Raw genomic sequence first — 144,179 nt, forward strand, 5'->3', positions numbered from 1 at the left:
TACTATATTTTGTAAAAGAAAGGGTGAAAATTAAGAGGAAATGAGATGGAGAAGTGTGTGGCTTTGCAAAAGAGTAGAATTGGAAAGAAGTTGCAGAGACAAGAGATCTAGAACGAGCAGCATCCCACATCCTTAAAATCATTTATTAATTTCTTCAAATTTAACAACATTGTCTTTGTTAGAAATCAAATCAAACTTTTCAAAGTCAAAAATTACAACCAAAGAGTTTGTATCCAAATTGGCTTCTACCTCGTACAACTTAGTTTTCAAATTGGATACAACTTTGCAAATTGGATAAAGCTTATCATGTTGGAAACTTCATGAAAAATCAAGATGGTAGCAACATTGAAAAGTTCAACAAGACAAGGCATATAATGGATAAGCATTATCATTAAAGTAACTAGACTATGTCTATATATATGTATGTATAGTTTATGTGTTGTGAGTGTTGAAAAAAAAAAATTAGTGAGTTTGAGAAAAAAAAAGTGTTGTGAGTGTAGAAAAAAAAAAAACTAGCAGCAGCTAGTATAGAGAAAAAAAAAATAAAAAAGAGTTTGTATTGTATTTTGTATTGTGTTTATTTGTGTGTAATAAAATTAGTATTTGAATTTTTTATTATTATGCTTCCAACAAATGGTATCCGAGCTAGGTTCGTGTTGACGTCACAATGGCAAACATGATTCAACCGCAGATCCCGAAATTAACAAAGACAAATTATGGCAACTGGAGCATCTAGATGAAGGCTTTGCTCGGTTCTCAAGATTGTTGGGATGTTGTTGAAGAAGGATATGTCGAGCCCGAAAATGCAGCTGCCGAAGCGGCTTTGACAAATGAAGAAAAAAGAGTATTGAAAGAAGCTCATAAAAAGGATAAGAGGGCGTTGTTTTTTATTTTTCAAGGCGTTGATGAATCAACCTTTGAAAAAATTTCAGATGTGAAGGCATCAAATGAGGCATGGGGAATTTTGCAAAAATCCCTTCAATGAGCGGAAAAGGCTAAAAAGGTACGTTTACAAACCCTTAGAGCCGAATTTGAGATGTTGAAAATGAAACCATCAGAAAGAGTTGATGATTATGTTATTCGGGTGAAAGCGGTGGTAAATGAAATGAAAAGAAATGGAGAAACACTTGATGATGTCAGAGTAATGGAAAAAATTTTGCGGTCATTGACACGCAAATTTGATTATGTGGTGGTTGCCATTGAAGAGTCAAAAGATTTATCACAAATATCAATCGACGAACTTGTGGGTTCCCTCCAAGCCCATGAGCATAAAATGAAGCTAAATGATGATACTGGAAATTCGGACCAAGTCTTGCAAAGCAAGTTGTCCTTCAATGAAAGTGGAGCTAGGGATAATTTTGGACAAGGTAGGAGCAATCATGGAGGATATCGTGGAGGATATAGAGGTACAAATAGAGGTGGACGAGGAACACGTGGACAAGGCAATCAATCATATGGTAAAGTCCAAACAAGTGACGAATATCAAACATCGAGTCGTGGACAAGGAGCTCAAGGCCGAGGTCGAGGCAGAGGTAGATTTCAACAAGGAAATAAATCTCAGGTACAATGTTATAATTGCAATAAATATGGCCATTATAATTACGAGTGTAGATCAAATCCCAAGATGGAGGAGAGAAATCATGTAGCAGCAACCAAAGAAGAAGAAAACGTGGAATCCAGTGTATTCCTCACCTATAAAGAAAGTGAAAAATCAAGAAAAAATATTTGGTATCTTGTTAATTGCGCCAGCAATCACATGTGTGGCCAAAAAGACTTATTTTCAAAGTTGGATGAGAATATTCATGGACAAGTAACGTTTGGAGATGAATCGCATGCCACGGTCAAAGGCAAAGGCAAAATCACTATTACACAAAAGAATGGAGAAAAGAAGTTTATTTCAGATGTTTATTATGTCCCAGCTTTGAAAAGCAACATCATCAGCCTTGGATAGCTTCTAGAAAAAGGATATGAAGTACATATGAAGGATTCCATGCTCGCCTTAAAAAATAAGAGTGGTGAATTAATTGCCCAAGTTGATATGGCACATAACTGTCTGTTTACTATTGACATTGAATCTAGAGAGGTGAAATGCATGAAGAATACAATTAAAAATGAATCATGGTTGTGGCATTTAAGGTTCGGGCATCTTGGTTTTTCCGGTCGGAAGCTATTGTCAAAAGAAAATATGGTGAATGGGTTGCCAGAAATTAATCCTCCTGATCAACTATGTGAAGCCTGCATTAAAGGAAAACAACACAGACAGAGTTTTGAAGCGGTAAAAACTCGACGAGCCAAGAGACCATTGGAGATCGTGCACTCCGATATAGTAGGTCCTTTTGATATACCATCACTTAGTGGAGACAGGTACTATGTTACTTTTATTGATGATTTTAGTAGAAAAAGTTGGATATATCTTCTTAAAACAAAATCAAAAGCATTTGACAAGTTTATCGAGTTCAAAGCCATGGTAGAAAAATAGAGTGGACATTTCATTAAAATACTCAGAACTGATAGAGGTGGTGAGTATACTTCAAAGCTATTTGAAAGCTTCTGCAAGGAACACGAAATTATTCACCAGTTGAAAACTGCGTACAAGCCACAACAAAATACAGTCGCTGAAAGAAAGAACCGCACTATTCTTGATATGGCAAGAAGCATGGTTAAAGGTAAGCATTTACCAAGAACTTTCTGGGCTAAAGCTGTTCAATGTGTTGTTTATTTGTTGAACCGGTGTCCAACAAAAAGTGTGAAATACAAGACGCCAAATGAAGCTTGAGAAATCAAAAGCCAAGAGTCGGACATCTCAAGATTTTTGGATGTATCGCATATGCTCATGTTGCTGACCAGACGAGAAAGAAGCTTGACGATAAATGAGAAAAATGTATTTTCATTGGTTATGAAAAGAGAAGCAAGGCATATAGGTTATACAACCCTCTCACCAAGAAAGTTATTATTTCAAGAGACGTTGAATTCGATGAAGCTGATTATTGGAGATGGAGTGAAGAAGAAAAGAAAATTGAAGGATTATTTTTCATGACAAAGACGATGACATCATTAATCAAGAATAAGGCGACGATCAAAGCCCTCCTTCAAGTCCTGTTGCAACAACTCCTACAACATCATCATCACCAACCAGCAGCAATACCAGCAATTCAGAGGAAGCACCTGCATGAATGTGTAGTTTACGTGATATTTATGAGGTTACAGAACCCATAGAAACAATACTCGATTATTCATTATTCTATTTGATGACAAAATGTGATCCAATAATATATGAAGATGCAATTAAAGATGTCAGATGGAAGAAGGCAATGGATGAAGAAATTGCATCAATAAGAAGAAATGACACATGAGAGCTAACAAATCTACCAGAAGGACATAGTCCAATTGGAGTCAAATAGGTGTACAAGACGAAGACCAACAAAGAAGGAAAAGTGGAGAAATACAAAGCAAGACTAGTTGCAAAAGGCTACAAGCAAAGATATGGTGTAGACTATGATGAAGTATTTGCTCCAGTCGCCAGAATTGATACTATAAGGCTTCTGTAACACTCCTTACCCAAGACTGTTGCCAGAATCGAGCACGAGGCATTACTAAACTTATTCTATCCCTTAAATAGGTTTAAATTGTTTATTTAAGCATTTTGGAATGTACTGCCATTCTGCATCGTAGTCGCCTAAAAATTCATATCTTGAGTTCCGAAACTCGAAATTAAGATCCGTAAATTTTTCCTGAAACTAGACTCATATATCTATCTACTAATTTTTTTCATAGATTTTTGACTTGGCCAATTAGTACAGTTTATTAGTTAAAGTTTCCCCTGTTTCAAAACTCGACTGCACTAACCTCTTGTTACTACGAACCATGTTTCTTCCTGTACAAAATTTATATCACTAAGCCGTTTGTTTCTCTTAAAACTAGACTTAACAAGGATTATAACCATATAAAGTATACCTTCTAATTAGTTTTGTACAATTTATGGTGAATTTCCAAAGTTGAAACAGGGGTTCCAGAAATCGCTCTGACCCTATTTCACTAAAACTCAGATATATCATGAAATATAATACCTTTACCTATTTTTCTTATTCCATAAGAAAATAGACATAATAAGATTTAATTTCATATATTATTCATCTTCAAACTATGTTTATGCAATTTTTAGTGATTTTTCAAAGTTACGTCATTGCTGTTACTTGAGTCTGTTTTTAGGTTACTTTCACATTTTTCAAAATTTTCATGTGATAATCACCATTCAATCATACATATTAATAAACATGCATATAATCGGCCATTTTTATTAGCTAATCACTAGCAAGTATTTACACATCATTCATTGTTCATATTATACCAAAAGTGGCTAAGTTTCTATACATGCCATACACAAAACAAAACGTCTAATTATACCGAGTTATTTCTTTGATAGTGTGATCGGCCTCCGACGTTTCCTTCGATCCCCGAGTGGCTAGATAAGTACTATAAGAAGAAGAAAATAAAGATATTAAGCACTAGGCTTAGTAAGCTTACAAGCAAATAAATCACAACATTCAACATAATAGATAATTATGCATAATATCATCTAACATCATAAATTTCTTTACTTCTCAATTTCTATCTTCTTCCTTATTTCCTTACCTTCTTTCTTACCTGACCTTTCCTTTTTCATAAGTATAATCTACTTTTCCTTTGCTGTTAATTCACTGTAATTTAACTCGTATCCTGACCCGTTGAACCACTCGGAATACTAAGGATACTAGGTCGCTCTCGCTATCAATATCTCGCCAATGCCATGTCTTTGACATGGACTTACATGAATTATTCTGTCTCCAATGCCATATATAATATGGACTTACATGGCTCAATCCTGTCTCCAAAGCCATATTTCTAATATGGACTTACATGGCTCATTTCGTTCATCTGTCAACCCTAATATCCTAACATTCCTAGGGTTCAACCGGCTTTCTAACACTTTTCCTCTGTCACTTCACCTTAAATTCGACTTTAAATATTTTCATAACATAAATATATAAATGTTGAAATTGACAATAATAATGTAAAATAAAAGAATATTGCATTTATTTATCAGTAACTTACCTCGATACAAAATGTGACTAAACTTTACAATTTAGTCCTTTACTTTTCTTTTCCCGATCTACTCTCGAATTTCGCTCTTCTTGATCTATAATAGCAAATTTAGCTTATTTAATATCAACATTTATCAAAACAACCCTTTACTCAAACTTTGGAAAAATTACATTTTGCCCCTAAACTTTCACATATTTGCACTTTTGCCCCAAGGCTCGTAAATTAAACTTCATCCTATTTTCTTATGTTTTATGACATGCTGATCATTTTTCCTTCTATGGCAACATCAAATTCACACACTAACATGTACTTATGACTATTAGGTATTTTTACCGATTAAGCTTTTTACTGCTTTCACTTAAAACCAAGTAGCACAAGTTGTCTAACATAATTTAAAACCTCATATTCCATCATAAAACATCAAAATACACAAATTTCACCTATGGGTATTTTTCCAAATTTGATTCCTAACTTAAATTATTGCTAGCATAAGCTTTATCGAGCTACCGGACTTCAAAAACGTAAAGATCATTAAAAGCGGGCTTGGAATCACTTACTATGAAGCTTGAAAGTTGAAGAAACCCCAGCTATGGAGAGAGGTAAGGTTCTGCTGGTAATTTGAAGAAGATGATACAATTTTATCATCTTTTTTACCTTTTTATTAATGTTAATAACCAAATAACCAAAATGCCCCTCCTTATTAAACTTTCAAAAATTCCTTCCATGTCCTAATTTTGTCCATGAACTTAAAATTGGTCAAATTACCATTTAAGATCTCCTAATTAATATTCCAAAATAATTTCATACTAAAAACTTCTAGAATGCAAGTTTTGCAAATTATTCGATTTAGTCCCTAACCTCAATTTAAGCACTTTATGCATAGAATTTTATCACGAAATTTTCACACAATCATGTAATCATACCATGAACCTCAAAATAATAATATATATATATATATATATATATTTTTACCCTGAATTTGTGGTTTCGCAACCATTTTCCGTTTAGGCCCTATTTCGGAATGTTACATTTCTCCCCCCTTTAGGGATTTTCGTCCCGAAAATCTTACCTGTGAAGAGATATGGGTACTGTTTTGATAGCCTCTTCGGGTTCCCATGTAGCCTCGTCTACCCCATGTCTATTCCATAGTACTTTCACAAGTACAATACTTTTGTTCCTTAATTGCTTTACCTCTCGAGCTAGAATCATTACCGGTTCTTCACCGTAAGTCATGTCCGGTCAATCTCAACCTCTGCTTTGAGAAATCACATGTGATGATCTGAACGATAACGACGTAGCATAGACACATGAAATACATTATGAATCTTCTCTAACTCAATCGGTAAAGCTAACCGATATGCTAATGGTCCGACTCTCTCAATCACTTCAAACGGTCCAATAAAACGTGGACTTAGTTTGCCTTTCTTGCCAAATCGAGAACTTTCTTCCACGGGATACTTTCAAAAAACTTTGTCACCAACTTGATATTCGATCTCTTTTCTTTTAAATCAGATACGACTTCTACCGTCAAGTCGCTTTTAAACAATTTCGATAACTTTCACTTTTTCTTCCGTTTCTTTAACTAGATCAACCCCAGTAAATCGGCTTTCTTTAAGCTCATCCAATATAAAGGTGTGCGGCATTTACGTCCATACAAAGCTTCATAAGGTGCCATCTTCAAACTTGATGATAACTATTATTGTAGGCAAACTCTACCAATGGTAAGTATTTTTCCCAACTACCTTGAAATTCTAATACACAACATCTAAGCATATCTTCGTGTACTGAATAACTCTCTCTGATCGACCATCGATTCGAGGGTGAAAAGCCGTACTAAAACTCAACTTCGTACCTAAAGCCTCTTGTAACTTCTTCCGAACCGTGAAGTAAATCTTGGATCTCTGCGAAATGATCGATAATGGCACTCCATGTAGTCTAACTATCTCTGAAATGTATAACTCGCCAACTTGTCAAGTGAATAATCCATACGGATTGGGATAAAATGAGTGACTTAGTTAGCTTATCAATCACAACCCATATTGCATCTTTCTTTTTCAGTTAAACGCAATCCTCACAAAATCCATAGTAACTCTGTCCTATTTCCATTCCTAACTAGCACAGTTGCAATAATCTGAGGGTACCGATGTTCGGCCTTTACATTGACAAATCAAGCATCTAGAAACAAACTCAAATATCGCTTTTATTCCTACCCACCAATACAATTTCTTCAAATCATTATACATTTTGTACTTTGCTGGATGAATAGATAAAGAACTGCTATGTGCTTCTGTAAAATCTTCCGAATAAGCTCATCATTCTTTGGTACACAAATTCATCTCTAAAAATCAAACAACCATCGAACCAATCCGTAAATCGATTCTATGCCCGACTCACATTGAACTCTTTTAGCTTGTAACTCATTATCATCTTTCTGAGCTTCACAAATCTCTTCAAGAAATACCGGTTTAGCTCTAAATTCAGCTAAAATAGAACCATCATCTGACATGGCTAAATTGGTATTCAAAGCTCGCAATGTAAATAAAAGTTTCGCTTAAAGCGTCCAAGAACTACATTTGCCTTACGGGTGATAATCAATCACTAACTCATAATCTTTAAGCAATTCCAACCATCTTCTTTGCCTCAAATTCAAATCTTTTTGAGTCATCAAGTATTTCAAGCTTTTATGATCGGTAAATATCCGGCATCTTTCACCATACAAATAATGTCTCCAAATCTTCAATGCAAATACAATAGCACTAGCTCTAAATCATGTGTCGGATAATTTTTCTCATGTGGCTTCAATTGTCTAGAGGCATAAGCAATTACCTTTCCTTCCCGCATGAGTACACAACCGAGCCCATTCAAGGATGCATCATCAGAATCACAAATTCTTTACCCGGTTCTGGCTGTACTAAGATAGGAGCTTCCGTCAACAATGCCTTTAACTTGTCAAAACTTTGTTGGCACTTCTCAGTCCATTCAAACTTAACATCCTTCCGTAGCAGTCTCGTCAACGGGGTAGCTATCATGGAAAATCCCTCCACAAATCGTCTATAATATCCGCAAGACCAAGAAAACTTCTAACTTCGATACATTTGTAGGAGGCTTCCAATCAACAATGGTTGAAATCTTACACGTATCAACCTTAATACCTTCACCGAGACAATATGTCCAAGAAAACCAACTTCGTAACTGAACTCACTTTTGCTGAACTTGGCATACAACCGATTATCTCTCGAATTTGTAAACTGTTCTCAAATGCTCGCATGCTCGGTCTCATCATGAGAATAAATCAAAATATCATCAATGAACACAACTACAAACTTATCTAAGTATGGTCTAAAAATTCGGTTCATTAAGTCCATAAAATGGCAGGAGCATTATTCAAGCCAAATGGCATCACAAGGAACTCATAATGACCATACCTAGTCCGGAAATCGGTCTTGAGACATCGACTCTTTAACTCATGGCCGATAGTATCCGGATCTCAAATCTATCTTGGAAAACACAGTAGCTCCTTCAATTGATCAAACAAATCATCAATTCTAGGCAATGGATACTTGTTCTTCTTCGTTACCTTGTTAAGTTGCCGATAATCTATGCACAATCTCATCGATCCGTCTTTTTTTTCACAAATAGCACTGGTGCACCCATGGTGAACTACTGGGTCTTACAAAGCCTTTATCTGTTAATTCTCGCAATCGATCTTTCAATTCTTTCAATTCCAATAGAGCCATTCTATAAGGAGCAATAGAAATGGGCGTGGTACCGAATCAACTCAATACCAAACTCAACTTCTCTAACAGGAGGCAAACTCGGTAGTTCTTCCTAAACACATCGGAAACTCACATACCACAGCAATCGATTCAATTTTCAATTCTGGATCTTTAGTGTTCAACACAAAAGCAAGATAAGCTTCATACCCTTTTCTCAAGTATTTCTGAGCAGACATAACATAAATTATAGGAAATGAACTATCTGACTCTTCTGAATTAACCCGAAGAATTTCACCATTTTCACACTTCAACCCAATGAATTTCTTTCCACAATTCACTATCACATCATGTGTAGTCAACCAATCCATACCAAGAATCACATCAAACTCATCAAATGGCAATAGCATGAGATCGGCCAAAAAACAGTAGCCTCTAATCATTAAAGGACAATTTCTACATACCTTATCTACTAATACATGCTTGCCTAATGGATTCGATACTTTAATCACAAATTCTGTAGATTCTATAGGCATACTTATACTAGGCATCAATTTCATACAAACATAAGAATGAGTTGAACCCGGATCAATCAGAGCAATGACATTAATATCATGTAGAGAAAATGTACCCGTAATCACATCGGGGGAGGATGCCTCTTCGCGTGCACGAATAGCATAAGTCCTTGCAGGGCTCTAACATCCGGTCTCACAAATTAATCTCTAGAGGTACCTCACATTTACTCCTACTCCCGGTTGCCTCGGTGATCTGCCTCTAGTAGGAGCATTTTCGGATCTAGCACTCTGTGTTACCTCTCGGCTAGCCACTTCTGGACATTCTCGTACAAAATGATCTGGAGCACCACATTTATAGCAAACATTTTCGCCTACCCGACAAGGACCATAATGAAGTCTACCACACCGTGGACACCCTGATCTACCCTGTCTGACATTACCTACACTCGTAGTCGAGGTGGTCTGAGCCTTCGGATCCTTAAATCTGCTACCTCTATTCGACTAGATTGCCTGCAGAAAAGCTAGATCCGTAGAAAACTCTCTGGGCCTCTTGGATGTAGCCCGAAATGATCTCGCTCATCTGTCTCTTCTTTGTATCTTGTGTCTCTGTCTCAACTTTGCCTTTTCTTTTTAATAGCTCCTCCGCCTTACAGTGCTCTCTCAACTAAAATAACGAACTCTTTTATTTCTAGGACACCCAATCGACAATGGATATCATCATTTAACCCATCCTCAAACCTTTTACAGGATAGCCTCTGTGGACACACATTCTTGAGTATATTTATCGAGCCCGACAAATTCATGCTCATAATCGGTCACCGCCATATTGCCTTGTTTCAATTCCAGAATTCCTTTCTCTTCGGTCAATAAACCTCGATCGATGTACTTTTTACGAAATTCTTCCCGAAAGAAATCCCAAGTGACCTTCTCTTTGGTACAACCGATACAAGTGTCTTCCACCAGTAGTAGGTCGAGTCTCTAAGAAGTGATGCTACACATTTCATACATTCCTCGGTGTACAAGATAATTCGTCAAAGACTCGATAGTATTTTCTAACCAAAATTCGCTCTTTCGCATCATCATCTTTTGTTGCTCGAACTCTTCGCCTCTTATTTCTGATTCTATCAACTGGTGGTTTTTCTCTTACCACTGCACTGTGGATCGGGGAAGCTTGAGCTACATGGGTAGCCCGAGAATCATGAGGGGTGGAGGTCTAATCGCGGATTCGCTGCGAATGAACTCGGCAAACAAATCATTCAAAGCTCGGAAGAGAGCTTCTCGAGTCACTCCTCCCGATCAACAATTCTGGCCTATTCTCGGATGGCGCTGCCCTTCGTGGAAGCAGCGCATTACTTTCTACATCATCATCACCGGCTGCCCGATCCATTACTATAAAACAAAATATTTAAAAAAATCGTCAGAGTCGTCACACTATCAAAATACAAGTATGGCATGTATAGCTAGACTTTTCTCACACTAACTGCTCCGAGAACCGACTAAACCTGCTCGATACCAATAAATGTAACACTCCTTACCCGAGACTGCTGCGAATCGAGCACGAGGCATTACTAAACTTATTCTATCCCTTAAATAGGTTTAAATTGTTTATTTAAGCATTTCGGAATGTATCGCCATTCTGCGTCGTGAGTCGCCTAAAAATTCATATCTTGAGTTTCAAACTCAAAATTAAGATCCGTAAATTTTTCCTGAAACTAGACTCATATATCTATCTACTAATTTTTTCATAGATTTTGACTTGGCCAATTAGTACAGTTTATTAGTTAAAGTTTCCCCTGTTTCAAAACTTGACTGCACTAACCTCTTGTTACTACGAACCATGTTTCTTCCTGTACAAAATTCATATCACTAAGCCGTTTGTTTCTCTTAAAATTAGACTTAACAAGGATTATAACCATATAAAGTATACCTTCTAATTAGTTTTTTAAAATTTATGGTGAATTTCCAAAGTTGAAACAGGGGTTCCAGAAATCGCTCGACCTGTTTCACTAAAACTCAGATATATCATGAAATATAATACCTTTACCTATTTTTCTTATTCCATAAGAAAATAGACATAATAAGATTTAATTTCATATATTATTAATCTTCAAACTATGTTTATGCAATTTTAGTGATTTTTCAAAGTTACGTCATTGCTGTTACTTGAGTCTGCTTTTAGGTTACTTTCACATTTTCAAAATTTTCATGTGATAATCACCATTCAATCATACATATTAATAAACATGCATATCATCGGCCATTTTTATTAGCTAATCACTAGCAAGTATTTACACATCATTCATTGTTCATATTATACCAAAAGTGGCTAAGTTTCTATACATGCCATACACAAAACAAAACGCCTAATTATACCGAAGTTATTTCTTTGATAGTGTGATCGGCCTCCGACGTTCCTTCGATCCCCGAGTGGCTAGATAAGTACTATAAGAAGAAGAAAATAAAGAGATTAAGCACTAGGCTTAGTAAGCTTACAAGCAAATAAATCACAACATTCAACATAATGGATAATTATGCATAATATCATCTAACATCATAAATTTCTTTACTTCTCAATTTCTATCTTCTTCCTTATTTCCTTACCTTCTTTCTTACCTGACCTTTCCTTTTTCATAAGTATAATCTACTTTTCCTTTGCTGTTAATTCACTGTAATTTAACTCGTATCCTGACCCGTTGAACCACTCGGAATACTAAGGATACTAGGGTCGTTCTGTCTATCAATATCTCGCCAATGCCATGTCTTTGACATGGACTTACATGAATTATTCCTCTCCAATGCCATATATAATATGGACTTACATGGCTCAATCCTGTCTCCAAAGCCATATTTCTAATATGGACTTACATGGCTCATTTCGTTACATCTCATCAACCCTAATATCCTAACATTCCTAGGGTTCAACCGGCTTTCTAACACTTTTCCTCTGTCACTTCACCTTAAATTCGACTTTAAATATTTTCATAACATAAATATATAAATGTTGAAATTGACAATAATAATGTAAAATAAAAGAATATTGCATTTATTTATCAGAAACTTACCTCGATACAAAATGTGACTAAACTTTACAATTTAGTCCTTTACTTTTTCTTTTCCCGATCTACTCTCGAATTTCGCTCTTCTTGATCTATAATAGCAAATTTAGCTTATTTAATATCAACATTTATCAAAACAACCCTTTACTCAAACTTTGGCAAAATTACATTTTGCCCCTAAACTTTCACATATTTGCACTTTTGCCCCAAGGCTCGTAAATTAAACTTCATCCTATTTTCTTATCTTTTATGACATGATGATCATTTTTCCCTTCTATGGCAACATCAAATTCACACACTAACATGTACTTATAACTATTAGGTATTTTTACCGATTAAGCCTTTTACTCGCTTTCACTTAAAACCAAGTAGCACAAGTTGTCTAACATAATTTAAAACCTCATATTCCATCATAAAACATCAAAATACACAAATTTCACCTATGGGTAATTTTCCAAATTTGATTCCTAACTTAAATTATTGCTAGCATAAGCTTTATCGAGCTACGGGACTTCAAAAACGTAAAGATCATTAAAAGCGGGCTTGGAATCACTTACTATGAAGCTTGAAAGTTGAAGAAACCCCAGCTATGGAGAGAGGTAAGGTTCTGCTGGTAACTTGAAGAAGATGATACAATTTTATCATCTTTTTACCTTTTATTAATGTTAATAACCAAATGACCAAAATGCCCTCCTTACTAAACTTTCAAAATTCCTTCCATGTCCTAATTTTGTCCATGAACTTAAAATTGGTAAAATTACCATTTAAGATCTCCTAATTAATATTCCAAAATAATTTCATACTAAAAACTTCTAGAATGCAAGTTTTGCAAATTATTCGATTTAGTCCCTAACCTCAATTTAAGCACTTTATGCATAGAATTTTATCACAAAATTTTCACACAATCATGTAATCATACCATGAACCTCAAAATAATAATAAAATATATATATTTATATTTTTTTACCCTGAATTTATGGTTTCGCAACCACTGTTCCGTTTAGGCCCTATTTCGGAATGTTACAGCTTCTCATGGCAATTGCAGCACAAAATAAATGGAAATTTTATCAGATGGACGTGAAGCCAGCATTCCTTAATGGCTACTTGGAAGAAGAAGTCTACATTGAACAACCACCTGGATAAAGCAAACTAGGACAAGAAGACAAAGTTTATCGCTTGAAGAAAGCTTTATACGGATTGAAGTAGGCTCTGAGAGCATGGAACACAAGAATAGATGAATACTTTCAGAAGAACGGGTTCATGAAAAGTTCATACGAGCATGCTCTATATACAAAGAAAAATGAAGTTGGTGACATCATGATTGTGTGCTTATATGTGGATGATATGATTTTCACGGAAAACAATCCAGGTATGTTCAAAGACTTTAAAAAAGCTATGACTAAAGAATTTGAAATGACAGATATAGGTGAAATGTCATACTTTCTTGGAGTCGAAGTGAAACAAATGAAAGGTGGAACATTTGTGTCTCAAAAGAAGTATGCGGAACAAATTTTAAGAAAATTCACTATGAAATATTGCAAGCCAGTAGCCACGCCAGCAGAGGCAGGCACGAAATTAAGTATTGATTCATCCAGAGAGCCAGTAAATCCAACATTGTTTAAAAGTATTATTGGAAGTTTAACGTACTTAACTATCACACGGCCAGACATCATCTACACAGTGGGAATAGTTAGCAGATACATGGAAAAGCCAAAATAAGATCACCTGATTGCAGCAAATAGAATTTTGAGATACATCAAAGGTACGATAGATCACGGTTTATTTTATACATACTCACAGAGTTCAAATTTGGTTGGTTATTCAGATAGTGATTATGGTGGTGGCTTAGATGATTGCAAAAGTACATCCGGATATTTATTCCATATTGGCTCCGCAGCATTTTCATGGTCATCAAAAAAGTAACAAACAGTAGCCCTTTCAACATGTGAAGCAGAATACATGGCTGTTGCAACATGCACCTGTCAAGCAATTTGGTTAAAGAATATTTTGGGTGAATTATCTATTATACAAGAAGGTCCAATTACAATTTATGTTGACAACAAGTCCACAATATCTCTTGCAAAGAATCCAGTGTCTCATAGTCGAAGCAAACATATCGATACAAAGTATCATTTTATTCGAGAGCAAGTGAAAAATAAAAATGTGGAGTTAGTCTACTGCAGAACAGAAGATCAACTAGCGGACATTTTTACGAAGTCATTGAAAGCAGACATATTCCATAAACTCAAAGAAAAGCTTAGAATGAAAAGTTCAGTTTGAGAGGGAGTGTTAGAAATCAAATCAAACTTTTCAAAGTCAAAAATTACAATCAAATCAAAATTGGCTTCTACCTCATACAACTTGGTTTTCAAATTGGATACAACTTTGCAAATTGGATAAAGCTTATCATGTTGGAAACTTCATGAAAAATCAAGATGGTAGACAAGGCATATAATGGATAAGCATTATCATTTATGATATACTTAAGGGATAAGCAATCATTAAGGTAACTAGACTATGTCTATATATATGTATGTATAGTTTATGTGTTGCAAGTGTTGAAAAAAAATTAGTGAGTTTGAGAAAAAAAAAAGTGTTGTGAGTATAGAAAGAAAAAACTAGCAGCAGCTAGTATAGAGAAAAAAAATAAAAGAGAGTTTGTATTGTATTTTGTATTGTGTTTATTTGTGTGTAATAAAATTAGTATTTGAGTTTTTCATTATTATGCTTCCAACAGTCTTGTGGACCTTAATTCCTTAGCTTTGATGGGAAAACAGAAGCCCATAATAAGTAATTTAGACCATCACTCTGGTAATCTTCAATTACATAACAACTTTTGCTGAGAAATACGTAAACTCCTAAAGGAGACCCCATTGAAGAATGACAATAGCTACTGATTATTGAGATCTCAAGTCAGAATTACTAGAGACTCTACTTAAGGAGTCTTTTAGTTCAGTTCCTGGTATTAAATGTTGAATTTTGAAGAACAAAAGGGACCGGTTAGAGATTAGTACTTCATTTTGTTAAAGGCCAGTAATAAAGATAGTATTGAGAAGTCAATTTGCCTCGAAAATCAACTAAACTTATATCATATACATTTGCCGTTTCATATCTTAGATAGTGGCGTCCTTGGTTACCGCAAATTAACCTCCATATAAAGCATATTGAACAACTTTGAAGCTCCCAGTTTTTAGAAATAGCTTTTCGTCATGGCTGCTACCACCACCACTGTTAGGCTGAAGCTTCTTATAGACTCAAAGTCTAAGAGAGTACTGTTCGCTGAAGCTGGGAAAGATTTTGTTGATTTTCTTTTCAGCATTCTGTCAATGCCTGTTGGAACTATCATAAGGCTCCTTACTAAGCAAGGAATGGTGAGATGCCTTGGAAACCTTTATGGTAGCATCGAAAACTTGGGTGATACGTACATGCAGTCACTAGCAAAGAAAGACACCCTTTTGAAGCCTATGGTTTCAAACTATGCTACTAATAATGTGCCACTCTTGTTTCGAAACATGAAATCCTCAACAACCAAGACCAAACTTTATGGATGTAGCGACTATTGTTGTTGCACGTATGTGGAATATGACCGAAATCACGTTGTCCTGCCTAAAGCAATCTTATGAACCAAAGGATAACTCTTGTGAATCAGAGAAGCAAGGGTTCATCCTCAGTCGAGGGAGGTTATGTCAAGGGAGTAGTTACTTATATGGTCATGGATGATCTAGTAGTGAGCCCTATGTCCAAAATTTCTAGCATCACTTTGCTCAACAAGTTTAAATTTCAGGAGGTTGGGATTTTTGAAGAGAGGAAGTCATTGATATTGAAGTGGACGACGTAAAGTATCCCTTTTAAGTCTCAATATATAATGTATGTACATATGGATTCAGTTTGGCATTTCTAATAACATTTGGCTAAAACTTTTGTGCAAATAGGGAATCAAATTGCTGAGGGCATCTTTGCAATCCAATATGGTGCTTATTAATGTGTTCCTTGGGAAAGAAATTAAATTATTTCTCAAGTGATGTGGTGCTCTTGTAGTTGTGTCCCCAGGATGGAAGTGATATTTATGCTCTTCGATATAAATAAAAGATGGATTATGTTAACGACTTACATACTATTGCATATTAGTCCAATTGTAGACCTTGAAACTTTAAGGCTATATAATCTTTAAAACCTTTATTTATAACCTCAGTCTTATATCTAAACAATGCTTATATAGGGCAGGGTTGTTGGAAATTAGCCTGCATGCAGCATGTGAATTTCCAACATGTCAAGAAGCAGCCCGAGCCATGCATGCAGCTGTGAAGAAAAGAGATCAAACTGTTGTATTATTACCGGGTGAAGTATGTATCTTGAACCAGAAAAGTTGGCCTCCATGCAGCTCATGCAGATTCATGCACACAAGAATTCATGCACATAAGTTGTCCGGGTAAAGTACGTGCAAGAATCCATGCACATAAGTTTCCCGGGTAAAGTACGTGCAACTGAAGATGTTAATGCTACTGTTTCATCTCAGTTTCATTTTGTTACCTTTTAACAATGTTTCTGTAATTTAGTTCATTTTGAATTATGTTTGGATGACAAGTTGATGTAACCTGATAGTCAAAGAGCTGGTTACCAGCTTTGTTTAAGTGTGTAAGTAATATCACCTAGTTCCAATGTAATAAGTGGAGTTAGGTAGTGTTTAGGTGATGAATTTATTGATCTTTTGACCAGCCAATGACTGGTATATGTAAAGGCTTTGAGCCAAAGTTTCTTTTGAATGAAATCATTAGATTTTCTTTCCATATACTCCATCTTTCTTTGCCTTCAAAATTCTGTTCTTCATTCCTGGCAGTAGCTCAAAGTTTGGACTCCAAGCATTTTTCCTTTATTCTTTATCCGGGTAAAATAAGTTGCTGTTAAAGTCCAGATTGAAGTTCTTACTTCATCTGGTTAAAGTGTGTCTAACACCAACAATTGGTATCAAGAGCTCATTTCTTAGAGGACCTGTTTCATATTCAATATAAAACAAGATGGCTTCATCAAGCTTCTCACCAGCTACACCTCCAGTTTTTAATGGAGAAGGATATCACATTTGGGTAGTCAATATGAGAACCTACCTCCAGGCATTTGATCTATGGGAGGTAGTTAACTCAGATGTTGAACCAGAACCATTGAGAGTAAATCTAACAGTGGCTCAAATGAAGCAGTACTCTGAAGAAAAAAGTAAAAAGCACAAGGCCATGTCATGCATTCAGAACTGTGTTTCTGATGTAATTTTTAGTAGAATCATGGCTTGTGAAACACCAAAACAAGCCTGGGGCAAACTCAATGAGGAGTTCCAAGGCACAGAGAGGACAATGCAACAGCAGTTGTTGAATCTGAGAAGGGATTTCGAGAATTTGAAGATAAAGGAAGAAAAAACTGTCAAGAAGTATTCTGATATAATCATGGCTGTAGTTAACAGCATAAGGCTCCTTGGTGAGCAATTTGATGAGGCAAGGATTGTGGAGAAAGTGCTTTCTACCTTACCAGAAAGGTATGAGGCAAAAATCTCATCTCTTGAAGATTCAAGGGACCTAACCAGCCTCTCTTTAACAGAGCTGATCAATGCTCTGTATGCACAAGAGCAAAGGAGGGCAAGCAGATCGGAGGAGCACCAAGAATGTGCCTTTCAAGCCAAAGCCAAGTCTGCCTCGAGCACCTCTGCCTACAAAGACAAGAATACCTGGTCAAACGAGCCTAAAGCAGATGGTGCAGAAAGATATCCACCCTGCCCACACTGCAAAAGGGTAAGTCATTCGGGTAAAGTATGTTGGTTCAGGCCTGATGTGCAGTACAGATTCTGCAAGAAGATGGGTCATGTAGAAAGGGTTTGCAAAAACAAGGGCAGACCAAGATACAACCAACCCCAGCAGCCAAGAGCTGAAGCTCAAGTAGTAAAAGAAGACAATGACCAAGAAGAACAAGTTTTTACAGTTTCTTATTTAGCTACAAAAGGAAAAGCCACAAATGGATGGTTGATAGACAGTGGTTGCACAAACCACATGACCCCTGATGCTCACAATTTTAAGTCAATTGACAGAATTTAATTGACAGAAGCTTCAAAACAAATGTGAAGGTCGGAAATGGACACTTCATCAAAGTTGGAGGCAAAGGAGATGTGCTGATAAACACTCCTACAGGTACTAAACTTGTTACAAATGTCTTGTTAGTGCCTGAAATTGATAGAAATTTTCTTAGCATTGCTCAACTGCTTGAGAAGGGCTATTCAGTTGTATTCAAAGGCAAAGAATGCCTGATTAGTGATCCTAGTGGATCCAAGCTCATGACAGTAGCTATGACAGAAAAAAGTTTCACTGTGGATTGGAATAAGAGTCCAGATAGTGCCTACACAGCTGCTGCAGATGAATCCAAACTGTGTCACAAGAGGCTTAGCCATGCCAACTACATGTCAATGGCTCAGCTAACCAAAGAAGATTTGGTTGAAAATTTTACTAATTCAGTTGAGAAAGAAAGGAAACTTTTAACACTCAAAGAGGTGCATGATATGCATGGGAATCAATCATCTGCTCAGATAAAAGAATTAAAGGCACATGTAACTAGCTTGGAGCTTGAGTTGAAATCATTGCAAGCAACTAAAAGAGATATGGCGGAGCAGTTAGAGAACAAAGCAAGTGAAGCAAAAAAACTGGGAGAACAAAATATAGGACTTCAATCCCGCATTTCAGAACTCAAAATAATGTTAGAAAAGAGAGAAAAAGAAATTTTTATTCTCACGAAAAAACTTGAGGATGATAACAGTGAAACATTGTCTGGTATGGAGAACTTGACTGCTCAGAAAAATCATCTGCTATCAGAGAAGGAGACGTTGCAAGCTGAGAAGGCTCTGTTGAAAGAAAATTTTGCATTTGAAGGTGATGAAGCATCAAATCAAGTACAAAGGTTAATGGATGAGGCAAACACATTGCAGCAACAGCTGGAATCTTTTCATATCCAGAAGGAAAAACTGGAATTGTAGTTTGAGAGAAAGAAACAAAAGTCATCCGAAAGATTGAATGAAATGGAGAATAAAAAATTGGAGTTGAAGCAAATGGTCGAGGACCTTCAAAGAGATTTGGAAGCAAAAGGAGATGAGAAAAATGATTTAGTGAACCAAATCATCAGAGAATGCTTAATGAACAAGAGTTTGCAGCATGCAAGCCAAGGAGGAGTGTTGGAAATTGGCTTGTATGCAGCATGTGAATTTCCAACATGTCAAGAAGCAGCCCGAGCCATGCATGCAGCTGTGAAGAAAAGAGATCAAACTGTTGTATTATTACCGGGTGAAGTATGCATCTTGAACCAGAAAAGTTGGCCTCCATGCAGCTCATGCAGATTCATGCACACAAGAATTCATGCACATAAGTTGTCCGGGTAAAGTACGTACAAGAATCCATGCACATAAGTTTCTCGGGTAAAGTACGTGCAACTGAAGATGTTAATGCTACTGTTTCATCTCAGTTTCATTTTGTTACCTTTTAACAATGTTTCTGTAATTTAGTTCATTTTGAATTATGTTTGGATGACAAGTTGATGTAACCTGATAGTCAAAGAGCTGGTTACCAGCTTTGTTTAAGTGTGCAAGTAATATCACCTAGTTCCAATGTAATAAGTGGAGTTAGGTAGTGTTTAGGTGATGAATTTGTTGATCTTTTGACTAGCCAATGACTTGTATATGTAAAGGTTTTAAGCCAAAGTTTCTTTTGAATGAAATCATTAGATTTTCTTTCCATATGCTCCATCTTTCTTTGCCTTCAAAATTCTGTTCTTCATTCCTGGCAGTAGCTCAAAGCTTGAACGCCAAGCATTTTTCCTTCATTCTTTATCCGGGTAAAATAAGTTGCTGTTAAAGTCCAAATTGAAGTTCTTACTTCATCCGGTTAAAGTGTGTCTAACACCAACAAGGGTTCGGAATCTTCTCGGTCAAATAAAGAATTATGGAAAATGAAAATAGAAAAAGTTAAAAAACTTATCCCTAATATTACCAAGCTAAAAGTTATACCACTTGTATGCTATAATAGAATTATAATCATGAAAGCAGTTGAAAGAATCCCTTCAATTTGTTTATATTTGTTTTCCGTATAAAGCATAGACTCTGCAAAACTTGACAAAATCTTTTTATGATAATGTTCCTATAATGGCTGCCTACGCTGTTAGGTTGAAGCTTTTTGGTAGCATTTTTACATGGAAAAAAAAGCCAGTTTTACATTAACTCACTAATATACTATCCCTTCTGCTGGAAAAACTTGTGATGTCCAAATTTTAGTCTTGACTGTTAATTTCCCCACATGAAAAATAGAACAGTTTAAGATTAGTAATGTAATATAGGATTAACTGGATTTTGTAGATTTTTTGTCGTGGTGCTAGTTCAGAGACTGCAGTTGGTAGAATGAATTGTTGAGAAACCGAAACCAGGAAACTATTGAGAAGTGGTTCTTTTTGTTCTTGCATTTGTGTCATTTGGAAACACAGTAGTTATAATCTTAAATGATAATTTGATGTATAAATGATGGCCTATGTTCTTAGCTTGTTTTATTCTTGTAAATTGAACTTCAAGAACTATGCCAAGCAACAAGCTAATGAGGACGAGGAGCTCGATGATGATGCCAACCTTGATGCTCCGACCACTTTATCCGATCTTATCCGACACTAAAGGTTACGGTGGTGGAGGTGCTGTCAGTTGCCACGGATTGAATTAATCTATTTGAAACAATGGAAATTGCATTGCAGTGAATCCTCATCATGTTATACTGAGAGAATTGGAATAGAAAAAATTAAACCAACATTCATAAAAGAGAACTCTTGATTTTCCTTTGACCAAAAAAGAAGAGAGAACTCTTGATTTTCCACTAGTTCATCTATACGAAGTCAAGCATGAGATTCCAACAATTTTTTTTATTAGATAAACGAGCTTTAATCGAGCTAACTTGATTTGAAACTTTTGGACTTGGCAAACTCAATTCAAGCTGTCTTAACTCAGCTTCTTATAATTTGAACTTTACTTAGATTAAAATAATTTGAATTTTTCATACCGATTTTATTGGTTTTTTTTTTATGGTGAGAACACTCATCAAAATGTTGAAATCAACGGGGGAAAATGAGCATCAAGAACCATGGGATTGACAATAATCCATGTTGATTCAATTCAATATAAAAATCAAACCCTAAAAAGATTTCTTATTCAATTTCAAAATTGAGCAAATTAGTCTTTTTTTTTAAATCAGAGCGATTTAATCATAATCAACTTTAAAAGTAAAAAATTAAGGACAAGTAAACGTTATTGTACATGATTTTGATTGGTATTTAGCTCTTAAATTTTGCACATTCTATCAGTTTGATACTAATTTTTAAAAAATTATTCTCAACGTTTGTGTAAATGTTGAGACTGAGTTTATTGAAAGTTTTAAAATTAAGGCAAAAATGACAAAATATATAAATATTGAAAGTTAAATTTGTTATTATACCAACTAAAATTATGTACAGTTGATGAATACATTAATGTGTTATTAATTATTTCAGTTGCTCACTTTTAAAATTGATAAGGATTAAATTAATCTAATTTATTGAGAAAAACTAATTTACTCAATTTCAAATTGAAATATGCTAGAGAATTCCTTTTAAAAATCATACTATCAAATTAGCTAAATGAATTTGTTTATCTAATAAAAATTGAGCCCAATACTTATTCTCGAATTTAAATTTGATGTTATTCACTTGCACTTTGAGTTTAAGTGAAAATGATATATTTAATGCTAATTGAAAATAAGAAGTTTGAGTTCAAAATTTTCCTTCCGGACCAAATGGAGTAGCTTGTATGAATGTAATCTTATGATTAATTTTTTATTTAAAAAGTCTAAATGTAGTTCATCAACTTTATTTTATTTCTCTTTTATTTCCAGTTATAATGGCAATACATTAGGTCCAATAAGGAAATATACATAAAAAATGAAAATATTGAATTGAATATGAAACACATTTGGAGCAGAAAAAAGAAAAAAAAAAAAAGGAAAAAATGGCAATCTTGGGAATTAGGTGCAAAACCCCTCAATGAAATGGCACATTTTTTTTTAGATTAGGGGTTTTTTCTCTTCATCTTGTTCATCTACTACACTGTCCAGTTCTTTAGAAAAGGCTTTTGATTTCTTGACATTTACATTTGATACTTGAACCCTAGGTGATGGTTTAGTATCTGGCAACATCCTCAGTATGATTCCAATGGATATCAACAACAATCCTAACCCGTGGCGTTCGGTTAATGGTTTTGTAAATATAATGTATGATAGCAACAAAGTTACAGCTTTTCTAGCCGTTGTTATCATGGCAGTTGTAGCTGCACCGAAAATAGCAATCAAGGATAAAACAGACACTTGACCGATAAATGTAGCCATGGCTTCAAACACTAGAACACCGTAAACGTAGGGATGTTGAGAACAAGAACTCCATGCCTTAAAGAGCTCTCCTGTTAGAACCATTGGCACAAGTAAGAAAGGAATCCCAACTATTGTTGAGCAAAACAACATCTCCATTTGTGTTGTTTCTGGATTCAAGGTGAAAATTGCTTCTTGAAAATTACCCAGAAACGCATCCATGATTAAAGCACCGGAAATCATTATCACACCAATTATACTAAAATTTGGAGATGTTTGGGAATCTGCTAAGGTAAAAAGGATGAGACCAACCACAAGAAGCAAAGCAGAGATGTATTCATGAAGTGAGTATTTCCTTCTCAGGCCAGGAACAAAGGCACCCATAATCATAACTGGCAGTACCTTAGTGGATTTAAACATAATTTGGGCAGGATAGTTAAGGTAAGCCAATGAACCTTTGGTTAATCCATGAGAACCCATGAGAACGCTTGATAGTTTGACATATGAATTCCATGGATTCACCATTTGCTTCATAGTAAACCCTTGAAGTCGTATCAATATCAGGTAGACAAAGCCTTGTACAAAAGTAAAATACCATCCATAGCTGAACTGAAGCCTATTATAAACATATTCCTCACAAACGCCATTAATAAGATAACCAAAGAAGAACCCAAATGAACAAATAAGAAATTGTTGCCATTTTGGCCTATGAAGGGAAATCCCAAACAAAAATCTTGTCTGATCTCCGTTTTTCATCTCCTTCTTGATTGTTTAATTTACAAAATACCAAAAACCTGAAACTCTTACAAAAAAATCAAACCCCTAACCAAAGAATAAAAGTTAAGCATAGAAAACAAATGAAAAAAAGGTCTTCTAATAAAACATTGTATTTTCTAAATTTTGCTACCCTGAACAGAAAACTTGAAAATAAGGGGTGGATTTTAGTTATTAAAAAATAACAAGAAGAAGGAAAGTTATAGAAAATTTGTCTAGTCTTTCCCCTCACTAAAAATAAAGAAGTTGTATGAAATTTAGGGGGTGAAAGAGAGAGATTTATGGAGATTTTTAGGTGTTTGTGTTTTTTTCTCTCTTTGGGAAAACGGTGGCAACTGACAAATAGAACTCACGACTTACAAAAGGTAAGAAATAAAATATACGAGATTTGAGAAAAATAAAAGGAAAAATATCGTTCAAGATGAAGCTTCTTTCCCAACTTATTAAGGTAAATAAGATTCATTGGTTACAAGTAAACTAAACGACTAATCATAAGATTACGTTATAGCTTCAAGCTGATTACAACCCCCAAAAATAAGTTAAAATGGTTGGCATTGCTAATTTCCTGTATAAACTAATTTATTCATTTATGATTGTATTTTTCTTCAAGGTTTTTTATTGTCATAGTTATCTTGATGAACATATCTATATGGTTGATGCACGCCCATTGTTTTAAACTTCAAGTGTTATATATATATATATATAAGAAATTTCCTCTAATAATTCTAAGGCATTGTTGATTTGTTGTGGGAGTAAAGAAACTCCAATAATGTTAAACATTGCAGGTTCTGTTGGAAGCGTGATGTATAATTAATAGTATAAACGTTTCTTTTCTCTCTATACTAGCTGCGGTTAGTTTTCTATCTCTCACACTTTTTTGTTCTCTTTCAACACACGTTCCATAATTCTTTTCATAACACTCTACTTACATATTTATAAGTTTAGTAAATTGACTTAACCCATTTAATTTGTTGTCAATCTTATCCATTAATTATGGATAATGCTTAAACTCATCCCACGTTCATACTTAGTCAACCTTGAAACAAATATCGAGTTTCCACCTTGCTTGTTTTATCAAGTTGCAGGTAAATTTCTTGACAGCTTGCTATCCACCTTTCGGGCAAATTTCTTTGCCGCCTCATCTACATACTTAGTACTTAAGTAATCATTAGTAAGCTGCCGCTAAGCTAAATTCCAGAGCGACTTTTAGCTTCAAGCTTTGCGAACTTTGAGAAGTCGATCGGTTTTATTTCTAATAGGTTCAAACTACGTACAGATGAACTAGTGGAAAGTCAAGACTTCTCTTTAGTGAATGTTGATTCTGTCCTTTACAATTCCCTCTCTAGATAAAACAAGCAATAATAGGTTGGGGTTTCACCGCAATTCCCTCCGACAAATTCAATGGCGACTGCCACAGTTGCCACCAACGTGACCTTGAAGCTTCTGATTGATACAATAGGGAAAAGGGTCCTATATACCGGAGCTGGCAATTTTGTTGATTTTCTCTTCGATATATTGCTATTGCTTGTTGGTACTATTATAGGGTTGCTTACAAAATAAGGTATGGTTCAGGGGAGAAGCCAGAAAAATTTTATAGGGAGGGGTGAATGAAATTTTAATTTTTTATAATTTATATCTTTATAATTTGTAAGGGATTAAATCAAAATTTTATAATTTTAAAAGGTCAATGTATAATTTTACTTTTATTAATTTAAAATTTTTAAAAAATTTTAACGACTTAAAATACAATTTTACATTTTAAGGCGGGGGCCTGCCAAATTTCCCCTGCTCGCCCCCTAGTATGGTTGGACGCTTTAGAAACCTTTATGAGAACGTTGAGAATTTAAAAGATACATACATTCTGCTGAAAACAAACAAGGAACTTTGTTGAAACCTAAATATTCTCCAAGCTTTGCAGTCCAGTTCCTCCTTGTTGCCAAACACGAAATCATCAGCAACACTAGGGTTTTACCTATATGTATTTAGATGTACCAATATATGCTAAGAAAGAAGCACTTTTGAATGCCAAAATGTTTTATGTTATAATGCTTTAATTGGTTAAGTACACAAATTCCATTTCAATTTACTAAGCATTCTTAATGCTTACTTAAGTTGTTTTTCTTCTTTGTAGATTGTCATCTTGCAGAACCTACCGAGTTGGATTAGCAGAGGAGCACACACTAACAAAAGAGGTTAGATCTATGTCATTTTTCAGTATAGATATTGTGGTATGTATATAAAGGCACCTTGATGTGCAAGTGGACATTTTGAGTCGTGAGTCATATGATAAATATGAAAATGTTGATCTTGAATGTGAAGTTTAGCTTATAATTTAGTTGATGCTTGAATTGGTAAAAAGTTAATGCTAGGAAAAAGAATGATCAAGAATATAATTAAGTTATATAATATATTCAAAGAATTTTAAGTCATTGATGGTTTGTTGTGGGAATAAATGAACTCCATTAATGTTACATGGCAGGTTCAAACTTCAAACTACGAACAGATGAACTACTGGAAAGTCAAGAGTTCTCTTTAGTGAATGTTCATTCTGTCCTTTACCATTCTCTCTCTATATAAAGCAAGCAGTAATAGGATGGTTTTTCACTGCAATTCCATCTGTTTCATATCCACAAATTCAATGGCGACCGCCTCCACTGACACCACTGTGAGCTTGAAGCTTCTGATAGATATAAAAGGGAAAAGGGTTCTATATGCCGAAGCTGGCAAAGATTTTGTTGATTTTCTCTTCAACGTACAGTTATTGCCTGTTGGTACTGTTGAAAGGCTGCTTGCAAAAGAAGGCATGGTTGGATGTCTTGCAAACCTTTACAAGAGCGTTGAGAATTTGGGCGACACATACCTTCAGCCGACGACCAACAAGGATACATTGTTGAAACCTAAATATTCTTCAAGCTTGGCAGCCGACGTTCCTCTTTTGTTGCCAAATACTGAATCATCAACAACACTAGAGTTTTACCGATGTTCGTGTGGTCGTAATAGCGACTGTCGTTTGTATTATGCAAATGATCCAACATCTAAGTGCCCTTGTTGCTCTAGTGTCATGTACTCACCTGCAACACTTGTGAACCCCCCAAATAAGGTTTCAACTTCATCAGCTGTTGCTAATGAGGGTGCCTACGTGAAAGGGGTCGTTACGTATACTATCATGGATGATCTGACAGTGACAGCGATGTCATCTATTTGAAGCATAGCTATGCTCAAAAAGTTCAAGGTTCAACAAGTTGATGCTTTGGAAGAGAAAGTGGTTGATGTAGGCATTAAGGAGGTGAGCTTCGTTTTATCATTTCATTAACAAGTTGCTGCAATAAACTCAGGTTTCATGGCATTCGTTTGGTTTTTTATTTCAGGGTGTGGAGATACTAAGGCATCACAACAATCCAAGACCGTGCTTACCAGTGTATTCCTTACCCAAAAGGCTTGGAAGACGGGTTCTAAGCGATCGAAATTCTTGATGCTTCCGCTGCTGTTGATGCTTCTGCTGCTGCCGCTTGGAAAAGAAAGTGGTTGATGTAGGCATTAAGAAGGTGAGCTTCGTTTTATCGTTTCATTAACAAGTTGCTGCAATAAACTCAGGTTTCATGGCATTCGTTCGGTTTTTTATTTCAGGGTGTGGAGATACTAAAGGCATCACCGCAATCCAAGACCGTGCTTACGATCGAAATGCTTGATGCTTCTGCTGCTTTTGATGCCTTGCTGTTTTTTTATTTTTACAAATTTACAAAATGTTTTCTGTTGGCTGGTCCAAAGATTGCCCTTGCTTATTTTCTTATGCTGATTTCAATATTTAGATGTCTAAGTTAGAACTGTTATGAACTTGGTTATTTATATGTTGATCATTCAATGTTTTGTTGATGTTAAAACCTAGTTTCAGAATTATGTTTTAAAATAGTTGTTGGCTTTGACAATGTAGTGGTTTTACCGGTTGGAATAATATAAAGTAAATTTCTAATATAAATTTCATTATGTAAAGGACAATTTCAGAAGAAATACTTGAATAAAGGGATGGGTTCACTGGGTAGAGCTTAAAGGTTTACCACATTTTGTAAAAGTTAAAAGGTTAAAATTTTGTTTTTATATATAAATTTACAAAATTTTCTAAAAGTAAATATATTAAAATATTATTTTTATTTTTATTTTTATATTTTCTATGATTATATTAATGATTTTAGTTTTCTAGAAAATAAAAAGTAATGATTAAAAATTATTTTTCTAAAAATGATGGAATATTAAAATATTAGCAAGGGTTAAATATCTTTTAGCCCTAATATATCTAATCCCACAATGTAGTATTTATGGAATTTTTCTCTCAATTAGTTACCTATAGTTTAATATGGTCAAATATTTTGGTGACATGGTAATAGAGACAATTCAACATGACAAATGACACTTCATCCAAGAAAAATGAAAAATTGAAGTTATAACATGATAGTTTAAGAGACAATTTCAAGATAAAAATTTTAAAAATCCTAAAATTTTATAACACATTAAAATTATATATTTAGAATATAAATATATTTTTAAATGTAATAAAGTGTGCAGAACAAAATTTAAATATATAAATAAATTGAAATAAAGCATATTGATTAAGTGGTAAATTTATAATTTTTTCAATGTAATTGACATGAGTTTAAATCCTATCATAAATATATTTTTATTATTTTTCTTTTTATGTAAAAATTAAAGTACTTTCAAATAACATAATTTATTTTAAATACTGAAGATCAATTTTATAATTTCTTAATTATATTATACCTAATTGATTCATGATATTTAATTAGTCAAAATTTTTATTAATAATATAACATAAATAAAAATATAATATTTTTAAATAACATGAATATCATGTCAGGAATTTTTTTCCACTCTTTTTAAAATCTAAAGTCGTTTCCATGTCACCATTCCCAACAATGTTGGATGAATTGTTTGATGGTGTCGAAAGGTACCCAATTGTGAAAAAAAATCTATAATTATCATATTGTAAAATAAGATATACTTTAGGAACTAAATAAGTATTTAATCATATTAAAAAATATTTAATTTTTCCAGACTAGGATTTTCTCTCTTCATCTTATTCATCTTATACACTTTCCACTTCTTTAGAAGAGGCTTTTGGTTTCTTGGCATTTACATTTGATACTTGAACCCTAGGTGATGGTTTAGCATTTGGCAACATTTTCAATACGATTCTCATGGATATCAACAACAATCTTGATTCGAAGCATTCGATCAATGGTTTTGTAAATATCATGTATGACAACAACAAAGTTACAGTTTTCTTAGCAGTTCTTATCATGACAGTCGTAGCCAAGGGCGAAGTCAGAAAATTTTTTTAGGAGAGGCCAGATGAAATTTTAATTTTTTATAACATTTTTAATACGATTCCCATGGATATCAACAACAATCTTGATTCGTAGCATTAGATCAATGGTTTTGTAAATATCATGTATGACAATAATAAAGTTACAGTTTTCCTAGCAGTTCTTATCATGACAGTCGTAGCCAGGGACGAAGTCAGAAAATTTTTTTAGGAGAGGCCAGATGAAATTTTAATTTTTTATAGTTTATATTTTTATAATTTATAAAGGATTAAATTGAATTTTTATAATTTTAGGGGGACCAAAGTACAATTTTACCTTTACTAGTTTAAAATTTTAAAAAAATTTCAAGAGCCTAAAATGAAATTTTTCATTTTAAGGGGGCGGACCCATGCCAGCCATGAATGTAGCCATGGCTTCAAACACTAGAACACCCTAAACATACGAATGTTGAGAACAAGAACTCCATGCCTTAAGAGCTCTCCTGTGAGAACCATTGGAACAAGTAAAAAAGGAATCCCAACTATTGTTGGGCAAAGCAACATATCCATCTGTGTTGTTTCCAGATTCATGGTGAAAATTACTTCTTGAAAATTATCCAGAAACGCATCCATGATTAAAGCACCCGAAATCATTATCACACCAATTATGCTAAAATTTGGAGATGTTTGGGCATCTGCTAAGGTGAAAAGGATGAGACCAACCACAATAAGCAAAGTAGAGATGGATTCATGAAATGGGTATTTCCTCTTCAGGCCAGGAACGAAGGCACCCATAATTATAATTGCAGTACCTTGGTAGCTTTAAGCATAATTTGGGCAGGATAGTTATGGTAAGCCAATGAACCTTTGGTTAATCCATGAGAACACCCGATAGTTTGATATATGTGTTATATGGATTCAACATTTGCTTCGTAGGAAAGCCTTGAAGTCGTATCAATATCGGGTAAACAAAGCCTTGTACAAAAGTGAAATACCGTCCATAACTGAACTGAAGCTTATTATAAACATATTCCTCACTGTTGGGAATCGTCATGTATAAGTAAAGAAAAAAAAATGAAAAGAAAAAAGAAAATTAATAACACAAATATTTACATGAAAAAATTACTCCAATGAAGAGAATAAAAAACATAGGCAAAGAAATTTAATTAGTCAGCAAATAAACTAAAAAGGAGTACAATGATGGAGAAAGTCAAAACAAAAATCCTAAACCTCGAATAATACAAAGCTCTCTAGTTAAAACACGAAATTCCTTAAAATTCTCTTTTGTGTTGTTTCATCAACTTTTCTAGTGTTGCTACAAGCTCTACTTATAAACTAAAATATTGTTAAAATATCTCTAGAGTTATTAAAGTTTAACTGAGAAAACATAGCAAATTTTAAATGGGGAAAGAAAATTTAGTGGGAAACACGTTACTACATCACCATATCCCGCATCATGTTATCGTGACATTATGGTCTTCCTCATTCTGAAGTCAACTTTGTTTTGACTCTGATTTGATCCGAATATGCGAGGCACATTCCACACTCACAAATGCCATTCACAAGGTAATGAAATAAGAACCGAGATCGACAAATAAGAAATTGTTGCCCTTTGGTCTATCTAAAAGGAAAATCTCAAACAAAAATCTTGTTTGATCCTCTATTTTCATCTCCTATTAATAAGTCTTGATTGTTTAATTTACAAAGTACCGAAAACCTCAACTCCTAAAAAATAAAAAATCAAACCCCTAACCAAAGAATCGAAGCTAAGCCTAGAAAAGAGATGAAAAAAAGTCTTCTAATAAAACATTATCTATTTTAAATTTTGCTAGTTTTAATAGTAGCTTCAAGAAAAGGTAGATTTTAATTATTAAAAATTAACAAGGAAAAGGAAAGTTATAGAAGATTTGTCTAGTGTTTCCCCCTCGCTAAAAATAAAATTGGACCAAATTTAGGGGTGAAAGAGAGATTTATGGAAATTTTAAGTTATAGTGTTTTTTTTTCTCTTTGTGAAAACGGGGTTAGAAATAAAATATACAGGATTTAAGAAAAGAAAAAGTCATTCAAGATCAAACGTTTTTCTCAACTCATTAAAGTAAACAAGATTCTTTGATTACAGGTAAAAAAAAACAATTAATCATAAGATTATGTTATTAGCTTCAACCTGATTTACAACTCCCAAAAAATGAAGTTAAAAGGGCTGGCATTCCTAATTGCCTATATAAATTAATTTATTCATTCATGATGTACAGATGAACTAGTGGAAAGTCAAGAGTTCTCTTTAGTGAATGTTCATTCCGTCCTTTACCATTCTCTCTCTATATAAAGCAAGCAGTAATAGGATGGTTTTTCAGTACTGCAATCCCCTCCGTTTCATATCAACAAATTCAATGGCGACCGCCTCCACTGCCACCACTGTGAGCTTGAAGCTTCTGATAGATACAAAAGGGAAAAGGGTTCTATATGCCGAAGCTGGCAAAGATTTTGTTGATTTTCTCTTCAACATACTGTTGTTGCCTGTTGGTACCGTTATAAGGCTGCTTGCAAAAGAAGGCATGGTCGGATGTCTTGCAAACCTTTACAAGAGCGTTGAGAATTTGGGCGACACATACCTTCTGCCGACAACCAACAAGGATACCTTGTTGAAACCTAAATATTCTTCAAGCTTGGCAGCCGATGTTCCCCTCCTGTTGCCAAATACAGAATCATCAACCACGCTAGGGTTTTACCGATGTTCGTATGGTCATAATAGCAATTGTCGTAAGTACTATGCAAATGATCCGACATCTACTTGCCCTGCTTGCTCTCATGCCATGAACATCCCCGCAACTGTTGTGAACCCCCTAAATAAGGTTTCAACTTCATCAGCTGTTGCTAATGAGGGTGGCTACGTGAAAGGGGTCGTTACGTATACAATCATGGATGATCTGACAGTAACAGCATTGTCAACTATTTCAATCATAGCTATGCTCAATAAGTTCAAGGTTCAACAAGTTGATGCTTTGGAAGAGAAAGTGGTTGATGTAGGCATTAAGGAGGTGAGCTTCGTTTTATCATTTCATTAACAAGTTGCTGCAATAAACTCAGGTTTCATGGCTTTCTTTTGGTTTTTTATTTCAGGGTGTGGAGATACTAAAGGCATCACTACAATCCAAGACCGTGCTTACCAGTGTATTCCTTACCCAAAAGGCTTGGAAGACGGGTTCCAAGTGATCGAAATACTTGATACTTCTGCTTGTGTTAATGCGTTGCTGGTTATTTTACAAATTTACAAAGTGTTTGCTGTTGGCTGGTCCAAAGATTGTCGTTGCTCATTTTCTTTTGTTGATTTCAAATTTTCAATATTTATATTTCTCTTAATTTAGAACTTTTATGAACTCGAATGGTTATTATATATGTTGATCTATCGATATTTTGTTGATGTTAAAATATAGTTGCAGACTTATATTTCAAAGTAGTTGTTGGCTTTGACAATTCCGAGGTTTTCTATAGAAAAGATAATTTTCAGAATAAATTACTTGAAGGTGCTTTGGACCATCACTCTCTAATTACTTAACAACTCTTAACTTGTTTTATCCTTAATTTTATGTATAATCACTTCAGGCTTGCGATCCAAACAATATTAAATTTCGTGCTAGAGAAGGTAGCCATATCTCTCCAATTGTTTATAAGTTTACCCCATAGCCCTATGCTTAGAGCTAAATAATCTAAAATTTTTACCATTTTTATGTTATAATAATAGATATATAATATGAGATTTTAACATGTGGAAAGAATCCATTGTTACTTCATGAGACCCGATGTAAAATAGTAACTTTTTTTTTTTTTTTTTTGTATAGGCCACCTAACTAAATATACCAAGGCAAGGTTGCCATGGCTGCCTACACTATTAGCTTGAAGCTTCTTGTAGACTCAACAAGCCACAAAGAGTTATATTTGTAGAATCTGGGTAAGATTTTGTCGATTTTATGTTCAACATTCTGTCATTACCTACTGGCATTATCATAAGGCTTCTCACCAAAGAACAGATGGTATGTATGTGTGCATGTAACCTTTAGAGCCTTTCAAGTTTTCATAGCTGTAATGGTTCAAACCCTCAGAAGACTCAAACCTTAAATCTATATTTCTATCCTTAATCACCTTTGTACACGATCTAAGCAATTATAGAATCAAACAGTGAAGTGATTCTTTTGTTCTTGCAATTCTGTCATTTGGCAACGATCTTATAATCTTAAATTGGAAATTTGATAGACAGGGATTGAATCCTATGTTCATAGCTAAGTGATTTAAAACATAATGTGAGACTTGAAAGTAGTGGAAATTATAAATTAATATATAATTAAATTATACTTTGGCTTCTCAAATAATGAAATTTTTTGTTAAGTCTCTTAATAATAATGAAATCATAACTTAGTACATGATTTTATTTTGACATCTCAAAAATTTATAATTCAATCCAGTCCCTTGATGCAATCGTAAACCAACGAAAAATGCGATAAAGGCAAGACCAATCAATTAATAGTATAGTTACGGTGAGCGATATCGTTCCCACTAGGACCAAAAGTACTAGTAATTATCGTCTTTGTATTATTTAACCGATAAATGGGGGGTGATTGATTAAAAAATAAAATTAGCTAAATTAATTAACTAAAGAACACGACAAAGAACAAATCAAGAAAATAATTGAATAAACAACCAAGAAGCAAAACAATACCTAGGAAAGAATCTACCTAGATTTCATATGTCATTATCAATCTGAATTATACAATTCTTTACTTAATATCTTGATCCATAGAAATTCTTAAATTATTTTAATATCTCTTTCGAGAGTAAAAGCAACTGACTCTAAGTTGATTAATTAAAATTTATTTCTAATTAAAACTCATATTATAACATTAACTTGATCTATGGATCCCCGTATTAGATTTGACTTTAATCCAGTAGATTTATGTCGTCCTATTTCTAGGATTGCATGTAACTCCACTCAATTATATTAGATCTACTCTTAAACAATGATTTTTCCTTCTTTGATTTAAGCACATCAAACATGGATTAATAGTCTGGAAATATTAAACCAAGAATTAAGCACATATAATTGAGAACAAGATCCAAGCATTTATTGCGTAGAACAGAAATAAAAAGGCAGAATTCATCATAGAGTTCATCTCTCTAAGTATTTAGAAAATTAGTTCATAATTGCAAATAAAAACATCTAAAAGATAGTATAACCACAAGAAATAAAGAAACTCATAATAAACTTCAAAGAAATCAAAAGAAGATCTTCGATCTTGATGGAAATTTACTTAGAGACCGCTTCAATGGTGTTTTTCGAGTTGTTTTCTTCAGTATTCTTTGACGGCCCTCTCCTCTCTTCTCATATTTGGTATATATAGGTCTTAGAATGCCCGAAAAACCTAAAAATTATGTTTTTCTGCGTGTTTGGATTGTAAATCACGATTTTCACATGGTCTGGCACATAGCCATGTGGTAGCCTGTGTGACTTACATGGTCGTGTACCTAGCCCGTGGGGCCCCTGTACTTTGCTCCTATTTTCAGTTTTCACTCATTTTACTCCAAAATGCTCTCCTAAGTATAGAAATATGAATTTAAAGGATTAGAAATCTAAAATTCAACATTTATATCGGATAATCGCCCAAAAATGCATTAAGAATGAGATTAAAACATGTTACTTTTGACATTTATCGTCCCTCCTAAATTTTTCTTTTTGATTTGCCCTTGTTTGACTTTTTTTGTTTTTTGGTTTCCCTACTAATCCTCAATGTTTGATAGGCCCATTAAGGGGGTAGACGCCAGCTACAAGTTTTAAAGTTGCTCATACCCAGAGTAAGGATCGATATATGTATATATATGTATGAAAAGTGTTATAAAAAAAACTTACATAACATTATTAACAACATATCCATATCTAATAGTTTAAATAACATATATTTTAGTGAGCTAGTTTAAACTTGGCTAATGATTTTGTATGTGTTTTTCTTGGTTCTCAGAACATAGAGAATTGGAACCAAAAACAAGATATTGTTAATGTTAATGTTTGTTCACTATACCACATTTCATACATGGAAGAAATCAATTTAGGTGATTGCAAATCAATTAATTAATCTAAAAAATAGAGAAGTCTGGAATCTTCAAATATGCGTAAGAAATATCATAAATCAAATCCAAGTTACATACTATAGTATACATATATGGATCAAGCCAGAACTATTGATATTTTAAAATAACAATTCAAGCAATGACACACCATAACTATAGAGAATAATTGAAATATAGTTCTAAAAAAACCAACCAAAGAAACATTTATTGTGCTATATGCAAACCCTTTTTGCCTCTTGTACACTCCCAGTGAACAATATAACTGCATCCAATTATCTTACATTCAAGGGATAGATCACGGCAAAGCTTTCTATATATTTGGCATTTTGGATAATAGTGAACTCTTTTGACACAAGTGAGAGGATGTGGATGATCTCCTTTTATGTAATTAGTCCCAGGCTTGATAAATGAGTATTTTTCGATAACACATTTGATATGAACTAAAGTGTTACAAGCTGAACAATAGTAGAACCAGTGTTTTGGATTCTTTTCTTTTTCACAAATATCGCAATAACAACTTTATGAATAATTACCATCATCATCATGATAAGTGAGTGTGAAAAGATGTACATCAAATCTGTGTTGAGTTGTAAGTGGCAATGTAAGACAATTGTCATCCAAATTAAAATTGCACAGCTTGCATTTGTTTGTGAAATACATAGACTTATCACAAGCACTGCACACCTGATCTTTATGCTTGTTAAAAATTGCATAGAGGCGATGTTAATGTCCTTGGGATATGGGCATATCAGAAACCAAAAAACATTACAAATAATAACTATTTTCATATTTATCACAGATATAAGCAAAGCCACTTGTTAAATAGCTGCAAATATCATATTGAAAAATGCAACTAGAAGTAAGTTTAAGAAGCCTTTGGCAATAGTGAAACCAAAAATGCTTCTGTACAGGTAATTCAACACAAGTTTTGTAGAGAAAGAAGTCACATTGTGAGTAACAATAATAAGAAGTAACGATGGGTAGAAGGGTACCGTCACATTGTTTAAAATATTGGACGTCTCCACTCAATGTTAAGATATGTTGATGCCATGAACGTTTAATCCACTTGGCTGTCATAATTTTTCTCAAATCAGCATGTTCCTCTGTTGGAAGTGTAATAAAAATAAATCAAATACTAATTTTTTATTACACACAAATAAACAAAATACAATTTTTTTCTCTCTATACTAGTTGCTGCTAATTTTTCCTTCTATACCTCACAACACTTTTCTTTCTTTTTGTTTTCACTCAAGCTCACTAACTTTTATATCACACACTCATTCATTCCTCATAAAACTCTACTTAAATTTTATAAGCATAGTAAACCGACCAACTTTATCATGCCTTGCCGTCCAAGACTGTTCAAGCTGCTGCCATCATTATCCTTTGTCCTTGATTTTTCATGAAATTTCCAGCATGATAACGCTTTATCATTTGTGCAGGTCACTTTGCAATTCACTGTCAAGCCACATTTCCATGAGGTTGAAAGCCAATTTGGATATAAATCCTTTGGCTACAATTTTTATGCTGACTTTGAAACTCGGTTTGTTTTCTAACACCTCCCCTCAAACAGAACTTTTCATTCCATGCTTTTCTTTGAGTTTATGGAATATGTCCACTTTCATTAGCTTCATAAAAATGTCTGACAGTTGATGCAGTAAACTAACTCCACATTTTTATTTTTCACTTGCTCTCGAATAAAATGATACTTTATATCGATATGCTTGCTTTGACTATGAGACACTGGATTCTTTGTAAGAGATATTGTGGACTTTGTCAACATAAATTGTAATTTGACCTTCTAGTTTAATAGATAATTCACCCAAAATATTCTTTAACCAAATTGCTTGACATGTGCATGTTGCAACAGCCATGTATTCCGCTTCACATGTTGAGAGGACTACTGTTTATTACTTTTTTGATGACTATGAAAATGATGCAAAGCCAATATGGAATAAATATCTGGATGTGCTTTTGCGATCATCCAAGTCACCACTATAATCACTATCTGAATAACCAACCAATTTTGAACTCTGTGAGTGTGTATAAAATAAACCTTGATCCATCGTACCTTTGATGTATCTCAAAATTCTCTTTGCTACAATTAAGTGATCTTATTTTGGCTTTTCCATGTATTTGCTAACTATTCCCACTGCATACATGATGTCTAGCCACGTGATAGTCAAGTACCTTAAACTTCCAATGATATATCTAAATAATGTTGGATTTACCGGCTCTCTGAATGAATAAATACTTAATTTCATGCCTGGTTCTACTGGCGTGGCTACTGGCTTGCAATCTTCATACTAAATTTTCTTAAAACCTGTTCCGCATAATTCTTTTGAGACACAAATGTTCCATCTTTCATTTGTTTCACTTCGACTCTAAGAAAGTATGACATTTCACCTATATCTGTCATTTCAAATTCTTTAATCATAGCTTTCTTAAAGTCATTGAACATACCTGGATTGTTTCTCGTGAAAATCATATCATCCACATATAAGCACACGATCATGATGTCACTAACTTCTTTTTTCTTCGTATATAGAGCATGCTCGTATGGGCTTTTCATGAACTTGTTCTTCTAAAAGTATTCATCTATTCTTGTGTTTCATGCTCTCGTGGCTTGCTTCAGTCCATATAAAGCTTTCTTCAAGCGATAAATTTTATCTTCTTGTCCTTGTTTGCTATATCCAGGTAGTTGTTCAACGTAAACTTCTTCTTCTAGGTAGCCAATAAGGAATGTTGACTTCATGTCCATCTAATAAATTTTCCATTTATTTTGTGCTGCAATTGCCATGAGAAGCCTTATAGTATCAATTCTGGCGACTGGAGCAAATACTTCATCATAGTCCACACCATATATTTGCTTGTAGCCTTTTGCAACTAGTCTTACTTTGTATTTCTCCACTTTTCCTTCTTTGTTGGTCTTCGTCTTGTGTACCCATTTAACTTCAATTGGACTATGTCCTTCTGGTAGACTTATTAGCTCCAATATGTCATTTGTTCTTATTGCTGCAATTTCTTCATCCGTTGCCTTCTTTCATCTGACATCTTCAATTACATCTTTATACATTATTAGATCACATTCTGTCATTAAACAAAATAATGAATAATCAAGTGTTTTTTTTATGGGCTCTGTAACCTCATAAATATCGCGTAAACTACGCATTCTTGTAGGTGCTTCCTCTGAGTTGCTGATATTATTGTTGATTGGTGATGATGATGTTGTAGGAGTTGTTGCAACAGGACTTGGAGGAGGGCTTTGATCGCCACATTGTTCTTGATTAATGAAGTCGTTGTCTTTGTCATCACTGAAAAATAATACATCAATTTTCTTCTCTTCTTCGTTCTATATCCAATAATCAGTTTCATCGAATTTAACATCTCTTGAAATAATAACTTTCTTGGTGAGAGGTTTGTATAACCTATATGCCTTGCTTCTCTTTTTATGACCAATGAAAGTACATTTTACTCATTTATCATCAAACTTCTTTCTCGTCTAGTTAGCAACATGAGCATATGCGATGCATCCAAAAATCTTAAGATATCTGACTCCTGGCTTTTGATTGCTCCAAGCTTCATTTGGCGTCTTGTATTTCACACTTTTTGTTGGACACCAATTCAACAAATAAATAGCACATTGAACAGCTTCAACCCAGAAAGTTCTTGGTAAATGCTTATCTTTAACCATACTTTTTGCCATATCAAGAATAGTGCGGTTCTTTCTTTCAGTGACTCTATTTTGTTATGGCGTATACGTAGTTGTCAACTGGTGAATAACTCCGTGTTCCTTGCAGAAGCTTTCAAATAGCTTTGAAGTATACTCAACACCTCTATCAGTTTTGAATATCTTAATGAAATGTTCACTCTATTTTTCTGCCATGGCTTTGAACTTGATAAACTTGTCAAATGCTTCTTATTTTGTTTTAATAAGATATATCCAACTTTTTCTACTAAAATCATCAATAAAAGTAACATAGTACCTGTTTCCACCAAGTGATAGTATATCAAAAGGACCTACTATGTCGGAGTGCACGATCTCCAATGGTCTCTTAGCTCGTCGAGTTTTTCCCGCTTCAAAATTCTATATATGTTGCTTTCCTTTAATGCAGGCTTCACACAGTTGATGAAGAGGATTAATTTCTGACAACCCATTCACTATATTTTCTTTTAACAATAGCTTCAGACCGAAAAATCCAAAATGCCCAAACCTTAAATGCCACAACCATGAATCATATTTAATTGCATTCTTCAAAAATTTCACCTCTCCAAATTCAATATCAATAGTAAACAGACAGTTACGCATCATATCAACTTGGGCAATTAATTCACCACTCTTATTTTTTAGGGCAAGCATGTAGTCCTTCATATGTACTTCACATCCTTTTTCTAGAAACTGTCAAAGGCTGATGATATTGCTTTTCAAAGCTGGTACGTAATAAACATTTGATATGAACTTCTTTTCTTCATTCTTTTGTGTAATAGTAACTTGGCCTTTACCTTTGACCGTGGTATGCAATTTATGTCCAAACATTATTCGTCTATGAATATTCTCATCCAACTCTAAAAATAAGTCTTTTCAACCACATATGTGATTCATGGCACAATTTTCAAGATACTAAATATTTTTACTTAATTTTTCACTTCCTTTATAAGTGAGAAATACGCTAGATTCCATGTTTTCTTCTTCTTTAGCTACTGCTGCATGATTTCTCTCCTCTATCTTGGGAGTTAATCTACACTCGTAACTATAATGGTCATATTTATTGCAATTATAACATTGTATCTGAGATTTATTTCCTTGTTGAAATCTACCTCTGCCTCAACTTCGGCCTCGAGCTCCTCGTCCACCTCTATTTCTACCTCTATATCCTCTGCGGTATCCTCCATGATTGCTTGTACCTTGTCCAAAGTTATCTCTAGCTCCACTTTCGTTGAAGGACAACTTGTTTTGCAAGACTTGGTCCAAATTTCCAGCATCATCATTTTGCTTCATTTTATGCTCATGGGTTTGGAGGGAATGCACAAGTTCTTTGCCTAATATTTGTGATAAATCTTTTGACTCTTCAATGGTAACCACCAAATAATCAAATTTACATGTCAATGAGCGCAAAATTTTTTCCATTACTCTGACATCATCAAGTGTTTCTCCATTCCTTTTCATTTCATTTACCACCACTTTCACTCGAACGGCATAATCATCAACGCTTTCTGAAGGTTTCATTTCCAACGTCTCAAATTCGACTCTAAGGGTTTGTAAATGTACCTTTTTGACTTTTTCTGCTCTTTAAAGGGATTTTTGCAAAATTCTTCAGGCTTCCTTTGATGTCTTTGCATCTGAAATTTTTTCAAAGGTTGATTCAACAACACCTTGAATAATAAAGAATGATGCCCTCTTATCCTTTTTGTGAGCTTCTTTTAATACTCTTTTTTTTTCGTTTGTTAAAGTCTCTTCGGTAGCTGCATTTCTAGGCTCGACATAACCTTTTTCGACAATGTCCTAACAATCTTAAGAGCCGAGCAAAACCCTCATCTAGATGCTTTAGTTACCATAATTTGTCCTTGTTAATTTCGGGATCTGTGGTTGTGATAATACTCTAGAATGTCACATTTTTACGTATTAATTACATATTTATTTTGAGTGTGATCCTACTAATTTGAGTTATTTATGGTTTTTTATCTTGTAGGGACTAAATTGAAGGCAAAAGGAAATTTAGGAGGAAAAAGTATGAACTTAAAGATAAAATGGGTTAGCATGCAAAATAAGAAAGAGGTGGTGCCGAAAATACAAAGTGTGGAAGACTTGGGGCAAGAATGCAAAGAAGAAATTTTATAAACACAATACTCTATTTAAATTTTAATTATATTAGGATAATTGTTAAAAGATTATTATTTAGATTTAATTTTAGCTTTTATCTTTATTTATACTTATTTATCTTTATTTATCCTTATTTATCTTTTAAAATTTAGATAGGAATAAACTAGGTTTTATGAGTACTATAAATAGGGGATGGAGTGACACAAATTTCACTTATCTTTTTCGGTAAAGCTCCCTTTCCCAAAAAGCTTAGCCTTTGTTCCTTTCATTTATTCAATAAAATTCCCTTTTTTATTAAGTTTATTTCTTTCCTAAAAAGCATGAGCCACTAAATTCATCTAGCCAAAGGTTGTTGAAATTCCCCAAAAAGGGTTCATGAAGCTTAGAATCCACGCTTAGCCTTCTCAACGAGTATTCATCATTTCTTCGCACTACAAGATTGACACTTTCGTCCATGTCCCTTCAAAAGTGATCTTTTGAACTTGTGCAAAGACGACTGCTTTGTATGTTTTGGAAAGGTTACATAGTCGGTTCGTTAACTTACAGCGTCAGTGGTTGTTGAACCCAAGAGACAAAATGGCGTGATATTTTCCATTGAGAAGTGATGATCTAGTGTAAGACGGTCCCATAAAAGTGATAGTTGGCTAAAGTCAGATTCCTCTAAATCATAAGTCTAAAATCTAAGTGGAGCTGGTGGTCGTAAGCGCCCTCTTCCACTATAACTGGCTTATTCTGTTTGATAATGATCACCTAAAAGCCGGGGATTGAACCCAAAAAAGATTGAGACAACTGGAGGCTAGAATCTCTCTATCGAAAACTCTCTTTTCTTAACTCGGTTTATCTTTACAATTTTAACTTTAATTTACGCAATTTCAAATTCAATAACTTTTAATTCTGTTTTTTTTAAATTTTTTTCCAGGTATGCAGGCTTTCTTAGGCACGCCTTTGTCCAGGATCTCGAGGAATCAGGAATTTGTGCAAATCCAGTCCCTGAGGACCCTACTTTCCTTATACTGTTCTTTTTATTATTTTATAGGGATATGATATTTTTTGTGCTCTCAACAACGCATTAGGTTGAATCATGTTTGCCATTGTGACGTCAACACAAACCCAGCTCAGATACTACTTGTTAGAAGCGTAATAAAGATAAATCAAATACTAATTTTTTATTACACACAAATAAACACAATACAAATTGTTTTCTCTCTACACTAGCTGCTGCTAGTTTTTCCTTCTATAACTCACAACACTTTTCTTTCCTTTTTTTTTCTCTCAAGCTCATTAACTTTTTTAGCACGCACTCATTCATTCTTCATAAGACTCTACTTAAATATTTATAAGCATAGTAAATCGACAAACTTTATCATGCCTTGTCGTTCAAGACTGTTCAAGCTGCAACCATCATTATCCTTTGTCTTTGATTTTTCATGAAATTTCCAGCATGATAATGCTTTATCATTTGTGCAGGCCACTTTGCAATTCAATGTCAAGCCATGTTCCATGAGGTTGAAAGCCAATTTGGATATGAATTCTTTGGCTGCAATTTTTATACTGACTTTGAAAGTCGGTTTGTTTTCTAACATCCTCTGAGTCCATCGTTTCTTTTGAGTCAACCTCATAATAGTGAAGAGGGTCTTTTGTTGCACAATTTACATGGACAATGAAATTGCATTTAGAACAAAAGTAACTTCCATGCTCAGTGTTCACCTCCTCGAAGCAAACTCTACATTCCCAAGTTTCATGTTCACGTTGTTCAATGAAATATGTGTGGGAAATGTTGTGCTGGTGCCGAAAGAATTTGATGATACGTGGCACTGAAATGCAATTTTTATGGACCGCAAGATTGCATGTAGTACAAATATAAGGAACATAATTCCCTAAAGTGCCACAAGCATCACAAAATGATACTTGTCTTTGAAATAAGATGAATGGATGCTCATGATGAAGTTTATCTTCTATAATCAGTGGTGATGACACACAGTTAATATGAAGGAAAAACTTGCAAATTGAACAAAAATACATGACATCATCAAGGTTGGAGGCTTTTTGACATATTTGGCAAGGAAGACGTTCATTGACAAATTGAAGAATAAGAGGATGTTTGCGATGGAAAGGCTGATTGATTTTGGTAGGTATTGTGGCACATTGGATATGAAGGACAAATTTGCAAGGTGAACAACAATAAACAAATCCTGTGTGAAAAAAATAAAATAGAATAAAATAAATAAAAATAAAGAACACATAAATTTTACGTGGAAACCCTTTCGGGAAAAAAAACCACGGGCAGAGGAGAAGAAAATTCACTATGTCGAAAAATTTTTACTCAAATACAAGAGGAATAGACTATGTCTATTTATAGGCTTGCAAAGCCATATTCTAGTAGGATTGAAACACCTTATCCTAATCAATATAAAATAGATGGAGTTTAATAAGGTTTAAAACCTTATTCTAAAATAAAATAAAAGAAGTCTAGTTCTATATGGATTTTACTTTTATTTTATTTTCCATCGTATTTTATTTAAATAAGAATTTGGGTCACTTAATTCTAACAATCTCCACCTTGACACAAATTCTCAATGAACAAGTTCTTCATCGCGAACTTTCAATAAACAAGTTATTCACCTCTTCCAAAAACCCCTTAAGGGTTTAACTTCAACAATGAACACCAACCAAGTCTAAGCAATGCTCAAACTTGGTTATAGGAAGTGACTTAGTCATCATATCTGCAGGATTTTCATGAGTGCTAATTTTGCTCACAACAATATCACCACGAGCAATAATATCACGAACAAAATGATACCGAATATCAATGTGTTTTGTTCTCTCATGAAACATTTGATCTTTTGTAAGAAAGATGGCACTGACCGTCACAAAATCTCGTGCTGATTTGAAGGTCTTCATTGAGTTCACTAAATAGTCCCTTCAACCAAATAGCTTCTTTACAAGCCTCAAGAATCGCCATGTACTCAACCTTCATGGTAGACAAAGCGATCGTAGTTTGCAAAGTGGCTTTCCAACTAATTGCACAACCTCCGATTGTAAAGACGTAACCTGTGAGAGATCTTCTTCTATCAAGGTCTCCAGCAAAATCAGCATCAACATACCCTATAACTCCATCTTTAGTTCTTCCAAACTGTAAGCAAACATTAGTAGTGCCTCGTAAGTATCTTAAAATCCACTGAACTGCTTTCCAGTGTTCTTTACCAGGATTCGCCATGTATCTGCTAACTGCACTGACTGCATATGATAAATCTGGACGTGAACAAACCATAGCATACATGAGAGATCCTACTGCACTAGAGTATGGAACATGTGACATGTACTCAATCTCATTATCTGATTGAGGAGATAAGGCCGATGAAAGTCTGAAATGGGCCGCTAAAGGAGTACCTAACAGGCTTAGCACTCTGCATATTGAACTGCAAAGAACTTTCTCAATGTACCCCTTCTGACTTAGGTACAATTTACTTGCTTTTCTATCTCGAGAATCTCCATACCAAGTATCTTCTTTGTGGTCCTAAATCTTTCATCTCAAATTCTTCACTTAGTTGGGCTTTAACCTTTCTTATCTCTCTTTATCTTTTGTCGCTATCAACATGTCATCAACATAAAGAAGTAGATACACAAAAGAACCATCATCTTTTTTCTTAAAGTAGACACAACTGTCAAAACTACTTCTTTTGAAATCATGAGAAGTCATAAAGGAATCAAACCTCTTGTACCACTGTCTTGGTGACCTGTTTCAAACCGTAAAGGGACTTTTTCAGCAAGCAAACATGTCCTCTTTTTCTGAGACTATAAAACCCTCTGGTTGTTGCATGTAAATATCTTCCTCAAGTTCTCCATGCAAAATGCGTTTTACATCTAACCGCTCAAGCTCCAAATCATGCATGGCAACAATACCAAGCAAAGCTCGAATCGAACTATGCTTAACAACCGGAGAGAACACATCTGTGAAGTCCACTCGAATTTGATCAGTAACCCTTTGCAACAAGCCTTGCTTTATATCCGGGTTCTTCAACTCCCGGAGTCCCTTCTTTCTTTTAAACACCCATTTACAACGAATGCCTTTTTATCTTTAGGAAGTTTTACAAGATCCCATGTTCTGCTTTTTGTGGAGTGATTCCATCTCCTCTTGCATAGCAAACATCCACTTTTCTCGAGTCTTCACATTAATCGCCTCGAAATAATTAAATGGCTCTTGATTCGCATCTATATCTTCACCACATTTAAAGCATAAGCAACTAGATCAACCTCGGCATACTTCTTTGGAGGTTTAATTTCTCTTCTTGTCCTGTTTTTGGCGATAGAGTATTGCGGTGAAGAAGCAACTCTATTCTCAATTTTGTATTGGCTTGAGGAGTTGATTCAGATTAACTGATGCTCCACCGCTTTTGGTTTTCTTTATTGGAAGAGTCTTTAAGAGATAAGTTAGGTAGCATAGCGCTTTCATCAAAAACAACATCTCTGCTAATCACAACTTTTCTATTTTCGTGACACCATAACTTATAGCCTTTTACACCAGCTTTATAACCAAGAAAACGCATTTAATGGATCTCGGTTCCAATTTTCCATTATCAACATGAGCATACGCAGACACCCAAAAATCTTTAAATCGAATAATTAGCGGGATTACCGCACCATACCTCTTGTGGAGTCTTTTTCTCAATGGCAACGGATGGAGATCGGTTGATCAAAAACATGCAATGAGGTCGCTCGCCCAAAATGACTTCGTAAGTTGGCATTTGACAACATACATCGAACCTTCTCTATGATCGTTCTGTTCATTCGCTCGCAACGCCGCTTTTGTTTGTGGAGTATGACGAACCGTCAAGTGTCTCATGATCCCTTATGACTTGCACAATCTATTAAACTCATCGTAACGTAACTCTAAGCCATTGTCTGCATGCGGAGGTATTTTATCTGCTTTTCCGTCTGCTTTTCAATCATAATTTTCCAAGACTTAAATGTGGAAAACACATCGTTTTTCCGCTTGAAGAACGCCCAAACTTTTCTCGGAAAAATCATCAATAAAGGTTAGCATATAATTAGCTCCACCTCTCGAAGGCACTCGGACGGCCCCCACAGATCGAATGGATATACTCCAACGCTTCCTTCGTGTTATGGATTCCTCTAGTGAATCGAACTCTCTTTGCTTCCCAAAACACAAGGCTCACGAAATTCGGTTTGCAAATTCCTTGCCCATTAAGAAGTCCTCTTTGCTTAATTCGCCATGCCATTCTCACTCATATGCCCTAGGCGCATATGCCAAAGTTTAGTAATATCATCATCGACAAGGAAGAGGAAGCGGCAAATGCATCACCGATAATAGTAGAACCTCAGAAACATATAACTTGGCAATCTTTCTTTGCCCTTTCATCACAACAAGGGACCCTTTGAAATCTTTAAAACCCCACTTTCACTGTGTATCTGCACTTTTGAATCAAGAGTACTCAACGAAATTAAATTTCTTTTCAATTCGGAACATGCCGCACGTCACTAAGTGTTCGACAACTCCATCAAACATCTTAACTTTAATTGTTCCAACACCGCGATTTTACATGAAGCATTATTTCCCATCAAAACAACACCTTCAGATCATCGTTTCATAAGTTGTAAACCAATCCCGATTGGGACTCATGTGGAAGGTGCAGCTGAATCAAGTATCCACTCGCTTACTTTAGAATCATTGATGAAGCAACTAGAAGTTCACCATCGCTGTAGTCTTCTACAACATCGCCTTCACCGAATTTTCCGTCTGTTTTCCTTTTGATTCGCAGCCTCCTTTTAATCTTATTTTGTAGCTTATAGCACTCAGATTTAATGTGCCCTTTCTTCTTGCGAAGTTGCAAGTTTTACCTCTGTTGAAGATTTCGATCTACCCTTAGATTTACCACGAGGATTCCGTTCTGTGTTCTACCACGATCATCATCAACATTCCGGTCTTGTCTCCCACGAACAATGAGACCCTCTCCCGAGAGTTGGGTTTAACCACAAGATGCTTCATCTTATCATACGAGGTTAAAGAATCATAAACCTCATCAACTGTGAGAGACTCATGCTATATAAAATCGTGTCTCTAAAGGTTGAATAAGACGGGGCAACGAACAAAGTAGAATCAACCCTAGATCTTCCTTATCATATTGAACCTCCATGGCCTCCAAGGTTGAGAGAATTTCTTTAAACACATTAAGTGTTCGTACGACGCACCTTCCTCCAAACGATGAGCATAAAGACGCCGCTTCATATGCAACTTGCTTGTTAGAGTTTTCGACATACATATTTGTTCTAGCCTCTTCCATAATGCAATGCGTTTTCTCTTTCATCACATCCTGCAAAATTTCGTTGGACAAATGCAGATGTCATTGTGTTAATGCCTTTCGATCCTTACGTTTCTTCTCTTCATCTGTTAATGTCGAAGGCATCTTATCTATCCTAGCGGGCATCCTCTAGATCCATCTGCAAGAACGCTTGCATCTTAATTTGCCACAACGCAAAATCTGTGTTGCGATCCAACAATGAATTTCATACTTCAAAGACGCCATTACCGTGATCGAGATGAATAACCCTAAGCTCGATACCAATTTGTGAAAAAATAAAATAGAATAAAATAAATAAAAATAAAGAACACATAAATTTTACGTGAAACCCTTTCGGAAAAAAACCACTAGGCAGAGGAGAAGAAAATTCACTATGTCGAAAAATTTTTACTCAAATACAAGAGGAATAGACTATGTCTATTTATAGGCTTGCAAAGCCATATTCTAGTAGGATTGAAACACCTTATCCTAATCAATATAAAATAGATGGAGTTTAATAAGGTTTAAAAACCTTATTCTAAAATAAAATAAAAGAAGTCTAGTTCTATATGGATTTTACTTTTATTTTATTTTCCATCGTATTTTATTTAAATAAGAATTTGGGTCACTTAATTCTAACATCCTGGACATTGGGGTTCTTGACAAATCTTGCAAAAGAGTCTTTGACTGTTGAATTGTAAAAAGAGAGGATGTTCTTGGTGAAAAAGGTGATTGATTTCTGCAGGTAGATCAACACATTTTGCATGTAGGTAAAAGCCACAATTGGGAGAAAAGTATACAGAATCTAATAATGGCTTCCAACAGGCAAAACATTCAGCTTTTTTGAGTTCTTCAGTAACATTTCCTGTATTGATCGATGGATCTATACGGGGAATGTCTTGAAACTCTGCAGTTCTTTTCTCAGCAATGCTATGAGAAAATAATGCACATTTGACATGAAAGTCTAAATTGCAAGAACAATGATAAACAAAATTCTCACAGGTTTTTCCGCAGAAATCGCAGATACATCTACCCACGTATGGATTCCTTGTAAGAAGATTAAGGTTGTGGTTGCGATGGAAAGGGTGATTCATCTCAGCAGGTGCCTCAGCACACTGCTTGTCTAGGTAAAATCCACACTCCACACAACCAAAGCTCGAACCTGACACGAATTCCCCACATCCTGAGCAATGCTCCTTTTCAATTTCGTGGCTATGGCTTTCAATGGACACCAATGGATGTCCATGGCTAAAGTGTAGAAGGCTCATCTTTGTCTTTTTGTTAGTTTGCTTGCTTGTTTGTGTATTAAATAACAACAAAATGGGTTAATGGAAGCTAAACTTATAATTCAAATATTTATATTATTCCAGTTTATGAGAATCATGAAATGCTTGTAAGAATGGTAAGTAATAGTAAACCTGAGATGCTTTACATTTCCTTACTTCTAAGTTATGTTTTTTTTGTAACTTATAAAAAAAAGAATAAATAGTTATTTATTTAATTATTACTCTCGAAAAATTAGCGTATTATATGGTTCTATATGGAATATTGATTGCGTATTCTCCTTCATAGGTAAATGATTCTATATGGAATATAGAAAGGAAAAATAATATAATGGAAAATTTTAATAAAATAAAGTACATATGAGATTACAATTCTATATATTTTGATTTTCAATAGAAAAGTTAACAAATTCTAAGTAGGTTATTGTTTTGTAACTTACAAGAAATATTGTGAGAATAAAGAATAAAAATTTAATCAAGTTTTATTATTAATTTTAAAGAGTAAAAATTAATAAATATAACAAGAGAAGAAAATAATTTTACTTTATCTTGCGCTTTAATCAATAGCATGTTATTATTTAATTTTTCTTATTTATTCTTATCTTGTGAGTAAATTAAAGAAGGGAATATTTGAGAGATTTATTTCATTAAATGTTTAATTCATTTTTTTCTTCCGATTAAATGTGGAATGCTAATGGCTTTGTTAATAGGTAATCTGGCGTTTGTGCAGATCAATATGGTAAACACCGTTAACATGCAGAAACGAGATGCTTATCTTCAATTAAGAGGCTATTGGAGACTTCCAAGACTTCATCCAATAACACGGAATGGTAAAAAGCAACCAATAATCTCAATGTTATAAAAATCATTTAAAAAGGAAGCCAAACCATAATAGTAACATATATAAACTTACCCTAACAACAATTCAATATCAAATCATAAAATAAATTATCAGTTTCTCCCGTAATGGAGGACTTTTCAATTTCCTCCTTTTTTCTTTTCTTTTTTAATCCTCTTCAATGTATTTTCTACATAAATTAGAGTTTTGTGTATTAATATAATAGTTAGAAATAATTAATATTCTAATAAATGTATTACCAATATTACATTAATCTTTTACTTGTATTTGTAGTATTCAAAAATTACTATCAATATGATAAAATATACTTATAACAGTATCTTTAATAAATTAATATGTTTATTCAATAAAATAAATAATATGCATAATTATTGCACCTTTAATAGACTATTTGCAAGTAAATTTCTTAAAGATATAATTTTTCACCCAAAATATTTTATTTATTAAAGTAGTATAGAATTAAAAGATGGTGAGTTTAAATGACTACTTTAACCCTATTAACTTTCTTGGAATAAAGAGGAGGTAAAATATATTTTATATAGATATATATTAAATAAAAATAACTAAAATAAATTTTAAATTTTATAAATAAATAAATTAACTTTGTTTACAAAATTAAATGCCTAAATTGTCCTTATTAAGTTCTAATGCCTAAATTATTTCTATTGCCTTTTTATTCTACCTAAAATATCCCTATCAATTTTTATATTCTCAAAATAGTCTTATTTATATTAAATAAAAACATAACAAATAATAAGAATTTAAAATTTATAAATAAATTAAATTATTTACAAAATATGACTCTTGGGAAACTTACAAACAAGGGTTCATCCTCATGTAAGGGTGTTACTTGTACGGTCATGGATGAACTAATGGGGAGGCCTATGTTAACTATTTCTTTGCTCAACAAAGTTCAAAGTCTAGAATGTTACTGGTATGGGAGTAGTTGAGGTAAAGGATCCCTTTTAAGTGTATATGTAAGTTTGCATGCAGGTGTAACACCCCTAACCCTATCCACCGTCGAAACAGGGTTTCGGAGCATTACTAGAATTTGCAGATCACCTAAAAAAAATCAATTAAATATTTACCGATTCAATGCATCATATAAATAAATATATTACCATTCAATCAACAGCTTGGCACTTGTATAAGCATCAAACAGCAACATTGTTAGTACACTAGTACATATTTCATATAAATTCAACATTGATATACTTATTTTCTCGACATGTCACACTTCAGTTTAATAATTATCTTTACTTACATAATTTCCTTGTATCAACATATCAAAGATAATCATATATGTACATGTCATGAAACATATCATTCTCTTACCGTTTCTTCATAAGTATATATCATTCATTTCATTATATCAATATTTCATGCTCCATCATTTCTATATATTTTATGTATATTTATTCCGGTAATAATTTATATCAAACTTAACATAAATTATATTCCATGTATTTATTCTTATTTCGTTTATCTATCTTCATAATTATTTCATACAACTATTTTGTACATATATTTCATATGACCAGTCCTTGTAAACATTTCACACAACCATTTCATATAACCATTTGTCATCTGATACATATTACCTGAATATCAATTGTTCAATAGATGTCATAGCGTCTCCCATCCACGGTCTTATATATCTTTGACATGATGCCATAGTGTCTTTCAACTATGGTCTTACTCATTTTCTGCCATGTTGCCACGGTATCTTTCAACCATGGTCTTGTTCATTTTATGTCATGTTGCCATGATATCTTTCAACCATGGTCTTATTCATTTCATGCCACGCTGCCATGGTATCTTCCAACCATGGCCTTATTCATTTCCCGTAATGTTGCCATGGCATCTTTCAACCATGGTCTTACATATTTCATATCATGTTGCTATGGTACCTTTCAACCATGGTCTTACACATTTCATATCATGTTGCCATGAAATCTTTCAACCATGGTCTTACACATTTCATTTCAGGAAGCACACTCCATAAACCTTATCTCATAAAGGGATTACCAGTCAGCTAAATCCTCGCAGCGGCAATTACTCTAATGAGCTTTGATCTGAATTACCAATTCAGGCTAAATACAGAACCTAATTCGGATTACCCGTATGGGCTAAATCCATTTTACATGTATTCTTCGGGAGGGATATATCAGGATAGGATTACCCGTCCAAGCTAGATCCTTTTTACCGTCAATTCCTTTTCGTTCAACCGGGATTTCTTCCCCTTTTTATCAAATATATCAATGTTTCATCAATTTTCATACAAGGGATATTTAAATCATATTCACATCAATAACATACATTTCAAGTATTTAAAAATATAATTCAAGTTATACGAACTTACCTGGCGAAATTGCAGAAATATCAAGATTCAGGGGCCTTTTGGTAATTTACCATTTTCCCAATTTTCACCCGATCTTAAATTGACAATTTCATTCAATTTATTAATTTGGATAATAAAACAATTCATTCCCTTCAATTTGGTCATTTTTGACATTTTTACAAAATTGCCCCCTGAAGTTTTACTTTTATTCAATTTAGTCCTTAAGCCTAAAACATGAAAATTAGCCATGCTAGCTGAATATTCATATATATTTTCCTCCTCCTCCTCTCCATTCCACATCTTTAATGTATATAACACACTTGTAAGTAACATTATCTATAATTTTTTATTATTTACTTTTATGAATATTCAAGCTGTCTATCTGTGTCATAGTCACTAAATTATTTATAGCTGGAGTTATAGAACTCCAAATTAAGATCCGCTAATTTCACTTGAAACTAGACTCATATATCTTCTTACCATAAAATTTTTAGAATTTTTGGTTTAGCCAATAAGTACAGTTTATTCTTTAAAGTTACCCTTGTTCTGCAACTTGACAGTTCTGACCCTTCTTCACTAAAAATTAAATATCTCCTCGTACAAAATTTGAATGATGTTCCTATTTGTTTCTCTTGAAAACAGACTCATTCAGGATTCTAAACATATAAATTTAAGCCCATAATTATTTTTCTCCAATTTTTTATGATTTTCCAAAGTCAGAACAGGGGAGCCCAAAATCATTCTGACCTTCTCTCACAAAATTTATTATATCTCATGATTTACAATTCCATTGCTATAAGAAACTAGACTCAATAAGCTTTAATTTCATATTTTATTCATCCTATAATTCAATTTCTACAATTTTTGGTGATTTTTCAAAGTTAGACTACTGCTGCTGTCCAAAACTGTTTTAGTGCAAGATATTATTTACCATGTTTATAACACCCTTATTTTCTTTATCTACACTATTTCTCATCACTTTCTCTTTTTTTCTCTTCACTAACATATCAAGAACATAGGACCATATGTAAGGAAACTCTACATTAACATTAATCCCATGCTTTTTCAATAATATCAAACTTAAAAATATATTGAAATCATGATGTTCTTACATTGTTCTATTGATTTCAATCTTTATCTTGATTTTTTCTCTCCTTCAGCTTCCATTTCTTGAATCCAGCTTGATATCCTAACTTCCCATAGTCTTCTTAACAATTTTCTCTCTTGGTAGCTATGGAAATTCTTTTGATTTTTGGGTGAAAATGGTGAATTTTTAATAGAAGGACCAAATTGTAAAGAAATGAAAACTTCGTTTCTTTCTCCTTCTTCTCACTTTGGTTTTGCATGGGAAAGATGAATGAGAATTCCTCATCTTTCTTTCTTTATATACTAATAAAATAATAATAAAATATCTTATTAAAATATTAATAAAATAATATTTTTCTAATTAAATAATTATAAAATATCAAAATATCTCTAGCATCATTATTACTTTCTAGATTTCTCTCTTCCAATTGACCATTTTTCCCTTTATTATCTTTTAAAATTTAATCCTTGAGTCATCATTTAATTTGGTAAAATTGTAATTTAGTCCCTCATATTTCTTCATCTATTCAATTTGGTCCTAATTCATCCAATTTCCTTAGTTTGTAGATCATTCCACCCTTAAAATATTTATACTATTGGTTCTTCAACTTTTTCATAATTACACTTTAACCCTTCAAATTTTGAGTATTTAAACTTGTGCAATAAAACTTTTCTCACTTTTACAATTTAGTCCTTTCTTGAATTAATATATCATAATATACTTCCCAATATTTACATAACTCAAAAATTCCCTTTTTGTCACTTTATTTCCTTATTTTACTATATCACGGATAATATTTTTCTGTAAAAATTTTTGGGGTATTACAGCAGGGATCCAATCTCTCTTGAAAATTGTTAGAGCTAAATGATCTAAAAATTACACCATTTGTAACGCCTCAAATTTCATGTCTGCTTCTGTAAATTTTTGACACAAATATTTGTATATTTTAGTGGTTAAGTGTTCTGGGTGTGTTTAAGAGGTCCTGAGTTCAAGGCTTACCTTTGGTAAATTTTGGTATTTTTTTGATGTAAGCCTTATACTTGCTTAGTGGGCTTATATTTAATTATTTGTAAACTATGTCAGAATGAGCCTGCTGGTTCGAGTGGTAAGGGAGTTTGTGTGTTGTGTGGAGGTTTTTTGTTTGAATATTTACACGAGCATGAGAGTTTATTTTTGCTCTGTTATCGGGGAGAGTTCTGATTGAATCAAAATTCTGTGTTTATTGAGATGTAGTGGGTTTAGTGGGAGAAATTTGAGGGATTTGGGGATATCCTATTTTTATTTTTATTATTTTTCTCAAATATTCTCTCTCCTACCGAATTTCTACTCAGATTTTTGACGTTTCTTCTCTAATTTTCCCTCTTCTAAGTTTTGCCTTTGATTTCGATCTTCTTGGATTTCTGTTCGTCTTCTTGTTTTCTAATCTCTGTGGTTGGGGCGCTGTAACCTTCGTTCAGTCCATTGTAGGTAAGTCCTGGTGAAGTTTTGAGCTCTTGGAAACTGATTTCGGGGTTTTTAGTAACATGATGGTTTCTTGTTTAGGTACTGTTCAAGGGGTCTAGGACGTGTCTTTTAGCAAGTAGTTTATTCGAGCGATCGTTTCACTTTTGGTAAGAAATTGAACCTTTGTTTGAGGTTGTTCTCGATTTTTTCATTTGGGATTTTGGTTGGAATGATCTCGATAAGTGAAATTGATTGGGTTTTTTGTACTGTTAGTAGGTTCAGGAGCCTCGGGAGTTCTTCATTGCAGAAACGACACTAGGTGTGTACCCGAAACACAAGAAAACGAGTTTTCAGCAAAAGTCAAAAACCTTACTGTCCATGCCACACGGCCGTGTGGTATGCCGTGTGCAACGACAAGGTCGTGTGATGACGAAGGCCAAGCCATGCGCAAGACACGACCATGCGGCCTACATGGGCTAAACTAGATTGGGCGTGTGGGCCACACATGCATGTGAACTTTGGGTCAGGCCGTGTGATCCACATGGGCAATACCAATCTAGGCGTATGGGCCCACACGAGCAAGCCACACGGGCACGTGGGCCCATTATACTGAAATTTTTGTAGGGTCGACGTATGGGTCATCCTAGTCGAATGTGGACCTACCGTAGGGTCGGTAAAGGCTTACTAACCCTAAAACTATGTGTTCTGCTAGATTAATGTACTGTTCTGAGCATGTCTGCGCCATGTATATCTGCTATCCGTTTTTATAAGCATGTTAAGCATGTATTATCTGTAATTCTGTATACATGTTCTGTTTTGTTACAGTTATTAGGGAGGGATTGTTATAATGGAGGAAGTGTTCTAAAAGGCAGTTTTGCCTATTATCTGGCAGTGTGGCTGCGTATATCTGTTATGTGCCGCATTCGTACAATATGGTGTGTAGGGCTGGGTGGGTGTTTTAAACCCCACATTGTGTGTTGGGATGGTCGGAGATAGTGTGTAGAGGATGGGGGTAGGATATCTGATTTCTGATGATGATTGTATTTCTGTATCTGTATCTGTATCTGTATCTATATCTGATATGGGTTTAGGCCCGAACATGCATCTGCGATTGTAATGGGCTTAGGCCCAAATCTTTATCTGTTTGATTCTAATTTTCTGGTTGTGTGCAAGCTTAAATCTGTTAGGTTACACACTGAGTTCACGTAAACTCACTCGATTCTGTTTAATCTGTACAGGTAATCCACAGAGTTAAGCGGATCGGTGCTGCGGAGGAATCAAACGGTGACCACTAACCAAAACTGTTTTATTTGTTTTAGCTTTTATTTAAGTTTTGCGTTACAATTTGAGAGTTTGTATTTTCTGGGACTCTCTGGACTGTTTTAAATTATTTGGCCTTGGTTTTCGATTTTTGGATTTAACTTACTTTCCACTATGATGGTTTTATCTGAAAACATGATTTCTAAAAATATTGAACAATTTTTCCTAAACTTAACAATTTTATAAGTTTCTGCTAAAAATATGTTTTATCTCGAAATGACAAAATGAAAAAGAGCTTTAAATTAATAGGAGTGATAAATGCTAATGAACAGGAAAGATTTGAATTTAATGACATTGGTTATCCAACCCATTTCATGTTACACCCTTTTAAGTGTATATGTAAATTTGCATGCAGGGATCCAATCTCTCTTGAAAATTGTTAGAGCTAAATGATCTAAAAATTACACCATCTGTATGTTGAAAATAGTTAAAAGAATCCCTTGTGAATCACTTCAACACAGTTTGTTTGAGACCCAATGAAGGAAAGTAGTCATATTTTGCTTTTGGCCATCTATTTCCCATTAGTCATTAATTGATAACTACCAACACTTGTATTTTTATTGGAAGGGAGGAATTACATGCATAAATTTGTATTTCTTATTATATTAATTTGTTAATTAATTAAAATTTGAGTTTAGAAGTTAAAACAATTGTGAATGTTTGTACAATGAAATTTATGGAGAATGGTATTGTTTTCTGAATCCACTGTGTATATATTTAATTTTAGTAGCATCTCTTATTTATTGAATTTTAGCTTCTATGGGTTTTGTCTATGGTGTTGTTGCTAGCGGCAAAAATGTAATGCCTAAAGTCATGAGTTTGGTGTTTTTGGTATCTTTGGATTTTTCATTTATTTTTTAATGAGGTGGAAAAGAAGTTGCTAAGGTTTTAGAAAGTAGCAGAATCCCACATTTCATAAAGACAGATAAGGCCTCTCTACCATCTTTTATAAATGAAAGCGCGAATCATCCCGGTAAAATCACGGAGCCGTGCGGTGAGTACAGAGCGAACTATTCTTTCGCCTTTTACTAAAGAATACCGTGTGCTCGCCGCTTATTGCGGCATACGCCTATTTTTGGAGGCTTATTTCCTGTTCTGGAATGGCCCATCAAGTTCCAGTCCAAAGTATTATTTGTTAGTGTTCCTCTCGTGGTTGCCAACACTGCTAGGTTTTAGTTTCTGGTAATGTTTTTAAGGGCTCCTCGAGTCCCACCACTGTCATAATTGCTCAACAAGTTCAACGTTAAAGATGTTAGTGAATTTGAAACGATAAAGTAAGGGACTTACCTTGGTGGTGAAGGTAGAAATTGGACGACTTTCTGAATAATTGTCAGATGATGATAAGTGAGTGTGAAAGGATATACATCAGATCTGGGTTGAGCTGTAAGTGGCACTGTAAGACAGTTGTGATGCAAATTAAAATTGCAAAGCCTACATTTGTTTGTGAAATACGTAAACTTATCACAAGCACTGCACACCTGATCTTCATGCTCGCTACGAAATGGATAGAGGCGATGTGTTTTCTCTGCATAGTTGCTAATCAAATAATTATGCATCGATTCTTTCGAAGCTAGTATTAAGATTTGGATAAAGCTGCCGGATCACATCGATTATGTGTTTTCTCCGCATGCAACTTTGCTTGTTTCCGATAACCAAGCTTTTAAATGGTATAAACAAAATTAAGATCATAATTAAACCTTGGGAACCCCACACAAACAATTTAACTTCTCCTATAAGATGGAGCATGCTCAGCTCACTACAAAATAGCTCACCACAGTGTTAATTTGTTGCAAAAACCATGGCTGCGAGTTCTAAGGTGAGCTTGATTCTTGAAGCTCCTTATTGACTGCAAGAGTAACAAAGTCCTTTTTGCTGAAGCAGGGAAAGATTTTGTTGATTTTCTATTTAACCTCCTTTGTTTGCCTCTTGGCACTGTTACTAAGCTTCTCAAAACAAACTCCATGGTGGGTTCTATGGTGGGTTCTCATGGAAGCCTGTACGAGAGTATCGAAAAGCTCAGTGAAACCTACATGCAACCCAACCAAAACAAAGATTCATTGCTCAACCCTAGGGCTCCAACTCCAGCTTCTGGTGTCCCACTCTTGCTTGGTTATGATGCGGGTAGGAAAGTGTACATGTGTCCTAACAGTTATCATCGCGATGTGGCTGATGATTCGGGCATGGCTTGTCCTCAGTGTAAGAAACGGATGGAGACTGAGGTGACGGTTGTAGGTCCAAATGTCGGGAAAGGAGAAACAACTGATGGAGGAGGATTTGTGAAAGGGGTAGTGACATATATGGTGATGAACGATTTGGCTGTTAAACCAATGTCTACAGTCTCCAGCATTACTAATTTACTATGCTCAACAAGTTCAATGTTAAGGATGTTGGAGCACTTCAAGAGAAGGTTGTTGATTTGGGAATGAATGAGGTATTTAAACTCTTAAAAACTACTCTCTCTCTCTCTCTTATATATATATCATGATTCTTAGTGTTTTTTTTTGTTTGTTCTCCCTGGTAGGCGTTGAGGTTGCTTAAGGATTCCTTGGAGTCCAAGACAGTATTGACAAGTGTCTTTTTGGGCAACAAAAAATTCTGAAGTCATCTTCTGCAAGAAACCGAAGGAGTTTTCTCAGTAAGTACAGGTTTTCTTTGAAAAACAAGGTGTCTTTAACATTTGGGACAGACTTTTGGTGATCCTGTTATGGTAGCTTAGGTTTACTTTTAATGTAATCGTTTTGAAATATATGGAGGAAAGATATAAAATTCAAAGAAAATGCTCTCAACATTCAATGATGATCAGCGGTTTTGCATTAAACAGTTAAAGAAGCTATAAAAGAAAGACATTTCTGTTTGAATTTATTTCCAAGTCATTTAGGTATCTGCCATATCTATTGTTAGAAATGGTATTGCATGGTTCTGGCTGTTTTTTTGCTGTTATCTGCTTGGATCTAGACTTGTGCCCACCACCATATTACTGACTCTTAGTACCACTCCATGTGAGACACCGTCAAATCTTACATCAACCATTGCAAACTCATATGGAAAACAATAAATTGTCGAAAATTTGGTCAGTAACTAAACAATTCCAATTGTGGTACATTATGCAGGTAAAACAAAACTCAAAACAATATCTTTTTGAGTAAAATAAAAAAAAATTTACTTCATTCATATTTATTTGTTCATGTTCATTAAAATAAATAAACATATATATTATTTTTATATATAAAATAGTGAAATATAAGTATTAAAACTTATATTATAAATAAATAAAATAAACACATAAATAATAATTTTATTAATCTATGCTAATAGAACAATAAATTGAGTTTTAAATAAACTTTAAATGAGCACAAATAAATTTATTCATGAACATAATGAATTTAATGTGTTCAATTTGTTTAATAAATAAACTTTAACATCGAAATTTGGTTAAAGTTTGAACTTGGCCCTTATATGTATGGTATGTTATGTTTAGTACTTGGGCGTAGGGCTTAGGTCATGATCATTTGATCTTGTTTTAGGGGTTTAAGGGTTTTTTTTTTTCTTTTTCTCTTTTTGATGTAGAAGAAGTTCATCTCATAGATCATACACAGTCAAAGATAGTACAACAATAGTAATCAGTCAAAGATACAAAGGTTCCAAATAACCAGAATTCCAAATATAAGTGGTCAATCCCTCTAAAAGTATAAATAAATGAGGACCATCATTGGTTCTTTTGGCGTCAACCATTAATATAAACATTAGTGCGTATGGTGTTGACTGTTTGGATTTAGGCCTTTTTCAAGTTTAAAGATATTTAAAGGTATAAACTACACGAATAGTCTGCTAATTATAAGAGTATTTTTATTTTGTACTTTTGAATATAAAATTTTAATTGATTTTTTGGCCCCTCTGTTGTTGTTAAGTTACTAACGGAAGTCTGACATTATTATTTTTTATTAGCATGATAATAAATTTAATCTCTTAATATTTAAGTATTCTATTAATTTGTTCTTAATTTTAAAAAATATATAAAAAATAGATAAAATTTCAAAAAATCAAATTGTGACTCAATCTTTTCCTCTTTATAGAAGACTGAACCTGATTCAAGGTTTCATACAAAATGATGAAAATGAATGAATTTTATGTTTATCTTCTTCACTGCTCATCACGTTGCCCAATTTAGATCAAACATGGACATATTCTTTTTTTCCCTAAGACCAGTCCATTCTTTGCTTAAGCCTTTATAAGTAACATTAACCAAACCAATGTTGTAACAACCGATCCACAGTTTGAGGGATTGAATTTTTAGTTTTTAATTCAATTATTTTAAAAAATTAATATATTAATAATAATTAAAAATAAAAAAATGAAATATTAAGAAAACTATATTTTGAAAAATAAAATGAATGAAAACATAATGAAAAATCCAAATTTTGTTAAAACTAATAAAAAATTTTAGTTTCCCAAATTTTAACCAGGTTTTCAGATTTTTAGGTGTTTGCTTCAGAGTAAATGAGTTGTAGAAAATATTTTCTGTAATTTTTTTGTTTGTTTAATAGAATATAGTTTGTTTAATGAAAAATTAAAATGTAATTAAAAAGTACAAATCATTTTTCAAAAAACTACTTTATCAGTAGTTTTATTTTATATAAAATTAACTTGAATCAAGGCTGATATTGTTATATTGATAATAAAAATATAAAATATTCTAATGTTGAATATTATTAAACATACCAATTTAATTATTTATATTCAATAATATAATAAATTATTAATATAATTTATTAAAATAATAAATTATTTGATATTACAATTTTAATTTAACAATAATAATTTTAAATAATAGTCTTAATATATTATTGAAAATATTTATATTAATATTTTGATAATAAATACATAATAAAATTTGAAAATATTTATTAATAAATATTTTATAGTATAAAATATGTAACACCCCATAGTCAACCCGATTGCCGAGTCAAGGCATTAGGATGTCACATTTGTTGTCGAAGCAACTATTGAAAATTTCAGATCAATGTATCATATTCTTTAATTAATATATATCATTAACTCGTTTCAGTAATAATTGAATTTACAATAGAACTAATTATGAGTTAAAGGAGCTTATTAAAACATCCACAATTGATCAAAGGCCAAATTGTATAGTTCATAAAAAATGTTGAACTGTCGTCGCGATGTTGGGGTTTTCACGTCATGACATGGTGAACTTGTTATCGTGACGTTGTCTCTATTTTCCTACAAGTTTCACGATTTATTTTATTTATTTATATCATTACCTGAACCGTATTCAGATGTCATAAGTACCACTTCATTTTACATATCATCCACTTACATCTATTTCTAATCTCCAATCCTCATAAAAGCATGATATTCAATAAAAGATAACAAAGTTTATAAAATAAGCACAAATATTAAAGTTTTACAACTAAAACCATTGGAAGACTTGCACTTTCAAAGTAGTTTACCCTCTTTATCTATATTTCATATTTATTTCTAAATTGTGCTAATTAATTTAATTCTTCATAAAATTTTAACAAGAATTCAATATCACATCAATTAACAATTATTCACTTATTATTTTATCAATTTGTTTAAACATATTCACATGTATTAATCATTCCATCACTTACAACCATTTCAAAACAATTCAAATTCACTTTATATATATATATATATATATATATATATATTCATATATTTTTCCTCCCCTCTCCATTCCACATCCTTTATGTATATATTTATTAAAACCTTTAGCTTTTAATATATAACATGCTTATACGTAACATTGTCTATAATTCAACTATTTACTTATATGTTCATAACAAAGCTATCCACTTGAGTCATAGTCGTTAAATTGTTTATATCTTGAGTTACAGAATTCGAAATTAAGATCCGCTTGATTTTTTAAAACTAGACTCAAATATTTTTTACCATAAAATTTCAGAATTTATAATTCAGCCAATCAGCACAGTAAATTATTCAAATTTGTCTCTGTTCTGTTGCTTAACAGCTTTGACATTTCTTTACTAAAAATTAATTATCTCTTAGCACGTGGTTTGAATGATTTTTTTCGTTTGTTTTTATTGAAAATAGACTCATTAATAATTTAAACATATAAATTTAAACTCATAATCATTTTTTTTACAATTTTTTATGATTTTCCAAATTCAGAATAGGGGAACTCAAATCTACTCCGACCTTGTTTCACGAAAATTAATATATCTCAAACTATAAAATCCCGTTTCTTTCACCGTTTCTTCCATATGAAATTAGTCTCAATAAGCTTTAATTCCATATTCAATTCAATCTCTAACTAAATTTCTATAATTTTAGGTGAATTTTAAAAGTTAATGCTGTCCAAACTGTTTTAATGAAAATATTTCTTTTCCAAGGTTCTTTGCACTATCTTTCATTCAATCACACATAATTGCCATACTTTTGATTACTATACAATTTAGTCACTTATTTTTATATTTAGATTACATATTCATTTCTTAATATTAGTACTTTTCACCAAACAAATCACATTCTCTCTTACCAATTTAGTGTTTTAAGTCTAGTCTTCATCAACTACTTTCTATTTCTAGTATTTTTATTAAATACATGTTTCACACATCAAACTCAAAATATCTTTAACTCAATCTATTGAAATACAAGTAGATTTAGTATGAAACTTACTTCCTTTGTCAAGAATTTCTTCATTTCCATGCATTTCTCATCTTCACCACTTTCCTTCCTTTTTCTTCCCATTTTCTCCACTTTCATATACTATTTTCTTGCTTCTAAATTGATGAACATATTCTCTAGAACCTCTACTTTGCTTCTAAATTGATGAAAATATTCTCTAGAACCTCTACTTCATCTTCTCTCTTTAATATCTAAGGAAAAATTCAAAAATTTTGGATAAAAATGTAGGTTTTCATGGCAAAGGACTAAATTGTAAAGAAAAGAAAACTTCCTTTCTCACCCTTTCACTCACGTTGGAAGGATGATAAATTTCCTTCATCCTTCCTTTCTTTTTATACTACCATTTTCTAAATAAAAATAATAAATATCTAAGTAAAATATTAATAAAATAATATTTAACTAATTAATTAAAAAAATCACCAAAATATTATCAACATCATCATTATATTCTAGAATTCTCCCTCTTGCTAATTGACCATTTTACCCTTTATGGTCTTTCAAAATTCTATCCTTAAATCATTACTTAATTTGGTAAAATTAGAATTTAGTCTCTCACAATTCTTCACCTATTCAATTTGGTCCCTGCATGCCAATTCCATATCTTAGTAAATTGGATTATTTTCACTTTTGGTCCTTCAAGTTTCTCATTTTTACACTTTGATCCCCTAAATTTTGAATATTTACACTTGAGTCAAAAACTTTTCACATATTTATGACTTAGTTCCTTCCTTAACACATCATGTCATGCTTCTTGATTTAACTCTCTTTTGATATATTGCAACTTTCATTTTCTTTGATCTTATACCTTATTTCGATAAGATTTTATCTCATATTATTTATGACCAAAGGGATTTTGAGGATGTTACAAAATATGAATATTTTAGTTATATAAATATGTGTATTTGTTTAAACATGTTTAGCTTCATTTATCTCCAATTTAAATGTATCACTATCTACTCTCACATATGTAATATATGTAATTTAAATTAAGTTTTAATTAGACATTATTTATTATTAAGTTTATGTATGATCTTATTATAAAATAAATTTGATTGTTAGAAGGAAATGCTACAACTTTCAAAATTTGATTTAAAAAAAATTGTCAACCAACGAAAAATATTTTATGCAGAATCATCCATATTTTGGACCTTAGCTCCATGAAACAATATGTTGCTGTTGAAACATGGAAGAATTGAAATCTTAGATCAAAACATTATGTACGGATGGTATGAACTGCCTAAACAAGAATTTTTGAATAGCGAACAACCAGAGCTATTACTCACTACATCAAAAAATTTTCATAAATGAAAGATGTAAATCGATTCAAAAATTAAAAAAAATATGCATGTCAAATGAAATGGTTGTTGCTATATGCTCCAATAACGAATTATTGGTTTAATTGAATAACTAAATAAAATAGATAGACCTTTCTCTTCGTCTCAAGTCGATGAATCTTCTCAATTGGTGGATCCCCTATATAGATAATATATAGATAATACATATTCCAGTTGACCGAGCCTAAACACCAAAAAATCAATTCATTTTCTAAAAATAATTTGTAACCATAATTTTCCAAATTTTTTTTATCAATTTCAAATAAATCTTATTATTTATTATTATATATCATCAATTAAACCAATTAAACCTCTGAATTTCGTTTAATTAATCAATCTAACTAAATAAAACCGAACCCATTAACAGCTCTACTATCCACATATTTCTATTACGGGATAATAAGTGCAAATTTGAACAAAAAAATATCTTAAAGTAGTTGAAAATAAATGTTGATTGCAAGTTGTGAGTTGAAACAATGACATTAATTGTAATGAATTAGTGACGTGGGGAGATGAGCACAATTAATTAGCACATGAGTGGAACTTACAAGAGAAAAATGTAAATTTTCAATGGATTTTTTAGGGAGTGGGGTTGGGATTTCAATATTAAATGGGGTGGTTGAAAAGTTAGATATGAAACTATGTGATGGGTAAGTGTGTGGTGGCTTTAGTCAACCACTGATTAAGGTGAACGAGAAAATTTAAGTGCATAAACCTCAGCATAATTGCGACACCATCCAACCTGTTCCATGACCATAAAGTAATCTATAATAGATTATTTTGTTATTTATATTAAAATATATTCACCCAATACTTATACGAACATTCAAAGTACATAAATATAATCAACAAAATTGAGTATGGTATTAAGATATATCATATTTTCACGAATTTTACACATGATTCGTGAAACAAGTATGAAAAAAAAAGCATGTAAAATAATGAAATAAAATTAAGGGATTCTCTTATCGAACATTAATGGTGTAAATTGTGAAATTAAATTGAAAGTTACATGAAAGTGATTCTTCTCTTTATCTTCATTAGACAAATAATGAAAAAAAAATATACAAAAGTTTAAGTTAGATAAATATATCAAGTTCATTTTTAGATAGTCATTGATAGAACTAATGGATTAATCATCATCCGGGTAAGCATAACTAGTTGTTATCAAAGGAAGGTGGGTGTAGAAAATTTTTGAAATTGTATTGGTCTGTGTGTAAGATGAGGTGAGATATTGGAACTTAAAAGTGTTATTGAAGGGTAACGTTGATAGCTAATGTATAACTATTGTGCGAGATGACGAGTAGAAAGACTATGTGATTAGATATAAGAGACTTTAATTGTTTTTGATCGAATAGGGAAAGAAAATGATGTCTTAGAGATTCTGCAATTAAGCTTAACTTCAATTAATTTAGATATGAAAGAGAGTTAGTGAATTTATTAATGAAGGAGGAATCGTTGTTTCTTTGGTCGATTAATTGTTACATTTCACCAAAAAAAAGTTATATGATATATTTTTTAAAAATTATGCGGTTAATCTTATTCATGAAGCAGTTCGCGTTGTTTTTAATTCTACTTTAGTTACGAGAATTATTTTACTTTTGAAGGTTCTGAGTCACTGGAACCTTCAGCATATTCCCAGAGAAGAAAATAATATTGCTGACAGAATGTTATAGGCCAATTTTGGGCCGTTTATGAGACTCAGGCCCAAATACATTACAATAGGACTTAGGTAACCCCCAACAACTAGACCCTAAGCCCATTAAACCTAACTAAACCCATTCAATAACCCCCAAACCCTTAAACCCAAAACCCAATACACAGAAACCCAATAACCCCAGCTAACCTAAACCCATAACACCAGCCCAAACCCGAATGGCCCACTGAACCTAACCCTAGCCCCCACTTGCCCACTTGCGCCGAACCCCACTCACCCACCACGCCCCATGCCGTCTGACCGGCGACGAACCCCACTAGCACGCCCGACCTCGGCCATCATGCCCCATACCCTGCAAAAACAATGTAGCAAGCGAAGCATAGAATAGCAAAATGATAATAAAGTATGTAAGAAATATAGGCTATAAATAGCCATCAGAACAACAATGTAAGGGCTGGGATTTTGGCATTTTGAAAACACAAGAAAAGAGAATCATTTCCCATCCAGAGCAATAATAATAACATCATCAGTGTTTAGATACAAAAATAACAATGAAGCAAGTAGATAAAAGACCGAAGAATCAGAAACTAACAAAGCCTAAAGGTTTTTTTTTATTTGCATTTTCATTTCGTTTTTAAGCTCATTTTTATAATTCTTACATATTAAAAATATAACACAATATTAAAATAAACAGCAAAAAAAAAAATAACCTTTTGATTTTCCCCACCATCAGACGGTGGGCTTGCCACATGCACCGGCTGAAGCTCGCGGCCGTCCGGCCGACCGGACCCAGGCTGAGTCCCACCGAGCTCCTCTCCTCTTCCCTTTCTTTTCTCTCCTCTTCTCTTTTTTTTTCCTTTCCTTTCTCAAATGATTTTTACAAAATTTTTGGCTTTTATAGGGACCAAAACGCACCGCTTTGGTCCCCCTATTATAAACGAACGACGTCGTTTTGGACGCGGGTCGGGTCGACCCGACCCGCACCAAGGCAGGATCCGCGTGCTTTTAAGCTGAGGGGCTAATTGCGCTTTCAGCCCCTCCGCTTTCTCCTGATTTTGCAATCAAGTTTTAATATTTTAATTTGGCCCCAATTTTGCCCGCTCATCAATCTAGTCTCTCCGTCTACTGCGTTTTGGGTAATAGAGAATATTGCGCTTTTGGTCCCCATTGTTTTCACACGTGTTCGTTTTGGTCCTTTATTTCTTTATTTCTTTTTAAATTCGCCCCGAAATTACATTCTTAGGCTGATTTAGTCCTTTTTCGCTTATTTTCATTTTTTTACATATTATTAATATTATTACTAGTATTTTTATTAATATATTAATTATTTTCAAAGTATTATTACTACTAATGATTATTATTTCTAGTTTTAGCATCATTATTAATATTAATATATGTATATTATATATGTATATATTCGTACATTTATATATAGTACTATTTTAATTACTTTATTTTAATATTACTATTATATTATATTCGCTTTTATACTTCATTATATTTCTAATGTTATTATTATTAGTTGTTATTTATTTCTAATGTGTATATATCATGTAAATGTTGTAATATTATATGCATTTTTTACATACGTGATGTATATAAGTTCTTAATATTATATTTTATATATATTATTATATATATTTAAATATCATTAGTCATATTCTTCTTTTATACTATTATATATATATATATATCTAATATTATAAGGTATGTTTCTAATACTATTATTTATATATATATTTATGTATGTGTGTATGTATTGGTGTAATGTACAAGATAGTTTTATTATCATTTCTAAGGAACGTACGTATTGTATAATGTTCTATATATGTTATGTATATATCTTTAATATTACTAGTTATATATATATTTCTTATACATTTCCACATACATATTTTCTTTTATATACTATGTATATATTATATTTTATTATATATTAGTACACATATTTTATTATACGTATGTATATATACTTTTATATTAATATTATTTTCAGTATATCATATTATTCATTATTATACTTATTATTTTCACTATTGCCACTTATTATATTATTTCAATATTATGTACTATTTGGTGTACATACATCCTTTATTATGATTATTAGAGTAAAATACATGTTTTTTCCTAATACATATCGTATATCGTTCATCTGTACTATGTATATACATATACATATTTAACATTACTACACATAGTATTTATTCATGATTTGTCTTTATTTCTTTCGCAAATGTCATTGTTATTGTTATTCGAATGTTCTAGTATCCCATGTTGATATTTTTTATTCATAATGTCATTATTCATATCATTTATTTATTTTTTTTAAATTCTTACTTTTGGAATCTTTTTCTAATTAATTTAAATACATGAGGCAACATGTCGGTTTAGCACAAAGTCGCTGATTTCATCGCTATGTTGGATGAACATCAATCGACTCGTGTTAAAACGGTATGTCCTTCTCTTAACAATCAAAATTTCAAACTTCGCCTTTTTTATCGGATCATGGCTAAATTTTAATATTGAACTCGTATTTTTGAGAATCAAGACAACTCGTGTTTATGAGATACCAATCTTTGGGCGTCGCGAGGGTGCTAATACCTTCCTCGCAGTGTCGACTCCGAACCCTAATTTTTCTCCGGACTTTAAAGTAAACCTAAACTCAGTCTTTTATTTATTTTAATTGGAGATCTAATAGGTGTCCGATCACACCTAGGAAAAAAGGATCGGTGGTGACTCCCTGTTTATTTTAAAAATCAAAATTTAAGATTTCAAGTTTTCAATAGATCGCCACAATTAGCGACCAAACTAAGCTAAAATTTTTTACGTCGTTACAGCTGGCGACTCCACTGGGGACAAATCTTGCGAGTCGAGTCGAATTAAACATGTTTTGTCAAAAATTTTCAAATTTCTTTGTTCAAAGTAAATATTTGGTCGTGATCCGAAAATCTCGTTTTCAAAATTCATGCATTTGTATCATGTTGTAAATATTTCTTCTAACTTGTTATTTGGTTGTTTTTCAGTTTTCAATTTTTATGGTTTTAATTTTGGTTTAGTTCCTTTAAGTAAAACGCAAAGGTTTATGAGTTTTTCCCCACACCGTGCACTTGCATTTTCGCATAACATGAGCTCTCTACCCGGGCTCCGTCCGTTTAAGTGAAAGTAAATGCTACGCCTTCGTGAGTTAACTCGTCCCTCCGTACAGGCTAGTGAATACTTTCGGGTTACATATGACTTATGCTTTCGTGAGTTAACTTGTCCCTCCGCATAGGCATAAGTAAATGTAATCCCTCGAATTGAACTCGTGAGCCTGTGATGGGTTATGACCGAGGCTTCGTGCTAATCTTAGCAGATGATAGTACGAACAATTCGAGTACCTGTCTAGAACCGAGACTGCATATAATGAACCATACGAGCTATCCAATTAGAGCCATGCCGAACCTCTGTCCGCTTATAGTCACCAAAATAAGTACACGGGAAATGCCTTTTGCCTTTCGTTTACACTATTTATGCAAAATAATTGGATCGGGTAGTTTAGTTTATTTTTCAAATTATATTTGTTGTGTTTACTAACCAAGTTTGTTTGTTTTTATTTTTATCATGCATCATAGGCATCATATTAGGAAGGTGTTGATTAAAGGTTGGTTGCCAAAAAACGGGTTTCTGATGGAGGAGTCAATTACACAAATCACCGAGAAGAATGCCGTGGTGCGGGACTGGTCTCTAAAAACTCAGAGGGACAAGGGGGATAGTCTTGTGGAAAGGTGTGCTGCCAATTTGCCCGAACAAATAACTGTGAACGTTCGCCAAAATAACCTAGAAGATTTGGTTCAAATTTGGAATCAGTGGGATTCAGACACTAGAGACATTTTCACTGAGAGGTATGGAGATATAGCTCACCTGATCACCATCCGTGTAGACGAACAGTTGATTCAAGCCATGGTTCGGTTCTGGGACCCAGCTTATCAGTGTTTCACCTTCAATCAAGAAGACATGACTCCGACCATAGAAGAGTATGCTGCTTTACTCCACATCGACAATGTACAATTCGGTAAAATATATGTGAAGGAGCCTAAGCCGATGACCTTCAAGAAAAAGTTAGTAAGACTGACAGACATGACCGATGCATGGGCTGAAAAACAGATAAAGAAGAAGAACAAAACCATTTGCATTCCATGGTCCTCCCTACGAGATTTGACTCTGAACCATCCCGACATGCTAAAAAGGGTAAATCTATTCGCTTTGGCCATTTATGGTTTGGTTATTTTCCCAAAGGTTCTCGGACATCTCGAAGTTGCAGTAGTTGATTTCTTCGAAAGGATAAAACAAGGAATCAACCCTGTCCCAACCATCCTAGCCGAGACCTTCAGGTCCCTGAGTAGTTGTCGAAGAAAAGGGGAGGGACGATTTATCGGATGCGCGCAGTTGCTCAATGTTTGGATTTTGAGTCACTTCTGGAAGGTGGAGCGCACTCCATTCCATATGTTTTCTAAAACATTCTCCCCGCTAGAAGCTTTCCTCAAGAAAGAATGGCCGAAGGAAGCCACCGAGCAACATTGGGTATCAGTCTTTCAGAATCTTCGCGCCGAGGATATAACATGGAGAGCACCCTGGATCCGTCCTTCTGTTCTGCTATACAAATGTGGAAGCCAAGATTGGGTACCTTTACTTGGGTTATGGGGAGGAGTTGGATATGCTCCGCTATTGGTCCAAAGGCAATTTTCTTCTCGACAATTCCTCCCATAATCGGAGGATTAGCACGATTCGAGTTCGCTTTCACGGGTGAAGGATATATGAAGAGAGTCCGAGACACTGCAAAGTCTTGGAAGGAAATTCATTTCATGGAATTAGCCTTGTATGCTGATACCCTTACCCAAGATTACAACGTATGGAGGAAGCAACGGGTAAATAGTCAGCAAATCTCGACAACAAACCACCCCATCCAGAATCCTTTCTCGAAGGAAATGCCGTCTGAGCTAGAAATGGCAAGACAAGAATTCGAGCGAGAAAAGGCCAAGATGTCTCGAAACCTTAGTGCCCTTCAAGAAGAAAACTATCAACTGAAGATTGAAATTCAGGTTGAAAGATCCAGAACTGAAAAGGTACAAAGAGAAGCCGAGATTGTGAGAAACGACTTAAGGGACCTTCATTTGGAAAACAAGAAATTAAGAAACACTATAAAGAATAGCGGGTTGGGCAAGTCGACAGCAAAATGGAAGGAAGAAATTAGCAATATCAAGGGAGGAATGGAGTTTTGGAAGGGAAAAGCAAAGAAAGAGGAGGAAAAGGCTGCGCGGGCTTTGATAGAGTTAAGAAGGAAGAACGCCGAGTATGAAATAGCGACTGCAGAATTGGCAAATAGTCAGTCTGAACATCAAGAATTAAAAAGGAAAACACGAGATCTAGAAAATATGCTGCAATCTCATCAACAACAATTAGATAGCCTCTCAAGGCTCTAGAAGAAAAGAGTGAGCAAGATGCGATAGGGACATTCACGCGTATGAAGGATCTCTCAAAGAAAGAGAAATGCAACTTGACTTCTTGATCAATGAAATTCAGCAGCGGCTATGCAAGTTGTTCAATTATCGATGAAGCCAAGTTCTCGGTTGCCAATTCCCTCCGAGCCAAAGATCGAACATATCAGAGTTTTTAGAGCAAGTAAAGAAACAAGGCAATGTGGCTAGGAAATTTGTGTAACCGTTGAAAAATGGAAACTTTGTGTAATAGACTATGTTGATAAATGAAATGCCTAAATATGGGGCTACCTTGAAATTAACACCAATTTTTTGCATTCCTTGCATAATTAACATATTAACATTTTGACATTCGTGCATTCATTCATGCATTCATCCATACATCGCATATCCCATACTCGGTCGCTGAAGACAAAATATATAATTCGCAGGTTGTAATACCACAAGATCGGAACCACGTCATCAAGATAAAACGCTACCGACAAGCTAGAGTGATGGAAGCTGAATTCAATGAGAGAATTGAAAGGATGGAAAAGGCTCAAAAAGAATTACAAGAGCAACTGGCCAAATCGCAACAAGAGACGAGAGACCTAATGGTGAGATCTCGAGAGGAATCACTCGAGCAAAGAGATCAAATGGCCAAGATGATGGAGATGATGTCAGCTCTAGTTAAAGGAAAAGGACCCATGCGGAGCCCTGACATTGAGGAATCTCGATCAAGAATTCACCACGATCAGGATCCACTCTATCCCCCAGGATTCACTCCACCGCTCGCATATACAACACAGAGAGGGTATACTTAAGGGGAACCCACTAGCTTGGAACATCGACCTATGCCACCTGCTCCACCCACTAATTTGGGGCAAGGAATATTCGCGTCAAACCGGGGCTAGTCCTGGCGATCCACTAGTTCCAGATCTGGATGACCCAAAGAGAGGTAGCCAAGTTGAAATCGGATAACCATGACGCAAAATATAGGAGTCTAGAGGAAATACTCAAAGCGATAGAAGGCATCAAGTCTTCTCCGCACTAGGTGCCAAAGAGCTCGGTTTGGTACCGATCCGATTTTGCCCCAAAGTTTAAAGTGCCGATTTTGAGAAGTATGATGGGGCAAGATGTCCAAAGGCGATCTGGTCATGTTTTGTCGGAAAATAACGGTTATGTGAACGAGGATAAACTACTCATACATTGCTTTCAAGATAGTCTAACAGGTCGACTCTCCGGTCGTACAATCAACTTAGTAGAGAAAAGATTCGATCCTCGAAGGACTTGGCGTCGACATTTTACGTCAAGACAAGCATGTATCGGAGATGGTGCTGCATCGTATGACCTTGCAAATGATGGAGAAGAAACCAGCAGAATCCTTTAGATAATATGCACAAAGATGGAGAGATATCTCGCCCAAGTGGAGCCTCCATCGACTAAGATCGAGATAACATCCTTTTCATCAATACTCAAAAGCACCGTTCTATGACAAGTGGTGGGAAGTGCTATGAAGGATTTTTCGGATATCGTAATATCTGGTGAACTCATAGAGAATGCCGTCAAGAGCGGCGAATGGAAGGATCGAAGGCTCAAAAAGCAAAGACCAGTAAGGAAGAATGAGCGAAGCCCACATGGTGGGAACTGAGTCATTACATTCCCAATTCAGTATCCTAACCAACCCCGACCTCAAAATTATCCACCCCAATTTCTATTATCCTCCTCAAACCCCTTACTACCAAGCATCACCTCCTTCCTACCTCAGATACGCCATGAATAACCAAAGGCCCGTCACCACATTCCCACAAAACACTCTACCCACTCAAAGCCAACCCGAAATGAACCAAGACCAACAAAGCTCAATCCCGAGAGATGACAATTCACCCCTATTCTCAGTATCATATGGGGAACTGTACCCAAAACTTCGGAGAAACAATTGATATCTCCCATTACATGGCCCCCTTAAACCTCCATACCCAAAATGGTACGATCCAAATGCTAGTTGCGCATACCATGCGGGGAACCAGGGGCATTCTACTGAGAATTGTCTTGCTTTCAAAATGAGAGTTCAAGGGCTCATCGATGCAGGCATTTTGCGATTCGATGGTACTGGCAATAAGACCGGGAATCCATTCCCAAACCACACCGAAGGGAATGTGAGCGCAGTAGGAGAGGAGGATAAACAACAAAATAGAAGATAGGTCTCTGAAGTATGAACACCTCTGCAGAGAATCTGGGAGATACTAAGTGAGAAAGGGTTGTTCTGTCGTTTTAACGGAGTATCCAAAGGAGAAGATGCAAAGGTCACGCTTTTGCAAGCTCCATGGTATTGGGGAGCATAACATTCATCCGTAAGGAATTGAAGTTTATGCAAAGTATGATGGACAATAAGGAGATTGGGATTTTTGTAAAGCCAAAGAGGCCGACAAGGAGAAATATGTGCCTCGACAATCAATCATCGGTTTCCCATATAGCGCCGAATCGATCGTTAATAATCTATTATGACGCGAAGAAGGAGCCGGTGAAACCAAAATGATAATTGAAGTACCATCTCCTTTCCCCTATAAGGACAATCAAACAGTACCGTGGAAGTACGATGTCAACATCGTTACACCTGAAGGTGAAAAGCTTGAAGCCACAACTGAAGACATTGGAGAAGTAGGTCATTTTACCCGCAGTGGACGGTGCTATTCTAAAGAAGTTGAACCGATAAAGAAAAGTAGCGACTTGAAACAAAAAGGGAAAGCAGTGATGCACGAAGTCGAGGTCGAGCAAGAAATTCCACCCGTGCAAGAAACTAAAAGGCCTGTGAATAAGGAAGAAGCTCAAGAATTCTTGAAATTTATTAAGCACAGCGAGTATAGTGTGGTGGAACAATTGAGCAAGCGACCAAAGACGAATCTCAGTTCTATCTCTACTGTTAAATTCAGAGCCACATCGAAATGCTTTATTGAAGGTGTTAAATTAAGCTTATGTGGCCAACAACATATCTGTCGAAAAGCTTGATAGATGGGTAAACAATCTGAATGCGGACAATTTCATCTCTTTTAGTGATGACGAGATACCGCCAAATGGTAGAGGCTCGGTGAAAGCGCTGCATATCACGACTCGTTGCAAGGGCTACATAATACCGAACGTACTCATCGATAATGGGTCAGCATTAAATGTTATGCCATTGGCCACGCTTTCCCGAATACCGATGGATTTGTCCTACTTAAGGCCCTATCATTCCATGGTAAGGGCATTCGACGGGACGAGACGCGAAGTCATGGGAAAGATCGAAATCCCTTTGGAAGTGGGCCGTTACATCTATGAGGTCGAGTTCCAAGTCATGGACATTACACCCTCTTATAACGCCTTTTAGGAAGACCTTGGATCCATTCTGCTGAGCGCCCATCATCCCTCCATCAAAAGTTGAAATTTATCATGGATGGTTGTTTGGTCACGATCGAGGGTGAAGAAGACATTGTCGCATCTATCTCTGCTGATGCGCCATACCGGAAGTAAGCAAGGACGCGATGGAATGTTCCTTTCGATCCTCGAATTGTCAATGCCACTTTCATCGCTGAAGGAAACAAAATTCGATGCCAAACTGCCGAAAAATACCGAATGTGTGTCAAGTTGATGTAGGAAGAGGAGCTCGTGCGAGAAGAGGTTTAGGAGACATCTACAAGGAATAGTTAGGGCTTTAAAGCCAGTGTACCACAAGGCCCGATACGGTTTAGGGTTCCAGCCTGACATGCGTCAAAGAAGAAGACAGTGGAAGAAGGATCAAGAGAGAAGAATTGCAAGAACTTTAGGCCGAGAACCAGAATGGGAACCGATAGAGTACCCTCATTTGTCAAAAACATTTACATCTGCGGGAATGTTGTACCCTGGACAAGATGATCTACGAAACCTGCGGGGGTTAATTGAAAGGGTTTTCGAATGTCGATTATAAGTGTCATCGACAAAGAAGCTGGTGCAAGTAAAGATGTCTCGAGGATACGCCTTTGCCCTCCCGGTTTTATGTTGAACAATTGGACTCTTGAGGAGCTTCTTGTAGTTTATAAGTCTTCAGAGTAATGCTAAACATTAACCTTCTATTGTGTCCTTAGATATAATAGAATTCTTTTGTAAGAGCTTTCATTCGCTCTTTATCATTTAAATGAATATCGATGAAGATGCATTTTGTCACGATTTTTCGCGTTATCACTAATTTCATGATCATTTTCTCATTTCATAGCCTATCTTTACATTTGCCTCATTACCATGACATAACATTTTGTTTGTTGTTTCCAATACTTGGATGTCCCCCTATAGTTTCCTTTTCCATTTCAACTTTCAGGTGCTCAGATATTGACGACATGAATAAGCCCGTTACGAATGTTGAAATCGATTTTGAGAAGGCTGTTTGCTTAGGAGAATTTGAAGCCGAAGAAAATGCTGAAGATTATGTCTCGTCTCCTGAATTGTTAAGAATGGTGGAGCAAGAGGATAAACAGATTCTGCCTCATGAAGAATCTGTGGAAACAATAAATTTGGGCACTGAAGAGAGGAAACAAGAAGTGAAGATTGGGACTTCTATTTCAGAGAGTACCAGGCATAGTTTGATCACTTTACTCATGAATACAAAGATGTTTTCGCATGGTCATACCAGGACATGCCAGGGCTAGATGAAGATTTAGTGGTCCATAAGCTCCCATTAAAGCCAGAATGCAAGCCCATCCAGCAAAAATTAAGACGGATGAGACCCGAAATGCTGTTGAAGATAAAAGAGGAAGTCAAAAAGTAGTTTGACGCTGGCTTCCTACAATCCTCCAAATATCCATAATGGGTGGCTAACATAGTCCCGGTACCAAAGAAAGATGGAAAAGTACGAATGTGCGTAGATTACCGCGACCTGAATCGAGCAAGCCCAAAAGATAATTTTCCCTTGCCACATATTGACACGTTGGTGGACAACACAGCAAAACATTCATTGTTTTCTTTCATGGACGGATTCTCGGGGTATAATCAGATCAAAATGGCCCCTGAGGATATGGAGAAAACTACCTTCATAACAATGTGGGGAACGTTCTGCTACAAGGTGATGCCATTCGGGTTAAAGAATGCTGGGGCAACATATCAGAGGGCTATGGTAACGTTATTCCATGACATGATGCACAAAGAAATAGAGGTCTACGTCGACGACATGATTGCTAAATCCCGAGGGGAAGAAGAGCATGTGGTGAACCTCAAGAAGTTGTTCGAGAGGCTGAGAAAGTTTCAGCTAAAGCTTAATCCAGCCAAATGTACATTCGGGGCTACCTCGGAAAAGTTGCTAGGCTTCATTGTCGAGAAAAGAGGTATTGAGGTTGATCCGGATAAAATAAAAGCCATCCAAAATTACCACCTCCTCAGCACGCAAAATGAAGTTAGAGGATTTTAGGAGATTAAACTACATTGCCCGATTTATCGCTCAACTTACCAACCAATGCGACCCAATCTTTCGACTTCTTCAAAACATAACCCGTGAGAATGGAGCGAGGAATGCCGGTGGCCTTTGATAAGATAAAACAATATTTGTCTAGTCCTCCACTACTAGTACCGCCAACCCCTGGAAGACCTTTGATATTGTATTTGACTGTGTTCGAAAGTTCAATGGGTTGCATACTGGGGCAACACGACGAGTCAGGAAAGAAAGAAAAAGCGATCTACTACCTCAGCAAAAAGTTCACTGATTATGAGGCAAAGTATTCGTCCATTAAGAAATATTGTTGTGCCTTGGTTTGGGTAGCTCGGAGACTTAGACAATACATGTTGTACCATACGATATGGTTGATTTCAAAGCTGGACCCGATAAAATACATGATGGAATCGCCGGCACTATCAGGAAGAATGGCGCGATGGCAGATTCTCCTTTCAGAATATGACATTGCCTATGTAAGTTAGAAGTCGATAAAAGGAAGCGCAATAGCTGATTTTCTAGCAACTCGAACAACAGAAGAATATGAGCCTTTAAGATTCGATTTCCCAGACGAAGACTTAATGTGCATCTCAGAAATAGAATCCGAGTTATCAAAAGAGAGGTCATGGAAGATGTGCTTTGATGGTGCGTCGAATGCGTTAGGGCATGGAATTGGAGTAATCCTGGTATCACCAGACGGAATCATTATCCTTTCACCGCAAGATCGAACTTCTTCGTACCAATAATATCGCAGAATATGAGGCTGATCATGGGGCTTCGTGCACTATCGAACGAAACATCGAGATCTTGGAGGTGTATGGAGACTCAAATTTCTAGTGATTTACCAAATTCGTGGAGAGTGGGAAGTGAGGACTCAAAATTGATTAAGTACATCAATTTAGTGGCTGGATTAATCAAGGAATTCAAAGAAATAACTTTTCATTACTTCCCACGAGAAGAGAACCAACTAGCGGATGCCTTGGCCACTTTGGCTTCAATGTTCAAAGCAAGTAAAGAAGCAGAAATAATGCCCCTCAAAATGAGCATATACGAGGTCCCCGCACCTTTGTTGTAGCATTGAGAAAGAGGCAGACGGACGACCATGGTTCTACGATATCTTAGAATATATCAAGAATCAAAGCTATCCCGAACAAGCAAATGAGAACGACAAAAGAACAATCAGAAGAATGGCGCAGGATTCGTTCTTGATGGGGATATCCTATATAAAGGGAAAGGATCAAATACTTTTGAGATGCGTGGATGATGTCGAAGCGGAAAGATACTTGAAGATGTCCATGAAGGAATCATGGGACACATGCCAATGGTTTCAGTATGGCGTAAAGATTATGAGACTCGGTTACTCTTGGTTGACGATGGAAAGCGATCGTATTAGTTTTGCGGAAAATGCCACAAATGTCAAATCTATGGCGATAAAATTCATGTAGCCCATTCGCCCTTCACGCCATGACTTCTCCGTGGCCTTTTTCTATGTGGGGCATGGATGTTATAGGCCAATTTCTCCAAAAGCATCAAATGGACATCGATTCATTTTTGTGGTTATCGATTACTTCACAAAATAGATAGAAGCTGCTTCGTTTGCCAATGTGATGAAGACTGCAGTTTGCAAGTTTTTGAAAAAGGAAATCATTTGCCGGTATGGTTTGCCTGAAAGAATCATTTCAGATAATGCCACGAATCTGAACAATAAGATGATGAAAGAAATGTGCGAGCAATTCAAAATAAAGCATCATAATTCCTCGCCCTATCGCCCAAAGATGAACGGGGCTGTTGAGGCAGCTAACAAGAACATCAAGAGGATCATTGGGAAAATGACTGAGACATATAAAGATTGGCACGAGAAACTTCCATTTGCTTTGTTTGCATATCGCACATCTGTGCGAACATCTACGGGAGCAACTCCTTTCTCTCTAGTCTATGGAATGGAAGCTGTGCTACCCATCGAGGTTGAGATCTCCCCTCTGCGAGTATTGATGGAATCAGAGTTAGAAGAAGCAGAATGGATTTGATCTAGATATGATCAGTTGAACCTCATTGAAGAAAAACGTCTAAAGGCAATTTGTCACGGGCAAATGTACCAAAAGAGAATGATCGCAGCCCATGACAAGAAGGTACGACCAAGAGAATTCCACGAAGGAGAACTCGTGCTGAGAAAAATTCTCCCAATACAAAAAGATCTGCGAGGAAATGGGCACCAAACGGGAAGGACCGTGACGTCAGAAAAAGGCATTCTCGGGAGGAGCTTTGATCCTTACCGAGATGGATGGGAAAGAGTTGTCGAATCCAAGAACTTCGGATGCAAGTGAAGAAATATTATGCTTGAGATGAAAACTCGAAAGGGCATCTAAAAAAAAAAAAAAAAAGGAGGAAGGGATCAGAGCGAAAACCCGAAAAGGGCGCTTTGGTTAAACATAAAAGATTAGAATGAAAATCCAAGAGGGCGTTCTAATGGAACAAATATTCGGTTTACAAAGCAAGGCGTTCTAAACTGTACGACAAACAGTGAGACTACAGTATTTGAAGCATCTCTGAAAGCTCGAAATCTTCTACGCAATGAGCCAGACTCTAAAAGATTCTTGATTGAGGAACGTGAAGAGTTCATGTGTCAAATATCTAAAGCATTTGTATCCATTGAATACAATCTCTTCTTTGCACATTTGTACTATCATTAGTTAACTTTCTTTGTTTGCCACATTTGAAATAAAGGAATATGAGATATCATTTTTGTCCCTACCTGACCATTTTCATGCATATCATTAGGTGTTTATTTACATGATAAATGGTGAAATGATATGCCCTAAACAAAAGAAAGGTTAAGCATTACCTGAATGAAAATTTAATAAGCGCAAGAGTCTCAAAGTAGGAACAAAGTTCAATCGGGGACAAAAGAGTGACATCTGAGGAACGTCGATTACTCGTGAAGCTTGAAGACATGTACATGGCGTAAAGAGGAAGTAAAGAACCGAAGTAATGAATGCAGACCATCACAAGAATAGAGACGGAAAAGACATACGACGAACATACTTAAAGAGCTGCATAATCATATAGGCATAAAGGCATTTAAGACAAACATGTGCATAACATGATAACATCATGCATGGTATATACAGTACTCCAAAGAGAGAGCAAGAAATCGGAGTGAGAGTCACATTGAATCAAATGAAAAGACACTTGAATTCTACCAAATGACAGTTTTGATATTTTTAATGTTCAATTTCATCCTCCAATTTTGTTTTTTCCAAAAATCAACTCATATTGCGAAGTGAGTTGAGCCTCGTGGCACGCCGAGGTATTTTCAATTTCGCTTTTAGTTCATGTTTTCCAAGAAAATCAGCTCATATTAGCGAGAGATGAGTTGAGCCTCAAGACACGTTGAGGTAATTTCAATTTATGTCTCAAAAATCAACTCATATTGCGAGAAATGAGTTGAGCCTCGTGGCACTGTTGAGGTATTTTCAATTCTGCTTTTAAATTCATGTTTTCCAAGAAAATCAGCTCATATTAAGAGAGGTGAGTTGAGCCTCAAGACACGTTGAGGTAATTTCAATTTATGTTTAAAAATCAACTCATATTGCGAGAAGTGAGTTGAGCCTCAGGGCACGCTGAGGTATTTTCAATTTCTGCTTTTTAAATTCATGTTTTCCAAGAAAATCAGCTCATATTTCAAGAAGTGAGTTGAGCCTCAAGACACGTTGAGGTAATTTCAATTTATGTCTCAAAAATCAACTCATATTATGAGAATGAGTTGAGCCTCGAGCACGCCGAGGTATTTTCAATTCGCTTCTTAAATTCATGTTTTCCAAGAAAATCAGCTCATATTGCGAGAGGTGAGTTGAGCCTCAAGACACGTTGAGGTAATTTCAATTTATTTTCAAAATCAACTCATATCGCGAGAAGTGAGTTGAACCTCGACGCCGAGGTAATTTCAATTCCTATTAAATCTAAAATCAACTCATATTGCGAGAAGTGAGTTGAGCCTTGCGGCACGCTAAGGTATTTTCAAATTATATTTTCAAAAGTTAATTCATATTGCGAAAGGTGAGTTGAGTCTTTTAATTTCTATTTTCAATTTCTTTTTTAATTTTTCAAAGATCAACTCATATTAGCGAGAGTTGAGTTGAGCCTTTAATTTTCGCTTTTCAAAATCTACTTTTCAAAGATCAACTCATATTGCGAGAGGTGAGTTGAGCCTTTAATTTTCGCTTCTCAAAATCTACTTTTCAAATTATTAACTCATGTTGCGAGAGGTGAGTTGAGCCTTTAATTTTCGTTTCTCAAAATCTACTTTTCAAATTATTAACTCATGTTGCGAGAGGTGAGTTGAGCCTTTAACTTTCATTTCTCAAAATCTACTTTTCAAATTATTAACTCATGTTGCGAGAGGTGAGTTGAGCCTTTTAATTTCTGTTTTTAATTTCTATGTTTCAAAAATCAACCCATATTGCGAGGAATGTGTTGAACCTCTGTTCACCTGCTGAGATTTGGATACCCTGAAGTGCGGTGAAGTAGGTCAAAGTTGCAGGTCCGGTCTCCTTGAAGTTGCAGTAGAGCTGATCGAGGATATCAGATCTTGCCTCGCTAGAGTTACAGAAGAGAAGATCACGAATCTCGCCTCAATCAAGTGATAAAAGAGCAGATTGAAGTCGCAAATTTCATATCCTTAAAGTTACAAGACATATATCAGAAAATGCGGTGGATTGAACCAAAGCTACAAGATGAGATGGACTAGAATGAAACTATTTGAACAAGAAGAGCACCGATGAAGTCAAGACTCGGCAAGACGAGCAAAATTGGCCTTTTTTATGTCTTTGCTCTATTCCTGTTACCGACAATGAGCAAAGAGGGCAACAAGATAGGCCAATTTTGGGCCGTTTATGAGACTCAGCCCAAATACATTACAATAGGACTTAGGTAACCCCAACAACTAGACCCTAAGCCCATTAAACCTAACTAAACCCATTCAATAACCCCAAACCCTTAAACCCAAAACCCAATACACGTAAACCCAATAACCCCACTAACCTAAACCCATAACACCATTCAAACCCGAATGGCCCACCGAACCTAACCCTAGCCCCCACTTGCCCACTTGCGCCAACCCCACTCACCCACCACGCCCATGCCGCCTCGACCGCGACGAACCCCACTAGCACGCCTGACCTTGGCCATCATGCCCCATACCGCAAAAACAATGTATAAAAGCGAAGCATAGAATAGCAAAATGATAATAAAGTATGTAAGAAATATAGGCTATAAATAGCCATCGAACAACAATGTAAGGGCTGGGATTTTGGCATTTTGAAAACACAAGAAAAGAGAATCATTTCCCATCCAGAGCAATAATAATAACATCATCAATGTTTAGATACAAAAATAACAGTGAAGCAAGTAGATAAAAGACCGAAGAATCAGAAACTAACAAAGCCTAAAGGTTTTTTTTATTTGCATTTTCATTTCGTTTTTAAGCTCATTTTATAATTCTTACATATTAAAATATAACACAATATTAAAATAAACAGCAAAAAAAAAAATAACCTTTTGATTTTCCTACCACTGTGTACGGTGGCCGGCCCAGACCCTGAAGCTCGTGGCCGTCCGTGACCGGACCTGGCCGAGTCCCACCGAGCTCCCTCTCCCTCTTCCCTTTCTTTTCTCTCCTCTTCTCTTTTTTTTCCTTTCCTTTCTCAAATAATTTTTACAAAATTTTTGGCTTTTATAGGGACCAAACGCACCGCTTTGGTCCCCTGCTTATAAACGAAACGACGTCGTTTTGGACGCTGGTCGGGTCGACCGACCCGCACTGTAGGCAGATCCGTGCTTTTTAAGCTGAGGGCTAATTGCACTTTCAGCCCTCCGCTTTCTCCCGATTTTGCAATCGTGTTTTAATATTTTAATTTGGCCCTGAATTTTGCCCGCTCATCAATCTAGTCTCTCTGTCTTACTGCTGCTTTGGGTAATAGAGAATATTGCGCTTTTGGTCCCCATTGTTTTCACGCGTGTTCGTTTTGGTCCTTTATTTCTTTATTTCTTTTTAAATTACGCCAAATTTCGTTCTTAGGTCGATTTAGTCCTTTTCGCTTATTTTCATTTTTTTACATATTATTAATATTATTACTAGTATTTTTATTAATATATTAATTATTTTCAAAGTATTATTACTACTAATGATTATTATTTCTAGTTTTAGCATCATTATTAATATTAATATATGTATATTATATATGTATATATTCGTACATTTATATATAGTACTATTTTAATTACTTTATTTTAATATTACTATTATATTATATTCGCTTTTATACTTCATTATATTTCTAATGTTATTATTATTAGTTGTTATTTATTTCTAATATGTATATATCATGTAAATGTTGTAATATTATATGCATTTTTTACATACGTGATGTATATAAGTTCTTAATATTATATTTTATATATATTATTATATATATTTAAATATCATTAGTCATATTCTTCTTTTATACTATTATATATATATATATATATCTAATATTATAAGGTATGTTTCTAATACTATTATTTATATATATATTTATGTATGTGTGTATGTATTGGTGTAATGTACAAGATAGTTTTATTATCATTTCTAAGGAACGTCACGTATTGTATAATGTTCTATATATGTTATGTATATATCTTTAATATTACTAGTTATATATATATTTCTTATACATTTCCACATACATATTTTCTTTTATATACTATGTATATATTATATTTTATTATATATTAGTACACATATTTTATTATACGTATGTATATATACTTTTATATTAATATTATTTTCAGATATCATATTATTCATTATTATACTTATTATTTTCACTATTGCCACTTATTATATTATTTCAATATTATGTACTATTTGGTGTACATACATCCTTTATTATGATTATTAGAGTATAAATACATGTTTTTTTCCTAATACATATCGTATAATGTTCATCTGTACTATGTATATACATATACATATTTAACATTACTACACATAGTATTTATTCATGATTTGTCTTTATTTCTTTCGCAAATGTCATTGTTATTGTTATTCAATGTTCTAGTATCCCATGTTGATATTTTTATTCATAATGTCATTATTCATATCATTTATTTATTTTTTTAAATTCTTACTTTTGGAATCTTTTTCTAATTAATTTAAATACATAAGGCAACATGTCGGTTTAGCACAAAGTCGCTGATTTCATCGCTATGTTGGATGAACATCAATCGACTCGTGTTAAAACGGTATGTCCTTCTCTTAACAATCAAAATTTCAAACTTCGCGTCTTTTTATCGGATCATGGCCAAATTTTAATATTGAACTCGTATTTTTGAGAATCAAGACAACTCGTGTTTATGAGATACCAATCTTTGGGCGTCGCGAGGGTGCTAATACCTTCCTCACAGAACCAACTCTCAACCCTAATTTTTCTCTGGACTTTAAAGTAAACCTAAACTCAGTCTTTTATTTATTTTAATTGAGATCTAATAGGTGTCCGATCACACCTAGAAAAAAGGATCGGTGGCGACTCTCTTTATTTTAAAAATCAAAATTTAAGATTTCAAGTTTTCAATAGATCGCCACAATTAGCGACCAAACTAAGCTAAAATTTTTTACGTCGTTACACAGAATAGTCAAGCTTAGAAGAGACAGAGAAATAAGGTTGCGGTTGATTGACAAGAACTATGAGATGAGTTTTATTACTGGTTGATAATTGAGCTGTAATTTTTTTTTACCAAAAAAAACCTATTATGGAATGAATTTTTATTGTATTTCATGAAGTGAAGAATATGGAAAGCTGGTGTGGAGAAATCAAACATGTTAATGGTTTGGTAGTAGTATTTTTTTGTTATCTTTACCTATGTATTATTCATTGTTATGATTTGTATTGGTTTTTAATTCTCTAATGTTGTCGGTTGTAAATTATCATATTAGGCATTTTTGTATAAATTATTTTATTTTATTAAATACCGCTAATTGAATGGGTTTAAATTTTGGAGTCATCATTATTGGAAGAGTTTTACATGAATACCACCTCAGCTTTAATATGATTAAACTAGACTGAAAAATTAATGAGGACACCTATGCAAATAATGAACAGTAGGTATGCCCTTGATAATTTCTAAAATTAATTTGTTAATCCTATTTGTTTACGGGAAAACATTATTAGTGGAGTTTTTAGACTCCATAAATAAGATTAAAGGGTTGACAATAGTGTCGTAGTAGTAGTATAGTAAAATATAAAAAATATTTTAAAAAAGATACATGTTAATTTTTAAAATTACTTATAGAATTAAAAAATATATTACTAGTGTAACAAATACTCACCATTTATTTATTACAGTTAAATATTAATCATTTTTATTACCATTAACATTAAAATCTTTAAGTATAATTATTTAATTGATTATTTTATTACCATTAAATATTAACTAAATATTTCCTTTTAGTTTTTTATATATATTTTCTATTAAAGTTATGTTATATCACAATATATAGTTTCATGTTATGTTTTTTAAAATAACATATAAAATTACCATTTTACATAACTGGTTAAAATATGAAATTTTGCTGAATAGAGTCAATAAACTATATTAATTTGTTTTAGTATGATAATTATGATATATTATAATTATAGGTATAATTAAATTAATGGCTACAAAATTGTCTATATTTTTTATTTATTATGAAATTATTTAATTTTATAATTAAGTAATTTTACACATTATTATTTATTACTAATTATTTTAGTTAGTTCAAAATTTATTAATGAATCTTATATATAAGAAAATCAATTAAATTATTATATTTTGCAAGTATCATTATCATATTTCAGAATTTTATTTAAATTTATAACTATTTAATTTTTTGAATATATAATATCTTTTGATCTTTGAAATGATAGTATTTTTATTTTTTGTAATAAAAATGAGTTATTTTCATATGAAGTGATTCAAAAATTTATAAGTTGTATAAAATCTTTATGTTATTCAATATTTCTAATATTAATCATATTTTTAACATTTTAATTATTATGTTGATTATTTAAGACTTTACAATGATATCCTTTACATGCAATGCATGTGAGTTAAAAAACTAATTTTTAAATATTTAAAATATAATTAAAATACAATTTAATTAATAAATATAATTAACAACAGAGAAATGATATCTTTTTCCATGGAGAATAGTAAAAAGTAGCCGAAGAAAAGTTTTAAAATCTAAAGAGGAAATGACTGTGTCACGTGAATTTGGTGAGCAATCATTATTTCAATTAATTGATGAATTGTCGGTCAATATTTTTAAAATTTAAAATTTATAAAAATTATATAAATTAATGTTTAACAATATTTTTACTTTATTCAAAGATTTATTAATTAATCTATAAAAATTATTATCTAATCACGATGTCATATAAAATCAATATAGCAAATATTCAATAAAAATAAATCTTACAAAAAATCTTAATCTATTACAAGAAATATTTTATAATTTTTTTTCTTTTAGAGATTAATAAAAAATTTTGAAATGAAAAAGGAAAAGTTATTACCAATTAAGAATACCATCCACTTGAAAGTATCAATATAATGAATACTTGTCTTATAAAAATTCTTGAGAGAGTGTAAAAAATAAGAGATATTTGAAAAAAAAAAATCCCATCCCCATGGGATCGGATCAGTCTGGAACCTGTCGGGTCCAGGTTTTTCCTTCCGGATAACCTAATTGAAGACTATAAATAGACAGATATCAAATCCACCAAGAGTAACCCAACTAGTATATTTCTCTAAATGTCTCTGAAGCAAAGTTTCACAGATCTTGATCTTGTATCCCCATCGCATTCTCTAAGCTTTTCAATGGAGTTTTTAGTGAAAATATGTCTCCTACTCCTTTGTAGCTTCATTTCCTACTTTGTTAACATCTTTTTTCAGAAGAGAAATCAACATTGCTATATGTTGGGTTACGAGTGTTTCAAGGCTGCCGATGATAGAAAGCTCGACACTGATGCCTGTGTGAGAGTTGTGATGAGGAACAAGAAACTTGGTCTGGACCAATACAGGTTTCTTTTAAAAACCATTGTTAGTTCTGGTCTTGGTGAAGAAACTTATGGTCCAAGGAATGTTATTAATGGTAGAGAAGAATTTCCTTCGGAAAACGATGCACATGCCGAGATGGATGAGATCATGTTCAGTACTCTCGACAGTCTGTTCGAGAAAACAGGAGTTTCCCCGTCGGAAATCGACATACTCGTCGTCGATGTCTCGTTGTTTTCACCGGCACCGTCGCTAACATCCCGGATTATAAACAGGTACAAGATGAGGCACGACATTAAGTCCTTTAGTCTCTCCGGAATGGGATGTAGTGCAAGCATGCTTGCAATCGATCTGGTGCAACAGTTGTTCAAGACATACAAGAACCAGTTCGCCATCGTTGTGAGCACCGAATCAATCGCTAGGCATTGGTACTGCGGCAAAGAGAAATCGATGATGTTATCGAATTGCCTGTTCCGTAACGGTGGGAGTTCGATCCTCTTAACAAACAAAAGGGATTTGAGGGATCGATGCTTGTTGAAGTTAAAGTGTGCCGTAAGAACCAATATCGGATACGATGACGAAGCATACGGATGTTGCATACAGGTTGAAGATCCACAAGGCTACCAGGGCTTCCTCCTTACAAAAAACTTAACAAAAGCTGCTGCTAAAGCTTTTACAGGGAATCTCAAGCTCCTATTGCCCAAAATATTACCAGTTTGGGAACTGCTTCGATATGCAATATCAACTCTCGGGAAAAAACCAACCAAAGGCCAAAATTTAAGTTTCAATTTAAATCTCAAGTCTGGGGTTGACCATTTTTGTCTCCATCCAGGTGGACGGGCAGTGATTGATGGGCTCGGGAAGAGTTTGGGACTTAGTGAATATGACTTAGAGCCGACTAGAATGGCACTATACAGATTTGGGAACACATCAGCAGGTGGTTTATGGTATGTTTTGAGTTACATGGAAGCTAAGAAGAGGTTGAAGAAAGGTGACAAGATTTTCATGGTGAGCCTTGGAGCTGGATTCATGTGCAACAACTGTGTGTGGGAAGTAATGAAGGATGATTTAGATGATACTAGGGTTTGGGAAGATTGCATTGATGAGTACCCTAGAAAAAACCTGGTCAATCCTTTCACTGAGAAGTATAGCTGGATTAATGATGAGTGCTTGAACTTTGTCAGGCTTGACTAGGGAAGGTTTTATTGACAATTTACTTTTTTAATTATACCCTTTTTTTAATTATTATTTTGTTTGAAATTATAGAAGCTAGTGAGTTGCAATTGGTTGTCCATGGCAAATATGAAAGTTATCTCTGGTGCTTATAAATTCATGTTAAGTTTTGACACTTTTTGTACTTTTTTTTTATGGTGGATAAAGGATTCGATTTTATTATTAAATAAATTAATTTAACTTCATATTATTAAAAGAATTAAATAAAATCAAATTGTAGCAAAATTAATTAACATTTACTATTTAAAGGACATACAATTTTTTTTTTTAGTTTAACTACAAACAAAGATTTCATTTGCGATAGGGTTGAGCAAGACAATCAGAGATACAATAAAACAACCCAAATCAAGGTTTTTGAACAGTTTATGAAAAATAAGTTAAAAATTGTGATAAGTAAACCAAACCAAATTCTATTCAGTATACAATTAAATTATTTTTATGATGTAAAAAATATTTTATATTTAAAATAGCGAGAATAATTTATAATTTCTATATAAGAGTTATTGATTTTTTTATTTGCTTCAAAAATTATTACTTTTTAGAAATACTCATAAAAGGACTTTGGAATTTTATCAATTAATGTTTAAATATCATAAAACAAAACTCATTTTTTAAAAATAAGTCAAAAAACCCAAAATTCAAAAGTAGCATGAAAAACTGAGAATGGAACCGAATTATAATGGACGGTTCAAAATATCCGAAATACTCAATCGAGTAGAGCAGAGCTCACCCAATTTATGGAACCATTAAAAAATTCAAAATACTAACTCTCTTAAAAAGTAAATTTTATATTTTTAAAACAATAAATGTTAACTCCTTTAAAATTTGACCTCATTTTGATTCTTTTTAATAGTAGAATGACTAAATTGACCCATCTTAATAGTAGAGGAATTAATTTGATCAAAACTCTATAATAGAGGATTTTGTTAAATACATTACTAATATATTAAAAAGCCCTTAAACTAATTTTTGTACTTAATTAAGCTCCTATCCTATTATTTTATCCATAAAAGTCATTAATTTTAATATTAAAGTAAAATTATTTTGACTTTTTAAATTAATTTACATTTTATGCTATATGATGTGAATATGATGAGAATAATTTATTAAATAAAAATAAAATAAAAGTTTATTTTTAATTTTCTTCATGTCTGCTTTTACAACTCATGTTCAAGATTTATGACTGCTACTCTCAATAATTTTTTCTCCAAGGTTTGAACCTATATCTCCTCTTGGTAGTACAATGTGCCTTTCCATTGCACCTAAACTTATCGGTATAAAATAATAATTTTGAAAGTAAAATAAAATATTATTTTAAATTTTCTTAAAATGTTTAAATAGATATATAACACATTTAATCACTTTTTTTCTAAAACTTACACCTTTTTTAAATTTTGCAAAAACATATTTTTCATAAGGCCATGTTCAAATATTTTGTAGATTAATTGCATCAATTATATAAATTTTTTTAAAAATTAAAAGTAATATTTTTTATATATTTTTGTAGGGGACCCCACAATAACGTTCTCAGGAATTGAATTAAGTAAGAATTCTGGTGTCACATCCCGAATTTCTAATTTATAAAATTCTAAAATTATAGTAAAATTGAGTATCCAGCCTTGGTGATTAAGAGTTAATGAAATTATCTTTAAGATATGAGGTTGATTCTCTTCACTTACAAATTCTTTTTCTTTTAAATCATGTGTCGTCCACCCCTAACAAATTGTCAGATTTTAATCTGACTCAAACACTTTCATTTTTTTTCTCTTCTTTTCCCCTATTGTCATCCCCATCCATTCTATTTTCTCTTAATTTTCCTTTCTTTTCTCCATTTTTCTTCCCTTATTTTCTCTCCACCCTTGTGCCACCCCTTTGTGTTCTCTTCTTCTTCTTTTTTTCTTCTTGCCGAATTATGGATTACTTTGGCTGAATTCCTCTGTACTGCTCAAACTGGTGATTTTATTAAACCTAAAGCAACTGTGCTAAGTTTTTGGAAAATTTGATCAAAATAGCGATTTTTACACCGAACATTTTTAGTTAATCCTTCCGGTGGCTAATATAATCTTCAAGATTCGGCTATAATGTCTAGGCCGAGTTTGAGAGTTTACACCTAAAGTTAACATTGTTGAAAGAATTTTACTTAAATACCACCTTTGATCCAAATAAAACTAAACTAATATCGTAAAACGGATAAAAATATTTATAATTTAAAAAAAAATAATAATAACACTTTCAAACAGATAAGAAAAATTGGCTGGGATTTGTCAACGTTGATAGTACTGCAAACACTGTTTACATGTGTTTAAAATCAAAGAATGACAAAATCAATCAATTTATTAAATTGATTGAACCCATCTCTAAGCTTGCGGTTCTTTTATTGCTCATGAGTTTGATGAGATTTATTTATTTTTAGTCTTATATTTTATTCAATTTCTCTTAAATATTGAATAGACGTTTAAACTTAGATGAATCAACAATATCTTTACTCTCTTACCACCAATTTTTTTAATTATATTGATTTTTTATCATTTATACCAATTGAAATTGTCGGAAATTTATAGAGATAAACTATAGTCAAGTGGTTAAATTATTAATAAATTTACGTATTAGTTATTCAACTTCAAAACGTTAGATAATGGTCTTTGAACTTTTGAAAGTTTTCATTGAAGTTACTGAACTGTTTAAAAGTTTTTATAAGTCATGGGGCTTCTAAGGGTTTTGTTTTAAGAGCAAGCTTCAAATACCGATTTGACGATCGGTATGGTGAATCAATACCCATTGACGAGTACAAGAACATGCCTTATATCCAAGTCGATCTATCAATTAGTGTCGGAGATCAAAGAATAAAACTGTTTGGATTTTGGTTTGTAGATTTGTGATGTTCAAAGTTGTTTTATGAAAAAGAAAACTAAATTGTAGAAGATAAGAAGAAGAAGAGCTTCCAATTGTTGCAGGCAATGCAAACATAGAAAGACATAAAGTAGCAATTTTAACAATTTAGTGACTTAAATGAAAACTTGCAAATAGTTAAAGGACTATTTTATAATTTTGTGATCGAGACATAAATTTACTAATACTTTACTAACCTTAAATGTAATTTATCCAATTTATAATCGAATAGATCTTTCTCTATTATCAACTAAAAACTTTATCAACTAGATCAATTCATATTGATGAATCAATATTACTGATTTTGGATATTAGAAAACACAACACAATTATCCTAAACGACTAAGAAGTACATTTGACATATGTACCCTATATGCCCATATTTATTTTATCTAAATAAAATTATTTTAAAAAAATATTATTAATAATAATCATGAATAATAATAATACAAAAACATGAGATATAGTATAAACAGTAAATAAATCATTATAAAAATACAAAATGTCATGCCTGTTCAATAATTTAAAACAAAAATAACAAATTGATAGTAACTGCAATACTCAAACAATTTAGAAACAGACTAGAAATGCATCAACTTAATCAAATCTTTGAAATTTGCATCCTAACATCGTCATCATCAAATCAACATGATGATTAATACTGCTCAACTAAGAAAAAATTGTCAAAAGCCTCAAGACACCAACTACTTTTGTGATGCACAAAAGGCAAGTCACAAATTGTCTATCATTATCATCATCTCGAATCTATCATCATCATTATGATCTATCATGATAAAATTTTTCGAAAATGATTCTTAATAGATCTGACGATATCCTTATATAGACAAATCTCGTATATACGCCAAAACATGATTAAAAATTAAAAGTAAAAATAAAACATCTACTTTCAAAAAAAACAAATTAGATAAAACAAAAACCACAAAATTGCGAATAAAACCCGTGTATTTAAATTAAAAACAGAGCAAAATTAAAAAAGGAATGTTGCAGAACCGCTACTAGCTCGAAAGCTAACGTTGAAGAATTAAAGATTTTTCTATGAAAAATATTTTTAATTTTTCTTTATGCATAATTATTTATTAAATAAAATTATCATTTAACTACAATTTTAAAAACTTGTGATGCATACTACAAAGAAATTTATGGTGTAAATTTTTTTTTAACATCTTTTATGACTTAGAGACCGTCCTGTAAGGATTTCCCAATTTTAAATCATAAGCTATTTGACATCAAATATGGGATCGAAAAGTATAACATAATTATCATAATTAGCATGATAAATTATTGTGGATGGATATAAAGCTTTTTGCACAGCAAATTTTCTATTTCCAACCTCTAAAATTAGAACATATGAAGACATGTTTATACTATTCCTTTTATGAAGATCTTCATTAAATTATTTATATATATATAACATTTATGACTTTTGTTTTAAAGGTTTCATTATTTGATATTTTAATTAAATTAATATCTTATTTATTTGTGACATGAAATTAATAAAATAAATAAATAATAATATAAATATAATAGCATTCCCAATTAATTGATGTTCAACAATATTTCTTAATAAGATGTTAACAAAAGTTATATTTAGTATTACTTTTTTTTAATGATGTTCATAAAACTATACACTTTTAATGCATATATAATTTTTTTATATTTTTTTAATATTAATCTCATTATATGTTATTATTATATCTGTTCTTTTTGATACAATATTTAGAACTACTCATAGCTCCTTCCCAACCGTTAAATAGGATGATAATATGTTTCAGCACACTCGAACCTACGTCCTTCTGTACTAGCAATAATATCAATACCAATCAAGCTAAAATTCAATTAGCATTTTTACCTCAACATAATCCAATTCCAGCTTAGCCTGAAATTAGATATTAATTTTTCTGTCTCGAATTCGACTTGAAAAATTAAAGCTACACTCAAATCCGACCTGATGTAATATGCCACAATTTTAATTTTTTTTTTACATTTTATCATAATAGAATAATAATTTTATTATTTTTTAATAATACTATTAATTATTTTTAAGTACAATTATATTAGCGCAAATATTAATATAAATTTTATTATATATTTTAAATTAATATTGTATATATATAAAAAGGACTTGATTAATTAAAAAATTGGTAATTTTCTTGGAGCGGGTAGGTTTTCTTAAACCGGACTTTATTAATTAAAAAAAATTAAATCCATCTCCAAACCCGATTTCAAAAATAAAAAATCCCAACCCTATAGGATCGGGTCAGTTTGCAACCTATCGGGTACAAGTTTTTCCATCCGAATAACCCAATTGAAGACTATAAATAGACAGATCTTGATCTCATATACAAACATCCTATCCCCATCGCATTCTCTAAGCTTTTCAATGGAGATTTTAATGAAAATATGTCTCCTATTCCTTTGTAGCTTCATTTCCTACTTTTTTAACATGTTTTTTCAGAAGAGAAATCAACATTGCTATATGTTGGGTTACGAGTGTTTCAAGGCTGCCGATGACAAAAAGCTCGACACTGGTGCCTTTATGAGAGTTGTGATGAGGAACAAGAAACTTGGACTGGACCAATACTGGTTTCTTTTAAAGACCATTAATTGTTAGTTCTAGTCTTGGTAAAGAAACTTATGGTCCAAGGAATGTTGTTGATGGTAGAGAAGAATTTCCTTCAAAAAACGATGCACATGCTTAGATGGATGAAATCATGTTTAGCACTCTCGATAATCTATTCGAGAAAACAGGAGTTTCCCCATTCGAAATCGACATACTCGTCATCAATATCTCGTTGTTTTCACATGCACCATCGTTAACATCCCAGATTATAAACAGGTACAAGATGAGGGACAACATTAAGTCCTTCAGTCTCTCCGGAATTGGATGTAGTGCAAGCATGGTTGCAATCGATCTAGTGCAATAGTTGTTCAAGACATACAAGAACCAGTTCGCCATCGTTGTGAGCAACGAATCAATCACTAGGCATTGGTACTGCGACAAAGAGAAATCGATGATGTTATCGAATTGCCTGTTTCGTAACGGAGGGTGTTCGATCCTCTTAACAAACAAAAGGGATTTGAAGGATCGATGCTTGTTGAAGTTGAAATGTGCCATAATAACCAATATTGGATACGATAACTGTGAAAATAAAATAAAATAAAATAAATAACACACAAATTTTACGTGGAAACCCTTTCGAGAAAAAAACCACTGGTAGAGGAGAAGAAAATTCACTATGTCGAATTCGAATTAATTACAAGAGGAATAGATCTATTTATAGGCTTGTAAAGCCATATTCTAGTAAGACTAAAACACCTTATTCTAACCAATATAAAATAGATGGAGTTTAATAAGGTGTAAAAAACCTTATTCTAAAATAAAATAAAAGAAGTGTAATTCTATATGGATTTTACTTTTATTTTATTTTACCACTGTATTTTATTTAAATAAAGATTCGAGTCATTTAATTCTAACAGTCTCCACTTTGACACGAATTCTTAATGAACAAGTTCTTCATCGCGAACTTTCAACGAACAAGTTCTCTACCTCTTCCACAAAACCCCTTAAGGATTTAACTTTAATAATGAACACCAACCAAATTTAAACAATGCTCAAACTTGGTTATAGGAAGTGACTTAGTCATCATATCAGTAGGATTTTCATGAATACTAATTTTGCTCACAACAATATCACCATGAGCAATAATATCACTAATAAAATGATACTGAACATCAATGTGTTTTGTTCTCTCATGAAACATTTGATCTTTTGTAAGGAAGATTGCACTCTGACTGTTATAAAATATTGTACTGATTTGAAGGTCTTTATTGAGTTCATTAAAGAGTCCCTTCAACCAAACAGCTTCTTTACAAGCCTCAGCCATCACCATGTACTCAGCTTCAGTGGTAGACAAAGAGATTGTAGTTTGCAAAGTGGCTTTCCAACTAATTGCACAACCTCTGGTTGTAAAGACATAATTTGTGAGAGATATTTTTCTATCAAGGTCTCCAGCAAATCAGCATCAACATACCCAATGACTCCATCTCTAGTTCTTCCAAACTGTAAGCAAACATCAATAGTACCTGGTAAGTATCTTAAAATCCACTGAACTATTTTCCATTTTTTTGCAGGGATTTGCCATGTATCTGCTAACTGCACTGACTGCATATGATAAATTTGGACTTGAACAAACCATAGCATACATGAGAGATCCCACTGCACTGAAGTATGGAACATGTGACACGTACTCAATCTCATCATCTGATTGTGGAGACAAAGCCGATGAAAGTTTGAAATGGGATGCTAAAAGAGTACTAACAGGCTTAGCACTCTGCATATTGAACCTGCAAAGAGCTTTCTCAATGTACCCTTTCTGACTTAGGTACAATTTACTTGCTTTTCTATCTCTGAGAATCTCCATTCCAAGTATCTTCTTTGCTGGTCCTAAATCTTTCATCTCAAATTATTCACTTAGTTGGGCTTTGACCTTTCTTATCTCTCCTTTATCTTTTGCTGCTATCAACATTCATCAACATAAAGAAGTAGATACACGAAAGAACCATCATTGTTTTTCTTAAAGTAAACACAACTACCAAAACTACTTCTTTTGAAATTATGAGAAGTCACAAAGGAGTCAAACCTCTTGTACCACTGTCTTGGTGACTGTTTCAAACCGTAAAGGGACTTTTTCAGCAAGCAAACATAGTCCTCTTTTTCTGAGATTGTAAAACCCTCTGGTTATTGCATGTAAATGTCCTCTTCAAGTTCTCCATGCAAAAATACAGTTTTTACATCTAACTGCTTAAGATCCAAATCATGCATGACCACAATACCAAGCAAAAATCGAATCGAACTATGCTTCACAACTGGGGAGAACACATCTGTGAAGTCCACTCCTGGAATTTGACTGTAACCCTTTGCAACAAGCCTTGCTTTATATCTGGGTTCTTCAACTCCTGGAGTCCCTTCTTTCTTTTTAAACACCCATTTACAACGAACAACCTTTTTACTTTTAGGAAGTTTCACAAGTTCCCATGTTCTGTTTTTGTGTAGTGATTCCATCTCTTCTTGCATAGCAAACATCCACTTTTCTGATTCTTCACAGCTAACTGTCTCAGAATAATTAGATGGCTCTCAGTTTGTATCTATATCTTCAGCCACATTTAAAGCATAAACAACTCGATCAGCCTTGGCATACTTCTTTGGAGGTTTAATTTCTCTTCTAGTTCTGTTTTTGGTAATAGAGTATTGTGGTGAAGAAGCAACTCTATTATCAATTTTTGTACTAGCTTGAGGAGTCGACTCTGTATTAATCTGATGCTCCACCTGCTTTTGATTTTCTTTATTGGAAGAGCCTTTAAGAGATAAGTTAGGTAGTATAGCATTTTCATCAAAAACGACATCTATGCTAATCACAATTTTTCTATTTTCAGGACACCATAACTTATACCCTTTTACACCAGCTTTATAACAAAAAAAAAACACATTTAATAGATCTCGGTTCCAATTTTCCATTATCAACGTGAGCATACGCAAGACACCCAAAGATCTTTAAGTCAGAGTAATTAGCCGGATTACCAGACCATACCTCTTGTGGAGTATTTTTTTCAATGCCAACGAATGAAGATCGGTTGATCAAAAAACATAAAGTAGAGGCTGCTTCTGCCCAAAATGACTTCTGTAAGTTGGCATTTGACAACATACATCGAACCTTCTCCATGATCATTCTGTTCATTCGTTCTGCAATATCGTTTTGCTGTGGAGTATGACGAACTGTCAAGTGTCTCACATCCCTTCTGACTTGCACAATCTATTAAACTTATCAGAACAGAACTCTAAACCATTGTCTATGCGGAGGTATTTTATTTGTTTTCCCGTCTGTTTTTCAATCATACTTTTCCAAGACTTTAATGTAAAAAACACATTGCTTTTCTGCTTCAAGAAGAACGCCAAACTTTTCTGGAAAAATCATCAATAAAGGTTAGCATATAATTAACTCCACCTCTCGAAGGCACTCTGGATGGCCTCCACAGATCAGAATGAATATACTCCAATGTTCCCTTCGTGTTATGGATTCCTCTGGTGAATCAAACTCTCTTTTGCTTCCCAAAAACACAGTGTTCACAGAAATTCAGTTTGCAAATTCCTTGCCCATCAAGAAGTCCTCTTTTACTCAATTCTTCCATTCCATTATCACTCATATGCCCTAGACGCATATGCCAAAGTTTAGTAATATCATCATCAGATAAGAAAGAGGAAGCGACAGCTACATCACCAATAACAGTAGAACCCTGCAAAACATATAACTTGGTAGTTTTTCTCTGCCTTTTCATCACAATAAGGGAACCTTTGGAAATCTTTAAAACTCCACTTTCAGCTGTGTATCTGTACCCTTTTGAATCAAGAGTACTCAACTAAAGTAAATTTCTCTTCAATTCTAGAACATGTCGTAAGTCATTAAGTGTTCTGACAACTCCATCAAACATCTTAACTTTAATTGTTCCAACACCTACGATTTTACATGAAGCATTATTTCTCATCAAAACAACACCTTTAGACATTGTTTCGTAAGTTGTAAACCAATCCCGATTGGGACTCATGTGGAAGGTGCAGCTTGAATAAAGTATCCACTCCTCGTTTACTTTAGAATTGTTGACAGAAGCCTGCAAAACATATAACTTGGTAGTTTTTCTCTGCCCTTTCATCACAACAAGGGAACCTTTGGAAATCTTTAAAACTCCACTTTCAGCTGTCTATCTGTACCCTTTTGAATCAAGAATACTCAACTAAATTAAATTTCTCTTCAATTCTGGAACATGTCGTACGTCACTAAGTGTTCTGACAACTTCATCAAACATCTTAACTTTAATTGTTCCAACACTTACGATTTTACATGAAGCATTAGTTCTCATCAAAACAACACCTTTAGACATTGTTTCGTAAGTTGTAAACCAATCCCGATTGGGACTTATGTGGAAGGTGCAGCCTGAATCAAGTATCCACTCCTTGTTCACTTTAGAATTGTTGACAGAAGTGACTAGAAGTTCACCGTTTCTGTAGTCTTCTATAACATCAGCTTCACCGGAATTTTCTGGTTGTTTTCCCTTTTGATTCGTAGCTTCTCTTTTAATCTTGTTCTGTAGCTTATAGCACTCAGATTTAATGTGCTCTTTCTTCTTGCAGAAGTTACAAGTTTTGCCTCTATTTGAAGACTTCGATCTACCCTTAGATTTATCGCGAGGATTTCGTTCTTGTGTCCTTCCACGATCATCATCAGCATTCCAATCTTGTCTCTCACGAACAATGAGACCTTCTCCCTAAGAGTCGGGTTTAACCATAAGATGCTTCATCTTAACATACAAGGTCAAAGAATCATAAACCTCATTAATTGTGAGAGACTCACGGCTATATAAAATAGTGTCTCTAAAGGTTGAGTAAGACGAGGGCAACGAACAAAGTAGAATCAACCCTAGATCTTCCTTATCATACCGAACCTCCATAGCCACCAAGTTTGAGAGAATTTCTTTAAACACTGTTAAGTATTCGTGTACAGACTCACCTTCCTCAAAACGATGAGCATAAAGACGCTGCTTTATATGCAACTTGCTTGTTAGAGTTTTCGACATACATATTTGTTCCAGCTTCTTCCATAATGCAATGGCAGTCTTCTCCTTCATCACATCCTGTAAAATTTCATTGGACAAATGCAGATGTAATTGTGTTAACGCCTTTCGATCCTTACGCTTCTTCTCTTCATCTGTTAATATCGAAGGCATCTTATCTATCCCTAGCAGGGCATCCTCCAGATCTATCTACGCAAGAACTATTTGCATCTTAATCTGCCACAACGCAAATCTGGTGTTGCGATCCAACAGCAAAATTTCATACTTCAAAGACACCATTACCTTGATCGAGATGAACTACCCGGAAGCTGGGATACCAATTTGTGAAAATAAAATAAAATAAAATAAAAACACACAGATTTTACGTGGAAACCTTTTTAGGAAAAAAACCACGGGCAGAAGAGAAGATAATTCACTATGTCAAATTCGAATTAATTACAATAGGAATATACTATGTCTATTTATGACTTTCGTTACGTCCCTAAGCGCCACAAAAAATGGAGAGAAACTAACATATTTATGTTTATTTGTGACATTTTAAAAATGTCACCAAAATTTTCAAACAAAACCTTTTGTTTTTCTTATCAAAGGTAACTATAGTGACAAAGGTGTCATGAAAACTGTTACTTTCTGCGACACTTATATTTTGAATAAAAGGGAATGAAAAGAAAAGAAAATGTCAGAAAATATTCAGAACATAAATATCAAAAGTCCCCAAAAGTCATAATGTAAATAAAATAATGAAATGAGCACAAATACATAAAGTCCACCTTACAAAAATTAAAATCGAAGTACTGAGGTTCAAATACTAAAACATAAAGCCAAAATAAAAATAAAACTTTTAGTTGAAATTAAGATAAAATCATACATATGATCTTGAAGATTGAAGGGTAAAATCATGAAAACTATCAACCAGTCGCGTCAGTAACTCAAACATAGATTGATGAGATGAGTGATCATCAACGTGTTGTGATGGTAGAAGGGCAATTGTTCCTGATGGCATTTGTGTAGTAACCTTGGCTTGGAGATCACAAAACTTTTGCCACAAAATTGGTGGAGGGGGAGTCTCATTTGTGTAATCAACTTCTAAAATCAATTTTTATTAGTATTTATTATGACTAAGATATCTTTTATGTCCGTTTTATGATTTATGAAAATTAATTTTTTTGGAAAAAAATTTTCATTAACGATCATAATTATAGTACAAACACAAATAAATATATGAGTAACCATAACATATAATTAAACTAATACAAAGCATAATGGATGGAAAATCAGAAAGAATTGAGCAATATCCATCCATGGGCATACACACATGTTGGGACTAGAGATCCACATATCGTGAACATGAACACTTAACAATCTAAGATATTTGCCTCAATCAACAACACAAAGGCATTATTGGCCATATATATATTGATTTAACTAATTCATAAATGTCTTGTTTAAGCAGGGGTGAAGTTAGAATTTTTTAAGGGGTCTTAGGTTAAATTATACATTTTTATAAGAGTTAAAATATGATTTCACATTTGTATTGCTTTATTTCTTTACGGTTTTTGAAAGAACTAAATCAAAATTTAACATTTTTTAGGGATCACACTATAATTTTACCATATATTATGATTTTATGAATTTGGGGGTCTAATTTGGAGGTCTAAAGCATAAATTCTCTTTTTTTGGGGGTATAACCTGCGTTCCCTGTATTTTCCCCCTTGGTTCTAAAATACATATTGGACTACCGATTAAGTCTTAATTTAGTTGGCATCGATGCTCTTACAACAATTAAGAATATGTAGTTTTAAGTGAATTTTAAGTGTCTTTTTCCTCCAATTTAAAGGTGGAAAGGATTATGGATTGAAATAGTCTTTATATTAAAAAAATTACATAGGACCAAGGTGTTTTTGTTTTAATTGAACTGGTTACCCCAGCCAGGTCAGATTGGGATATAGTTCTCTTTTTAATATAAATAGACATATACCCAATCCACCAAGAGTATACCAACTAGTAGATTTCTCTCAATTTCTTCACATTTCTTGATTTTATACATAAACATCCCATCTCCATCACATTCTCAAGCCTATTCAATGGAGTTTTTAATGAAAATATGTCTCCTTTTCCTTTGTGGCCTCATTTCTCACTTTGTTAACATGTTTTTCCAGAAGAGAAATCAGCAATGCTATATGTTGGGTTATGAATGTTTCAAGGCTACCGATGACAGGAAGCTCGACACTGATGCGTGCGTGAAAGTTGTGTTGAGGAACAAGAATCTTGGTCTGGACCAATACAGGTTTCTTTTAAAAACCATTGTTAGTTCTGGTCTTGGTGAAGAAACTTATGGTCCAAGGAATGTTATTGATGGTAGAGAAGAGTTTCCTTCGGAAAACGATGCACATGCCGAGATGGATGAGATCATGTTCAGCACACTAGACACTCTGTTCGAGAAAACAAGAGTTTCCCCGACGGAAATCGACATACTCGTCGTCGATGTCTCGTTGTTTTCACCAGCACCGTCGTTAACTTCCCGGATTATAAACAGGTACAAGATGAGGGACAACATTAAGTCCTTCAGTCTCTCGGGAATGGGATGTAGTGCAAGTATGATTGCAATCGATATGGTGCAGCAGTTGTTCAAGACATACAAGAACCAGTTCGCCATCGTTGTGAGCACCGAATCAATCGCTAGGCATTGGTACTGCGGCAAAGAGAAGCCAATGATGTTATCGAATTGCCTGTTCCGTAACGGTGGGTGTTCAATCCTCTTAACAAACAAAAGGAACTTGAGAGATCGATGCTTGTTGAAGTTAGAGTGTACCGTAAGAACCAATATCGGATACGATAACGAAGCATACGGATGTTGCATACAGGTTGAAGATCCACAAGGTTACCAAGGTTTCCTCCTTACAAAAAACTTAACAAAAGCTGCTGCTAAAGCTTTTACAGGGAATCTCAAGCTCCTATTGCCCAAAATATTACCAGTTTGGGAACTGCTTCGATATGCAATATCAACTCTCCGGAAAAAATCAACCAAAGGCCAAAATTTAAGTTCCAATTTAAATCTCAAGTCTGGGGTTGACCATTTTTGTCTCCATCCCGGTGGAAGGGCAGTGATTGATGGGCTTGGGAAGAGTTTGGGACTTAGTGAATATGACTTAGAGCCAACTAGAATGGCACTATACAGATTTGGAAACACATCAGCAGGTGGTTTATGGTATGTTTTGAGTTACATGGAAGCTAAGAAGAGGTTGAAGAAAGGTGATAAGATTCTTATGGTGTGCCTTGGAGCTGGGTTCATGTGCAACAACTGTGTGTGGGAAGTAATGAAGGATGGTTTGGAGGATACTAGGGTTTGGGAAGATTGCATTGATGAGTACCCTAAAAGAGACGTAGTCAATCCCTTCACTGAGAAGTGTAGTTGGATCAATGATGAGTGCATGAACTTTGTCAGGATTGACGGTAGAATGTTTTATTAACAATTTACTTTTTGAATTATACCCTCTCTTTTTAATTTATTTTGTTTTAAATTATCTCAAAAAGTGCTAAAGTGGGTGATGTCACTGAATCAGAAAAATGTTTTGAAGTGTGAAAATTATGGGAGCGATTTGTGGGTTGTGGCCGTAGTAAACGATGTGAGACCATAGAAGCTAGTGAGTTGCAATTGTTTAACTCTTTCTTTCAATTTCTAACTCTTTTACTCGTTTTTATTTAGAAAAATTATTTGATATATCCATAAAATTGGCATTATATCCCATTTAAGGAATAATAAAATGTAAAAAAATATATATAAAAAATTAATAAAAAGTAAGTAAAAAACATGTGCAGGTAAAATATTTTATTGAAAATGTATTAAATACTAATATTTTTGGTTACTAAATATTTTTATCGGTGAAAGTATTTATCAAGTCCTTCTATTATAACGATTAGATTAAATTAATCTCTTTATTATTAAATAGATCAATCTAATTCTTGTACTATTGAAAAGAATCAAATAAGATTAAATTATAATAGAGTTAACATTTGTCGCTTAATAAATGACATCAAAATTATTTTTCTTTTGCGTTTAACTACAAACAAAAGTTTCATTTGCAGTAGAGTTGAGCAAGAACCGAATTCGAATTGAGATATTTGGACCATTCATAAAATATAAGTTAAAAATTATGATTGAACGAACCAAACCAAATTCTATTTAATTTATAATTAAATTAATTTTTATGATGTAAAAATATTTTATATTTAAAATAGTGAGAATAATTTAAAATTCTATATAGAAAATATTTTTAAAATTATTATATAAAAGTTATTAAATTTTTTAGTTTAAGAGTTTTTGATATTTCTATTCGCTTAAAAATTATTATTTTTAGAAATACTCGTAAATTATTTTTTAAAATTTTATCAATTAATGTTAAAATTACAAAACAAAACTCATTTTGTCAAAATATGTCAAAAACCTAAAACTCAAAATACTCAAAATACCCGATCGAACTAAACCAAACTCACAATAGTTAAAAAAAACAAAACTAATTTATGGAACCATTAAAAAAATCAAAATATTAACTATGTTAAAAGTAATATATATATATATATATATATATATATATATATTAAACTACAAAAGTTAACTCCGTTAAAATTTGACTTTATTTGTTTTAATAGTATAATGACTAAATTAACCCATTTTAATAGTAGAAGAATTTATTTGATCGATCTCTATAATAGAAGAACTTGTTAAATACATGGCTAATATATTTTTAAAAGCCCTTAAACTATTTTTGCCCTTAAATAAGCTCCTATCCTAAGATTTTTACCCATAAAAGTCATTGATTTTAATATTAAAGTAAAATTATTTTGAATTTTTAAACTAATCTAATATGATGTAAATAATTTATTAAATAAAAATAAAATAATAATTTTGAAAGTAAAACAAAATGTTATTTTAAGTTTTTCTTGAAAATGCTTATATACATAACACTTAATCACTCTTTTGAAAATTTTGATAACTCTTTTAAATTTTATGTTGATGTTATAATTGTATAGGATTTCTATTATATCAACAGAAAAATTAAGATATGAGCCTAAAATTCAAAATAATTCATTCCTATGAACTTTTTTTGAATAATTTCATTATAGATTCTAATCATATTTTCTCTTTTTGATACAATGCCAAGAATTACCCATAACCCCTCTCCAACCCTTAAGTTGGAGAATAATACGCTTCAGCACCCTTGAACCCACGTTTTCTTATACTGACAATAATGTACATGCTAATCGAATTAAGATTCAATCGACAAAATCATAGAATAGGAAATTACTTAACTATAAAAATAATTGAAGAGTTTGTTTAAACTAAGTGAGATGGTTTAATGGGTTTTTTAATATATTACCCTAAATACATTCATATTTTTTTTATCTATAACATTTAAAAGATAATATTCGAATCTAGAGCAAAACAATAGCATTCAACTAAAAAATTTATGAATCCCATGTGTTCATTTACCTGTATTCTATGCTTTATCAGCACATCTCAGTCTGGCTTGCAGCTATGGCTAGTTTCTATTTTTGGTACATTAATTATGGCTGCTGTCTACCTATTTAACAATAAATAACAATAACCCAGGGACAATGTATCCATTTAAAATTTTTTAGCATTCATGAGTTTATTAACCATGCTATCATGCACATTCATAATAATCAAGAAAACAGTAGTACTAAATTTTCTGTCTCCACACCATTTAAATTATGGTTTCTAATTAATCTCATCTATTAAATTATGCACAAAGTTGTCCCAAACATAATTACAAATTTCTGAATGGAGGATGGTTGATTTGGAGGCAGCTAAGCAATAGTAAACATTATGATTTATGGGATATGATGGGGATATGTTATTAAGGTTTTTAATTGAATTAAATTTATCAATTTCTTTGTTTAGAACTTATCAGTTTCAATGTTAAACTTCTTACTTTTTAGGTTATTGAATTTTAATTAGATTATAGTTTTAATTATTTTATGATGTGTTACTATTGTGTCGGATTTATATATTTGTACAATTTATAATTGTAACTTTATTTAAGAAAAATATGTATTCATGTCGATTTGATTTAGTGGTTCAATTTAGAGATAAATTGTGTTATTTCTTTGTTTTTAAAGTAATAGAAGTTTATACAAAATTTTACGTGTTATTAATATACTTTGTATAGACTTTGACTTTTATTATATTTATATTGTATTTGTATTATTTTTATGTACGTAAATTGACAAGTTTTTAATGCCTTAAAATATTAGTAGTGTCGAGGTAAAGTTAATTAGAATTTTATTTTAAGGAGTTGAAATTTAATTGTAATTTTAATAATTTAATTCTATAATTTTTAAAAATTTAAATCAAAATTTTATCATTTTAAATTAAAATTTTATCATTTTTAGAGGAATAAAGTATAATTTAATATTTATTAATTTAAAATTTTTAAAAGAAATAAATAAATAATTTTTATTTTAAGAGAGGCCGAGGTCTCTATCAGCCTCGCTTAGATATGCCACTGAGTAGTGTTTTTGCTATTAAATTTAGTGAGCTTGAAAAGACATGTTGAGCCTGTAAAGGCAATGTCAAGTTTGAAAAGGTGGAAAACTTTAGTTGGAGTGTGCTTGAAAAAGCTAGAATGTACTTGATAATTTACTGGCAAAGTATACATAGCACAACCTTTATTCTTGTGCGGCTCAAAAAAATATAAACAAATTTTTATAATAATATATATTTTACTTCTCATCGGAGTGTGCCTAAAAAGGATAGAATGTACTCACTCATTTACCGACAAGGTATACATGACATGACATTTATCCTTGGATGACTCAAAAAAATATTAGTAATTTTTTATAATAATATATATTTTACCTCTCATCGAAGTGTGACTGAAAATGTTAAAATTTGCTCACTCATTTATCGGTGAAGTATACATGGTATGACATTTATCCTTGCACGAATTAAAAACATATCAATAAATTTTTTTAATAATAGATATTTTACCTCTCGGCGGAATGTATCTGAAAAGTTATAATATGCTTACTCATTTATTGATAAGGTATACATGACATGGCATTTATCTCTGGGTTGTAACGCCCCAATTTTCGGGAATCCTGTGAATGTTGGCATAGGTTTAATTATGTTAGTGGGCCTCTAGAAATCCCAAGCTTAAGATAGAACCCGACAATTTTAGTTAATTTTTGTTCCATAAGAAAAATGGGGTGAAATTATGAAATAGGACCTATGTGAAAATGTTTGAAAATGCTATAGGCTAAATTGAAGTGGCCAAATAAATAGGAGTGCAAAATAGGAGGATTTGCATGACAAACCTCCCATTTTACATGAAGTGGCCAGCCATCATGTTGTTGTAGACAAAATGTACACTTGATATCCATAATTTATGGTACAAATTGATACAAATTGATAATAGGTTAGGTAAATGTTCCATGATAATGGGTTAGATAAATGTTTCATGATAAGAATTTCATGTCTTTTGTATTAAAGAATTAAATGGATGAAATATGAAGTTTTATTAAAAGAAAAGGGTGAAAAGAACAAAGTTTTGTCCATCTTTGTTCATCATAGCTGAAAGTTAGAGAAGAGAAAGGAGAGGAGAAAGCTCTTGAGTATTCGGTCATTAGGAGGAGGAAAATTGAAGGTAAGTTCTTGGTACCTTGCTTCTATTTTGAGGTTCATGAGTTCTTCTTGATTCTACCTTAACTCTTGAAGTATATTTTGATTTTTAGTTGTGTTGTGAGCATTTAGTCATGAATTAAAATGAAGGAAATGGTTGTTGTTTCATGTTCTTTTGATGAAAAATGGAAGATAGGTGAAGTTGAGCCAAACAAATGAGCATGCATGTGCCTTAGATGGTAAAGGGAAAAATCGGCTAACATGTTGTGCTTTAAAATGATGAAATGGAGATTATACTTAAGTAAAATCATAGATATGTGATGATTGATTGGTGATATACATGTTTAAATAACATGCATGCAAGGTATGTGTGAAAGAGTTGATTCGGTAATAAATCTGCTTGGGATAGCAGCAGTAACGTGACTTTGGAAAATCACCATAAATTGTGGGAGATGAATTAGAAGCTAAATAAATTATGTAATTAAATCTTTTTGAGTCTAGTTTCAAATGAAATAAACGAGAACATATTTTGAATTCTGTACAATGAGAAATTTGATTCGTAATGAAGAGTGGTCAGATTAGTTAAACAGTGAAACATGCGAAACTTTGAGAAAAATCTGGTATTGATTGGCCAAACCAAAAATTCTGAAAATTTTATGGATATAAGATATATGAGTCTATTTTCAGGGAAAATTAACGGCACTTGATTTGGAGTTTCGTAGCTCCAGTTATAAATGATTTAGTGACTGTTGCTTAGGAAGACAGCTTGCAGTAAAATTATGATTATGTGGTAAACATTGACAAAAATTTGTTAATGAGTTGCTTATTGATTTCTTATAAGCTTACTATTATCTGTAGGTGTGGTTGGCCGAATATTGTAAGGGGTTAATACGTAGTTTGTATTTGAATAGTTAGATTAACGTGTTAGTAATCCAATTGTAGGCGGTTCGTGTGTGGATCTCACAAGATATCGTCGCAAACAAGTGTGTAACTGACATCCTCTCATAGACTAGATTGGCAAAAGCCGAAAAGCCGAAATGCCGAAAAGTCGGTATTTTGGAAATTTGCGAGTGTGCGAATGCTCGTAAGATAGTTGGGTTTGTATATTTGGTAATCTAAAGTAATAAACTGCAGTACGCGCGATTTCGTACATTTTGATAATTTGGGCTTAATGGGCCAAAGATCGAGTTCATGGGCCAAAGATCGGGTTCATGGGCCAAAGATCGGGTCATGGGCCAACGGGCCCAATTCGGTAAGTATGCGCGGTAAGTGTTCTGATAGTACGTAAATAGTTAGGATATGCATGAAAACCCTGAAAGTAGCTAAATTACTATAATACCCCTATGTATGGAAAATTACTGTTATACCCCTAAGTGCAAAATTACCGTTATACCCGTAGGGTTAATTTTGACTGAAAAGCATAGCAATCTGATTCTGTATGATGTATGCCATGATTATATATCTGCTGCATGGGGACATGGGTTATATTATGGAGGAAGCGCTCGGTGGCTATGCCATAAATATTCGATCCGGTGGCTCGCCACAAATATCTGATTGGTGGCTCGCCACATATATCGCTTCCGTGGCTCGCCACGATTATCTCAGATCCGTGACTCGTCATATTATTCGCTCGCAGCCATGCTGCAAATTACGTGGTGTAGCGGTTGGGTGGGTCGAGTTGTCTCCCACACGGTGTAAGGTTGGTATGGGGTGTATACGGTTGGATATGGTTGGGTTTCGCATAAACATGTAATATCTGTTCTGTTCTGTTATGGCCTATGGGCTTTATTCTGAATTCTGTTCTGGGCTAAGGCCAACTTATTCTATTTGTAACACCCCAAACCCGGCCCAGAAGTTATGGCTGGATCCGGCATGCCACATCAAAAAAACGTTAAAAAAATTTTCCATTCTAAGTCCAAAAAATCGTACTTGATGTTCAAAAGATTAATTCATTAAGGGTTAAAGTGAATGGAAGCTAGGCACCAGGTAGGTATCCATAACAGAGGAGGTGAGCCATGAAGGCTGCTTAAGTACCAAGCTCTCCGATTGGATCCAATCCTAGACATGTCCACATCCATTGCCACACTTGGTTATAACAAGTTGAAATCTCTTTGGTAAATCGAATATTCGTGACGTCGTGTTAAAAAAAAAACAAGTATCGTTTTGAAATCACGCCCTAAGTCTAGCCCATTTGAATTAGTATCCATCAATTTATAGTTGTTTTTAATAATATAATCCCATAAAAATCAAATAAGAAAATAAAGTTAAAATGGCCTTATTACAACCCAAAAATTAAATAGTAAATAAAAATAACTTAAGAAAACCAGTCCTTTTTTTTTTCAACCCAAAAGTATTCACCATGGCCACTCTGAATCCCCTCCGGCTCCAAGTCACCCACATCAAGGCTCACCTGCAAGGTTAAAGAAGGGTGAGTTTGGGAAAACTCAGTGTAAGGAAAACCCATTCAAAGCCCAAGTCACTCAGCCTATTGGGCCTAAGCCCATTCAGTAATAAGTGGTATCGGGCCGAGCCCTTTTCAAATTACAATAACCGGGCCTTAGCCCTTATTCAGATAATGAAGATGGCCCATAGGCCCATTTTAAAATACATACAACATCAAGAAACATATGCAAGCCCATTTGGGAGACTACTCAACCCACCAACCACTACACTCCACCCGCACCAGCCATACACTCCATGTGGGAATAGCTCAACCCACCCAAATTTCAACATTCCACAGCTTGCACTTTGCTCGCTCAGCTTATCAAGAATTGAGGCAAAGCCTCCAAGACGTGGACAAGCCACTTTCAGACTTCCTCCGTCAATATCCCAGTCCCATGCATCGATAATAACAACATGGCATGCAAGAAATAACAACAATCAAACATGCATTTAGGTCAATTTAACCTTAGGGGTATTTCGGTAATTTATCTACTAGGGGTAAAACTGTAAATTTTCCATTTTTAAAGGTATTTCAGTAATTTATCTATTTTAGGGTTTTCCATGCATATTCCTACCTTTCACGTACTAATGTAATTACGCATCGAGGGTTCTTACCGAATTGGGCCCGTTGGCCCATCATTCTAATTTTGGCCCATTAAGCCCAAAAATATCGAGGGCACAGAAATCATGCACTTTGCAGTCCAAGCATTGCAGCTTACCAAGAACATTAATCGATTTACCTCACAAGCATTCGCACACTCACAAATCTACAAAATACCGGTTTTCGGCATTTCGGCTTTTCGGCTTTTGCCGATCTAGACTAAGAAAGAGGGTGTTAGTTACACACCTATTTGCGACGATATGCTGACGAGATCCACACATGAACCGCCTATAATTGGATTACTAACACGTTAATCTAACTATTCAAATACGAACTACGTATTAACCCTTTACGATATTCGGCCAACCACACCTACAGATCATAGTAAGCTTATAAGAAATCAATAAGCAACTCATTAACAAATTTTTGTCAATGTTTACCACATAATCATAATTTCACTGCAAGCTGTCTTCCTGAGCAACAGTCACTAAATCATTTATAACTGGAGCTACGAAACTCCAAATCAAGTGCCGTTAATTTTCCCTGAAAATAGACTCATATATCTTCTATCCATAAAATTTTCAGAATTTTTGGTATGGCCAATCAATACCAGATTTTTCTTAAAGTTTCCCATGTTTCACTGTTTGACTAATCTGACCACTCTTCATTACGAATCAAATTTCTCATTGTACAGAATTCAAAATATGTTCTAGTTTATTTCATTTGAAACTAGACTCATTAATCTTTAATTACATAATTTATTCAGCTTCTAATTCATCTCTCACAATTTATGGTGATTTTCCAAAGTCACATTACTGCTGCTGTCCCAAGCAGATTTATTACCAAATCACTCTTTCATATACCTATCTTGCATGCATGTTATTTAAACATGTATATCACCAATCAATCATCACATATCTATGATTTTTACTTAAGCTAATCTCCATTTCATCATTTTAAAGTACAACATGTTAGCCGATTTTTCCCTTTAGCATCTAAGGCACATACATGATCATTTGTTTGGCTCAACTTCACCTATCTTCCATTTTTCATCAAAAGAACATGAAACAACGATTAAAAACTAAAATATGCTTCATGAGTTAGGGTAGAATCAAGAAGAACTCATGAACATCAAGATAGAAGCAAAGTACCAAGAACTTACCTTCAATTTTTCCCCCTCCTAGTGACCGAATATTCAAGGGTTTCCTCCCCTATTTGCTCTCTCTCTCAAATTCAGCTATGAAGAACAAAGAATGAACAACAACCTTCCTTTACTTCCTTTTGTTATTCTTATCACTCAACATTTTATGACACATAAATGATATACTAATATTTGTGCCATACTCATGCCATAATTCCAATAAAAATATGCCCATAATGCTTATCATGCCCATCATCTATTAACTATTAAAATGTTAATGCCCATCATTCATTAACTATTAAAATGCTAATGCCCATCATCCATTAACTATTAAAATGCTAAAATGCATACATTATCAACTATCCATCACCTTGGCTGGCCACTACATTAAAAGTGGGGAATTTGGCATGCAAATCCTCCTATTTTGCACTACTATTTATTTGGCCACTACAAATTAGCCTATAGCATTTTCAAACATTTTCACATAGGTCTTATTTCATAATTTCACTCCCTTTTTCTTATGGAACAAAAATTAACTAAAATTAGCCGGTTCTATCTTAAGCTTGGGCCGTCTAGAGGCCCACTAACATAATTAAACCTATGCCAACATTCACAGAATTCGCGAAAATTGGGGCGTTACACTATTTCTGTGGTTTGAGCTGATATAGGCTATGGTTGGGTTAATTTACACACTGAGTTTCCCCAAACTCACCCCTTTTATTTTCATCCACGCAGTAATCCCCAACCATAGTGGGCTTGGAGCTATGAGGGAATTTGAGTGGCCACCGCTCGAAAGTTTGATTTTCTTCCGTGAACTGGACATCCTTTTATTTACGCTTGAAGTTTTGGGTTTTAAATGTAATAAGGCCGCTTATTTATTTTTGATGGTTTTAATATGTATTACTAAGATAGGTAATACTTATTTTAACTGTTGAAATTGGATAGCTTTAGGCGCGCTTTTCAAAAACAACAGTTGATTTCAAAATAACACGACAACAAGCAAAGCTTCCGAATGAAAGTATTTTCCAAAATTAATCACTTTTCCTAAAAATGACTTAATCAAATCGGTTTCCTAGAAATATCCATGACGTTAAGGTGTGGCAATGGCGGTATGCATGTCTAGGATTGGATCCGAAGGGAGCTTGGTACTTAAGCAGTCCGATGAACTTGCAACTTTGACCTACTCCACTGCAACTTCAGGGAGACAAGACTTGCAACTTTGACCTACTCCACTGCAACTTCAGGGAGACAAGACTTGTAACTTTGACCTACTCCACTGCAACTTCAGGGAGACAAGACTTGCAACTTTGACCTACTCCACTGCAACTTCAAGGAGGCCAAATCTGGTGTCTTCCCTCAGTTCCAATCTTTATTCTTTACTAGGCATGTGATCTTGAGCTCAACTCATTTCTCGCAATATGAATTGACTCTCGGCATATGACCCGAGGCTCAACTCACCTCTCGCAATATGAGTTGATTTCTGAAAAATATGAATTGAAAAAAAAAGAAATTGAAAATATCTCAGTGTGTCCTGAGGCTCAACTCACCTCTCGAAATATGAGTTGATTTTTTTTGAAACATAAATTGAAAATACCTCGGCATGTGACCCGAGGCTCAATTCACCTCTAGCAATATGAGTCGATTTTTGAAAAACAAAAACTGAAAATACCTCAGCGTGTGCTGAGGCTCAACTCATCTCTTGCAATATGAGCTGATTTTTTTGAAACATAAATTAAAAAACACAAACTAAGCATACCTCAGCGTGCCCTGAGGCTCAACTCATTTCTCGCTATATGAGTCGATTCTTGAAAAACAAAAATTAAAAATACCTCAGCGTGTGCTGAGGCTCAACTCACCTCTCGCAATATGAGCTGATTTTTTTGAAACATAAATTAAAAAACACAAACTAAGCATACCTCAGCGTGCCTTGAGGCTCAACTCATTTCTCGCTATATGAGTCGATTTTTGAAAAACAAAAATTAAAAATACCTCAGCGTGTCCTGAGGCTCAACTCACCTCTCGTAATATGAGTTGATTTTTGAAAAACAAAAATTAAAAAACACAAACTAAGCATACCTCAGCGTGCCCTGAGGCTCAACTCATTTCTCGCTATATGAGTCGATTTTTGAAATAGAAATAAAAATATCACAATACCAAAACAATTCGTCTGGTGGAATTCAAGTGTCTCTTCCTTGACCCAGTATAACTATCATTCAAAATTTCTTGCTCTGCTGGAGTACCTGTATATGTCATGCATGATGTTATCATGATATGCACGTGTTGGTCTTAAATGCCTTTATGCCTACATGATCATGCTATGAGCCTTGGGCTTCATGATTTTTGATGATCTGCGTTCATTGCTTCGACTCTTGACTTTCTCTTCAGGCCCTGTACCCCTCCTCAAGCTTCACGAATAATCTGCGTTTCTCAGATATCACTCTTTTGCCCCTGGTTGAACTTTGTCCTTGCTTTGAGGCTCTTGTACTTATCAAATTCTTATCTGGGTAATGCTTAACATTTCTTTTGTTTAGAGTATGTCATTTCACTATTTATCATGTAAATGAGCCACATAATGAGATGCATGAAAATGGTTAGGTAGGGACTAAAGGATATTTCACATTTATTTATTTCAAATGTAGCAAACAAAGAAAGTTAATCAATGATAATAAAAAATGCCATAAAGAGAAAAGGGATCGCATTCAATGGATACAAATGCTCTAGATATTCAACGCATGAACTCTTCCACGTTCATCAATCAAGAATCTTTTCGAGCATGGCTTCTTGCGTAGAAGATTTCGAGCTTTCAGAAATGTTTCAAATCGTAGTCTCATTGTTTGACCCACCGCTCAACCGCCTTTACTCTTTTATGCCGATGCTTGCTTCATTAGAACGCCCTTTCGGGTTTTTATCCTATTTTTTTGTGTTAATCAAGACGCCCTTTTCGGGTTTTCACCTTGATCTTTTGCTAATCAAGACGCCCTTCTCGGGTTTTCACCTGATCTTTTTTTTCGAGTTTTTATCTTGATTTTCTTTTTTCAAGCATAATATTTCGTCACAGCATCTGAATTCACTGGATTCGGTAACTTCTTCCCATCCATCTCCGTGAGAATCAAAGCTCCACCCGAGAATGCCTTCTTTATGACGTATGGTCCTTCCCAATTTGGTGCCCATTTTCCTCGCAAGTCTTTTTGTATTAGGAGAATCTTTCTCAACACGAGTTCTCCTTCGTGGAATTCTCTCGGCCATACCTTCTTGTCATGAGCCGCGATCATTCTCTTTTGGTACATCTGCCCATGACTGATTGCCTTTAAACGTGTTTCTTCAATGAGGTTTAACTGGTTATATAAAGCTCGAACCCATTCTGCTTCCTCTAATTTTGACTCCATTAAGACTCGTAGAGAAGGGATCTCAACTTCGAAAGGTAGCGCAGCTTCCATTGCATAGACCAGAGAGAAGGAAGTTGCCCCCGTAGATGTCCGCACAAATGTGCGATATGCATACAAAGCAAATGATAGCTTCTCGTGCCAATCTTTATATGTCTCGGTCATTTTCCCAATAATCTTCTTAATATTCTTTTTGGCCGCTTCAACAGTTCCGTTCATTTTCGGGCGATAGGGTGATGAGTTATGATGCTTTATTTGAAATTGCTCACAAACTTCCTTCATCATCTTGTTGTTCAAATTCAAAGCATTATCTGAAATGATTCTTTCAGGTAAACCATATCGACAAATGATTTCCTTTTTCAAAAACCTGCAAACTGCAGTCTTCGTCACATTGGCAAACGAAGCGGCTTCTATCCATTTTGTGAAGTAATCAATAACCACAAAAATGAACCGGTGTCCATTAGAAGCTTTTTGGGGAAATTGGCCCTATAACATCCATGCCCCACATAGAAAAAGGCCACGGAGAAGTCATGACATGAAGGGGCGAATGGGCTGCATGAATTTTATCGCCGTAAATTTAGCATTTGTGGCATTTTCTTGCAAAACTAATGCAGTCACTTTCCATTGTCAACCAGTAATAACCGAGTCTCATAATCTTCCTGGCCATAGTGAAACCATTGGCATGTGTCCCACAGATTCCCTCATGGACATCCTCAAGTATTTTTCGGGCTTCAATAGCATTCACGCATCTCAAGAGCACCTGATCGTTTCCTCTTTTGTACAGGATGTCCCCATCAAGAACAAATCCCGTTGCCATTCTTCTAATTGTTCTTTTGTCATTCTCACTGGCTTGTTCGGGATACCTTTGATTCTTGATGTTTTCTAAGATATCATGGAACTATGGCCGTCCATCTGGCTCTTTTTCAATGCTGAAACAATGTGCAAGGACTTTATATATGTTCATTTGCAGAGGCATTATTTCTATTTATCTGTTTGCTTTGAACATTGAAGCCAAAGTGGCCAAGGCATCAGCCAATTGGTTTTCTTCTCGTGGGAAGTAATGAAAAGTTATTCCTTTAAATTCTTTGATCAATTTAGCCACTAGATCACTGTACTTAATTAATTTTGGATCCCTCACTTCCCAATCTCCACGGATTTGGTAAATCACCAATGCTGAGTCTCCATATACCTCTAAAGTTTTGACGTTTCGTTCCATAGCTACACGAAGTCCCATGATACAGGCCTCATATTTCGCTATGTTGTTAGTACAGAAGAAGTTTAATCTGGCAGTGAACAGGTAATGGTTCCCTTCTGGCGATACCAAGACTGCTCCAATCCCATGCCCAAGGCATTCGATGCGCCATCAAAGCTCATTTTCCACGACTTTTCTTTTAATGACTCGCACTCTTTTTCTGTGAAGCACATTAAGTCTTCATCTGGGAAATCGAATCTCAAAGGCTCATATTCCTCTGTCGTTCGAGTCACTAAGAAATCAACTATTGCACTCCCTTTTATTGACTTCTGACTTATATAGGCAATGTCGTATTCCGATAAAAGGATCTACCATCGTGCCATTCTTCCTGAGAGTGCCGGTGATTCCATCATGTATTTTATTGCATCCAGCTTCGAAATTAGCCATGTCGTATGATACAACATATATTGCCTAAGTCTTCGAGCTACTCAAACCAGAGCGCAACAGTATTTTTCAATGGACGAATACTTTGACTCATATTCAGTAAACTTTTTTCTTAGGTAGTAGATCGCCTTTTCTCTCTTTCCTGACTCGTCGTGTTGCCCCAATACGCAACCCGTTGACTTTTCGAACATAGTCAAATACAAAATCAATGGTCTTCTCGGAGTTGGTGGTACTAGCACTGGAAGACTAGACAAATATTGCTTTATTTTATCAAAGGCCACCTGGCATTTCTCATTCCATTCTCCCGGGTTATGCTTTCGAAGAAGCAGAAAGATTGGGTCGCATTGGTTGGTAAGTTGAGCGATGAATCGGGCAATGTAGTTTAACCTCCCTAAAAATCCTCTGACTTTCTTTTGCGTGCGCGGAGGTGGTAGTTCTTGTATGGCTTTTATCTTATCTGGATCGACTTTAATGCCTCTCTTGCTGACAATGAAGCCTAGCAATTTTCACGAGGTAGCTCCAAATGTACATTTGGCCGGATTGAGCTTTAGCTGGAACTTTCTCAGTCTGTCGAACAACTTCTTCAGGTTCACTACATGCTCTTCTTCCTCTCGGGATTTAACAATCATATCATTGACGTAGACCTCTATTTCTTTATGCATCATGTCATGGAATAATGTCACCATAGCCCTCTGATATGTTGCCCCAGCATTTTTCAATCCGAACGGCATCACCTTGTAGCAGAATGTTCCTCACATTGTTATGAAAGTAGTTTTCTCCATATCCTCAAGGGCCATCTTGATCTGATTATACCCCGAGAATCCATCCATGAAAGAAAACAATGAATGTTTTGTTGTGTTGTCCACCAACGTATCAATGTGTGGTAAGGGAAAATTATCTTTAGGACTTGCTCGATTCAGGTCACGATAATCCACGCACATTCATACTTTACCGTCTTTCTTTGGTACTGGGACTATGTTAGCCACCCATTCTGGATATTTGGAGGCTTGTAGGAAGCCAGTATCGAATTGCTTCTTGACTTCCTCTTTTATCTTTAACAGCATTTTAGGTCTCATTCGTCTTAGCTTTTGTTGAATAGGTTTGCATTCTGGCTTTAATGGGAGCTTATGGACCACTATATCTTCATCCAATCCTGGCATATCCTGATATGACCATGCGAATACATCTTTGTACTCACGGAGCAAAGCAATCAAATTGTGCCTAGTGCCCCCTGAAATGGAGGTTCCAATCTTCACCTCTTGCTTCCTTTCTTTAGTTCCCAAATTTATTGTTTCAACAGATTCTTGATGAAGCAAAATCTATTTATCCTCTTGTTTTACCATTCTTAGCAAGTTAGGAGACGAGATATAGTCTTCAGCATTTTCTTTGACTTCGAATTCTCCTAAACAAACAGCCTTCTCAAAATTGATTTCAGGACTCGTAACGGGTTTGTTCATGCCGTTGATATTTGAGCACCTGAAAGTTGAATGGAAAAGAAAACTATAGAGGAGCATCAAAGTATTGGGACCAACAGTCATGATGCGAGATAATGTAATGACAGGCTGTGAAAAGAGGGAAAAATTATGAAGTTAATGAGAATGTAAAGACTATAACAAAATGCATCTTCATTAATGTTCATTTAAATGATAAAGAGCAAATCATAAGCTCTTACAAAAGAATCCCTCTATTACTTAGGGACACACAAAAAGAATAGTGTTAATATTGAGCATTACTCTGGAGAAGATTTAGAAACTACAAGGAGCTCCACAGCAGTCTAATTATTCAAAACGAATCCAGAAGGACAAGGGCGTATCGTTGAGACATCCTTAATTGCATCACTTCCTTTGTCAATGACATTTATACTGACATTCTGAAGACCCCTTTCAATTAATAACATCGCGCTTTGTGAATTATCTTGCCCAGGGTATATCATTCCTACAGATGTAAATGTTTTTGACAAAGGAGGGTACGTTATGGGCTCTTATTCTAATTCTCGGACTAAGGTTCTTGCGATCATTCTTTCCTGATCCTTCTTCTATTGTTTTCTTCTTTGACGCATGTCCGGCTAAAACCCCAAACCGTATCGGGCCTTGTGGTGTACTGGCTTTAAAGCCTTGACTATTCCTTGCAGATATCTCCCTAAACCTCTTCTCGCTCGAGCTCCCCTTCCTACAGTCAACTTGATACCAATTCTGGTATTTCTCGATAGTTTTGGTACCGGAATTCTGTATCCCTCAGCGACAAAAGTGGCATTGACAAATTCAAGGGATCGGAAGGAACATTCTATAGCATCTTTACTCACTTCAATGTATGGTGCGTCGGTAGAAATAGATGCTACAATGTCTTCTTCTCCCTCGATAGTGACCAAACAGCCATCCATGATAAATTTTACCTTTTGATGGAGGGATGATGGGACCGCTGCAGCGGAATGGATCCAAGGTCTTCCCAAAAGGCAGTTATATGAGGGTGTAATGTCCATGACTTGGAACTCGACATCATATATGTAGGGACCCACTTCTAGAAGGATCTCGATATTTTCCATGACTTCTCGTCTTGTTCCATCGAATACCCTTACTGTGGAATGGCAAGGCCTTAGATAGGACAAATCCATCGAAATCCTGGAAAGTGTGGCCAAAGGCATGACGTTGAGTGCCGATCCATTGTCGATGAGCACGTTCGGTATTATATAACCCTTGCAGTGGGTTGTGATATGCAATGCTTTCACGGAGCCTTTACCATTGAGTGGTATTTCATCATCACTAAAAGAAATAAAATTATCCGTGTTTAGGTTATTCACCCATCTGTCAAGCTTCTCAACGGATATATTGTTTGCCACGTAAGCTTGATTCAACACCTTTAACAAGGCATTCCGGTGTGGCTCTGAATTTAACAATAAAGATAATACCAAGATTCGGGTTGGCTACTTACTCAATTGTTCCACCACGTTATACTCACTGTGCTTGATAAATTTTAAGAATTCCTGTGCTTCCTCCTCATCCACAGGCTTTTTAGCTTCTTGTTTAGGCACAGTTTCATGCTCATCTTCGGTCACATGCATTGGTGCTTTTCCTTTCTGTTTCAAGTCACTATTCTTCTTTGCCAGCTCGACTTCTTTTGAATAGCATCGCCCACTGCGGGTAAAATGGCCTACCTCCCCAACATCTCCAGTTGTGGCTTCGGACTTTTCAACTTCAGGTGTGACGATGTTTACGTCATATTTCCATGATATCGCCTTATCATCCTTGTAAGGGAAAGGAGATGGTACTTCGATTATCACTTTTGGTTTCACCGGCTCCTTCTTCGAGTCATAATAAATTATTAACGGTCGGTCGGCGCTATACGGAAAACCTGACGATTGATTGTCAGAGGCGCATATTTCTCCTCTATCGGCCTCTTCGCCTTTGTAAAAAATCCCAAACTCCTTATTATCCATCATATTTTGCAGTAATCTCCTGAACCCCTCGCAGGACTGAATGTCGTGCCCCTCAATACCATAGAATTCGCAAAAACTTTGACCTTTTGCATTTCTTCCTCTGAATACTCTGTTAAGATGATAAAGCAACCCCTTTTCAAATAGTACCTCCCAGATTTTCTACAGAGGTGTTCTTATTTCAGAAACTCATCTTCTACTTTTCCATTCGTCTTCTTTCCCCACTGCGCTCACATTTCTTTCGGTATGGCTAGGGAATGGGTTCCAGACTGTACCGCCAATACCATCAAATCGCAGAATGCCCGTATCGATGAGTCCTTGAACTCTTCTTTTGAAGGCAATGTAGTTTTTCATAGAGTGCCCTTGGTTCCCAGCATGGTATACACAACTAACGTTTGGATCGTACCACTTCGGGTATGGAGGTTTAAGGGGTACCATGTAATGGGGAGATATTAGTTGTTTCTCCAAAAGTTTTGGGTATAATTCCCCATACGACTTTGCTGGTCTTGGTTCGTTTCTGGGTTGGTTTTGAGCGGGTACAGTGTTTTATGGGAATATGGTGACGGGTCTTTGGTTGTTCATGGCGTATACGGGGAAGGAAGGAGGTGGTGTTTGGTAATAAGGGGTTTGAGGGGAATAATAGAAATTCGAAGATGGATAATTTTGAGGTCGGGGTGGGTTTGGATATGGATTAGGGGTATAACGGCTTCCCATTCCCACCATATGGGCTTCTGGTTCTTTCTTCTTCATGGGCGCTACCCTTCTTGAACTTTCTTGACCTTCCATTCTACCGCTCTTGACGGCATTCTCTATAAGCTCACCGGATATTACAATATTCGCAAAGTCCTTCGTGGCACTTTCTACTAGTTTGTCATAAAACGGCGCCTTTAAAGTGTTGATAAAGAGAACAGTTATCTCTGTTTTTGTTAGTGGGGGGTCCACTTGGGCCGAGACGTCCCTCCATCTTTACACATACTGTCTAAAAGTTTCCGATGGCTTTTTCTCCATCATTTGCAAAGTCATCTGGTCTGGCACCATATCCGATACATGCTTGTACTGCTCACAGAATGTTGATGCCAAGTCCTTCCAAGATCGGATCTTTTCCCTACTAAGTTGGTTGTACCACCGAAGAGCCGATCCTACTAGACTATCTTGAAAACAATGTATGAGTAGCTTATCTTTGTTCACATAGCCGGTCATCTTCCTGCAGAACATGATGAGATGCGTTTTTGGGCATCTTGTCCCATCGTACTTTTCAAAATCAGGCACCTTAAACTTTGAAGGCAGAATTAGATCGGTCACCAAACTGAGTTTTTTAGCACCTAGTGCAGAGAAGACTTCAGTGCCTTCTATCGCTTTGAGTCTTTCCTCTAGGCTCCTATATTTTTCATTTGCATCGTGATTATCCAATTTCAACCTGGCTATCTCTGCTGGATCGTCCAAATCTGGATTGAGTGGATCAGCAGGACTAGCCCCCGGGTTTGATATAAACATTCCTAGTCCCAGATTAGCAGGTGGCGCAGGTCGTTGCTCCAGGCCTGTAGGTTCCCATTGAGTGTACCCTCTTTGCGTTGCGTGGGCATGCGGTGGAGTAAATCCTGGCGGATGGGGTGGATCCTGATCGTGATTAGCCCTTAACTGTGGTTCCACAACGTCAGGGTTCATAGGTCCCTTTCCTTTCACCAGAGCTGACATCATTTCCATCATTTTAGCCATTTGATTCTTCTGTTCAAGTAATTCCTCTCGAGATCTCACCATCAGATCCCTCGTTTCTTGCAGTGACTTAGCCAGTTGTTCTTGTAATTCCCTTTGGACTCTTTCCATCCTTTCGATTCTTTCATTGAACTCAGCCTCCATTGTTCTCACTTGTCGACGCGTTCTATACGAATGACGTGGTTCCATATTTGAAGTGTTGTAACTGCGAATTATAGGATTCTAACCTTAGCGAGTGATTATGGGATATGTACATGCAATGAATAAATGAATGCATAAATGAATGTCAATCATGAAAGAAATGCAAGAAATGGGTGTTGATTTCATGATAGCCCCTCTTTAGGCATTTCATTCATCAAAAGAGTTCATTACAAAACATTTTTCCATTTTCGATTCAGCCATTACACAAACTTCCTAGCTATATCGCCATATTTCTTTACTCGTGCTATTGATTCTAATATGTTCGATCTTCGACTTGAAGGGAATTGGCAAATAAGAATTTCAGCTTCTTCCGATAGTTGTACCACGTGCATGGCTACCCCACGAATTTCATTGATCAAATAGCTAAGTTGCATTTCTTTTTCTTGAAGGCCCTCTTCGTAAGCATGGACGTCTCTATCATATTGACTATTCCTTTCTTCCAAAGCCTCCAAGAGAGTATCTAACTGTTGTTGACGATCTTGCAGCATATCTTCTAATTCTCGTATTCTCTCTTTTAACTCTCGACGTTCGGACTAACTAATCTTAAGTTCGGCAGACATAGTTTCATATTTGGCGTTCTTCCTCTTTAGTTCTATCATAGCCCGCGCAGCCTTTTCCTCCTCTTTCTTCGCTTTTCCTTTCCAAAATTCCATCCCGCCTAATGTTGCTTATTTCTTCTTTCCATTCTGCCGACGACTTACCCAGCCTACTATTCTTTATTGTGCCTCTTAACTTTTTATTTTCCAGATGAAGATCTCTTAAGTCATTTCTTACGACTTCAGCCTCTTTTTGCACTTTCTCGGATCTAGATCTTTCAATCTGAACGTCGATCTTCAATTGGTAGTTTTCCTCTTAAAGAGCACTAAGATCCCGAGACATCTTGGCCTTTTCTCGTTCAAATTCTTGTCTTGCCATTTCTAGCTCAGACGGTATTTCTTCCGAGAAAGGATTCTGGACGGTGTAGTTTGTTGACGAGATCTGTTGATTGTTCACCCGTTGCTTCCTCCATATGTCATAATCTTGGGTGAGAGTATCAGCATACAGGGCCAACTCCATCAGATGAACTTCCTTCCAAGATTTTGCAGTGCCTCGGACCCTCTTCATATAGCTTTCACCCGCAAAAGCAAACTCGGACTGCGCTAATCCTCCAGTGGCGGGTATGAATTGTCGTAAAGAAAATTGCCTCTGGACCATTAACGGAGCGTATCCAATTCCTCCCCATAACCCGAGTAGTGGTACCCAATCTTGATCTCTGACCTTGTATAGCAGAACCGAAGGGCGTATCCACGGTGCTCTCCACGTTATATCCTCAGCGCGAAGGTTCTGGAAAACTGAGACCCAACGTTGTTCAGTGACTTCCTTTGGCCATTCTTTCTTGAGATAAGCTTCCAACGGGGCAAATGTTTTTGAAAACATATGGAACGGTGTGCGCTCTACTTTCCAGAAATGACTTAAGATCCAAACATTGAGTAACTGCGCGCATCCAATAAATCGTCCTTCCCCTTTTCTCCGATAACTACTCGGGGATCTGAAGGTCTCGGCTAGGATAGTCGGGACAGGGTTGATTCCTTATTTTAATTTTTCGAAGAAATCCACCACCGCAACTTCTATGTGTCCAAGGATTTTTGGGAAGATGATCAAACCGTAAATGGCCAAAGCAAATAGATTTACCCTTTTCAACATGTCGGGATGGTTCAGGACCAAATCTCGTAGGGAAGACCATGGAATGCAAATGGTTTCATTCTTCTTCTTTATCTATTTTTCGGCCCATGCGTCAGTCATGTCTGTCAATCTCACTAACTTTTTCTTGAAGGTCATCAGCTTAGGCTCCTTCGCATATACCTTATAGAATTGCACATTTTTAACACGAAGCAAAGCAACGTACTCCTCTATAGTCAGAGTCATATCTTCTCGATTGAAGGTAAAACATTGGTAAGCCGGCTTCCAAAATCTGACCATGGCTTGGATCAATCGTTCGTCTACGTTGACAGCAATTAAGTTGGCTATGTCCCTATATCTTTCAGTGAAGATATCCCTAGTGTCTGAGTCCCATTGATTCCAAACCCGAACTAAATCTTCAAGGTTATTTTGGCAAACATTCACAGTTACGTGCTCGGGCAGATTGGCAATACATCCCTCCAATAGACTATCCCCTTTTTCTCTCTGAGTTTTTAGAGACTAGTCCCGAACCACGGCATTCTTCTCAGTTGTTTGTATAATTGACTCTTCCATTAGAAACCCGTTTTTTGGCAACCAATCTCTAGTCAACACCTTCCTAATATGATGCCTATAATGCATGATGCAAAGTAAGAACACAGACAAATATCTTTGTTAGTACAACAAATATGAATTACGGAAAATCAAAATAGAGAGTGTAAATGTTAAAGAAATAAAAGGTAAGAGGCGTTTCTCCCATGTACTTATTTTGGTTACTATTAACGGACGGAGGTTCGGCATGGCTCTAATTAGGTGGCTCGTACGGTTCACTATATGTGGTTTCGGTTCTATACAGGTACTCAAATTGTCTGTACTGTCATCTACTAAGATTAGCACGAAGCCTCGGTCGTAGCCCATCACAGGCTCACGAGTTCAATTCGAGGGATCACATTTACTTATGCCTATGCGGAGGGATAAGTTAACTCACGAAAGCATAAGTCATATGTAACCCAAAAGTATTCACTAGCCTGTCCGGAGGGACGAGTTAACTCACGAAGGCATAGCATTTACTTTCACTTAAACGGACGGAGCCTGGGTATAGAGCTCATGTTATGCAAAGATGCACGTGCACGGTGTGTGGGGAGAAACTCACAAACCTTTCATTTTATCTAAAAACTACTGAACTAAAACCATAAAACTTAAAGCTGAAAAACAAAAAGACAAGACGAGTTAGAAAAATATTTACCACAAAATGCGAATGCATGACTTTTTGAAAACAAAAATTTGAGGATCACAACTAAATGTCAATTTGAACAAGAAACTTTGAAAATTTTGACAACGCGAGTTTAATTTCAGACACGACTCTCAAAAAGGGGTCCCCAGTGGAGTCGCCAGCTGTAGCGAAGTAAAAATTTTTTTAACTTGGTCGCTAATTGTGGCGATTTATTGAAAATTTGAAAACGACTTTTGATATTAAAATAAAGAGGGGAGTCGCCACCGATCCCTTGTTTTTTAGGTGTGATCGGACACCTAATGAATCATCTTCTTTTGAAAGAGAATTAATTTTTTAAATAAAAAGAAGGCCGAGTTTAGGTCTACGTCAAAAGCCAGAGAAAAATTAGGGCTCGGGAGTCAGTTACGCGCGAGGAAGGTATTAGCACCCTCGCGACGCCCAAAATTGGTATCTTGCAAAACACGCATTGTCTTGATTTCCAAAAATACGAGTTCAATGTAAGATTTAGTCGTGATCTGATTGAAAAGACGAGAAATTTTAGTTTTTCGATTTTTAGAAGGGTGTTCCGTTTTTAACATGGGCCGACAAATTTCATCCAACATAGCGATGAAATCTATGGCTTAATGTTAAATCGGTACATTGCCTTATTTATTAAAATTAATTAGAAAACAAGAATATGATTTTTAGTAATGCAATGCAATATTGATAAAAATAAATAAATGAAAGAACTAGAAATATATTGAAGCAAATAATAAATGTGATAATGATTTTAGAAACAATAGAGATATATGCGATATTACACGTAATACTAGAATTAAACGCTAAATAGAAACAATGAATGCATATATATAATGATGATACTAAGAGTATGTACGTAATATAGGAATGAAAATGTTTACATAATAATATTAAATATAGGTACATAATATATATATATATATATATTCATAACATATTTAAAATGAACGATACAATATACATATATAACAAACACATACTAATAATAATAGTAACAATCGTAATAAAAGAAAGATATATGTACACCAAACAACACCTAACAATATAATAAGTGACAATATGGAAAATAACAAGTATATTAATGAGCATAACAATATATGAAAATGATGTTATACATAGAAATATATATACACGTATAATAAGATATATGTACTAATATTAATAATAAGTATAATAGGAATAAAATAAATGTAATAATAATATATACATGATATATACGTAAATACAAGGTTTAAAAGGCATATATATTCGTAATATATACAAACGTATATATAATATAATATTAAAACATTTACATAATATATATCCACCACTACAAGAAAATAGGGCTATAGCGGCATTTTTAGTGGCGTTTGGCCAAAAAACGCCGCACAGATTATGCATTAGCGGCGTTTGCACAAAAATGCCGCTAAAAAACTGAGTAATAGCGGCGTTTTTGGTCCAAACGCCGCTAAAAAACTTAGAAATAGCGGCGTTTTTAGTCCAAACCCCGCTAAAACTGAGTAATAGCAGCGTTTTTTAAGAAAATGCTGCAAATAGTTGATATATAGCACCATTTTTTATCCAAACGCCATAAAAAGTTGATCAGCCATTTTCGAGTACGATAACCGACACTCATTCCAATTTGATCCGATTTACTTTTCATATTATTTTCTTATTTTTGTTTTGAATTCGATTTTATTTTGATATTTGAAACTGACTTTATAAAAAATATAAACTACACACCATTTACTTAGCTATGAGAAAGTTTCATTTTAGTTACTTAACTATGAAAAGTTACAAATTGATTACTAAACTATTTAGAAATTTTCATTTAAGTTATCAAGCTGTTAAAATCGACACTGTGAGATCTAAACCCCTAAACTTTAACAAATTAAACCCTAAATTGTAAATATATATATATATAAACCCTAAACAGTACTAATTATCTATAGACCCCAAACTCTAAATCCCAAAAAATATTCATACATGGATGTTGATGTGTATATACATAGATATTAATGTAAAAGTGCTTATATTGTATTATAATAAATTGTGGAAGTAATACATACTTAGTATTGATTAAATTTATTTTTGGGTTTAGGGTTGAATATGTAAGGTTTAAGGTTTACGTATTTATTTAGGTTTTTATGGTTTAGGTTTAATGGTCATCATGTTAAGTTTATGGTTTGGTATTTTAGATTTGGGGTTTAGTAATTTAAATTTTGTTGTTTGTGTGGTTTACCATTTAGGTTTAAGGTCTTAGTACATGTTTAGAGTATTATATATGTTTATAGTATTATATATGGTTTTAGGGTAAGGAGTATTGATAAAAATGAGAAAAATCAAATTATTTTAGGGTTTAAACAAGTAGTAAAAATCTTGACGTTTATGGTTTACTTAATTTAGGGTATATGGAATTAGGGTTTAGAGTTTAAAATTTAGGGTTTAGGTATTTGAGTTTATGGTTTAGTTTATAAGGTATTCGGGGTTTACAAATTAAATATATTGTTAGAAGCAAAACAAAATTAATTTAAAGTAATTTAATAAATAATTAAACTATAAATATTTATTACTATTTAAGGTATTAGCGGCGTTTTAGACAAAAACGCCACAAACAATCATATTACTTAAAACAAAACGGCACCGTTTGTTTAGAGGGATTAGCGGCGCTAATATGAAAAACGCCACAATAGAGCAACATTAGCGGCGTTTACTTGAAAACGCCACAAAAATCATATTTTCATTAATCGAAACGACGCTGTTTTACAATGCATCTTTAGTGGCGCAAGGGTACCAAACGCAGGAATAGATTAGCATTGGCGGCGTTTCTACTAAAACGCCACAAGAATTAATGTTAAACTTTAGCGGCGTTTTTCAAAAACGTCACAAAAAACAATGTACATTGACTGAAACAGTGCCGGTTTTTAGATGCATTTAGCAGCGCTAGCATGGAAACGCCACAATAGATTAGAATTAGCGGCGTTTTCAAGGAAAACGCCGCAAAACATAATTTAGAATAGTTAAAACGTCACTGTTTTAGTGTGCAGTTAAGTGGGTTTAACGACGGTTTTTGGAAACGCCACAAAAGGTCCAATTTTTTTAGCAAAACGCCTTCGTTTTCCTCTCTTTCATTTTATCCTATTGCTTGCCCGATACTTGGCCATTCCCTCCTTCCAAAACAGATTTCCCCCAATTCCACAGATTTCCTAATCCCTAAAATTTCCCCAAAATCCATAGCCATCTCCTGCTGAAGACGCCGGCCGGACCACCTGCTCAGCGCCATCCGTTCTACTCTCTGCTATGTCACCATAGCCGTCGTCCTCCTCTGCCGTTAGCAATTAGTAAATTTAGATTTCTTTTCGTTGTTATCTCAACTGATTAAATATTGTTGGCTACTCTTTCAGTTAAAGGAAAGAGTAGGATGAAGAGGTATATTTTTCTTGTTATGCGCCGTAAGGTTTTTTGTCCTTCTTTTCTTGTATATATTTGAGGTTATGAGGATTTGAAGTTTTGAACCCCGACTCATCGAACTAAGTCGAACACTCTACCTTCGTAGTGCTTTTCTCGACAACAATCAAGTACTTGCAATTTGTAACTAGTTCTTTCTTAGGTTTACACCTTAATGTGCTTTAGTTTGTTTTTCTTGAGTGATTTCTGCTCAAGTACTTGGAACTTGTGGTTGATTTGAAAACAAAGTCCACTCATTGACGCAATTTTGTTTACAATTTGCCAATTGATTATTGATTTATGTTTATGATTTTCGGTTCTAGAGCCACAACTAGACACATTTGTTGTTGCCAAATGCGAGAGAGCAACAAAGCCTTTGTACCTTGATGGCAAAGCAGTAATCGCAAGCTTTGATAGCGTGCAATTCGCTATTCTCACTTGTTTATAGCTTCGCTCTAAGAATTAGTAAATGCCATTCCTTTCCAGCTTTACTTGCTAACAAAACTATTACCATTCATCCGGCAGAATGACCACTTTCAAATGGTGCCTGGAGATCTATGCATTTTGCGTTACAGGCCATTTCAAAAGGAACTGATGAGTGGAAATATCAGTTTAGTTTAAGAGCCTACCTAATTTGTAGTAATAGCAGCAATATAAAGACGGTAAAAAAAACTGATTCTGACTTTTACAATTTGTAAATACGAATCTGTTCTGCATCTAAGATTTCTGGGTACTTGGTAGTTGGTAGTTAGGCAAGCTGTTGAAATTTGGAACAAACATGGTGATGAGGGTTCTTTGAAATATAAGCTTCCATGTCTATGCATTTTGATGTTGTTATATTTATTTTTTGGTCTGATAAAAGTTTAAGGTTGATAGCAATACCTTGTTAAATTTTGCATTTAAATGTCTATGCATTTAGATGTTGCCTGGTTATTTTTTGGTCTATCCATACTTCTTTTTAAATTTTGAGCAATTTACCTTATTTATTTCCTTTTCAAGGTTGATAGCTATACCTTGTTATTTTCTCATTATCCATGTTTTTAAGTACAAGTTAAGTCTGGGTGTGGGAAGGAATCATTTTGTGACACTCCACATCTTATCCAAACAATAAATTTAAATGCCAAATGTTAGAGTAACTCAAATAATTAACCATCAAAACATGCAAGTTTTAAAATTAATAATAAAAAAAGGTTTATAGATTTGCTATTTGCTTTTTGCGTTTATAAGTAACAGTTGCTTTTTGCTTTTTGCTTTTTTAATCTGTTTTTTTTTTAATAACAGATTTGCCAAATGCTTCAAACTGGGTGAGAAAGGTGTGGAGAATGATATAGATGTAAATGACAGCACTTCAGTAGAGGAAGTCTGAATCAATTTGGTCGCTGTACTAAAAGATTATCTTCGTGTCACTTCTTCTTATTCATTTGGATAGCTATATGCTGAATAATTAATCATGTTTGTAATAATTGTAATCAGTTGGAATTGTTGGATTGGGCAAGATCGGATCAGCAATAGCAAAAAGAGCCGAAGCTTTCAACTACTCTATCAGTTACCACTCGAGATCTAAGAAACCAAATACAAGCCTAGATAACCAGAAGGTTAGCTACTCTTTTATTTTCTTTTATTTTCGTTTTTTTAAATTACCATTCTTGTTTATCGTAAGATTAGTTTTTAATGGGTAATTAATGGATCATGTTTTTAACTTATTTCAAGTCTATCCTTTGATTATTTTTTTAATTTGCTTATGCTGTTTATCCTTAGAGACTTGTTATGTTGTCTTTAATATTTTTAATTTGCTTATTCTGCTTATCTTTGGGATCTCTTTGCTACTGGTTGCAATGCGTATGTTTTTACTTACAATGGTACTGTAAAATGGATCATTTCTGCTCAATTTCCAACCTTTTAATAATATTATACCTTTCGACATGTATGCTTGCCACGTTAATTTTTTCTACCATATTTTCGTAATTTGTGATTTAATATTTCTATATTTCTATCACGATTTTTAATAAATTTATTTATTGATATAATATGTCTCATCTAATATAAAAATATTTCTATCACAATTTTTGATAAATTTATTTATTATTATAATATGTCCCATCTAATAAACAAATATTTAATAAAATATTTTATATAGTTTTTAACTTCAATTTAAATTATTATTGAAATATTCTCTTCCATTTTATCACAAATATTATTTTCCGTTTTACCACAAATATTATCGTCTGCTTTATCATTTAAGTTAAACTTTTTATTCAAAATAAATCATACCTTTTTAAGTTCTATCGAGCTCATTTACTATTGAATATTTATTACCATGTAGCTTGCTTGTGCATTAAAATTACAACAATAGTTGACCTTCTCTCCAACCTTTTTTTAAATATTTTAAAGATTCAAAGTATATAGGCTGGAAACATGACGGGTTGCTTTATATCGAGCTGTAAGATATAATGGATCCTCCCTAGGTGTAACAACGCCACGTATGATGAATCTTAAAAATTCAAAAGACTTGAAAAAGTTCTATCGAGCTCATTTACTATTGAATATTTATTACCATGTAGCTTGCTTGTGCATTAAAATTACAACAATAGTGACCTTCTCTCTAACCTTTTTTAAATATTTTAAAGATTCAAAGTATTTAGGTTGAAACTCGACGGGTTGCCTTATATCGAAATGTAAGATATAATGGATCCTCCTAGGTGTAACAACGCCACGTATGATGAATCTTAAAAATTCAAAAGACTTGAAAAAGGTTCTATCGAGCTCATTTACTATTGAATATTCATTACCATGTAGCTTGCTTGTCCATTAAAATTACAACAATAGTGACCTTCTCTCCAACCTTTTTAAATATTTTAAAGATTCAAAGTATATAGGTTGAAACCCGACGGGTTGCCTTATATCGAAATGTAAGATATAATGGATCAAATTTCATAACTTACATAATCTACATAACTTACATAAAACATAAAAATATATCATATCAAGACTTACATAATAAACAACTTACCCGTAATTTATTGTCAACTTTAGAATTCAAGAACTACTAAATGGATAGGAGTTGGATGAAATTGTCAAGGGTAAGCAACGCCTATCGAAATGGGGTACAAACTTTTCTGAATTTTGCATTTCAAAATGCAAGCCAAGAGAATATGATTCTTTGCCCGTGTAAGAAGTGTGGCAACATCAATTGGCATACTCGTGAAGTTGTCTACGAACATCTAATTGTTGATAGCTTTATTCGAGGGTATAAAAAATGGATTTTCCATGGGGAGTGTACATCTAGTGGAACTTCTTCAACGATTAATCCGACTTATCCTGATACTGATTACCATCAGTATGTTAGACAAGATGACACGGAAGGTATGTTGCGAGATGCATTTAATATGCACAGTCATGGTGAGCAATCGTTTCCACCTGACTTTATTGCATCCGATGATTGTAATATTGGTGGAAATGTTTTTGGCGAAACGGGAACAAGTGCACCTTATGAGGAGCCAAATGAAGAAGCGGCGAAGTTCTACAATTTACTTAATGAAATGAACGAAGAACTTTACGAGGGGTCAAAATATTCAAAATTGTCCTTCTGCATTTGTTTATTTCACTTAAAATGTTTGGGAAGGTGGACTGGAAATTCTTTTACAATGCTGCTAGAGTTTCTGAGAGAGATGTTTCCTTTTGCAAAAATCCCCCAATCTTGTCAAGATATGAAGAGATTAATAAAAGATTTGGGCCTTGGGAACGATAAAATTCATAGTTGCCCAAATGACTGCATGTTGTACTGGGGTGATCAAAAGAACCAACAGTGTTGTAATGTTTACGGCAAGTCTCGTTGGATGAATGGGAATACAAAAGATGTGAATGCGGATGAAGGTGGGGCACAGTTAAGAAAGAAGCCAGTCAAGGTTTTGCGATACTTTCCCCTAATACCAAGACTTCAAAGGCTTTTTATGTCGTCAAAGACGGCCGAATCTATGAGGTGGCATAATAATTAATGGACTGATGATGGATTATTAAGACATCCTGCGGATTCTTTAGCTTGGAAATCATTTAACATGAAATTTTCAAGATTTGCAAGCGATCCTCGAAATGTGAGGCTTGGGCTAGCAGCTGACGGCTTTAATCCATTTAAAATCATGAGTACTTCGTACAGTACTTGGCCTGTGGTGCTTGTTCCTTACAATTTTCCTCCATGGATTTGCATGAAGCAATCTTCGTTTATTTTATCAATGATTATTCCTGGAGAGAAAGGTCCCGGAAATGATATTAACATCTATTTGCAGCCACTTATTGAAAAGTTAAAACAATTATGGTCGGGTGTTGAGACATATGATGAATTAAGAAAAGAGAACTTTTATTTACGTGCAGCTTTATTGTGGACAACTAATGATTTCCCGGCTTATGCTAATTTATCGGGTTGGAGTACTAAAGGACGTTATGCTTGTCCTTATTAGTCATAAACTTGTTCAAGTGGTTGTACAATGGGAAGAAGTTCTCTTACATGGGTCATCGTCGGTGGTTAGATGGAAATCATAAATTTAGATTTCAGAGGACTCTATTTGATGGTACTGAAGAGTACAGAGGAGCTCCTCAGTAGACCGTTGGATCTGAAATCTTGTTTATGTTAAAAGATATCAACTTCAGTTATGGGAAGATGAATCAACCACCTAACACGCAATCAAAGAGAAGATCAAAAGATGAATCCGATGATGAATCTGACAAAGAGGATGATCCTAATGAGGCAGACTTGTGGAGAAAAAGAAGTATTTTTTTTGAGTTGCCTTATTGGGAGCATAATATTTTACGCCACAATCTTGATGTCATGCATATTGAGAAGAATGTCTGTGAGAACATAATTGGGACAATTTTAAATGTCGATGGAAAATCAAAAGACAATCTTCAGAGTCAACTTGATTTAGTTGATATGAGAATTCGAAGTGATCTTCATCCTCAAGTACTTCCGAATAGGAAATATCAGTTGCCGCCTTCTATTTTTTCAATGTCAAAGGAAGAGAAAGATGTGTTTTGTATGGTGTTGAAGGATATAAAGGTCCCAGATGCGTATGCGTCAAATATATCTCGATGTGTGAGTCTTAAAAATCGAAGATTATATTCATTAAAATCACATGATTACCACATCTTGATGCAAGATTTACTCCTAGTTGCTTTACGGTGCTGCATGTCAAAAAATCGAACTTTTTGTGGTAAATTTTTGGATGTTAAAGAACTTAAGAAAGCTATTTGTTTGTTGAACTATCTAATATAATGAAAGCTATTTGTGGCAAATTTTTGGATGTTAAAGAACTTAAGAAAGTACAAGATCGAGCTGCTTTGACTTTATGCAATTTGGAGAAGATCTTTGCACCTTCTTTCTTCACTATTATGGTGCACTTGGTAATCCATCTCCCTCACGAGGCAATACTTGGTGGACCGGTTTTTTATCGATGGATGTATCCAATAGAAAGGTGCTAATTTATTTGTCAAGTATTTATTTATTCGCTCATACATTTAGTTACAACTTTTGATAAATATTGTATATCGTGTTTAGGTTCCTAAGCAAATTGAAATCTTATTGTCGCAATAAGCGTTATCCGTATGATCAATTGTCAAGGCTACTTAAGGCGAGGAGTGCATGACATTCTGCTCTAGATATTTAGAAGATGTTGAAACACGATTGAATAGAACAAATAGAAATGCTAGGCTCAATGATCATAACTTGGCCGAAACTTATTTATTCCAAAGTTATGGAGAACCAATCGGCAAAGTTGAAATTGCAGAATTAGATGATATATCGTGGATACAAGCACATCGATATGTACTTTTTCACCACGATTTAGCTGAACTGCTACGCAAGTAAGTTCTAAAATTTCCTCACATAATCGCTGCTTTGATTTGTTTATCTTCTAACCAATTACACTTGTTTTTAACATAGTGAGTACAAACAAATTTTGAGATCTCGCACGCCTCAAGATTGCAACATCGAGAGATTAATAAGTTATTCACGTAATCTTTTCATGAATGGTTAAGTCAAACGGTATGTAACTAAAGTTAATAAGTTACATATAATCCCGAAATTTAGTTAATTATTCAATTTACTTTCGATTCAATAGGTTTGAGTGGAAAGGACGCCAATGACGGTTAAATGGCTTTCCCAAGGTCCCAATGTAATAATAAAAAGATATAGTGCCTTCCTTATCAATGGATACAGATTTCATACAAAGTATCATGAGAGAATGAGGAGAACTCAAAATTGTGGAGTTGTTGTTAATTCTTCAATTACAAGTTATGCTAGTGCTAGGGACAGTAATCCGGTTGAGGGTAATGTGGAGTATTACGGACTTCTTACTGACATTATTGAGTTGGATTACTATGGCAGATGGAAAGTTGTCTTATTTCAGTGTGATTGAGCTGATGTTAATACTGCTCGAGGAATTAAAGAAGATCAATTTGGTTTTAAAATGTTGAATTTCTCTCGCTTGATTCACATTGGACAACAATTGATGGATGAGCCATATGTATTTTCCTCTCAAGTGAAACAAGTTTTTTATTCGAAAGATCCAACTGATGAGGGTTGGTATGTTGTACTCCGGAACACCCCTAGAGACTTGTTTGAAATGGGTAATGGAAGTAGAGATGACATCGTCGAAAGATCAGAAACATTACCTTTTCCAGAACAAAACTTAAATGAAAATATCCCTAGTACTAATACACAACATCAATGGGTTCGACATGATGTGGATGAAGATATTTACTTAATAATGATGTAGTAAGATTTTACAATTTTTAATTATATGTAATATTATAATTTTAATCATTGTCATGTTATATAATTTAACTATTTTATATGTACTACTATTATTGTAATTTGTTACTAAAACTTTAACTATTTTATGTGTATTGCAGAAAATGCGTAGAAGAAGATTACGAGATTTAAGTATCGCCCGAATACTCCAAATTTGGAAGAAGGAAATAGTGAACAGCAGACAGTTGTTGGATCTTCGAATGTGCCGGAGACACTTGATGAGCCTGAAGAATTTCAAAGTAATGTTATGTTCATTTTACATGTGTTGACTTTTATTATTGAATTATTTTTCAATTTTAATATAATAATAGTATATCATTTTTCAGCTAAAAGTGGTGGGACGCGCAGAGTTCGAGGACGTACGCTGCTTAGAGATTTATACGACTTAGATCCTGTCGAGCGTGTTAAAGTAAGTAGAAATACTCATGGTCAGCCTGTTGCATCTGAAGCTCGACTTTTAGCAGGCTATTTGGGCATTTTAGCACGAAATGCAAATATGTTGCCCATCAACTACTTAATCATGGCATCACATGCCCGATAGCAACAAAAATCGTGCTCTCGCTAATATTAAGGTAACAAAATGTGAATGCAATTTATAATACTTTGGTTTAAGTTTCATTTATATTTACATTCTAAACTTGTGTTTTTTAGGAGAGATTTGCTTTAGAAGTCTCCGATGATTATATCAAGAAGGCATTAGGTAAAAGATGGAGAGACAATAAAAGCACTTCAAAGAAACAATATTTTAAGAAAGACATAAGCCTCAAGAAAAATCGAGAAATGTTCCACGGAATGCCGAGGTATCAATGGGAAGATGCGGTTAGATTTTGGAATTCAAAGAAATGAGAGGTTTTATGATTTCCAAACTCTTATATATAGTGTTTACTATATACGTAATAATAATTTTATTATGTAGGACCGTGAGCGAGTTGGAACAAGCGGCAGAAAAACAAAATTCACGCATTACCAGTAGGTCGAGAAGTTTTGCTTCAGAGTGAGGCCGAGGTATTATGAATTTATTAATTGTTTCAAATATTAATAAATTTCTATTATTAAATAATATTCTTACTACTATATTTTAGGAAGTCAAATTCGACAAAAAGTTGGGCGCCTTCAGCTTTTTGAGATTACGATAGGAAGAAAGATGGATCTCCTATGACATCCGAAGTCGGAGAAATGATGGTATATTTACTTAATAATATTTGATTTATTCTAAATATTTATAATCTTTAATTATAATTGTTTAATTCAATTCTTCATTAGTAGTTTTAAATAATGTTAAGTTATGTTGCATTCCTTTTACTATATATTTCGCTTTCTAACTCTTTAATTGATTTTTAGGAGAAACTAAATGAGAAGAAGATGAATTTGAAACGATTGCTTCGAGTGATAGTTCATTAATCTTGAGAACATTGATAATGTAATTATCACCGAACTTTTGGGTCCCGAAAGGTACGGTCGGGTTCGATTTCAAGGATCCGTGTTACCCCGACCCAATATTTTGGATCCGCTCCCAAAGAATACATGCCTTCCTAAGTCAACCTCAAGTCAAGTTCGAGGTTAAGAGACCGATAGCTCGGATGCAAGCGAACACGGTTGAGCAAATTGTCGAGGTTCAACGAAAATATGAAGAACTCCAGAACAACTTAGAGCGGAGGCAAGAGAGAGGGAGGCAATGGCAGCAGCGAGAGAGGCGAGGCACAAGCGATGGTAGCGTAGCGAGCAAAAAGTACGATGACCTCCAAATACAACTTCAAAGCAGATGATGCATATGTTTCAAAGAATCGCAAAAGCCGCCATCTTAGACATTAGTTTTCTTATTGTAAGAATGTTTTTAAATTTTGTCACGTTTAACATTATTATAAAAATATTTTAAATTATACTTTATTTATGAATTATATCATATATCTTTAGTTAAATTTGAAGTATCATTTAGAATTAATGTTTTTTGTTGTATTTTTTATGCTAAATTTGCTGTTTTTGGCTGCATTTTATATTATATTTGTTCTATTTGGTTGGATTTTAATGCAGGAAGGGCTGGATATTGGTGAAAAAAAATATTGCAAATCTGCCAAAATTAGCGGCGTTTGTAGAAAAAGCGCCGCTATAAGCCTTGACTTTTAGCGGCGTTTTTCCCACAAACGCCGCTAAAAGCCGTGACTTTTAGTGGCATTTTTTCAATAAACGCCACAAATTTTTATGGCGTTACCTATAGCGGCGTTTTTTGCGGCGTTTTAGAAAGTGCCGCTAAAAGTTTTAGTGGCGCTTAAAAGTGCCGCTAAAGGCTAAAAAAAGCGCCGCTAAAAGTCTATTTTCCTGTAGTGCACACATAATTATAATGTTAAAAAACTAATATTAACAACAATACTAATATTACATAAAGATACACGTAAATATATTAAAGATATATACATATATAATGAAATACATGAATAATATGATATAAAAAATGTATGCGTGATATGTATAATAAAAATTATAATATACATAATATAAGAATACAAGAGTATAAAAATATAAACAAAAACAGTGAAGAAATGAGTAAAAATAATATACATAATAATAAGAAAATATTATAATAAATACTAAAAATATCAATATATATACATGTATAATGACAATAAAAAAAATAATAATAGTGGAAATTATAGAGACAATAATAATAGAAATGATAATACTGTATGAAAAGTATATATACATACACATATACTAAAATATATACTAACATTAATAATAAATATAATATTATAATACTAATAATGATAACATGAAATTAAAGTAACTAAAAAAAACACTATATATAAGTATATACGTATACATATTGTAGAAGCCCAAATTGCCCGGGCCCGATTTCATCAAAACCCAACCAAACCTCTAAACCCACTAAAACCCTTAACCCATGACCAATTTACATCTACCCAAACCCATTACAAAACCCAAATATTAAACCCAATTCAAAAGCCCATTAAACCCCCCCAAAAAAAAACCTAACAAAAAAAAAAAGAAAAAAGAAAAACCTAACCCAAAAAAAAAAGAAAAAAGAAAAACCTAACCCAAAAAAAAAAACCAAGAAACCCTAGCCACCTAGCCACTTTCCCACTTGCCCCATTTTTCCTCCCATTTTTGATATCCATTGTCTACCACCACCACCTATAAAATAGAAAAAGAAATAATAGAAAATCATGTAAAAGATGGCTATAAAAAGCCATTCAAAAATCATGTAAGGAGAGGGGATTTTTACAAAGATTGAAAAAAAAAACACAAAAATCAACTTATATTGCAAGAGGTGAGTTGAGCATCGGTTCACATGCTGAGGTATTTTCAATTTCTGTCTTTCAAAAAAATCAACTCATATTGCGAGAGGTGAGTTGAGCTTCAGATCACACACTGTGGTATTTTTTCAATTTATATTGCGAAAGGTGAGTTGAGCTTTTAATTTCTGCGAGAGGTGAGTTGAGCCTCGAGTCACATGTCGAGGTATTTTCAAAATCTGCTTTTCAAGATAAGTTTCAAAAATCAACTCATATTATGAGAGGTGAGTTGAGCCTTGGCTCACACGCCGCTATTTTCAATTCTGCTTTTAATGTCTGCTTTTAGAGAGTCAATTCATATTGCGAAAAATGAGTTGAGCTCGGATCACATGCCGAGTAGAGAATAAAGATTGAAGCTGAATGAAGACGTTAGATTCTGTCTCCTTAAAGTTGCAGAGAGTTGATCGAGGGCATCGATCTTGCCTTCTCAAGTCGCAGAAAAAAGACCACAAACCTTATCTCACCAAGCGATAGAAGAGAAGATTAAAGTTGTAGATCTCACCTTTCTAAAGTTACAAAGAAGTAGATCGAAGCCATAAATTTCATATCCTTGAAGTTACATTGGAATAGATTGAAGCTACAAGGCGATATCATAAGATGCAATGGAGTGAACCAAAGCTACAAGATGCGGTGGACCTGAAAAGGGACTAACTAAACAAGAAGAGTTCTAAAGCAAGTCAAGACCTAGCAAGACCAGCAAATTTGGTCTTCTTGAAAGTCTTTGCTCTATTCTGTTGCACGACAATGAGCAAAGAGGGCACTGTAGAAGCCCAAATTGCCCGGGCCCGATTTCATCAAAACCCAACCAAACCTCTAAACCCACTAAAACCCTTAACCCATGACCCATTTACATCTACCCAAACCCATTACAAAACCCAAATATTAAACCCAATTCAAAAGCCCATTAAGCCCCCCCAAAAAAAAAACCTAACCAAAAAAAAAAGAAAAAAGAAAAACCTAACCCAAAAAAAAAAAACCTAACCCAAAAAAAAAAACCAAGAAACCCTAGCCACCTAGCCACTTTCCCACTTGCCCCATTTTTCCTCCCATTTTTGATATCCATTGTCTACCACCACCACCTACAAAATAGAAAAAGAAATAATAGAAAATCATGTAAAAGATGGCTATAAAAAGCCATTCAAAAATCATGTAAGGAGAGGGATTTTTACAAAGATTGAAAAAAAACACAAAAATCCCTTCAAATTTTGAACACAAAAGAAACATCAATAAAAAGGTTGCATCTTTTTCTTTTTTCCTCTCCTTTCGAATCTTTCTTTTTTCTTTTTGTATGTTGTTTTTTTTCTTTCTTTATATATACATATATTGTTAAAAAATTTACCTTTTTCCTACCACCGTATGGTGGTTTAAATCGGCGGCGACCGACGATCGACCGGTGACCGGCCCCCCTTGGCCGGATTTCCTTTCCCCCCTCCCTTCTCTCTTCTTTCCCCCTTCTTTTTTTTAGGTATTTTATATATATTATGTATATATTTTTTAATGCCATTAGTTATATATTTCTTATGTATATATTCTTAAATACTATTATATACATATATATATATTTTAAATACCATATTGTGTATATATTATTATTACAAATTATTACTATTGCTAGTATTATTATAACTATTATTATATTAGTGTATATTTTATGTACATATATATATATATATATATATTTGCACATATCATTATTTTATATTATTGTTGTAAATTTTTATGTATATATTTTATGTAATGCTTCCTAATATTTTCTTTTATTGTAGATATTATTATTATTATTACATACTTTTATTATATGCATATATATATATATATATGTATTTTTATGTACATATTATTATTTTATATTATTATTACCAAATATATCATTTTTCCTATTTTATTATTAGTACATGATTTGTTTTTATTTTGTAAATATCATTATTATTGTTATTCTAATATTCTAGTATTCCATGTTAATATTTTTCATTAATGATATCATTTTTTGGCCCTTTATCTATTTTTAATTTCTCACTTTAGGAATATTTTTCTCATGTTTTAATTAATTTCAAAAATAAGGCAATGTACCGATTTAATATTAAGCCATCGATTTCATCGCTATGTTGGGTGAAATTAAATTTGTGTTAAAAACGGACACCCTTTCTAAAAAAAATCGAAAACTAAAATTATCATTTTCAATCGGATCACGATTAAATATTATATTGAACTCGTATTTTTGAAAATCAAGTCAACACATGTTTATGAGATACCAATTTTGGGCGTCGCGAGGGTGCTAATACCTTCCTCACAGAATCGACTCCGAACCCCAATTTTTCTTTGGACTTTCACGTGACCTAAATTTGGCCTTCTTTTTGTTTTAAAATAATTTTATTAGGTGTCCGATCACACCTATAAAAAAGGATCGTGGCGACTCCTTTGTTAATAAAATCGAAAGTTGGTTTTCAAATGTTTAATAAATCGCCACAATTAGCGACCAAGCGAAACTAAAAAAAATTTTTTTACGTCGCTACAGCTGGCGACTCCACTGGGGACCCTTTTTGAGAGTCGTGTCTGGAATTAAACTCGTGTTGTCAAAATTTTCAAAGTTCCTTGTTCAAATTAACATTTAGTCGTGATCCTCAAATTTTTTGTTTTCAAAAAATTATGCATTTGCATCGTGTTGTATATATTCTAACTTGTTTTATTCGGTTGTTTTTCAGCTTAAAATTTCGGTGATTTTAGTTTTGGTTTAGTTTTTTAAATAAAACGTAAAGGTTTGTGAGTTTCTCCCCACACACCGTGCACGAGCATCTTTGCATAACATGAGCTCTATGCCCGGGCTCCGTCCGTTTAAGTGAAAGTAAACTCTACGCCTTCGTGAGTTAACTCGTCCCTCCGCACAGGCTAGTGAATACTTTCGGGTTACATATGACTTATGCTTTCGTGAGTTAACTTGTCCCTCCGCATAGGCATAAGTAAATGTGATCCCTCGAATTGAACTTGTGAACCTATGATGGGCTATGACCGAAGCGTCGTACTAATCTTAGCAGATGACAGTACGGACAATTCGAGTACCTATCTAGAACCAAAACTGCATATAGTGAACCGTATGAGCCACTCAACTAGAGCCATGCTGAACCTCCGTCCGTTTCGTAGTTACCAAAATAAGTGCGCGGGAGGAACGCCTCTTACCTTTTGCACTTTCACTTTTTATGCGAGGGAATCGAGTCCATTGGACCAAGTAGCTTAATTTGTTAGATTTTCCACAGTTTTTCTCTGATCATATGTGTTGTGCTAACCAAGGTTATTTGTCTGTATTTCTATTTTTCATCATGCATCATAGGCATCTTGTTAGGAAGGTGTTGACTGGAGATTGGTTGCCAAAAATGGGTTTCTGATGGAGGAGTCAATTACACGAGTGATCGAAATGTTGTGTAATAGACTCTTTTGATTAAGGAAATGCCTAAATAGGGGCTATCTTGAAATTAACACCAATTTTTTTGAATTTCTTTCATGACTAACATTCATTTGTCATTCATCCATTCATCTATTCATTGAATGTACATATCACCATAATCATTCACTAAGGCTAAAACCGTATAATCCGCAGTTGCAACACTCCAAGTCTGGAATCACGCCATTCTTATAGGACGTGCCGAAAAACTAGAATTATGGAAGCCGAGTTCAATGAAAGAATTGAAAGAATGGAAAGGACCCAAAGAGAATTGCAAGAGCAGTTGACCAAGTCACAACAGGAAGCAAGAGATATGATGTTAAGATCTCGAGAGGAATCGCTCGAGCAAAGAGATCAGATGACCAAAATGATGGAGATGATGACAACTTTGGCCAAAGGAAAAGGACCCGTGTAGAACCCCGATGTTATGGAACCTCAGTTAAGAATTCACCACGATCAGGATCCACTCTATCCCCCGGGATTCACTCCACCACCCGCATATACAACACAAAGAGGGTATACTCAAGGGGAACCCACAGTCTTGGAACAACGACCTATGCCATCTGCTCCACCCACTAACTGGGCAAGGAATATTCGTGTCGAACCTGGGGCAAGCCTGGCCGATCCACTAGTTCCGATCCGAACGACCCAAACAGAGGTAGCCAAGTTGAAATTGGATAATCATGATGCAAAATATAGAAATCTAGAGGAAAGACTCAAAGCAATAGAAGGCACTGAAGTCTTCTCCGCACTAGGTGCCAAAGAACTCAGTTTGGTACCTGATCTAATCTTGCCTCCGAAATTCAAGGTGTCTGATTTTGAAAAGTATGATGGGACAAGGTGCCCAAAAGCACATCTCATCATGTTCTGTAGAAAAATGATCGGTTATGTGAACGAGGATAATCTACTTATACATTGCTTTCTAGATAGTCTAACAGGGTCAGCTCTTCGGTGGTACAACCAACTCAGTAGAGAAAAGATTCGATCCTGGAAGGACTTGGTGTCGATTTTATGAAGCAAGACAAGCATGTGTCGGATATGGTGCCAGACCAGATGACCTTACAAATGATGGAGAAAAAGCCATCAGAAACCTTCAGACAGTATGCGCAGAGATAGAGAGAAGTTTCGGCCCAAGTGGAACCCCCACTAACAAAAACAGAGATAACCGTTCTCTTTATCAACACCTTAAAGGCGTCATTTTATGACAAATTAGTGGGAAGTGCCACGAAAGAGTTTACGGATATTGTAATATCTGGTGAGCTCATAGAGAATGTCGTCAAGAGCGGTAGAATGGAAGGCTCAGAAGGTTCAAAAAGGGCAGCACCTATGAAGAAGAAAGAACCAGAAGCCCACATGGTGGGAATGGGAAGCCGTTATGCCTCTAATCCATATCCGAACCAACCCCGACCTCGAAATTATCCACCTCCAAATTTCTATTATCCCCCTCAAAACCCTTATTACCAAGCACCACCTCCTTCCTATCCCGTTTACGCCACGAACAACCAAAGACCCATCACCTCATTCCCACAAAACACTATACCCGCTCAAAGCCAACCTAAAAATGAACCAAGACCAGCAAGGCCCAATCCCGAGAGACAGTAATTCACCCCTATTCCTGTGTCGTACGGGGAACTGTACCCAAAACTTCTGGAGAAGCAATTAATATCTCCCCATTACATGGCACCCCTTAAACTTCCATACCCGAAATGGTACAATCCAAATGCTAGTTGTGCATACCATGCCGGGAACCAAGGGCACTCTACGAAAAACTGCCTGGCCTTCAAAAGGAGAGTTCAAGGACTTATCGATGCGGCTATTCTGCGATTTGATGGCACTGGCGGTACATCCGGGAACCCATTCTCAAACCACGCCGAAAGGAATGTGAGCGCAGTAGGAGAGGAGGATAAACGACAAAGTAGAAGACAGGTTTCTAAAATAAGAACACCTCTGCAGAAAATCTGGGAAGTGCTAGTTGAAAAGGGTTCGCTTTGTCATCTTAACAGAGTATTCGAGGGAAGGAATACAAAATATCCAAGTTTTTGTGAATTCCATAGTATTGAGGGGCACGATATTCAATCCTGCGAAGAGTTCAGGAGATTACTGCAAAATATAATGGACAATAAAGAGATTGGGATTTTTTATAAATGCGAAGAGGCCAATGAGAAAGAAGTATGTACCTGCGACAATCAATCGTCAGGTTGTCCGTATAGCGTCGACCGATCGTTAATAATTTATTATGACGCGAAGAAAGAGCCGGTGAAGCCAAAAATGATAATCGAAGTACCATCTCATTTCCCTTATAAGAACGATAAAACAGTACCGTGGAGATACGATGTTAATATTGTCACACCGGAAGTTGGAAATTCCAAATCCATAACTGAAGATGTGGGATAGGTAGGTCATTTTACCCAAAGTGGATGGTGCTATTCTAAAGAAATTGAACCGGTAAAGAAAAATAGTGACTCGAAGCAAAAAGGGAAAGCAGTGATGCACGAAGTCGAAGTCGAGCAAGAAATTCCACCCGCAAGAAACTAAAAGCACGTGAACGAGGAAGAAGCTCAGAATTCTTGAAATTTATCAAGCACGATGAGTATAGTGTGGTGGAACAATTAAGCAAGCGACCAAAGATGAATCTCGGTTTATCTCTACTCTTAAATTCAGAGCCACACCTGAACGCTTTACTGAAGGTGTTAAATCAAGCTTACGTAGCTAACAACATATCCGTTGAGAAGCTTGATAGGTGGGTTAACAATCTGAATGTGGACAATTTTATCTCTTTTAGTGATGATGAGATACCACCAAATGGTAGAGGCTCGGTGAAAGCGCTGCATATCACGACTCGCTGCAAGGGCTACATAATACCAAACGTGCTCATCGATAATGGGTCAGCGTTAAATGTGATGCCATTGGCCACACTTTCCAGAATATCGATGGATTTGTCCTACTTAAGACCCTGTCATTCCATGGTAAGGGCATTTGACAAGACAAGGCGAGAAGTTATGGGAAAGATTGAGATCCCTCTGGAGGTGGGCCCTTACATTTATGATGTCGAGTTCCAAGTCATGGACATTACACCCTCTTATAACTGCCTTTTGGGAAGACCCTAGATCCATTCTGCTGGAGCAGTCCCATTATCCATCCATCAAAAGGTGAAATTTACCATGGACGGTTGTTTGGTCACTGTCGAGGGAGAAGAAGACATTGTCGCATCTGTCTCTGCCGATGCACCGTACTTGGAAGTGAACAAAGACGCATTGGAATGTTCCTTTCGATCCCTTGAATTCGTCAATGCCACTTTTGTTGTTGAGGGAAACAGAATTCCGGTGCCAAAACTGTCGAGAAATACTAGAATGGGTGTCAAATTGACCGTAGGAAAGGGAGCTCGAGCGAGAAGAGGTTTAGGGAGATATCTACAAGAAATAGTCAGGGCTTTAAAGCCAGTGCACCACAAAGCCCGATACGGTTTGAGGTTCCAGCCAGACATGCGTCAAAGAAGAAGACAGTAGAAGAAAGATCAGGAAAGAAGGATCGCAAGAACTTTGGGCCGAGAACCAAAATGGGAGCCCATAGAATACCCTCCTTTGTCAAAAACATTTACATCTACGGGAATGATATGCCCTGGACAAGATGATCCACGAAACATGTTGGGGTTAATTGAAAGGGGTTTTCAGAATGTCAGTATAAATGTCATTGACAAAGGGGCTGGTGCAAGTAAAGATGTCTCGAGGATACGCCATTGCCCTCCTGGTTTCATGATGAACAATTGGACTGCCGAAGAGCTTCTTGTAGTTTATAAGTCTTCAAAGTAATGCTCAAACATTAACATTCTATTGTGTCCTTAGATATAATAGAATTCTTTTGTAAGAGCTTGCATTTACTCTTTATCATTTAAATGAATATCAATGAAGATGCATTTCATCACGATCTTTCGCATTATCACTAATTTCATAATCATCTCCTCATAGCCTATCTGTACATTTGCCTCATACCATGCCATAACATTTCATTTGTTGGTTCCAATACTTGGATGCCCCTCTATAGTCTCCTTTTTCATTCAACTTTCAGTGCTCGGATGTCAACAAAGATGAACAAACCTCATTATGAGTCCCAAATCGATTTTGAGAAGGTTGTTTGTTTAGGAGAATTCAAAGTCAAGAAAATGTCAAGACTATGTCTCGCCTCGACTTGCTAAGAATGGTGGAACAAGAGGATAAACAGATTTTGCCTCATCAAGAATCCGTTGAAACAATAAATCTGGGAACTGAAGAAAGGAAGCAAGAA

General features: G+C 34.5%; 8 protein-coding genes, 2 long non-coding RNA genes, 1 other non-coding gene and 4 pseudogenes across 13 annotated transcripts; 10 read left to right on the forward strand and 5 right to left on the reverse strand.

Moving 5' to 3' along the window:
* The first annotated feature begins 1,045 nt into the window (after positions 1–1,045).
* On the forward strand, positions 1,046–1,951 carry LOC108488177 (uncharacterized). The gene has a single exon (XM_017792473.1). It carries the CDS (start codon positions 1,046–1,048, stop codon positions 1,949–1,951), a length of 906 nt encoding a protein of 301 aa, XP_017647962.1.
* A 2,314-nt stretch (positions 1,952–4,265) lies between these two features.
* LOC128282466 (uncharacterized) lies at positions 4,266–12,998 on the reverse strand. 3 transcript variants are annotated; one of them, XR_008272744.1, is made up of 2 exons: positions 12,924–12,998; positions 4,266–4,473 (listed from the first exon to the last, which is right to left on the reverse strand). It is a non-coding gene; the product is annotated as an uncharacterized LOC128282466 (long non-coding RNA). The 3 variants fall into 3 exon arrangements; XR_008272745.1 differs by lacking the exon at positions 12,924–12,998 and adding an exon at positions 9,427–9,477; XR_008272743.1 differs by lacking the exon at positions 12,924–12,998 and adding an exon at positions 5,092–5,139.
* Positions 12,999–15,575: 2,577 nt separating this feature from the next.
* On the forward strand, positions 15,576–16,204 carry LOC108488178 (uncharacterized). Its single transcript, XM_017792474.2, has 2 exons — positions 15,576–15,833; positions 16,016–16,204. Exons 1-2 carry the CDS (start codon positions 15,576–15,578, stop codon positions 16,202–16,204), a joined length of 447 nt encoding a protein of 148 aa, XP_017647963.2.
* A 6,111-nt stretch (positions 16,205–22,315) lies between these two features.
* Positions 22,316–23,698, reverse strand: LOC108488180 (UDP-galactose/UDP-glucose transporter 4-like). Its single transcript, XM_017792475.2, has one exon. The coding sequence runs from the start codon at positions 23,511–23,513 to the stop codon at positions 22,458–22,460; it is 1,056 nt and encodes a 351-aa protein (XP_017647964.1). The 5' UTR covers positions 23,514–23,698; the 3' UTR covers positions 22,316–22,457.
* A 2,471-nt stretch (positions 23,699–26,169) lies between these two features.
* On the forward strand, positions 26,170–27,353 carry LOC108488181 (uncharacterized; annotated as a pseudogene).
* A 1,889-nt stretch (positions 27,354–29,242) lies between these two features.
* Positions 29,243–30,518, reverse strand: LOC108488182 (UDP-galactose/UDP-glucose transporter 2-like; annotated as a pseudogene).
* Positions 30,519–31,238: 720 nt separating this feature from the next.
* On the forward strand, positions 31,239–32,061 carry LOC108488183 (uncharacterized). The gene is made up of 2 exons (XM_017792478.1): positions 31,239–31,886; positions 31,969–32,061. Exons 1-2 carry the CDS (start codon positions 31,239–31,241, stop codon positions 32,059–32,061), a joined length of 741 nt encoding a protein of 246 aa, XP_017647967.1.
* A 10,180-nt stretch (positions 32,062–42,241) lies between these two features.
* LOC108488184 (uncharacterized) lies at positions 42,242–48,353 on the reverse strand. Its single transcript, XM_053020336.1, has 3 exons — positions 48,044–48,353; positions 47,774–47,851; positions 42,242–42,741 (listed from the first exon to the last, which is right to left on the reverse strand). The coding sequence occupies exons 1-3, from the start codon at positions 48,351–48,353 to the stop codon at positions 42,242–42,244; spliced, it is 888 nt and encodes a 295-aa protein (XP_052876296.1).
* A 6,751-nt stretch (positions 48,354–55,104) lies between these two features.
* On the forward strand, positions 55,105–58,195 carry LOC108488185 (uncharacterized). Its single transcript, XM_017792480.2, is given in 4 exon segments — positions 55,105–55,164; positions 57,254–57,766; positions 57,769–57,849; positions 57,940–58,195. Coding segments are annotated over 4 exon segments (732 nt in total). The 3' UTR covers positions 58,018–58,195.
* Positions 56,404–56,520, forward strand: LOC128283165 (U5 spliceosomal RNA). Its single transcript, XR_008273507.1, has one exon. It is a non-coding gene; the product is annotated as a U5 spliceosomal RNA (small nuclear RNA).
* Positions 58,196–60,448: 2,253 nt separating the features above from the next.
* On the reverse strand, positions 60,449–62,434 carry LOC128282468 (uncharacterized). The gene is made up of 2 exons (XR_008272746.1): positions 62,103–62,434; positions 60,449–60,659 (listed from the first exon to the last, which is right to left on the reverse strand). It is a non-coding gene; the product is annotated as an uncharacterized LOC128282468 (long non-coding RNA).
* A 23,326-nt stretch (positions 62,435–85,760) lies between these two features.
* Positions 85,761–87,461, forward strand: LOC108488686 (3-ketoacyl-CoA synthase 19). The gene has a single exon (XM_017792976.2). The coding sequence runs from the start codon at positions 85,815–85,817 to the stop codon at positions 87,249–87,251; it is 1,437 nt and encodes a 478-aa protein (XP_017648465.1). The 5' UTR covers positions 85,761–85,814; the 3' UTR covers positions 87,252–87,461.
* A 5,182-nt stretch (positions 87,462–92,643) lies between these two features.
* LOC108488187 (3-ketoacyl-CoA synthase 19-like) lies at positions 92,644–93,361 on the forward strand (annotated as a pseudogene).
* Positions 93,362–99,780: 6,419 nt separating this feature from the next.
* LOC108487411 (3-ketoacyl-CoA synthase 19) lies at positions 99,781–101,409 on the forward strand. Its single transcript, XM_017791754.2, has one exon. The coding sequence runs from the start codon at positions 99,908–99,910 to the stop codon at positions 101,291–101,293; it is 1,386 nt and encodes a 461-aa protein (XP_017647243.1). The 5' UTR covers positions 99,781–99,907; the 3' UTR covers positions 101,294–101,409.
* A 42,659-nt stretch (positions 101,410–144,068) lies between these two features.
* LOC128282171 (uncharacterized) overlaps positions 144,069–144,179 on the forward strand; it is a 3,332-nt pseudogene continuing 3,221 nt past the window's right edge.

This window comes from Gossypium arboreum, chromosome 10, assembly GCF_025698485.1.
Source record: "Gossypium arboreum isolate Shixiya-1 chromosome 10, ASM2569848v2, whole genome shotgun sequence".
Lineage (NCBI taxonomy): Eukaryota > Viridiplantae > Streptophyta > Magnoliopsida > Malvales > Malvaceae > Gossypium > Gossypium arboreum.

Bases quoted from the DNA above. Each gene is read 5' to 3' on its own strand.
- LOC108488183 (XM_017792478.1), top strand. From the start codon at position 31,239: ATGGCGACCGCCTCCACTGCCACCACTGTGAGCTTGAAGCTTCTGATA. The intron at 31,887-31,968 runs GTGAGCTTCGTT...TTTTTATTTCAG, and splicing joins TTGATGTAGGCATTAAGGAG to GGTGTGGAGATACTAAAGGC.
- LOC108488178 (XM_017792474.2), top strand. From the start codon at position 15,576: ATGGCTGCTACCACCACCACTGTTAGGCTGAAGCTTCTTATAGACTCA. The intron at 15,834-16,015 runs GTTTCAAACTAT...CTTGTGAATCAG, and splicing joins ACACCCTTTTGAAGCCTATG to AGAAGCAAGGGTTCATCCTC.
- LOC108488184 (XM_053020336.1), bottom strand. From the start codon at position 48,353: ATGAGCCTTCTACACTTTAGCCATGGACATCCATTGGTGTCCATTGAA. The intron at 47,852-48,043 runs ATGTCAAATGTG...GCTTTTACCTAC, and splicing joins TTCTTGCAATTTAGACTTTC to ATGCAAAATGTGTTGATCTA. The intron at 42,742-47,773 runs GTCAAAGACTCT...CACTGATTATAG, and splicing joins TCTCTTTTTACAATTCAACA to AAGATAAACTTCATCATGAG.
- LOC108488180 (XM_017792475.2), bottom strand. From the start codon at position 23,513: ATGAAAAACGGAGATCAGACAAGATTTTTGTTTGGGATTTCCCTTCAT.
- LOC108488686 (XM_017792976.2), top strand. From the start codon at position 85,815: ATGTCTCTGAAGCAAAGTTTCACAGATCTTGATCTTGTATCCCCATCG.
- LOC108488177 (XM_017792473.1), top strand. From the start codon at position 1,046: ATGAAACCATCAGAAAGAGTTGATGATTATGTTATTCGGGTGAAAGCG.
- LOC108487411 (XM_017791754.2), top strand. From the start codon at position 99,908: ATGGAGTTTTTAATGAAAATATGTCTCCTTTTCCTTTGTGGCCTCATT.